The sequence below is a fragment of the Perca flavescens genome, chromosome 9, assembly GCF_004354835.1.
Source record: "Perca flavescens isolate YP-PL-M2 chromosome 9, PFLA_1.0, whole genome shotgun sequence".
NCBI classification, from domain to species: domain Eukaryota; kingdom Metazoa; phylum Chordata; class Actinopteri; order Perciformes; family Percidae; genus Perca; species Perca flavescens.
The window spans coordinates 2,177,397-2,307,909 of NC_041339.1; the positions used below are offsets into that span (position 1 = coordinate 2,177,397).

Consider the following 130,513-nt stretch of genomic DNA (forward strand, 5'->3'; position numbering starts at 1 on the left):
GTGGGCTCAGTCTGGAGAGAAAATCTGCATCCAAACATGGACCTGGGAAAAACAACTTAAATACAGCACACTTTTTCATTTCTTGCAAACAAAAGAGGAGGAATTCAGAGCAGGTGTCATAGATTGTTGTTTGACCACACAAGTCATAAATATCACGTCATTATTCACAGTTTGTGACAATTTTCTGTATCGTTTTCTGTAGGATCTTTGGGCATGAAGGACCTCGGGAGTACTTTATTTGAGCAGGCAGTTGGTTCAATGTTCACTGTGGATCAGGCACAGTGTAAAATCACATTCAAATCAATGGCTCTGCTTCAAGTATCCTCCTGCTTTGGAAATCACAAAGCGTCTCTGCTGTTGGCTACTATCCACCTCTCGGGCCTGGGCCACTCAGTCGATCATCAACAGGTGGAGATACTGCTTTCTTTAAACCTTAATGGCTACTCTATCACTTCTGTAACAATGACTGATAATATTGATGTGTGTTTCAGGGTCATGTCTATAGTTTGATTGGCGCATCGGGGGACAATCGTTTTGCCCTGATGCATGCTGGGTACAAGCACACACAAGGAATTGATGGGTTTCCAAAAGACTTGGACATGGCTTACAGCTACTATTCCAACGCTGGGGCACAGAGCAACATTGATAGTTTCAGGATACATGAAAATGAGGTATGTTTAAATAAATTTAATTTTTAATAATTAATGCTAGCATGCTAGCGGCATGGCTCTAGGGATGGCCATATCGATCTTGAGGTCAGTCGGTCCTCCACTGTTGGAACTGAAATGTCTTGACAACTACGTGATGATTGCTATGAAAGTTTGTACAGACATTCTTGTTCCCTACAGGAGGAACTGTAATAACTTGGGTGATCATCTGACTTTACATCTAGCGCCATCATCAGGTCAAACTTTCACTTTGTCCAATACTTTGGTTCATGACCACTTACCTGCATAACTAATGGCATTCCTAACAGCTTCTGGTGTACTTTGTGTTTTGTACAATTTAGGAAATGTTAGCATGCTAATATGCAAAACTAAGATGGTGAACATTTTACTTGGATAACATTAGCATGTTAACATTGTCTGTGTGAGCATGTTGGCATGCCCATGTTAGCATTTAGCTACAGTATAAGCACCACTGTACCTAAATACAGCTTTACAGAGTCCTTAGCATGGTTAGACTTAGTCAATGTTTATTCATATTTGTTTTGTTTTACTGGTAGTACTTTTATAAGTAGTAATAGTACCAACTGAAAAAGCACAGGAACTGATAACATTGGCAGTATTTATTTAGGCTACAGTAATACACACAATGTATCTTTTTTTTAGGAATAGTTGACATTGATATTTGGTAAAATGTGCTTATTTGTGAGAGACATATCTATCAGTTAAATATCATACTAGAGCAGGCGGCTGGTAGCATAGCAGTAACAGTATTCGAAGGTATCCACGGCACACAGGCAAGAAAAAGTCTGTCACATCCACTAGCGGCGCCAGGATTTTGATTGTAGGTGGGCCTCCAGAAAACTGGATGGGCCAGTTAAAATAAGCTAAAAAAAAGCGGGTTCTCCCTGCATACAGACAGCCAGACACTAACGTTAATGTTAGCCTACTTGCCTTGCTGGTGTGAGGGGGTGGCTACGGGACGACTTGATGGGGAGAGGTCGGCCGAGCAGGATGGTAACTTGTTACTTGTAACTGCGTTACTTAAAATGGCAGGAGTTTCCTCCTCCTGCTCTTCGGAGCGTTTCTTTCTGAATTTAAATGAAAAAGTGGCTGCTTTGCTTTGCTTTTTTAATTTTGGTTTTGTGTATGGATTAAACAAACGAGATGTAGCATGTTAATTAATGAGTTTTAAAGGCACTGGTAGTCACAGCTATAAGTGTGGTATCGATCTTCTCTTTTAATTCTCGGCAAGAAAGTGAGTTTTCAGAAAGTGAACATAACATTCAATGCATAATGACATCAAAGGCTATATCAGATGTTCAAAATATATACACAAATTCACAGTATGTACAGTATAAACAGACATAAGCATAATACATTAATCCAAGTCATTCATACACGTAGACGTCAACATGCACATAGTAAATCAAACAAATCAACTAACAATTCATACGCATATTGTATGCACAAACACATCCTGTACACTTGTACAAGTACATGACAGCAGTATTACAAAAGGGACTCCTAAATATGATTAATACTGCGTTTGTTGGTCCAGCCAAGGAGAATAGGTGGGTCTTAAATCTTAATTTAAAAATGTGAATGAGTTAGCTGTCCTGATGAATAAAATGAAGACCAATCCAAAGACAAGGAGCCCACTATGCTATGAGAAAACTACTTCAGACTGATTTCCTGTTTATTCTTGGAATATTTAAATAAGATGTATTACATAAATAGAGGTTCATGAAGACAACAGGAAGGCTTTACTGTCTGCTCCAGCTTGAATAGGCAGCCAGTGCACTGAGAAAAAAATTATGGTGAAGTTTATTTGGCTAAACTGTAGCTGCTGCATTTTGACCAACTTGAAAACTTTCTGAGTCGCTGACAACAATCCATCTGGATTCAATCTTAATTAGATATCAAGGTATTTGGTCAAGGCCATGAAAACCTATTTTCTCTATCAGCTTCTTATCATAAGCAATGACTTCATAATGTCCTGCCAAAGTTAGAAAGGTTTTATTTATTTCAATTGAGCGATATCTGTGCTGTTTTTTCTAATCTCTGCTGACTGGTTTGAAGTGGGCGGAGCTCATTTAAAAAAAAAAGTGATATGAGGCACTTAAGCAAGCATTTGAATCACAATCCGATGACTGTCGTGGGGTTGATGCTTGTGTTGCCACAACTGCCAATCAAATCTGATCAAACCACACCCACACAGTCCTGATGAAACAGCTTAGTGTTGAACATTAAATACATATAACTCAAACTTTGATCGTTGTATATTGAACAAGTTTTTAGTGAATTCATTTATTTATATTTTCAGAAATTAATCCGTGCAAATGTTCCACTTAGAGTTCAAATTTGGTGAACTTTGACACTTCAACCAAAGCAGAGGTGCCCAAATTCTTTCATATGAAGGGCCAAAAAAATAAAAATTTATTAAGTAGTAAGAAAATGACAATTTCAAAAATAATAACGCTGCTCTTTATTCTGAATTTGTCTCCCAAATTACAGACCTTTTACAGTCATTTATCACTTGCAATATCAGTGGGAGACATGAAGTCTGTCTTTGCTTTTCAAAAGTCTTTCAACATTAGTCTCCAGCTGACTTCTTTTATCAGTGTGCCACTGCCTCGATCACTCCATCTTGACTCAAAGCCAGCGACGTAAGCATGTCTCACAGCACGTGAGGGGAGCGGGAGAGAGGAAGAATACCGTAGTTTTTGTAATTCTTCGTAGATAAAACTTACGTACATAATTTAATAGGGTACCAAGTTTACCAGCACTGTGCTTTACATTGCCGTAAAACTCAGATTAAGTACTTTTTAGCTGCACAAAATGTATGTTTCATACTTATAACGGTTAGTATATTACAGAATTTTCAAAATAAGAGGAGAATATGCATGTGCATTTGAAATGCCATGGCTGGCCAAATAAAAGGGGAGCATGGGCCAAACTCCGCCCACGGGCTCCAAATTGTGCAGATTTGAACAAAAGCAAGCCGTCTTGACAGTGCTGACCTTTTAGGGGACGGAGAGCCAGAGAGTCCAAAATACAGAAAGCTATCGTAGCTTATTAGCTATGTTGTGAGTAGTCACTACGTCACCAAGCTTCCGGCCCAACCTATTTTAAATGAAGGAGGGAATGTCACTTTGTGGTATGACCACTGCTTTACAACAGCAGTAGTTGTATTATTTGTAATAGTAGCAGTACTACTAGTTTACTATATTAATGTTTCATTTGTCTTTTTTAAAGCAACACACACTTGAACACATCTATCTGAGCAATCAAGAGGATTTAAACAGCCTCACACATGACACAAGTGACGTCTTTCAATATCTGAAATACAAAGCAGAGAAAGGGGACATAGAATCTCAGGTATGTTTGAGTTAATTTTATTCCTCCAGTATGATCAGTAGGCATAGTTCAATGTTCAGAACAAGCCAATACAAACCTCTTCTTTTCTTTAGAAACGCCTGGGAACAATGCTTTACTGGGGACAACGAGGAGTCTCAAAAGACATAGCGAGTGCGATGAAGTGGTTTGAAAGAAGTGCTATGCAGATGAAGGATCCTTCAGCAATGTACGACTACTCCATCCAACTGATGAAGGTTCTGCAACATCATAAAGACCCAACCCATTTTACGATTAAATTGAACACTGGATATTTTGTGTGTTTTTGTGTGCGTCTGTGCTTTGACACTTACTGAGTCACTGATTGATGACGATTCCTCCAGGGCCAGGGAGTGAAAAGAAACTACACCCGAGCTTTTATGCTGCTGACGAAGGCTGCAGCGATGGTACGTGTGTACTTCTAGAAATCAATCTGTGTTGTATGTGTCTTCCCTATACCACTGTCTGTTTCTTTGCTTTAGGGCTCAATTAATGCCCTGAATGGTCTTGGCTGGTACCATGGGGTCATACTGAATGACCACAAAAATGCAGTGAAATACTTTGTGCAAGCAGCGCTAAATGGGAGCGGTGATGGCATGTTTAACCTGGGAATTTATCATCTCAGCGGGAAAAACCCGGACAACCCTTGGAGGAATGAGGTTAGAGTCCCACATCTTGTCAAAATTTCGTTTCATCGCTGATCAGTAGTAGAAGTATGCAGATTCTCTACTTATGTACCACACTGTAAAAATACAAGTAAAAGGCTTGCATTGAAAATACTACTTAAGAGTATGTAAGAATCATAAGGAAAATGTACTTAAAGTATTACAAGTAAGAGTACTTATTTTAGTATTTTAGAAACTGGAAACGATCAATACAGTGTTTAATGGGCTAATCATTTTAGCTGGACTTGTAGACCTATTTATTGTTGGGTAGTAAAACAGCGTATTTTATAAACTACATGTTTTGTGTGCAAAAACCTTAATTTGTACAGTAACTAGTGACTAAAGCTTAATGTAGTGAATTAAATATTACGATATTTTCTTTCTGAAATTTAGTAGTAGTAGAAAGTGGCATGTAAGTTCAAGTACCTCAAATTTGAACTTAAGCACAGTACTTGAGTAACTGTACTTAGTTACATTCCACCACTGTTGCTGATCTGGTACAATCAACAAATGAAATAGTTTTTATATGATCCACAGACGGCTGCGCTAATGCAGTTTCTGAATGCGTCTCGGCTAGGTCATGTAGCTGCATCAGTGGAGGCAGCTTGGTACCTTTCGACAGGAAGCCTGGAAGGGCTGTCTCGAGATGTGGAGAGGGCTGTGATGTAAGAGGCTTTCATTAGCTTGGTGAAGAAAGCTTTGTTATGGGCTGTTGCACTGTAGCCTGCAGCTCAGTGGCATCTAATTTCAATGACAGTGGCTAATTCAAGGGCAGAGCCCAGTATTTGCATATCTAAAAATAAGAGTCCACTGGCACTGCATTATTGTCAGGCACGGAAAAACTCATTGTTCCTCTGGTATATTATGAATTTAAAGAAGATCCTGCTGCAGCTGTAGAGGCTTTTTTTTTTTTAGAATGACCTCAACAAATCAGAACCTATTTTTAGATCATGTTAAAATATTTTCCGTTTATGTGGAGAAAATGATATTCCATAATTCATCACCCATCCTTTACCCTCCGTGCAGAATGCTAAAAAAGGTCTGTGAACAGAATGGACACCTTGGATTTATGGTCAGAACTGCTCTCCAGGCCTACCTCCAGGGCTCTAGGTAGGGACATTTATTTCAATTACTTTTCAATTGTGCTCATTTAATCATTTTCTCTGGGCTTTACCATTTATCTCTGCGTCTTCACATTTGTTTTATTTTGTTGCCAACAGGCAGGAAGCATTTGTGAAGTATGTTTTGGCAGCTGAAACAGGTCTGGGTTTGGCCCAGAGCAATGTTGCACACCTGTGCCAGGTAAATGTATGCTGTTTCTCTGGTTTTTAACCCTTCGTGAATCTACTTAGCAAAACAAGGAATATTCCTTTTATCAGACTTTCAGCACAGTTCTAAAAATCAACGTAGTGTATAATTGTAGTTCTGAAGCTAGCTTATGGACAAATTGCACATAATCCCAGTCACATACTAAAAGAAGAAAACCAAGCCGGAGGGAAATTGTCAGCAGTTGATAACATAGCCTTCATCATTGCTCAGCTCTCTTTCACCCTGCGCTCATTCTGCCAAATGCAGGAACTGAATCTCAGTTATGATTGTCAATGGAGATATCATAACTACTCTGTATTAAACTATGATCCCCATCCATCCGGTAAGTTCCTCTCATTTCATTTTTCTTTAACCTTTCTCTCCTTCTGCCAGTCTGCTCAATAAACAATCAAGTATTTATTTTCTTTTATAGCGCTGCTGAAAATGGGAGACCACTACTACTACTCTTCCTCCAGCAAGCGAGAAGACTCATTATCCTTGGTTGATCAGGCCATGTCGATGTATGGCAGAGCAGCTCTAGCAGGAAGCCCTCAGGTGACAGATTTACTTGAGCTGTAATCTCATCACTTTATGATAAACTTAATTAAACCTTCACGGGCTCAGGCACACCGTAATAAAAACAACAAACAGTATTATACAGCATTGTTATTTAGAGACTTTCTCTGTGAATAACCCACCTGACCCTGATATGATTTTAATTTCACACAAACTCACAGGGGATGTTCAACTTGGTGGTTTTGGCGCAACAAGGCCACATTCTTCCATTGAGCATCCGTGGCTTGTTTAATGTGTCACATTGTGATGAGCAGGACATCGTGGTGAAGATCTTAGAAAGGTGACTGCCACAACAATTACTAATGTCAATGAATATGTTTTGGGTGATCCATAATGTTACGTAATATAATGTTACGTAATATACAACACATTGTAACTCCCATCGGTCAGGTGCCTTTGGCGTTGCTGTTGACGCTAAAACTCTCATTTAACATCAGATCTAAACACGCTTGGGGTTAGGAAAAGAACGGAACAGTTGGGTTTAGGACAAAAAGAACGGACAGTTGGGTTTGGGAAATGATCGTGGGTGGGATTATAAAATGCTAATTCTGTGACACGCGGGACACAAACGCCGGTCTCCGGGGTGAAAGTCCTGTACTGTTTGACCCATCCACCTTCCCAACCAAACAACCTCCCTCATGCAGAATTTTGGGCTTTAATACTACTCTCTACCATTGTCGCTCTTTACATATACTACGTCATTTTCACGCGCCGCTGCTGCTCTGCCCGGTGCATTCCATACACACGCTGATGGTGCTTATTGCAACGTATCTGACGCTGAGAGCCAATGACCAAGCGTCCGAATCTTACAAGTTGGGAGTGAGAATGGGTTGTAATATAATGGGCTTCTACAGATTTTAAATTTTTATTCAATAGAATATTTGATGTTATTATTACCAATGGTATATCTGTACATACTCACTGTCTTGCCTAGAGTAAGGTGAGAATATTGGTAAAATACACTCATGTATGTATGGTATATATGAAGGCACCACCAGCAGCCTGTTAGCTTAACCTAGCACAAAGACTGGAAACAGGTGCAAACAGCTAGCTGTTGTCATGCTTTTTACACTTTTTAAAAGAGAGAAACAAACGAGATTTAACATGCTACCGTGGAATTTGTTACCTAGCCAAGCTAGCTGTTTCCCCCTCTTTCCAGTATTTATGCTAAGCTACGCTAACTGACACGTTTAGTGTTTGCTTGATATTACTGGACAGACATACTGTAAATGTGGTATCAATCTTCTCTTCTAACTCTTGTGAGAAAGTGAATATTCCCCAAAATGTCAAAATTCTTTAAGGCAAATTCAATTAGCTAACATTAGGTGTTATTGCTAAACACATCTAGATGTTGGACTCCCACTTCTGCTAACTGCAGTTACTGCAGTTACTCATTGACCTCATTCTTATCATTTCAATGATGTGCTTCTACTGTTATTTTAACAAAAAATATGAAGGCTTGATGTGCCTGTTATGGTGTGTAACAGTTTCCATTGTTTTATCTCCTAAGATGTGTGGAGACTGAGGAAAAAGAAGCAGTAACGCCCTGTTCTCTAGCACTGCTCGGAGTCCAGATGGGAAAAGCCTTGAGGAGAATGACTCAGAATCGTGCACAGCTCCTCCTGGTAGGCATAAGGCAATCCACTCGTACTGTACTGTATGTAGTGAGAGAAAAATTAAACCCACCGCAAGCTGCGCTCCAACAGTTTATTATCCTCCTTTGATATTTTAATCTACCTTTAATTATTGAAATACGTGAACAATGCTAACTGGACTTTCATCATAAATAAGACATTAAAGACACTATGGACTGCTATTTTGAGAACAGAAATGTGATAATTCATTTAAATCATTCTTCTCATTTCTCTATAGGCATATGCATCTCTTCTTTCTGTCGTCGTCATTATTGTCATTGTGCCATTGCAGAGCTGTCTCAGTAAGTGATTGTGTCCTTCTCTTCTGCACCCACTTGCACGTTTGCCACAAGATGGTGCAATTTCCCCACATATTGGTTAACTACCTCTTGCTCTGACTTGAACATCAAAACATCTCTGTGTAATCATTTCATGTTTGTTTGCCATGAAGCTTACCTCCTTTTATCCACGTTATCTGCAAATTAACACAGAACACAGGGTTCCCAGTCGCCGAGTCTTTGCACTGAGGGCAAGGACATCGCCTGTCAGCCAAGATGGTGTGACTAGAGAGCAAGATGGCATCATGGGAGGAACCTACAGAGCAACAGGGAATCCATGGCTTACCATACTGAGTGGCGAGCAGCGTTTCCGGCAGACCTACGATTTGGCCGTGACTCTGTCGGGCGTGTGCCTGTGTGCTTCCTGGACCACACTCCTCTATCATCTCTTATGACATACAATGCCCAGCACAGTGATCCAATAGCCACAGCAAAAGCCTCAGACACTACATATTGTAAGAGCATACATTTAGAGGATGAGTTACGCACTGTTCATGTGACACATTTGTGTTTCTGTGACTCATTTGAAGTTATAAGACAGGAAGGAGGGAAGTGCTGATCAGAGTGTGAGTGTGCTGCTTTATCAGCATGGTGATAACCATTTTTATATTGTTTTATTTGTGGAAAACAAAAATACTTATCATGTAGTTCATTTAATTAGTGCTGAGTCCGTCCTGCAGTTTATATGGTCTCTGGGATTTGGTGCCAAGGAAGCAGAGTGAAGCTACTCTTATGCAACGTGTATGTCCGGTTAAACATATTTGAATATTTTTTTATTATTATTAAGTCATTTATCTTGTGAAAGCACTGTTAAAACTGACAGACACATTTAAAAGCATAACGGCTCATCCACAGCCTCAGTGATGGATGTTGAAGGAGATGCTGGGATTACATTTCACTGAAATTGTACCTCGTACAGTACGATTTCACATGACAAATAAAAATGAAATGATTGTTTGATTGATTGATGGAAGCTGTGTTCTAATAGGTCAGCTATTAAGCTTTGTCCTTGGCCTTATCAGAGACATGGTGATAAGTGTCTCTCAGGAGACTGGACATGCAACAACATCATGCAGGAACATCTAAACATTTGTCCAGGCCAGAGCAATGGAATTTTAAGAAGTTATTGATTTAGTCTGGGCAGGTGCTGCTGGTCGATAGATAACAGACTTTAGACAATATCAGCTTTAACCATCGCTATGGGAGACAAGAACAAAAAAACAAAAAACATTTGACCTGAAAAATAAGTTACTATAGCAATGGAAGACACCTCAAACACACCTTCAGAGCCCTTGCTGCGGTGTTAGTCAAAAAGTAATGCTTCTCTGTGGTGCTGTTGTTACTGTATTCATAACAATAATGGGCAATATCTTTTAAGGGATTTAGTTTCTATTGCCGCCAACAAATATGAGGAATAGGCAGTGTTACTCTGTTCCTAACGGTTATTTACAGCGTGGTGACAGTTGTGATGATGTGCACTTTATAGCAGTAAGTGTTGTTGCCTGGTATTCACGGAGCTGTCATTAGTTAAATAAGGAGTTTCACAGTGTAAACAGCACCACGTGGAGCTCCTTCAGTTAAGAGGGAAGTCTGTATATAATTTGGGGATGTAATAATGATCTCCCTTTTCCTTCTATCTCTGTCCCTTATGTTGTCTGTTTTTCTTTAAAGGGACAGATCGCCAAATCAAAAACATTGCACAGCCTACTGGTACATGTGAACTGCAGTCTTAGTTAGATGTTTTTTTCTGCAGTTTATGTGGTAGTATTTTCATTGGTATTGCCATTGCTAAATGCTTACATATATACATAATGCTTTCTTCCCTAGAGTTAAATAAGAATTGATACCAGTCTACAGCTACAGCTGGTTAGCATAAAAACTGGAGTGGAAACAGCTAGCTAGCCTAGCGTGTTAATAAGCAAACTTTAGTTGTGCTGGTAGGTACATTTTTTTTGCCTTTGGGCTGAACCGGGCTAGCTGTTTCCCCCTGGTTCAAGTCTTTGTGCTAAGCTAAGCTAACCAGCTGCTAGTGGTTGCTTCACATTTACCGTACCAACATGACTAAAGGCCGGGACACGCCAGCCAGATGGCCGACCGTCAACAGAAAAGCCAGTCGAGATGATCAGTCGGGCCTCGGGACACACTGAGGCGACACCGACTTGAGAAACGTAATACGTCTCCATAGCAGCAGGCGGTGCTACTCTGTATTTTTGCCCAAGAAATGAAAACCGGCAGCTGATTGGACGAACGCGTCACACGGGTTTGTTTTCTCTGGAAATTCAAAGCCAGACTGTCATGGCGGCTCGTTCAGAATACGATCTCATATTGTACTAAAATAGTTCACTGAAACGTTTCTGAAAACGTGAAGAGAGAAATAGGCCATGCAATTCCTGAATCTGTCTTCATTTTAGCTCAACAAAGGTCAGTTTAAAAGATTTTCATCAGATTTTGAGAGACTCTAGTCACCTCATTCCGCTCGCCATTTCCGGGTGAGTCCCGACTGCCCTGCCTCCGACCGAACATGTCAGGTCGGCCAAAATGAACGCCGACAGCCCCCCAGACTGACAACGGCACGGGACACACCGAACAGACTCGAGTCACCGACCTCGCCAGACTGTCCAACGGCCGATTATCGGCCCTGTGTGTCCCGGCGTTAAGTACTGTAAGTTAGCTAATGTTAGCTGTGGTTGTAATTGCTCAACACATACTGTAGCGTGATATCTGATCTCACACTTGCTGTTACTCATTGACATCATTCTTATCATTTACTGCTACATTATATTGATTTACTGACCATAAAAACATTCTGTTATGATTCTGAGTTAAAGCTATAGTGCGTATTATCTGTCTCCCCCATGAGGAATTCTAAGTAATGATAACAACACTGTCGGCGTGTCCACATGATACAAGCCTTATGTGATCGCGCCCCCGCCCCTCCTCGATGCAGTTGCTAGTAGCCAAGGAGGACACGGAGGATTAAAAAAACATGATGGACTCTTCAGAAGAGGTCATTATCTTCACTCAAGTTTCTGCGCGGGAAAGTCCCCGGAGAACATAGCCATACTGGGAAATCCAGAGAGAGTTGTGTGGAGCTGATAGTCTTAATTAGCTTTGTAGCAAGTCATCTGGCAATGGCTTGAATGGAACAGACGTGCAATAATATCAAAAAGTTACGCACTAAAGCTTTAAGTCAGTTTAGTACTTTATGGCTCAAAATCCAGTGATTCTTAATTGTGAAAAACTAGACCCATATCACCACCAAGATCTGCACATTAGCTCATCTTCATAGAAAATCTGATACTGATAAACTTTCTTTCCATTGATTCAAGTTGCATACAATAAAACTTTTTCCACCTGATGTAGACAGAAATTAGTCAAGTGGTTTTAAATGATGTAGTGGACTGTCATGATTTCCACTTGATTGTTTGAGTTGATAATGCCTTGCTTACTTTGGCCTTGAATAGTTCATGGTTAACAGACACCTTGACCAGCATTATTACACGCTGACAGAATCTCTCAATTGATTTACAGCTTTTTCCACTGTTTATTTTTTTTTCAGTTTAATTAAACTGTCACTGAACCCTCCAGGGTATTTAATTAACATGAAGGGACAAAAAAAAACTTTGAGCGGTAGACAAGTTGTGTGAAGAATAATTCATATATTTATTTAAGTCCAACTGGCTTCAGCATGTGTACACATGTCACAAAAACACACACGATCATGTCAGTACTATTGATTTTCCACAAGTGCAATTTTAGTAACAGTAATTTTTAGTCAAAGAGTTTGATGATACTGTCTGTAAGCATCTTATTTGATTTCAATTCTTCTCTAATGGCAGGTGTAACATGCAGTTAAATCCAGCAGCCCATTGACATTCCATTCAAGCTCCTACACTGTTCACAATGAGTGCCTTTTCATGAGGTTAAGTGTTTGCTTAAACAGAAACAACACACATGGCTTCCCATAACCTGACACTTGAAGTTGTAGTAGTCTGTGGTTTTATACATTAACTACACATACACACTCCTCCGTAAGGCTTTGGAGCTCCTGCAGAGACATCTCCATCTTGCCCACGCAATGCACAGGGTCTACCATGGCTGAAACATTTTGTAATTTAGTTATTAAATAGGGATTGTATCCACCCATCTCACCTTAGCTTTAAAGAACTTATATAACACAATAGTAAAAAATAGTAAAATAGAGGGATTACATATTGTTAGCGCTCAGGGCCTGAAGTTAACTTTTTTGGCAACCAGGCAGGTGGATTTTAAAATTCACTAGCCACACAGGCTTTTTATCAGCCTTTATTTTGCCAAGGTGAAATACAGAAAATGCACGAGAATCGTTTTTGAACTTAGGGGACACGTAGGGGTGGCTGTGGCTCAGGTGGTTGAGTGGTCGTTTACCAATCTGAAGGTTGGTGGTTTGATCCCTAGCCCTGCAGTCCCATGTCGAAGTGCTCCTTATAGGGCAGCCTCCGCGGTGAGAATGGTGAAAGGCTCCTGTACTATGTAAAAGTGCTTAATTGTTAAGACTAGAAAAAAAAGCTGTATAAATACAGTACATTTATCAATATAATGAATGACTCTTTTTATTCATTGATTTCCCCTGTCAACAGTTATCATATATTGACTGCTCCTCTGAGTCCACAAAGGAGGAGCAGACCCACTCCTTCTCTTTCTCAAACTAACAACTAATAAAATATTCAGTTCTCATTGGCTACCCGCCAACGTGGCAGGTGGATTGACAGTTTCACCTGCCAGGTAAAATTCATCCGCATCATTGTCCGCGACTGTTATCTTCAGGCCTTGTTAGCATTACAGCAGTAGCTGCTTGTTATATTCATGATTTGGTTTTTATGTCCTTCAATCACCTTGGCAAGGGGTATTGTTTACCAGGTTGCTAGATACAGATGTTGCCAAAGTCCAGAGGTTAAGGTTGATTGTGTCACAATCAATGTCAATATCACAACTGTCAGGGTCCCACCTCAGCACTCACTCCTCCCTCTCATTCTCCAGCACAAACTCCTCCCACTGATTCATACTCCTCGTCACTCACGCAGATCAGTCGCTCCCAGTCCCCTCAGTACTGATTACACACACCTGCACCTCATCGAGCCTCATCCTCAGTTCACCACCTGCTGCTAATCAACAACCACCAACATAAGCAGCACAGACACACACAGTCTTTGTCTAGTCTTGTTTCTTCTGACGCTCTGACTCACACACGTTATGCCTAGTCTATCCAAGTTTGCCTTACCAGTACTTCGTATCCTGTTGTCTGCTGCTGCTCTGAACCTGCTTACTCAGCTGCTGGATTCCTGCCTGTTGCTTCCTGCTCTTTGTTGGATCATTGTTAATAAAGATCTGCTTCACTACTCCAGTCTGTCTCCTGGTCGTCCGTGACAACAACTGAGTAGGTAGAAGGAAAATTTATGTTGGTCAGTTTAGTTAGCTGGACCTATTCATTACATCCAAGTTGACCAGATAATGTTGGTATTGCCTAATAAACTCATGTTGGTTGCCCATAGGTCAGGTATTGCCACCTTAATAATATTAAATTACTGTATATCAAACATAACTCAATTCTTTACATAACAGGATTAAGTAAATCTAATAATGATTTTATGTGTACTCTCCTTTGAGATCAGGTATATCCCACACAATCAGGCCTGTGAAATGTGATGAAATTTAACTTTGATTTGATAATTTGTGTTGTGTTTTTTGTGTGTCAGTTATTGTGGACATTTTCTTAAGATTATTTCATGTGAAGAGTTATGCAAAATAGAGGGATTTATTTTGACAAATTTAAGACCGATGCCTGTTTGTAATTGGAATTGACACAGTACTAGGCACACAACAGTCACCATAATAACACACACACACAAACACACACACACACAGGTATGATAATAGATGTTACTGCATTACTGTCTACCAGTGGACCAGAGGCCGAGGCCCCTGGAGGGGAAAGGCTGCCTGGCGGGCACAGGGATACATTTCTTAAATGTAAAATATGTGTGTAGATTTTTCAGTTGCATGTAGGTGAGTGAACAATAGCACAATGTAAAATAACTCAGGAATGTTATCAGGGTTTCTGTTGCCCTGCGCAACAAGCTCTTTTTTTCACACAGTGTCAACATTTTTAAATGATACAGACCCAGAAACCTGCCTGAATGTCTCAAGGTCAGAATACCACTTAGCCTAAAAATGTCAGCAGCTAACACGAGAACTACATGCAGCACGCTCAAACTGAGTGCATCTGAAGCCTGCAGGGGAAAACATGTAACACCACCCACATTGCTAAAAGTAAGCTACACTTTGTCACAGAAAGTAATACGCTGAAAAGTGATGTTGCCCACACTGAATAAAAGTTTACATGCTTCTATTGCAAGTCTACGGGCAGTGTGTACGGCTGTTCACTTAACTTGAAATAATAGAAAAGTAAGTGGGGGGACGCGACCAGTCTGTAAGAGTTGTTGTCCTCACTTGACGGTTTGCTGCTGCCAGTAATTACACATGAGCCTGCCTGCTGCTGTAATACCATCAGTGCTACCGTTAACAATCCGATTAAGTCGGCCTCCCAACAGACTGCTGGCGATGTGTCTGTTAGTGTTGTGAGTGAAGAGATACACTGTGTCACCTACCTTAAAGACATTTGGACCTGTGCATTGCCATGAATGTAAATGTAACAAACCCATTCATCTTTTGGAGGTGTATGCTGACTTTCACTGTGACCATTAACACCTTTATCATTCTTATCGGTTCATGAGGTTGGGTGACCTCATGTAATTCCAGCAGCAGAGCTCCACCTAACTTCAACCCGAGCAGAGGTCTGATCAGACGTATTAAATGGAAACTCCTGTGTGGGTGTACTGGGCCTTTATTATGTGGTCATATATCTGGTTTATTGTCCATCAGTATGCATTGGGCAGTGCTGTTCCCTGGCACTACTACTCAATTGATCATGGACATGGTTAAGTGTAGCCATAGTTTTATAAAACAGCCTATTTAATAATTGAAGAATAATGTAGAGCGAGCCAGTAATTATTGCGAATTAGAACCCAGACAGGGTTATGCAGGACTGCCAAGCGGAGGGCATCTTGAATCAGCCTGAAGGGGTTCTAATTCTATGACCAGCTCGCTCTACATTGTCCCGCTTATTACACGGCTACTCATACAGAGGTTACCTGCTGATGATACCTGAGCCCCAGTCGAGATGGTTAACTCTACCGCTGATGAGCACCGCTCTCCAACTCGTCAAATTACTAATGCTTGGTCAGTGGCTCTCCGCATCAGATACGAACGCAAAAATCACCCTTTAGGGCAGGAATGTCAAACTCAACTTCTCTAAGGGCCACACTGCAAAAAAAGAAAGAAAGAGTCATGTATGCCAAGAATGTTAAACAAGCGACAAAAACGTCATAAATAGCGCCAAAAGTTTTGAAAAAAAAATCCCCAAAACATCAGAAAAAACGTCAACATGTTTTAAAAAAGCACCAGAAAGACCATCAAAAACGACCTTAAAAGCGCCAAAATCGTAGGAAAAAGTGACAAAACGGCAGAAAAAGGAAATATTTTAAGGATAAACCGGTAATTATTCGTAATTATTGCGAATTAGAACCCCGACAGGGTTATGCAGGACTGCCCAGTGGAGGGGTACATGTTTGAACCCGAGTCTGATCCCGAAACACAGGCAGAACAACCCCAACCAATTTCGCAACCTAGACTGGAGCAAGACCTTTCAGAGTTTAAGTTATTTAAATTTTAACAAAGTAGTCTTTCATACGTAACGTTTTAATTCTGCACTGTTTCCTAGACATGCAATACAACTATCTGAACTCTTCAGGCCTCCGCTCTAACTAGCTTGGTTTGAGGTGTGCCACGTTAGCAGCTAGGCGAGTATTATAACGTGTGTTATGTAATGTGACGCAAAGTGACCCACGTTTGTCTCTGAAGTAAAGGCTGGACTACAATAGAGCTGTTTGGAGCAGTTTGTGAACAGTGTTTTCTGTTGGAGATGGTAAGTCCCTTTGGGGGGGGACTTTGGGCTTTTTCACTTTGTAAACCTATAAATATATATAACACAATAAAGGAAAGAGAAAAAGGCAAAAAAGCATAATATGAGCACTTTCAGTAAAGGATCTGAATACTTCTTCCACCACTGCAGAAAATAACACTTTCTTCAGAACAATTTCTCCAAGTTTAGCTGGTAAAGGTTCATATATTTGTGAACAATTGTTGCAAAATGCTGACAGATTTTGTGGATACAAGTTTTTGGATAAAGAATTATGACAGATGGTGAAATGGGAGGCACGGTTTGTTTCATATTAATACAGGTTTACAGTATTTGCTTTAAGACATGGCTCAATATTTATATATACTCTCTCAGTATTGTGTATATGAAACGTATCTGTGGTCGAGGTAGAAATATGTCAAATTTCAGGAACTAAAGATAAAACTGGGTTACACTTTACATGAACTCCAGCATCTAACTCTTTTATAACAGAAAAAACATTTTCAGGGGTTATAATCAGGGCCACACGGAATCTGCAGACGCAGAATTCCGCAGATTTTGAACAAATTAAAAAATGTTTAAGAATTTTTATGTTAACAATGCACTCACTAAATTATCACCTGTTTAATTTGCTGTGTGACAAAAACACAGGCTGCTCATCAATCTTGCCAAATGGGTGAATATGATACAAATGTGTTGACTTGACTTGTTATGATTTGATATAATAAATAAAATTGAATTGAATTGAACTTCTTAAAAGTGTTATCACTGTGATTTATCAAATAAATCACTCACTTGGCATGGAAACATGGAAACAATGTACGCTATACGGCGGAAAGTCTTTCAACATTATCTTTAATCAATTACATAACTGTGTCAGCATTGTCCACTGTCCTAATAAATTACTGTTTGGTGATAATTAAGTAATAAATAAATAAAACAAATTATGTGGTTACAGCCTCCCTTTGACTTGAGCACATGAAGTCCAAAAAAAAAATTCTCTAATTATACAGTGGGTAGACTTTGATCGATGTTATAGTCTGAAGTCACAAACTTATTGTTCAAAGGCAAATCAGATATGAAAGCAATAATCTTTTTTTTTTTTGCTACAGGAATTTTCTCCTAGCACACTTACAGGAAACCAGTGAACCTTCCTGATGTGTCATGTGAAACACACACATAACAGAAATGTCTGAGTTGACTATCCAATGAATTGATTAAAATGCAGTCTATATATTGACGTTTCATTTACGGGATTGTTCAGGTGCCGCCGGAAATTCGGCAGGATGTGCTTCACTTTGCTCTTTGCTGTGTTGGCGTTCTAACCTCCGGTGGATTAGTGAGGACTATGGTTCACTGCTCCTCAGATCTCTGCAGGGTAAATCCAGACAGCTAGCTAGACTATCTGTCCAATCGGAGTTTTCTGTTCCACGACTACTACTTTTATACGTACACATGTTCCACCAAAACAAGTTCCTCCCTGAGGCTATTTTGCAGAGGTCATTGAGTCTGCCGCTTAGCGCCGCCCAAGACAATTGTGATTGGTTCAAAGAAATGCCAATAAACTAGACCTTCCTCTGGAGCGCTGTGGAGGTAGGTCTGACAATGTGAGACTGATTAAAATGACATATCAGTAACCAGTGTTGAGAAAGTTCACTTTCTACATGATCTAGTTCAAAGTTTAGTTGACAAATTTAAAAATGAACTAAGTTCACAGTTCCAAAAATTAACTAGTTCATAGTTCTTTTTTCCATATGTTGCTGCGAGCTATTATTTTTCAAAAGTATTGCCACAGCCCATATAGAACCACAGACAGCAATTATTTTATCAGTTTTAACAATCAAACTATGCGTCAGATTTCATCTTAATATCCAATCAGTTCAACGTGCCGTTTCAGGTTTGCTGTGGATGGGACTGAAGTGCAGATTTTCTTTTTGAAAGCCGGCAGGCAAAGTTTGCACAGAAATGTAAGATTTTTCCATCCTCACCGACCTCGTCATAAAACTGGTTTAAATAATCATACGACGCGCATGAGACACTGGCGGCTGGTGTTGCCAGATTGGGTGTTTTTTCCACTACATATGAAGGCCTGTTTACGGTAGTGATGTGCGGATTGATTCTAAAGTATCGATATTTACGATCCCAACGTCTCCTGCTCTAGTATCGATTCTCATATAAAAAGATCGATATTTAAACTCAGTAATTTGGAGTGAGTTTTTATGTTATCATAAGTAACTTGTTGTCACCAGAAAAGTCTAATTATATACGGTCAGGGGAAGGAACTACTTCTCCTTCCGCTGGTCAGTATACTGGGTTGGTGACGGAGCCGGCCGCTGCAGCAGCAGCCCTTCTTTAATAACCCGCTACGAAGAAGACTGCAGACTGCACAGGAGTGTGTGGAAAGACAGTGAAATACAGTGCTAACGCTACAAACCTTGCTAAACATCTGAGTCATAAGAGTGAATATGATGATATAACACAGCGTCAGTCTGAGGAGGAGGTCCAGGGCGAGAAGACGCCAGGTGCTAGGGCGAGACAGACTTCAATCAGTGAGTCATTTGGCAGCAGCGGCAGAAGTTCTCCAGGTACAGGGAGATAGCGTGATAGTCGCGTTATCACTGACTGTGGTAAAATTATTCACGTCTGTTAAGGCTTTAGTTTTTTAAAATTCAAGAGTTCCCCGGAATCCCAGCATTCTTACAACAAGCTAACAGAAAGCAGTTTGTTCTGAGATTTTCTTTATAATTAAATAATATGAGAGTAGTTTATTGTCTTGTCATTATGCAGCTATAATTTGGAATTGGTAAGCCTACAGCCTACTTTTTTACTTTACGCCGACTTATTGGGAATTTAGCTTATTCACCGTAACCCCCAGAGTTAGATAAGTCCATACATACCCTTCTCATCTCCGTGCGTGCTGTAATGCTGTCTGACGGCTCCAGTGGCATCAAGCCAGCACAGAACATGCAGGTGAATGGTTCCAGTAATCCTCCTGCTCCGAATAAGTGACAAAATAACACCAACATGTTCCTATTTACATGTTGTGATTTGTAGAGTCACAGTCACAATTTGGAGCAGTAGGATTACTGGAACCATTCACCTGCAGGATCTGTGCTGGGCTAAGCTAATGCTGGAGTCGTCAGACAGCGTTACAGCACGCACGGAAATGAGAAGGGTATGTATGGACTAGTCTAACTCTGGGGGTTACGGTGAATAAGCTAAAGTCCCAATAAGTCGGCGTATTCCTTTAAACTAGTTGTCACATCACGCTACGAATAAAATACATAAAAAGTATTGGTATCGGCAATACCAGCCTGGGTATTACTTGGTATTGGATCGAATAGGAATTAAGTGGTATCGCACATCACTAGTTTACGGTGTGTTTTAGCCGTGGTTTTGGCCTGGAAGGCTCTATAGAAATCTGTCACCCTATTGGACGAAGTTAAACTGAGAGAGCGTGCCGTTCACAGACACCAGAATGAACAAGTTCATTTTACACAGGCAGTAATACAGTACGTTCAGTTCACGTTTGCCCAAAATATGAACGCGTTCAGGCACAACACTGTCAGTAACTATATATAACTTTGACTTCCCTGCCAGCGGTGGGGAGACCGTGGGGTTAGCTACCTAGGGACCGGGTTGGGCGATATGTATAAATTTTTTCAACCAGCCACCGTCAGCCCAACAACCATCAGTCACCTATAGTTTATATAACTGCCATAATTGGGAAATAAATCTCCCTGGGGCAGCTTCTGGATCTGCCCCTGGCCACGTAACCAGTAACATTAGGTTAATGTAGTAGTACAATGTTTTCCTCTGAAGGAGAAGTACACAGCAAGTCAGTAATATACAGTTGGGTTGCATATTAAGTGGTTTGAGGGCCTTTTGTAAGTACTTTCAGGGTACAATGGTTCTGGAGAAAACTACTAGCAGTGATACAGGAGGCCAAGCAGTAGGTTCTGAACAGACATGTTTCAAACGGGCATTGCACTAGTCTATTGAAAAGTGATGTACTGAATGGAAAACTTCAAAAAAAACTGCGCTTTAAAAATAGGAATTTCTTTAATTTACAAATATTATGGTCTTAAATACTGAAGCATAACACATATTTAGAAATGCTGGTTCCAAGTTGAAAATAAAACCAACAATCTCTTACACATACCATAAAAATATAAAAACATGTCATAACATTCGGAACCACCCATAGTGAAGTCATAGCAGACAGTGAGTCTGAACAATAAACTGAAAACATCGTAAAATAAACATCACATGGCCAGAAAACAGCAAGTTCATACTAACATGTCCAACCCTTGTGTTCATATTCTCCGCATGGTGGTGTTTACTACAGTGCTTAGCATTTAATCCAACAAAGGGGAATCATCAACATACCACAACGCGAGAGGTGTGTTACAAATACATTATTGCATTGAGTATAGCCTCAAGATACACATTTAACTTGATAATATTAAAGATGTGTTGGTGCTCTAACAGCCTCCGTTGTATCCTCATCTCTTGACATGGCTGGATTATCATACATCTCCAGACTCTTCTGGCTGTTCCTCCGAATCTTTTCGTCCTCCTTTTTCCTGCAGCACTTGCAGCACTTGCAGCATTTGCAGCACCAGCAGCAGTGTTTGCCACAGCAGCCAAAGACCTTGGTCACCACCTTGTCCCAGGGCGCCATGGAGTGCAGGGGCCGTGGCAAAAAGTCCCAGTCACGGAGGAACTTTGGCAGATAGCGGGGGCAGCGAGACTGCATAATGTTGACAATGATCACAAAGACGACCAACGCAACGATGGGCACCCCGACACCGACCAGGACTTGCCAGCCAGCCAGCGAGAGGCCAAATACAGACAGAGGTAAAACCAAGAAGCACAGGAAGAGGTAGAAGGCAGCAAACCAGCGGTACTTAGCCGTATGGTTCCCCAGCCCTCTGGCCAACCTGATGGGCAACCGCGTGAAGGGGATTGGATACCACAGTAAGATCCCCATGATGTTGAAGAAGAAATGGCAAAGTGCAATCTAGAAAAACAAAACACAGATGAGGGTCAAACAAAGCGATCACTGTCAGATCTCATAGAAAATATCAATCAGCCAGCAATGCTTTGAGTTAAAAGCTAACAACAGCATGCTAATGATGTTTAGCAGGTATAATGTTTACCATGTTTGCCTTAGTGGTTTAGCGTGTTAGCATGCTAAAGTGTGCTAATTAGCAGTAAACAATTAGCACAGCTGAGGCTAATGGGAGTTTTTTTATTAACCCGACAATATTGTCATCAAATCAACAAGAAATATGCAACATTATCATTTCATTGTCATTTGTATGTCTTTAAAATTGTGTTGTTTTTTTAGCTGGACAAATCTGTTATCACTGGCATTGCCACTGGCGCTAGATGATTCAACATTCTATTGTACCATTTTGTAGTAAGGGTAAATCTGAGGTATCTTTCCAATTTACTTTATTTTAGATATTTGGATAAACCTACCCTACAAGGGGATGAAGGTTATTCAGTTTCATCTGTACAAAATTTCATGGCAATCCATCAAATGAAGCTCAGCGTAAATTCTTTCAGGAAGACTTCTAAGCTTTCATTCACCTCTCTCTCTTTCCTAAACTGATCGGCTGAACTCTTCAGTCAAACCAACCAGAATTGGCCATGAATTCCATGAGCCAATCACATCATAGCATCCCTGCTTTGAAACTGTTCTCCTCTCTTCTATATGTCAGTTGTCATTTCGGGCAAATTGTGCAACCCTCCTCCACCCCTTTCATCTCCGGTCATCTTCATCCACGGCACCCTAGGTCCCCCTCCGGAAGAACGCTCCTGTACTTCCATCCAGTCTTCACCACCACCAGTGTCTTGACTCCATCGAGGGATATGCCTACTCTTGGATTCTTTACCCCTTATAAAATGATTTACATAGCAATGGAGTCTAATCGCCAAAGACTCGTGTGATGTAATGAATAAATGTATTTATTTTTTGCACCTTTCAACAAAGTCTCTCCTGATTGAAAATGAAGTTAAGATATTTCACTAAAACTAACAAATATATAAACATCATGATGGCCCTCGAGGAAAAGTCAGGGGATCACCAAAGTCAGTACGATTCATCCTCTGGGGACCATGAATGCTTCTGGTTAATGTTTAAATGTTTCCAATAGTTAGATATTTCAGTTTGGACCAAAGTGGTCATCTCACCAAAATAACATTGCCATTCACAGACCCACGCTGCTAGCATGGCTAAAAAAAGCCACATAAGGGAACGTTTGTATTGCATCTTACCTGCAGGGAGTTGGAGAGTGTTTCTCCAGGGCTAGCCATAGCAGCAAGTATAGCAGTGGTTGTCGTACCAATATTAGACCCCAGTGTCAGGGGATAGGCTCTCTCCAGGCTAATGACACCAATACCTGGTGAAAGAACAAAGATATAAAATCATGGTGTAATCAAAAATAAAAATCAGAAAATACAGCCAAACCAATATGTAAATGGTGACTTACCAACTAGAGGAGTTATAGCTGAGGTGAACACGGAGCTGCTCTGAACAATGAAAGTCATCCCTGCTCCCACCAACATCGCAATGTAGCCGGTAACCCAGGCGAAGGGGAAGGGGAAGTCTGTAGTCAAAGAGAAACACAGAAAGTGGGCAATAAACCTGATGACGTGAGCCCAGTGTTAATGCACACATTACCATCTCACGATTAGAGCAAACGACTAGTTTTATCACAACAGTATTGTGTCTCGGTCACGCAGCAAGACTGATGGATCTGGAGGCGAGCCAAAAACAACAGGGAGGCTGTACCTGTGTCGCTCATCAAGCATCCCTATGGAGAGCTGAAGGGCTGGGTTCAAAAAATCGCTTTTTCAGATTTAAATCGAATTTCATTTGAATGATCCAATATGGATTCATAAAATCCACAATTGATCCTTGTGTGTATTTTATGAAACTAGAAAAACCTAAGGAATCCATGGGTACAAACTATTTAATGCTAGCTTGTCCGGAAGTGGGTTAAATGACCAAAGTTAGGCTACATTTTGGCGAGGGAAAAACTGGCATGGCCATTTTAAAACGGGTCCCTGTGTCACCTCAAGATATCTGAATGAAATGTCACTCAAAAAAACTCACTGACTGGAGAGTTGCACTTTATTGTGTGTTCTTGTGAAATATCAGTACATTAATGTAACTGCTTTGGGGTGAATTATTAATCTAAACAATGATACTTTTAATAATGCAGCAGGTTAGTGGGAAACTTGTACAATTGTAGAATATCTTTCATATCCAAGCTAAATTGGTTTTGCAACTGAAATATCTAATCGACATTGAATCGCAGAAGTAATGGATTTGGGACCTTATGAATCAGAATGGAATCTCTTCGTGAAATCAGTGGCGATACCCAGCCCTAGAAGGCAGATGTGCTGACTATCAAACAGGCTGGAGAGAGCAGGTTAGCAGGAAATTGTGTTGACATTTTTTTTACCCATGTTGAGCACCTTCTTGATGACCACGGCCACCTGTCCCTTTAGCATGGAGTTGAGCAGCTTGACGATGAGGATGAGGCAGGTGCAGAGGACGAGCAGAGACAGGGCCAGGAGAATGAGGCCCACGGCCAGGTCTGGCAGATTAGTATTGACGAAGATGTGTTTGCCTGCAACAGACGGTCAAAGAGATGAATGGCATTTAAGCGTCCACTCTCGTCTCACATTATGTCGCAGCCAAAAATAGCCTCATGTGTGTGACTCACTTTAGAGCAATTTTTTTGATAAATGGAGATGATATCAAGAACATTTATTTTGAAGAACTCAAGACCAGTTTCTGATGTAATCAAATTGAAAAATAAGTGTTTTTGCTATTTCTAAAGCCAAGCACAAAAGCATTTACTTAAACTGGGGGCAGAATACTTTGACCATTTTATGGTCATGTGGCACTCGTGAATAGACGTATTGAGCAGGTAGACGGGTCAAGGAAGGGTATTAGCTGAGTCACTGTAACGACTCAAAGGTAGTCATTGTGCGGACATCAGAGGTTCTGGATGAAGGAGGTTGTTGTGTCTCGTATATCACTGAGCTTCAGTGGATCAGATGCTCCTAATTGCTTTGTAAATGTTCTTTTTTTCTTTCTTTCTTTGAACCGTTGGTATTCACTGATGGAGGCACGCTTACATTTCTGCTGGTAATCGGTCCAAGACGAGTTCATCTGGGTCCAGGTCAGGTTTCCTTCATCCCAGCAGACTGCACCAGCAGTGCAGTTCTCCACTGTTGTGTTCCAGAAAGTCTAAAAGCAAAAAACAGCTAATATAAACAATATGATATTCAAACTTTTGACTGCTTTCTTTAATAACTAAATAACACAATACTTGTACTTTTACTTTCAGTACTTGAGTAGTACATTTTAAAATAAACTACTTGCAATACTTAAGTACAAAAAATGTTGAATACTTTAATACTTCCACTTAAGTGTGGTGCTTAAAGAGCACTTCTACTCAAGTCACTTTTTTGATAGAGCACTTGTACTTTTACTCAAGTATGAGTCTCTAGTACTTTATACACGTCTGTTAGTCTCAGAGAACGAGAGTTAATTTCCCAATCAGGCAGTGAAACATTGGCATCAGTGTAGGTGTTGCCAAAGGTCTCCGTTTTTGGCCGTTGAGACTGCAACACAACCCCGCAGATTCCAAACCAAAACGGGGTCAGAAGTGTTTTCAGATGTCTGGGAAACGTAGCAAAAGATATTCATTTTTAAACCAAAATATAGCAATGTAAATATAGCCTCTGACTGGACTCGCAAATCAATGGAGCTAAATTCTATTACTGGGGAAATATCGCTGATCATTCTGTGAACTCTACTCCATCACAGTGGAACAAAGATAGGTTTCCAGATTAGTAATGCTGTTTACGCCATACCCCCTATTATCAAATACCTTGAGCCCCTGAGCAGCAATAATTAAGAAGTCAATGCTGCCACAATAATCTTTAAATTCATATACGTAACATTCCACCTTTTATGAAATAACACACCTTCAAAGCATGATCTAAGAACACAATCGCTGTGGTCACAATACAAGAAGGACAAAATCAATCATTAACAGGAAAAAGCAGAGGTAACCACAGCTTTATCATATGTTTTTACTGCTACTGTGTTATGTTCGGCATGTGGCAAACTAATCATTTATGCACGTGATGCAGCTCTTGTTGATTTCTTACCGTGTTAGTCTCTTTTTTGCACCATACTTTGATCAGACTCTTGTTTCTGGCTGCTGGGTCACCAGTGGCAATGCCAGTGATAACAGATTTGTCCAGCTAAAAAAAACAACACAATTTTAAAGACATACAAATGATAATGAAATGATAATGTTGCATATTTCTTGTTGATTTGATGACAATATTGTCGGGTTAATAACGACTAAGTGGGCAAAGGCAAATAGTAGAACAGTGAGAACAGTCTGGTAAGTTCAGAAAATGACATCACTTTACTGCAATGCAGCCTTTAAAACCAGGAAAAGACAACACTTGTGCAAATTACGATATCCAAAATTGAAGACGATATCTAGCCTCACATATTGATGTTGATGTAATATCAATATATTGCACAGCCCTACATGTACCATAGCACTTTATCGTGGTCATTGCATCACATGGTCAGTCCATACCAGACCTTTGTAATCACAAATTGTTAACTCTCTAAATTTCTGAGTGATTTGTATGTATGTGAGTTATATGTGTGTACAGTATGTGTGTTTGTTGTGTTATGATTGTCTAAGCTACTGGATGCCTAAAATTTCCCTTGGGATGAATAAAGTATCTATCTATCTCTCTATCTATCTCTCTATCTATCTATCTATCTATCTACCTGTATTTTGTATGTATATGTATCTGAGATGAATATACTGGCCCCTAACAAAAACAAACTTACACTACTTTAAAACTAAACCTTTCTGAAAAAACTAAAAGTAACCGAAAACTAGCAATCACACTCTGAAAACTAACTAAAACTAACCTAAACTGTAATAAGCTTGACTCTACCTGGATGATGGAGTTGGTGAGAGGGTCAGTGATGACGTTGAGCAGGTCGGGGGCGTCCTCCCCGCTCTGGATATTAAAAGATTTGATTATGAGGCTGGTGAGTTTGTAGAGAACACCGGTGGCGACTTCCAGGGGCAGAAGAATCAGCACAGACAGCCAGTTGAAGAAGTCGTGGACTGTAGCGCCAGCAAAGGCCCTGGAAGTGAAGGAACACGCTCTTGAATGCACCAGACACTGTTTCTAGAGTTATTATTGTACCGCAGCGTTGTCTTTGCCATATCTTTATCATTACATGCTCTAATTTACCTGCGGAACTCATTTCGGTCTCCTGCCTGCATCATGGCCACTATAGTGTTGGTGACAGATGTTCCGATGTTGGCGCCCATGATGATCGGCACCGCAGACTGAACGTCCAGCACTGCAGAACAGAAGTGCCATTATATTAGTGTGTGAGACACTATAGTAGGGCTGCAACAAACGATTATTTTCATAGTCGATTAATCTGTTAATCTGTTTTTCTTTTTCTTCCAAAGCCTAAAATGACGTCCTCAAATGTCTTTTTGTTTTGTCTACAACTCAAAGATATCCAGTTTACTGTCAAAAGAAGAGTGAACAATCCAGAAAATATTCACATTTGAGATTTAAGCTGGAATCAGAGAATGATTTTGACTCAAACCGAGAAATCAAACTTAAGTTGTTTCTAGTGATTAAAACAAAGTCCTGACATAGAAAGCAGCTGTTTGGACATGAATTCACATGGTTCTTAGAATAATCGATGATCAAAGCAGTTGCCGATTACTTTAATAGTTGACAACTATTCGATTCATCTTTGTAGGGCTGCACGACATGAGGAAAATGTGCCATATGCGATAGCACTGTTCAATATCGCGATAACGATATTACTTGTGATACATAAACAGATATTAATGTGTACTCAGTTCTGCTGCTTTCAGTATTCTACTAAAATACAACAAACTGCTCAACTGAAAGGAAATCATTTCCAACATTCTTTTATTGAACAAATTGAACATTGAATTGAATATAAAATATACATTTTAAAGTGCATTTTTCTACTGATATATTTTCTATCAACCAACACAAAAAATGTGTCTTTCGTGAATATTTTGCAACCTTTGGCGATGTGGTTGTTGCGGCAGTTGATATTGCGATGACGATAAAAAAACATATATTGTGCAGCCCTACACTACAGCTCCATGCACGTGTCTGGGTTGAAAGAGTCGACTAATACAAGTGTGTGTACTACAGTCCTTACATCCAGAGGACACCATGCTGACCACAATAGAGGACGAGGTGCTGGAGCTCTGCACCAACACTGTGACTAACACCCCGATCACCAGCCCAGCCACAGGATTGGACAATATTACATTGTCCTGGAAGATGTCACCCGCAGCTTTGCCTACACACACACACACACACACACACACACACACACACACACACACACACACACACACACACACACACACACACACACACACACACACACACACACACACACACACACACACACACACACACACACACACACACACACACACACACACACACACACACACACACACACACACACACACACACCACACACACAGGTAAAAAACACAGCACTCCATGCACAGTAAATAAGCAATTTGTTGGACCTGGCATTATCAAGTAAATTAACTAAATGTGCAGTGATGGGCGGTGATAAAGATCCAACATATTAGATGTAATTGTGTAATTTTACCTCCGACCAGCTGGAAAGCAGAGCTGAGAACATCCAGCGAGCAGATAAACAGGTAGAGAAGTCCCAGCAGCGTAACAGCCTTCAAAATACCAGTCAGCACTCTCATAATCTTCCCTTTTGTATCCAGCTCTGTGACAAGAAGAAAAAAATCCACAAAGGAAATGAATCAGAGTCAGGTTTTGTAAAGGTGTTCTCACGCTGTGCAGAGAATGGAGCGCTGCCTCACCTGACCACTTGATCCCAGTGTCTTTGAGCTCAGGGAGATCCCAGGGATCTTCTGCATCTGGATCCTCATTCACCAGGTCCACGGTGGAGTAAGCCGGCAGGATGGCCACATCTTTAGCTGTAACCTTGTCATCTAATGCAGGGCAGACACGAGGGGATGTTATAGAAAAGGTGGCAACAACACAGTTTGAGCAGGTTATTTAAAGTATGCAAGAGAAAAGGACATACCAAGAGTGGGGGAGGAATCAGTCCCCACTTGTGGTCTTGGAGCCATGACTGTCTGGGAGAGGGGAAAAAAGTTACATTAAATTAATAAAACAAGTCAGAACATACATGTCATTATATTACTGGAAAAATTAGAAGGATCATGTTTACTAATGGAGCAAAAGCTGATGTTGATAAAGTGGACATTTTGTCTATGTGCTATCTTTGCAGATCACCTTTTCAAAATAAAATAACTTTTGTTAAAGCAATGATTTTAGTCTACAAACAATCTGTGTAATAGTCATTATAACACAATGAACTTATTTACTGACTTTAGCCTCAACTTGATCACCTTTACAGTTGATCCAGCAGAACTAAATCTCCAAAATGACTGTGATAAAAAAATAAAATAAAAATAACACACAATTACAAAAAACATAAATGTATCACTTCGGCTCTAAGAAAACTTAGAAAAACGCATATAACACATTTCCCCGGGTTCCCTGGATACTTAAATTGATTAGACAGATTTCCCGGATTACAATCATTTCACATGTGACGACGTGGCCTCTCTTCCACACGAGGAGAACAGACGCTGATGGCGGAATACGCACCTGCGGGCAGCGGAGCGCTCTGAGCGGGGAGAGGGACGCGTCACCTGGGCTACCTGTTGCTCTCTGCCAGGCGGAGGGCTGCTTTTATAGCGCGGCACACACACACACACACACACACACACACACACACACACACACACACACACACACACACACACACACACACACACACACACACACACACACACACACACACACACTGCTCTCAGTTCAAAGGTCGCGCACACTGCAGAGTACAAGCGGTGGTGCGCATCTGTAGGTGTGGAGGTAAAAACAGAGAAATTATTTAAGGAATTGTGAGAGGATTATATAGGCCTAGTGTTGCATAGGGAAAAGAAATCTGACACTATACTTTATTTTATCTACAATAACACGTTGGTCGACTTAATTACAGTTATAGCTGCTGTATAGTATATACAGCTATATATATATATATATATATATATATATATATATATATATATATATATATATATATATATATATATATATATATATATATATATATATATATATATATATATATATATATATATATATATATATATATATAGTATAGTATAGTATAGTTTAAGAGCAAAACAAATACAACTCTTGTGATATGTATTGTGGGTTAGCGCCTGTCTACAGGCTTTATTCTCAGCCACTGTACAGCCAAAGGCACAGGTAACAGTTGACCAGTGCGTGATACTATAATGAAGTCAAGGAAGCTGCCCCCTGGTGGTTGTAAATGTGACACTCAGCTGCATTTCTTCTGATTTCTTCTCAGTAGTGGGGGGTGGCAATCTTCATAGATTTTACCGGATATTTTAATGTTTAAAATGTTCTGTATTTTCTTTTTTTTTTTCTGTTTGACATTTCAAGTTTTTTTTGTAAAATACTGGATACTAATCCAGAGATCTTCAACGTTTTTAGGCCAAATACCCATTAACTGAAAGAGAGACAGAGTGGAGAGACCCCCCAACTACATGTAGCCTACTGTATAAAATGAACTAGCATTAAACTTGGCCAGAGCGATGAAAATGAATGGCTGTGAATCCCAGGCGCAACTCTAGGATCAGACTTTTAGGGGGGCTCAGCCCCTAATGAGAATGTGACATGGATACAGTGCCTTGCAAAAGTGTTAACATTCAGCAATTTTAGTTGTTTACGTTTCAATTTGGCTTCTAATCTGCGCCATGAAATGACCAACTTCTTCTCTGGGGACTACCAACGTTAAACTTCACAACCGTCTCCTGCTCCCCCCTCTGACAGATCAGAGAGAGACTCAGCCAAAGGCGGGAGTCTGGCACAAGCTCCTCTGATTGGCCAACACTACGTTTCTGTTTATGGTCATTGTTTGTCCTCTGTCACTAACAGACAAGTTCACAAACTCTCACATAGTCTGTGGTTGAACTGCTCATAACTCATGTCCACACAAGTTAAGTTGTGTATCACTGTTCTCCATCATATTGATTCATTGTTGGTCTTTGCAAGTTGTCATTTAAAACAACTAATGTATAGCTCTAGTTGTATGCATGATCCATATCCACTACCTTCACACATACCTGATCACACACACACACACACACACACACACACACACACACACACACACACACACACACACACACACACACACACACACACACACACACACACACACACACACACGCAGACATTTATTGCTGATAATTTAGCCTGAGCTGAGTTTATAGCAGAGATATGGCTAAGATATGACTGTAACAATTTAGTATATTACATCTGAAATAAATGGTATGTATATAAGTCAACAAGAGCGCCTGTCTCCACAATATCATCTGTTGAGTGTTTGATGGTTGTTTATTTGTGCTTTTGAATGCAACCTAAAACAATGAGAGAATTATATTTTTATTATGCTCATTCGCAACTCCATTTTAAAATGAGTCGGGAAGCCAACAGCAAATAAGTTTACTTTCCCTTGTATCAAACAAAGAGAAAAGTCCTCCCCTCGTCCTAAAATGGTCATTAATCGATACTAGAGAACTTACTTGTTTTATGAGAATATATACTGTATGTATTTGACCAATCAGCGATAATCATCCCTGCAAATCCCACCGCAAAGGTTCCTGTACTTTCAGAAAGAACATCTGATCAGGGCCATTGCAGAATGAAGCCCCCCAGAACTTTATTTAAACCCTGGTCCCTGCGGTTGAAACCAGGTTGAAACACAACAAGTTCCTTTAGAAGGTTCCTGGTTCTTGGGGGAAGTTCCTGCGCTGGAAAAGCACCTAATGATTAAGCTAGAATGATGTTTCAGTTACTCCCAAACCTCAATAGATTTAATGCTGCACTAAAAAGAGTTCACTGAGTTTAACGTTTAAAGACTCAAAGCACTTGATAATGATGACGATACTACATATTTGGAATACTTGGGACCTGCGTGGGTATTTCAGAAAGACATGCGCCAGACAAGTTTTTTTCTGAAACTCCAAAGGCAGCCTTTCCACATGATGCCTTTAACCTAGTTTGGTCACCAGAGTTTTATGTGAGATACACTCCCTAGATTTAAATCCCTCTGGGCCCTTAGCTGCATGTCTGAAAAAGCCTATCAGACTCTTCTTTTACCCCTTTTATCACTGGAAGACCCAAGCTTACAATAACAAAACATACCAGTTATCTATATTAAATCCAATTACTAATAAAAAGAACTGCTTTATTATTTCAGTTGTTGTTGTTGCTTAGTTTGCCTTGAGGGATTGTAACCTGATATCTAATCTATCTTGCATATCATCACGGCTCATAACCAACAATCATTATACATGTAATGACTCAGGCAGTGGCAGGTACTCAACTCAGTGCTCAACTGCCCTGCAAAATAAGAAATTAAAATATCCACTCCAAAAAATTCTTAGCGCAATGCAAAATCTGTTGGCTGCGTGCTAAACCAAACACAATGAATGAAACAATGGATCTACAAATGCATATGATAAATTAGGCCGGCCACACGCTGCCTGCGTGGCGTGAGCGTGTCAGCTGCGCGGCGTGTCCGTTTTTATTTGGGCTCCCATGTTAACAGCTTAGAGCGTGCACACTGCCTGCGTAACACACACGTCTCACCACCCGAAAACGCGTGCCTGCTAAAAATAGGACCGACGCCTATTTTTCACGCAACATGCAAGTGTGTTGGAAGCGTTTCCAGGCAAAATAGAATAGGAAAAGATTTTTATATATCATTTTGACATGAATACATATTAATACATGACATGTTGATGTTTGAAAGTCTCTAGGATTTGACATAAATGCTGATATAAATGTAATTAAAAAAAATTATAACAAATAATGATTATTATAATTATATATTTATGTTTAACATGAAGTATACTACTGTTTGAGTGCAGTAATCAATGGGAAACATCCATGTGTCCAGACAAGGCTAGCAGCAGCAGCGCCGTGTCAGACACCTTTCTGGTGTGGAAAGACTTCGAAAAATCCACACAGCCGCAGAAACGCCACGCTCACGCCACGCTCACGCCACGCTCACGCCACGCTCACGCCACGCTCACGCCACGCTCACGCCACGCAGCCAGTGTGTGGCCGGCTTTATACTTTGAAATACATCCAAATATTACTTTGTATGATCGTATAAGAAAAAGCAACAATACTCATGTAAAACATCCACAAAAATGCAGTAGCACACATTTCTTTACAGCAAAGCCAATTGAAAGCTGTGTTATGAATTTCTATGAAAAAAGGTGCAAAATCTGATTCTGGATTCAAATTTAAATGAATTCATAACTTCTTTGATTTTTATGTTTTTATATGATTACTTTCATTGCCTTTCTTTTTTTTTTTTTTTGCACATTCCGACCACTGCAAATAAAATACAGTTCACCTTTGTACTACTCTTTCTAATCCCACCACATTAAAATAAAGTATTTTTTAAATCAATATAAAACACATTTTTTAGTAGAGATGTTGCTGATATCGGTATTTAAATGTAATAAATCACCATAAAAATGTCATTATTTCTTCAAATATTCCACAACTGTATTTCAGCAGGAGTAATTATAGGCTGCTAATTATTTTTTGCAGGAAAACGACATCAAGCCAGGTGCAGTACATAGTTGATTAAATAACCAGTGATAAAAAGTTACTGATAATTGAGCCCAGAGGCTCCTGTGCAGTTATGAGCAGTAATATTTTATATATTATGTGTGATAGCTACAGTATCTGATTGGTTCCACTTCCAACAAGGGTTCTTGTTCTAGCCTTGACCTCTCCACAGCCCACACAGTAACACGACACGACCCGTGCACGAAACAAACTCCACTTGAGATTCACAGTGTGGCGCCCGGTGATGTATAAAAGAAGCATCTTAAAGTGGCTTTATTTTACAACTCTCCTAGTTATTGATTGACTAACACATTAGGTTTAATCCAATGCTTTTTTCTCAGAAGACCCACATACAGCTGAGGCTTGACTCTAACCTTTGGTATGGTGCTGTCATCGTCCCTCCCTCCCTCCACCCACACACTTATCAAAATACTTTTTACTTATGCCTGTAGCTATGTTGGATTTTTTTCTTCTTTTGAATGCCCGGAGTGACCTTTGACATGAAAAAACATTTGACATGATATGTCTTTTCAAATTGTACCTAGGTGTTCAATTACCTTTTTTTTTTTTTTTGTAGAAAACACATTGCGACATGTCTTTCTAATTTGACCTGTATGCTCACAATCCCATGATGCTATTGGAGTTGAACATATTAGTTGAACCACAGAGAATTATTCACACATTATAACACACATTCAAGAGGGTCTGGTGTTGGGGCAACTGGATAGCTCACCTGGTAGAGCGTGGGCCCCGTGTACAGAGGCTCAGTCCTCACCGCAGCAGCTACAGGTTCAATTTCGACCTGCGGCCCTTTGCTGAATGTCGTTCCCCCTCTCTCTCCCCCTTCATGTCTAAGCTGTCCTATTGAATAAAGGTCTAAAATGGCAAAAAAATAAATAAATAGAGGGTCTGGTGGCTAATAGCACCCCTCCCCCCTGCATACAGTATGAAGCAAATTGAATATATAGTAAAATATGAACTGGACACTTGTAAATAGGAAAGTATCTCTTCACCTCTTATGTTTCTGCAGTGGTATGTCCATTTTTGCTATGTAATTTAATGTCAATATTATCTGTATCTGTGTCATGTTGTGTGAGACTCTTTGTCAAGGTTTTAAATGTTAAAAAAAAATCCCATCATGCATTATACTTTATAATTATATCTATGGATCATTTACTCCATCTTAATGTTTTGTTTTCCTTCTGTTATGGTAGCAGAGTTCATGATTGCCTGCAGGGTCACTGAGTTGATGCCACCTCTCTGCCATGCTGGCACAGTCCACAGAGAGTTTGGCCTGTTGTTACTGCCGGGAGCCACCCTGTAGTACCACGCTGTGAGTAGGCTGAGCTGTAATCCATAAAGCCATAAAGATCTGCTGCAAGAACTCGTCCAAACTGGTTGAGTCTCAGAGGGTAGCGAGGCTGAGCGGCTACAGTGTCAAGGTTTCGACCAAATTGACAGTGAATTTACATGTGATGGAAAGAAATAATGCAACATAATGCCTGTAGCCTATTACTGCCAAGATGTATCAGTGTCTTCTGAAATCTAATGTTTCCGTTGAGTCGACATAGCCGAAATTGATACTGTCGGCTATAGTGCATCATTTTAAAATAAACTAAGATAAGATAGACGTAGAAATTCCTGTGCTACAGCAGCTCATAGGATTTCTTTTTACACACATCAGAATAACACAAATACACATTAATATAGGAGAAAAAATATACATAAAGTATAAGAAATAGAAAAAATAGAATTAGTTATAATAATAATAATAGTAATAAAACAAACATATTTACACAATAAACATCCTTCTATAAACAGACAGTATATAAACACAGATATACAGATGAGTAAGGTGCAGATGAATAGGAATCACATATTGCACAGTTGGAGGGAACTAGTATCTAAGGCAGTTAGGGTACACATTGTACAAAATAAAACTAGTTCCAATTCAATTCAACAACTTTATTAATCCCACAAGGGGCAATTAGTTAAGAGCAGCTACAAACAACACACACACACACACACACACACACACACACACACACACACACACACACACACACATACATAACAGCACAAAAGCTTACACCCTAGAGAGTAGATACAAAATGAAAAAAAAAAAAAAGGTTGTATCCATGTAAAAGTCCAATCGCAGAAGGGATAAAAGAATTAATGTGGCGATTAGTTTTAAAAGCAGGTAAAATATAACAACGTCTTGATGGCAACAGAGAAGAACAAAAGAACAAAAATTGCTTTGTTTCACGCCAATCATTTTAGAGCAGGGTTTCACTCTATCGTTCAGGCTGTTTCTGTCCGTCACTGTGAGGCTGTGAAACCGGCTGATAAAAGAAAAAGTCATAATGCTTTTGATCAAAGATTGACAAAAAAAAAAGCGAATGACAGAAAAGAAGTTCAGTGAATTCTCTGTTGCCCTTTGTTCACAATAGCCTGAGTGTTAACTCGGAGTGGAGGGATGGCAGAGAATTTCACCTGGAGGAACGACGCTCTCTCACTCTGGGATGTAGTCTACAGAAGGTGACACACAATTTATTACAGAATGCACCGAAGCACAAAGGAGCTGCTGAGTATCAGTCGGGTGACCGTCCTGGAACACTGAGGAAATAATTATTAACAATTTAACAATTCAAACATTTCAACAAGTTTCAAGGGTTACCAAAAGGGATAATACAGCAGCATGACCAGCAGTATTCTGATAATACACAGAAGAGTTTGTTAGAGCACAGTATATCAAAGGGTTTCTAGGTGAAAAAAGCTATCTTTTAATCTGTATGTTTTAGCTACTTTTATTTTTAAATCTATGCAGCAAACAATTGGTTATTGTCCTTCCATTATTGCAGAAAAACAAAACAAAATGAAAAATAGAAATAATCCTTATTTACTAACTTACCTAGTTGATGTAATGATCTTTGATGTAATGATATTTTAGTTTCTTTGATAGAGAGAGACTGATGTATGACAGATTATGCCATATATCACTTCACTTTAATTCAATGAACTGTATTTATCCGTTGGGAACTTCATTTGTGCAGAATATCATATATATGTACAGTTCCCATAACCAGCAGCACAACCCAGTTCACATTTCACAGTCACACAGTCACACAGTTGGCGTGTACACTTCACATTCCCAGCAACACAACACAGTATACCACTCAAATCACATTCACACCCACCGGAACAATCCTGTAAATGAAACGTTGTCGATATAGACTAAGAGCCACCGGAGCCACCCTGTAGTACCACGGTGTGAGTAGGCTGAGCTGTAATCCATAAAGCCATAAAGATCTGCTGCAAGAACTCGTCCAAACTGGTTGAGTCTCAGAGGGTAGCGAGGCTGAGCGGCTACAGTGTCAAGGTTTCGACCAAATTGACAGTGAATTTACATGTGATGGAAAGAAGGATTTTATTTCTGTTCTGTTTCCTGTTATCAGAAACTGTGTACAGTAAGGTTTTCTTTGTTGAAGTTTATTGTAAGTGTATTACACTTTATTTTTATACGGTTCTGTGAAAAAAATCTTCTCAGGCCTTGTCAATTTATTTTTTAATTTCTTTGTTTCCACATATCCAATTTTTTTTTGCCTTAAGAGCCCAGAAAATGTGTTTTGTATTTGGATACACAATTTGTCGAAAAAAAAATAAAAATAATATTCATTATTAATTTAATAATAATTAAATTAATAATGAATGTGATGTGTTTTATTTAGCAAAATTACATTGTGTTGTTCTATCCTATGCAATATTTCCTTTATTTCTAAGCAGATTTTCTATGCTGTATTATTATCGCCCCCCCTGACTTGTGCCACACCACTTAAAAAATCCTGGAATCGCCCCTGATGTAGCTTGAGAGGCAACAGCCTGGGGCATCATCGACAACAACATTCCCCCGAACACCTTGTCAAGCTGAGTGCTGTGAGTAAGCTGTACAGGGTTTCTACAAGTTTCAACAAGTCAAAAGTAAGACTTTTTAAGACCTTTTTAAGACCTTTGTGAAAACAATTTAAGCCCTATATCACGACATCAAAAACAAAGTCAGATGTCAGAGTCTGGAAGTTGCATGTTGGTCTCATTTGTAGTCATAATCAGCAAATTATTTTTTGGACTAAAGACAAAAATAACTACAACACCACAGAATTTCAATGAGCATTAGAAAAAATGTAGACCTGTTGAACATTATTTAAGACCTAGCACACAATACTTATTAAGGCCTACAATTTTTATTTGGAAATGTTAGACTTTTTTTAGGCTTTTTAAGACCCCGCAGAAACCCTGGCTGTAGTAATTGAAGGCAGTTCGGACGAGCATCAGTGTGTTTTTTACACAACTCTTCTTCTCTCATCTGGACTATGATGGCCGGACAGTGGCAGAGCAATATTCAAAAAGATTTTAGATACACTGAAACTGTAAAAGTGAGTCAATGTCGCACGACAGGTCGGGAACGGCGACTATAAAGAGGCCTTAAGGCTGCTCCGTCAATAAATCATAATCACAATTATTTTGGTCAATATTGAAATCACGGTTATTTAACATGATTAATTATTGACTTTTGGAAAGATGTTGAAATTATGAAAACACCTTGAACTGTGAAATTTCCCTGAACACTTTCCCCGTTGAACTTTTTGAATTCCCCTTCAGAACACAAGACAAAATAAGAGTTTACTTGAAAAATTTAACGTGCAAAATAATGTTTTTTCTTGATTACATTGTTTTCGTGATCGTTAGGAGGCGAAATCAAAATCCAATCCAAATTTGATTCATTGCACAAGCCTACAAAGAAATAAGATTTTGAAAATCCTTAGAGGGAATTATGCTTCTGTTTAAAACTAATTCAAGAGGAATAGCTTTTTGATGAAGTTACATGTCATATTTCAGAGCGTGTGTCTGTCTTCTTTTCTGCCCACTGGATGGAGCTGCTGTGATGCTGATGCTGACAGCACCAGGCAGGCTCCCCCATCTACCAGCAGATGGGGATACATCCATGTCCAAAAGTCTGTGTTCATGTCATGGTTTGAAGCAGAACCTCACTCATCAGTTTAGTCTTACTATATTTGAATAACATAAGAGAGTACAAGCTCTAGATACTTATTCATTTAAACATTACATTGAAGTAATGGATCAATAATTATAATCCAATAATAAAATATGGGCCATTCTGCATGAGTGTATTTTGATGTCAGTACTAGCATTGCTACTAGGGCTGGGTTAAAATAATCGATTCTCCAATTAAAATCAATCTTTGTTTGAGTGATCTGATATTGATAAAATTCCGAAATTGATCTTTTAATATACGGTATATCTTCTCACCTTCTCTTTTCTTTTTCAGATTATTTTTGGGCAGTTTTAGGCCTTTATTTTTGACAGGACAGCTTAGACTTGAAAGGGGAGAGGTAGGGGAAATGTCATGCAGCAAAGGGCCGCAGGTCGGAACCGAACCTGTGGCCGCTGCAACAAGGACTGAGCCTCTGTACACCTGGTTGAGCCAACCCGGTGAGCTACAGGCGCCCCAAGTACAAATTACTTTAAACAAATCTTTTGGTGGTTAATTCTTAATGTAAACAATAACCTGGTGCATAACAACATATATTTGAGGATTCCTTCTTGCTTGTACAATTTACAGCATAAGTTCTCTGAAAATGTCTTTTAGCTCCAAGCAAAATTGGTACTGTAACTGGGTGCCTGGGTAGCTCACCTGGTAGTGCGCGCGCCCATATATGGGGGTTCACTCCTTGACGCAGCGGGCGCTTCTTCGACTCTGACCTGCAGCCCTTATTTGCTGCATGTCATTCCGCTTCTCTCCCCTTTCATGTCTTCAGCTATCCTATAAAAATAAAGGCCTAAAATGCACAAAACACAATCTCTAAAAAAAGAAAAACAAATTTGGAAATGTAAATGAATCGGGACCTTTTGAATTGGAATCAAATCTGGAAAATCATTGGCGATACCCAGCCCTAATGGCTACTGATGAGTACATTGAAATATTTCTATGCTTTGTTGTATTGCTCACTCTAAATCTACACCTTGTCAAACTGATCCAAACAAAGTTGTGAGCTTATTTACTGTATGTAACCTTATATTATATATTATCACATTCTATCATGCTAAAAATAGCACAGTCTGTTTTCACAAACTGGATGTATATTTGTCAAAAGTGGCTCAAAGTGCTCCGGTTATCTGACGGAGCAGACGGCTGAGGTCGTCACGGTAACCTACTGCTGCTGTTTATCTGATGGGAGCTGGCTCAGCTCCACCTGGTGCATCACCAGACAGTATGTTCACCAGCGCCGACACTTGGCCGACCTTGGTGGTGATTGATAGGAAATACTGATTCATAAGTCCTCCACCCACACACACACACACACACACACACACACACACACGCAGCAATTCTCCTCATTCTTCTTATCACACAACAATGCATTTTTAGAAATGAATCTTTCTACACTTTTCTCATGAAAAATGCTGATTTTGTTAGATTTTAGCTGCTGCTGTGCTTTATAATAAACAATTGTGGTTGCTTTTTTGTTTTAACATACACGTGATGCAAATTAGGCACTTCACCAGGGGTGTCAAACTCTATCTAGGGCCACACTAGAAAATGAGAATTGCATCAATGTATAGTTTATTTACATGCTTTTGATTGAAAAAGTAAAATATTTTTGACTATATTATTGCATGTCCCATAGTCTTTTAGCATACAATTTGGCCCACATAAATCCCTAAAAAAACATCAGTAAAAACATTCCTTAGCCATCACAGAATTTAGCAAGTCAAGCAAAAACAATCATTCTGATTACATTATTAAAAGGCCACCAACCTGCCAAATTCTGCTTTGAGTGTCGTGTAATTGCAGTTTGAAAAACAGTTTCCCAACCTTTTTGGTTTGGTGCAGAACTAGGCGGGCCTAAATTGATACGCGGGCCAGATTCAAATTTGAGAGGGGCCTGACTTTGCCCGCGGGCCTCAAATTTCACACGTGCACTTTACGATTATGTGACATTAATAAAAAAAAAAAAGGTCCAATAATTTACAACCAGAGGCGTCCTGATAAAAGACAGGAATGTTTATTGAACAGTATGAAAAGGATTTAAATGCTTTGTATTCTCCTATATTCTAATGTTTATCAGTAATTACAGACATATTATTCTGAGTCTGAGAAAACAGAGAAAATATTGGCTATTGACTTGGGAGCTCATTATTGATCAACTGGTGTCGTAGATCTTCAGTACCGCAGCATGACCTGAAGAGAAAACATAACTTAGTGATGTATGAAATGTTCTGTCAGTGACATGTCTGTGTCTCTACGGACAGACCCATGCACATGTGAGCTGTGACTGTAGATCAGAGATCTTCAACAGAGGGTCCGGGACCCTTAGGGGGTCCTCACAGTTACTGCAGGGGGGCCCAAAGTTATTGTTCCATCATTTAAAAAAAGTTTCAAAGGTAGTATGTCTGAAAATATATATAAACATGGGTTCAACATATTATTAGCAAAGATAAATTGGCCTATTGTTGATTTTTAACATTGATGACAGGCTTATTGGCCTGTAGGTAAGGTAGCCACTAAGGTAGCCAGATACAGTTAAGCTTAAAGATTCACTGTGCTACATGTATGTATAACATTAAAACATGATGTATAAATATACAATGTCAATAATAATTATTGTAATACCTTAGTATTGTATGTACCATCAAATGGTATGCGTAAAGGCTTTAGGCCGCCCTACATGTTCTTGGAGGCCCAGTTTAATATGCATGTGGTGGGGGTTCCTGCTCCGTCTCTCTTTCAGCTAATGGGTCCTTGGCCTTAAAAACGTTGAGGACCCCAGCTGAAGATCAAATAGAACAAGTATTGATCAACTTACATCGCTGAGCCACTCAGTGAAGGCAGAGATGCGGGTGAAGACGGTGGGTTTCTTCACTTCATTGCACACACGAGAGGAAACGAAGCTGGTTACACCCTGGACGTACCACCTCCCATCCTGACCCAAACAGTTGAGAGGACCGCCAGAGTCTCCCTGAGAGAGGAACGGGAACACAGTCACAGTGTAAAGTAGCGGACCTTGTTTACAGCAGAGGGTTTTAATACAGTGGTACCAGGGGTACGTGTACTTCTGTTGTGGAACAGGTCAACTAATTAATGAATGAATAAATGATTTGAATAAAATAATTTCTCAACACCTGAACACTGCAGTTGTATTATAAAAGTGCTTAAAAAAACTAGTAAGCACGCAAAAAAGTTTAAACAGGTAGCTAAAAGTAACACATAAACATGCACGTGCAGAGGGGGGGTAATGGGTGCTTGAGCACCTGCCCCTTTTGCCCTCAAGGCCAAAGTGCCCTTTTTTTGTCCATATTTTATTTTTATTCTCATATTTTTTTTTTTTACAATGGCCCACAAGTGGTCCGTTTAAGAAGAATATTTAACAATTAAAGCTGCGAGCAGCGATGGACGGGCCCTCGCGCCTCGGCGCGCGTCGGGGTTACCGGCTGACGCTGCTCCTTGCGACCGTACATTTGCACGGCACTCAGACGCCGCAAATTGTCACCAATAAAAAGGGAACTCCCCGCCGAGTTCAACGATACCTCACACAAGACTCTACGTCATACGGTTCATTAGCTGTGAAAAGGGGCGTGGCTAATGCATAGGGGGCAAAAGTCAATTTTGGCCTGTAGGTGTCCTCAGGCCTGGAGCCTTGTGATTCATGAGTAAGTTCGGGCAGATACGACAACGTACACTCAAGTTACAACAACTTCTTTGTTCATCGTTAAACACTCAAAATGGCCGCCACGCCACGCCCACACCGTCTGACGAAAAGTTTTTCTTTTAATAACTTTTCATCGTTAAGGTGTTGGGATGGTACAGACCAAGTTTGAAGTCCATCTGACGAAATCTCTAGGAGGAGTTCGTTAAAGTATAGCACCTTGACATTTAGGCCTACTTCCTGTTGCCACTAGGGGGCGCTATGACTTTAAGTAAATATCGGCCTTTATTTGTCCTCAGGGTTGGACTCTTATGAATCCTGAAAAGTTTCGAGGTAATTGGACAACGTACACTCGAGTTACACCCACTTCCTGTTACGGCGGCGAAACGCACAAAATGGCCGCCCTGCCACGGCCACGCCCTATGACGAAAAGAAAGTGAAATCTCTAGGAGGAGATCGTTAAAGTACGACATGTGGAAATGGCCAAAATCGCACTAATTTCGAACTTTGAAATCAAAATGGTGGACTTCCTGTTGGGTTTAGGGTATGGCTCTAATGGCGTTTTTTGTACATCTTGACATGTTACATATGTGTACCAAGTTTTGTGAGTCTACGTTAAATGCACTGCAGGGGCTCAATTTTCTTAACTTTCTAGGGGGCACTAGCGAGCCATTTTTGTGCGCCTATTCCCGAAACCCTTAAAATACGTACATTTTCACCAGACTTGATGCGACTGCCAAATTTGGTGAATTTTTGAATATATTAAGCCCCTCAAAAAGCCAATTCATTTGACGGGAAAATAATAATAGAATAATTCCTTCAGTTTCAATAGGGCCTTCGCCGCTGTCGGCGCTCGGGCCCTAAAAATATACAGTTTTTAAAATAAAGATGCCATGTGCACTTTTTTGAATTTGAGACCATGCCCCTCAAAAGGTCTCTGCACGGCCCTGTACATAAACAGCTGACATGATAAGCTAAAAGTATTGGAGAAATAGTTGAAACTTTCAGCTTCACTTCCAAGTAGTAGTAGTAGTATGATTGTTGCCCAAACCAACCTTAATATTGACAGTTCAGTGGTATGAAAAGCCTAACAAAATGTACTTATATATAATGAATAGTGTTATATATTTGGATCATACATTGAGAATTGATAAATGGGAACGTGAGTTCATCTGACAGGGCTGTGGGGGGACCTCAGACTAAAAAGGTTGGGAACCACTGACTTAGCACACTTTTGACAACAAGCGGCTTTTCTGTTGTTGCCTCACGCACATTGCATCCAGACACGACGTCTCCTCCTGCACAGATCATGGTGCTCTTGACGTTGATGCCCCACCAGTCGCTGCGGCTGCACACACTGTGCTCCACCACAGGCAGCAAGGCCTGCTGCAGCCTGTCAGGCATGGGGCCATGGGCTGAGACACACACACACACACACACACACACACACACACACACACACACACACACACACACACACACACACACACACACACACACACAGAGAGAAGAGACATGCTCAGCAACACATAAATGCATACATACAAGGCAGAGAGCAGTGTTGGAAAACAAACTTAAAAACTGTAAACACTCATTAGACATTGCGCATTTAAAAAGTAATTCCATTACTTTACTATTTACTCAGCAGCAAAAGTAATTAGTTTCATTACACACACACACACACACACACACACACAAAATGTAGAAACAAACATAGATAAAAGCAAGCAGCTCTACAATGGAAGGATATACGGACCATCAACAGCTAGCTTAACGTTAGCCTTGGTGAGTAACTTAAGCTAGCTCTCCACTTGTCCTGACCAGACCGTTAGTGCCTCTTATGTATTAGCATCTTTTTTTAGATTGGCATAGCCATTGAGTTAAACATTAGTTTCGTAACTGTGATGTGTAAAAAAAACATAAGATAGTTTAAAAAAAAAAAAGAAACACCGTTTTCCCTAGCTAAATACTTCTCTATATCCATGTGGAAAAAAAATAGGCCGTTGCTGCTGAATCCTGAAAAATAATAATAGGCTATATTATCCATAGACAGTATAGGCTTTAAGATATTATCCCGTTTCAAAACCTACGTGCCTCTGTTTCCGACTCAAAACAAAAATGGCAGCCCGCCGACATACGTTCATAAGAAAGAAGGAAACAAAGTCGCAACTTGGGAACTTACTAAAATAATTTTTTATTATTCAGCGGACGGACTATATTTTTCATCCAGGTTATTAGAAGAGTCTTTGAGGATTCTGGAAATCGCGCCAGATAAGTGTTTTAAATGACGTTCTGGGTTAATTATCTTTTAGAACTCATGGATACTATATAGTATGCTAATACATGTGAGGCAGTAAACAGCCTGGGCCTGGCACTAGGCCTGTTTATCCATCAAACTCCATGCCTACTTGTACTTTACTTGAGTAGTTCCAGTTTATGCAACTTCATACCTCTATTACCCCACTACATAGGCAAATACTGTACATTTACTCTACATTTGTCTGACAGCTCTAGTTACTTTTTAGATTACAAGTTTAATACCTTTCCTGTCCAGTGAAAACCATGTATTTTCAAATCTGGTGATTTTTCAGATAAACTGAAAGGTTTCCTGTTACTTTGTGGGTTAAGAAGTTATTGGATTAGCTGGAAAATGCATTGTAATGCATTGCCAGAGAGTGCAGCTGGTTTATGTCAACCAATGCTCACAATAAAGTCACAACTGAGTTCTAGGCAACATTTTCACCTGTCTGAGCCTGAAGCACCCATTAATCTTTTAGCCAAATGAAACCCTGCAGTGAGCTGCAGCCATCAGTGCAAAGTCAGGATGACAGGTGAGGACACAGGGACATTACTGTAAAGGTTGCCCCAGCCAGAGATGTAACACGGTGAACCGTGGGTGGGGATCTCTCCAGCCTCTGGAAGACAAGCCACCCCAACGCTGTCACTCATGATGGGGCTCTTATCCAGTTTCAGGAGGGCAAGATCGTTGCTGTGAGAAAAACACTATTATAGGTAGAGTTTCACTGATTGAGTGGAACATGCGCTTTAAGCAAGCTTAGACCTTTCATTGAGACTGTTTTTATGGTCTTTATTGATAACATGAATTCATTGAATCCCTTTCAGTATATTGTACTGTATATGGGTAAATTGGTTACATTACTCCATTTACTTAATACTGTAGGTTCTTCTGCTTACAGGTGTAAATTGTCTTATTTTATGTGTATTAAGGCTTCCACTGGTGATACAAAAACAAGGGAATTCACTGATTTGCAGTCAAGAATTTTAATATAATAAACTCACCCAGCAGCCACAAAGTCAATGTCCCAGTTGGGGTGGACAATGATCCGCAAAACATCTCTGATCTGTTCCGTGCCCTCCTCCTTGCTCATGTCGTGCTCCCCCAGGACCACACGGTACACATCCCCTGGCCTGTAAGACACCTCATTTCAGATTACATTTCCCTGTCTTATATGCCTCATATTTCTACACAATTCTATAGATCTCATTTGTATCACCAAACTATATTCCGACATTGGTTCTGGTGGCTTGCTTCAATTAATCCTTGACGTCTGTCTTTAGCTCTCACGTGTTATCCCTTGAGTCACACAGTAAGTTTTTTGTCTTATTGTTAGTCACCAGATGCAGTGTCCAGCCGTCAGCACCCAGCGAGGTCCAATCAGAGTCCCTCCGCAAGTGTGATGGAAACGGCTGCCGTGCTTCACCTGCAGGGAGATCTGCACAAAAAAACGTGAGTAATTAGAATTTAATTCTAAAAAAAGAGTATAGTTACCCTTAGATCTGGGAAATATATCAACATTATGATGATATTGTGATACATGATTAGATATTATTATATTAGATTTATGATATCATAATAATGCGTGTTGTCTTTTCCTGGTTTTAAAGGCCACATAACAGTGAAATGATGTAACTTTCCTACCTTACTGTTACTCTTACTTACTACCTTACTGTTCTGACTGTTGTATAATATAAATATTTGTTAAAGGCAAAATATGTGTCAAACCATTGTGAATTAAGTATTGTGATGCTGCAGTGACGTCCCAGCCAAATCAAACCTACAGACTAAAGAAAAACATCTTTGTCTGGTACAGATCCTTGCAAAAATCCCACTATAATCATTAAAAAAATGAAAATGAGACTAATGATACAAAAATCATCAATACCTCCAATATTGTGAACCATATCGCAATATCAGTCAAAATAATCAAATACCTAGAGATTGGCATGGTTTTGTGTAGGGCTGCAACAATGAATCGATAAAATCGATAAAATTCGATTACTAAAAAAGTTGGCAACGAATTTAATTATCGATTCGTTGTGTCGCACAACTATTAGGCCACCTAGTCGCGGAGATAAAAAAAAAATTGAGTTGAGCGCAGAGCGGAGCAGCGCGGAGCGAAAGAAAAGAAAAAAGAGCAGAGCGGGGGTAGAGGAAATACGGAGAGAGACCAGAGAGACCCGTAACGTTGTTCTGAAACACTCGGCGGAGGCAGAGAAATCAGTACGACCCAAGTCATCCAAGGTGTGGGAGCATTTCACACTAAATCAATCAGAAACGTGTTAATTGCAAGATAAGCAAAAGCGACACGGCATGGCAGGGGAGCACCACGGTGATGAGTCAGCACCTAAAACGTAAACATGTTGGAGTCCTTGATGAGGAGGAAGGGAGTTCAACAGCAGGGTAAAGTCACTACACTATCCTCCTTCTGTTCCGGTCTGAAGGGAGGAACGTACCGTCCCTCCAGTAGCTCTTCTGGTGCTGCTGTTTACTCGTTATCCAGCTGACTAGCATGACAAGCTAGCGTTAGCTCGGTAATAACAGTAATAAAGCAGGGGTGGTATACTTTGCAAGACTAAAGACATGGTTTTATTCACTCGCCTTTTTTGGCCCATTCATTTTTCAATCTGTTATGTATATTATGTGCTTTGTCCCATATCAGTTATTGTTGACAAATATAATAGTGTGTGGTGTATAAACAAACTTAACTTGCACTTACTACAATGATGGTAATAATTTAATGAATAAGTGTGTGTGTGTGTGTCTGTCTGTCTTGTCTGTATCTGCTATTTGGGTTACTTACCTTTACACAACTATTAACTAAAACAATAAGTATGCATGTATTGAGTTGATGTAAATTAATGCTTTTTTTTAAATCCGATTCATCGATTAATCGAAAAAATAATCGACAGATTAATCGATTATTAAAATAATCGTTAGTTGCAGCCCTTGTTTTGTGGTTAGCCTAATAGCTGGTTTGATTTGCATTGAGAGATGATTTTATGGAAAGTACCCCATGCCAATCTCTAGGTACAGTGAAGGGTACGTGATGATGTGGGGGTGCTATTTTGATTCCAAAGGCCAAGGGAACTTTATCAGGATGCATAGTATCCTGGATCCATGAAATAACTGGCCTTTCTAAATAAACATCTGCCTGCCTCTATGGGAATTTAACATACTTATGCCCCCTGTATTTTAAGGAAGAAAATGTATTTTTACATTATTCATTCACAAATAAAATTGGTGTCCTTAAAGGTTGGACTTTTCCTAATTTTTTTAATTGAGGCATTAAGATCAATTTCCAAAAGATGATTTTTTTATTTCTCTTTTTAGTCAACTTTAGCATGGGTGTATTCACTTATGCTGAGCACTGTAGATATTTCCCTCACATCGTGCAGCCTTGCTATTTGGTCAAAAACACTGTGATACTGTTTAAATAGTGAATTAAAACATTGGACAGTACCTGCCAAGGCCAGCTATGGGGGCGAGCGTCCTCTCCGTTCACCACCCTGTTGGTATCAGGTTTGACAGCAGGTGTACCACATCCAACAACTACAAAAACATAACATAGAATTCTATAACTGAAATGAATTTAGTGCTTAATCTATCCACATTTTGTAAGAACTTTACCAACTTATTTTTATTCCGTTTGACTTCTCTAGCTAAGCCATGCTACTCACCATATGCTACCTGAAGCAGCAGGAGGGCCAGTGTCTGCATCATGGTGTCAGTCTGTTGATACACACACACACTCTCTCAGCTCAGATCAGCTCTCTTATACATTCTCCGATTCTGTCAACCCAAGCACAGATTACATTGAACCTGTGGAAATTTTTTATCAGCGTCTACAGCCGATTGTGGCTGGGAAAAACATCTTGTTCCACAGATGCATCAGTTGGTCTGCCAGGACACTGGTCTGTCCATGCATGCATGCAAAAAAGGAGATTGTCAATGTACATGTGCTAACATACTTGTGCTGTGTCTGTACAGATAATTTCCCAGTGCACCATTTTGCAATAGAATAGAGAAAAAATAGAAGTGAATAGAATATATAGCCTAGGTAAAATGTTAAACTAAGGTAGGGCTGGGCGATATGGAGAAAATCATATATCACGATATTTTGGACCAAATACCTCAATATCGATACGGCAACAATATTGTAGTGTTGACTATTGGTGCTTTCACAAAATATTTACTCAATGAGATTTGTGATAATCATCATTAATGTGGATAAAATGACTAAGTGGGTAAATACAAATAATAGAACAGTTACAACAGTCTAGTAAGTTCAGAAAATGACATAATTTTACTGTAATGCAGCCTTTAAAACCAGGAAAAGACAACACCTGCCATATTACAATATTACAATATCCAAAATCTAAGATGATATCTAGTCTCATATCACGATATCAATATAATATCGATATATTGCCCAGCTCTAAAGTTTTTTTTTTGAAATTCTTTTGAAAATTAACCAGTGGTGGAGTATAGAGTATACATATGTACTATCCATAGTGTAAAAAATACTCTGTTACCTTTAAAAGTTTTGCATTCAAAATATTTCTTAATTAAAATAATGTAGTACGTAAGTATTATCAAAATAATGTCTAAAGTATCAAAAGGTAAATGCAATCATTATGCAGGGTGGACCCTGTATGTATGTATGTTTATATATATACACACACACACACACACACACACACACACACACACACACACACACACACACACACACACACACACAATTGTACTTAAGTGAATGTATGTAGCTGCTTTTCACCACCATACATAACTGTAATGTCTTTGCACTGAGGGAAAATATTACATGTTGTCTGCTTGACCAAAGTATATATGGCTGGAAACTTTCATAATAATATTGAATAGTTTTTTTTCTGCATGGGCTTTCTGCATCTACTGCATCACTCTGAAGCACAGGTGTACATTTCCCGGTGAATATAATGCCAAAGTTGCACATTTACATTACACTGTTTGTCACACAGTAACAGGAAGGGATGCATGTTACATTAATTGCAGGCAGCTCTCCGTAGTTAGCATTTGTGAAGCAAAGAACACACCTTCATGAATGTAAACTGCAAGGAGAAAGACCTCACATTACTGCTGACATTACACAGTGATCTCTGGGAAGTGTTCAAACACAGCAATGGCAGCTGATCACAGATTGGTGCTTAATCAATATAGCTACATGAAAAACATTCATTTGAACATAAAACAAACCCCTCCATCCTGAACACACAGAACAAACTGTTCCTGGAGTAAAACTGTGGGGTTTGTGAAAATGCAAGTAGCTGAGGTAGCAATTCAGAGTGAGTGAAGAAGAAAACCAGAGAGCGAGAGGAGAGGAAGGCAGAGAAAGAGACTGGGGGTTTAGTGTCGTCAGCTGTCATGGTGCTCAGTGTGCTGCGAGAAATACATTTTCTTCCTGCGACCACAGAACTGGATAGCTTTGGGTTACCTTCAAGAGAAACAGTCCTGTAACAACTTTCTCTCCTTTAATAACATGTTATACGTTGACGAAGGGGCCCACGCTCCTGCCGAACCTGGAGCCAATTCTTCACGCCTCGCTCAGACAGTATCCTTTCCTCCTGAGGGAAACTAATATCACTCTCTGGAGAAGACAGTATGCATCTATACATTTCCCCTTTTAGGAAGCAAATCAAATCAATAGTGCCTTAAACAGCTAAGAGGCTTTGCTTGTTTTCCCGCCGTGTTAAGATAATTCCCCACACCAGCCGTTGCAGGAAGATTTATGAAGCTGACATGTGCTGTGTGTTTGCATAACATAGCAATGACACAACTGTGGATAATTCGAATTAGGGCTACAGCTCACAATGAATTAACCACCGATGCTGTTTACTGGAGGTCAGTCAAGTGGGAATTGTGTGTAAAAAGATAAATTTGTGTAAAAAAGAATCAATGGAAATTTTAAATCAATTTAATGTTAGTGGAGGACTGTTTTTTAAAATGCAAATATTGGAAACCTGCAGCACTTACTTACAAACCTTCAATCACACAGATGTTTAAAGTCAGTACGGAGAACAGAGACACATTTAGCAGTTTTCATTTAAAAAACCCTGGCATGTTTCTAACAGTTGCGTGACCAGAGACGTAACAAACCCCGGGTAAATATTGGAGATGTTTTTGAAAGATGGAGACAGCTTAGAGCCCAAAAGTACGTAGAGTTGGCTAATTTCCTCCTGAACTGGTAAGCATTAGCTTCAGGCTTTTTATCACGTCTACAAGGGACGGGCATTAAATGTCATATAAACATATGTGTACTCACATTGAATTATAGCTAGAGTACTCAAGTTGGTTACTCTCAAAAACCATTGAGACACAGCCAGTGAAGCGATCCCTACTGGTCCTGGCTAACGCCGCCATGCTAACCCAAGGGGGTAAGCTTCGCTTCAGAACGCGAACCTCCGATGGCGCCATTTTGTTGCTACGAAGCTATCACCTCTTGTTAGCATTACACTGACCGCCATTTTTTTTTTACGTCACTTGACTGCGAATAACTTTACATCTGAAGCGTTTAAAGACTCTATTTGTCCATTGTTTATTTCTAAAGAAACACGACAATGTATAAAAGGCTCCATTACCTTGTATCTCACGTTATGGCTCCGTAGCAGACGCTTTTATAAAAATAAGCTAACGATTGTGCCATAACCAACTTGACTTACTGTCGCATAGTAGAGGAATTACCGTATAGTACAGGAGAAGCTCGCAGGCAGTTTCGACTTACATTAGCTGTTAGGTTTAATTACTAATGTTAACTAGCATGTTAGTTAGCAATAATTAGCCTGTGCTTATGTTATCTCCTTACATATACCTACACTCTCCGTCTCTGTAAGATTGGGAATGATTGAGATTTCTCTCGGCACAGCTACCAGAAGACTTACAACTTTCAGACACGTTGCTCACGTCACATTTACGTTGTCTCTGTCAGTTGGAGGCTGCTCAGTAAAGCAAGAGATCACTGGAAAAGTGCTTCTAATAGCCTTCACTGGTCTCCGTCCAGAGCAACGGGGTCTATTGGTCCATTATATATATGTCAATGTGCTAACCCTGCTAACTGCTAGCTAACGTTACCAGAGGACCAGGCAAGTGGGCCACGGCTGTTTACAATGGGACTCTCTCCAGTAGTTTGAAGTTGTACTGCAGTAACTATTTTAAACACTAGCTGTCAGTATTACAGATTGCACCTTTAAGTTACTGTCACGTAGCCCATAACATACTGAAACTATGTAGGTAACCTCATTATTTTAACCTGAACCGTGATATTTTCCTAAACCTAATTAAGTAGTTTTGTTGCCTAAACCTAAATTTTTTTCCATAGTGCCAGCACGTAATTTTAACACTTTACGTGCCACCACCATGTAATGCTAAGAGGTCGTTGTCATTTCACGTATTTCTGTGAGATCAGGTCGCACAATGACAATGTGCTAATGTTTAGCAGGTATAATGCTCACCATGTTGCCATTTTAAGTGTGTTAGCATGCTAACATTTGCACTAAACAAACAGGTGAGGTTGATGGGAATGTCATTAGTTATGTAGGTATTTGCTCATAAACCAAAATATTGGAAAAATAGATGTTTTTGCGCTAGATGAAAACTTGATTGATGAAAAGGGATCCCCAAAGGTATTACAGTTCATCCCGAGGACTGTTTGTACCAAATTTCAGTTGTTGAGACATTTACGATTGACTAGCGCTACCATCCGTAGAGCCACATGCGCTATAGTGTGGCTAAAAACAAGGAAATGATTTCTGTATCATACTGCAGTACATAACATTTTATAGCATAATATATCTTGATTTTATGATAAAATGGCTGGAAAATATTTAGTTATAAAAATATATAGTTTGGTATAAAGTTATATGAGCTGTTCCTAAACTGCCTGCATGTATAACCCTTTTATTGTTTTTTCTTTTTCCTCCGTAAAAGAATTTCCATCAAGACATTGTTCTGCTGAATAACGTAAATCGATATTTCCAAAGATAAATACAGAGCCACAGAAGCAGGCCTGCTCTTTATTCAGTGGTAGCTTAAGACAGAGATAAATCATCTGAGAACAGCCAGCGCTGTTTAAGGCCAAGTACATATCTCCCAAGGTTTTCAGATATGTCAAAAATCTGACAAGTGCAGCCTGGAGACGGAGGAAATGCTGCCAATTAGACCTTTGAAACATAAATCACACTTTATGGCTCTGTCACATCAAGTGGCCAATATTCAGTTTCCAGTCACGGAGAAGAAGAATATCAGTCATTAATAGAAGGCATAAAATAGGTTGAATAAATGCATAGCACATGCAGCTTCGCTTGAGTTAGTTTATGATATCACCTTTCACCACAAGAAAGATGTGGTGCATGAACATATGATTTGGTTGAAAGCACACAAACAGTTTGTCTCCCAGTGATTCATATTTTCAGAAAGGGCCGAATGCACAGTATTAAAGAAAAGGTTAGAAATTTTGGTATGCTTATTTGCTTCCTTGCTGATTGTTAGATGAAAAGATTGATACCACTCTCATGTTTGCGTGGTAAATATGAAGCTACAGCCAGCAGCTGTTTAGTATAGCATCAGTCGTTTTATACAACCTTTCTTTGCACGGAGTAAACAAAAAACATATAATTTGTGAATTGGTGAGTTTTAGAGGTGCTGGTACTGTAGATTGCCGTAGAGTAGTAATGCTGGTAGAGTGCCGATTTTGTTACCGTTGAATAGAGCTGTTTGTTTCATGGCTTTGTTCCAAGGTAAGCTAGCTGTCAGCTGGCTCTGGCTTCAAATTTAAAACTTACAGACCATCCTCTGAAAACACAGGAGAAGTGGGAGGTGAACTGGATGGTGCCAAAGTAGCCAAGGGGAGCCAAAGAAATACAGAATTGATTGATACATAAAATGTAATCAAATCATCCAGCATTAGTACAAATTAGCATGACACATGTACATCATAGGCTATTATATTTGCATTAAAGGAATAGTTTGGCGTTTTGTGAAATATTTAATTTCTTTCTTGCTCAAGATGAGCAGATTGATACCACTCTCATGTTTGTCTTTTAAATATGAAGCTACGGCAAGCAGCCAATATGATTCCTGTACAGGAACCATATTATGGTTCCTGTACAGGAAAAACTATTTTATGCTAAGCTAATCTAACCACCTACTGACTGTAGTTTCATATTCCCCGTGCAGACATGAGAGAGTGGCATCAATCTTGTCATCTAACTCTTGTCCAGAAAGTGAATATGCTTATTTCCCCAAATCTCAAAGAATTCACACGTATGCAGTAGGCTACATTTACACGTTTTCCATTATAATACACAGCAATGCTTGACAATTTGATTCAATTACACGATCAATGAATTCTGTCTTTCTGTGGCTCCCCTTGGCTATTCTGGTACCATCCGATTCTCTCACTTCTCCTGTGTCTGCGGAGGATGGTTGCTGGTGATGGAGAAGCAGAGTGAAGTCCGCCTGAAGGCTCCCGTCAGAGATGATCATGTCTACTAGTAGCTCTGCACAAAATGTAGCCTTCGGCTGTTTTCTTTTTTTGGACACGCAATCCTCTTCTCTAACTACTGAGACGCTCCGCTCTGTTACTTACTGCTCCTCTTCTCTGTCAGGATAGACCAGGTGGGTTTAATATAATTATTGCAGCAGATGTTGGTTCTGAGTACTTTTTAAAACATTTACTCAGCCGTGAAAAGTTGAGCGAGTAATTTATTTTCTCAGCAATGCCCTATTTCACACTTAGCTGCACCGTCTGTCTCTGTTTGTCGCTGCTTCGCTGGTGGTTCAATGGGACTTTACCAGCAGAGGAGTGTCTTGTTTGAAATTCATTTCTTACACAATAGGTGAAGAATTAAAAGAATGTCAAACATTACTGGTGTTTATTATCTGTAGGTTATATATTGAGACGCCACTTTATATTTGGATGGACTTGGCCATAGTTCTCAGGTTAAGGTCATTTCGGGCTCGCCCGGCGGATGGGATGTTAGCAAATGAAAAGTGATGTTTAAGCGTGTTGTTGTAAGGTTTAAGTCGGGGCTGAGATCAAAGCCAAATGAGTTTTTTCCTCAAGTGTCTCGTTCCGATTGCAGAATAATGGTGAGGTCATTGTCAGAAGGAAGAACAACTACAAAGTAAATGCCTTTGTTGTCTTTCGTGGACCCCTTAAGCCAAGCCAACAAAAAAGTAGAAAAAAAAGGGGGAGAGCTATTCATAACAAGGCAATTACACCCCCACTTTGATAATTGGCATTTATAGATGAAGCAAACCTAAATCCAAATAAACTTCAACTGCTCTAGGCCGAGCAGCTGGAGCTGTACAGCAGAATGTCTCTCTTTTTTAAGTCTTTCATGTCTTTAACCATCATCATCATCTTTTGTTTCACACTCTTTTTGATAATCCAACCTTAACACCTCGGACCCCCGCCGGCCAGTTCAGAAACACTGAGTTTTTACTGGTAATGGACTCCATTTGGGCACCTCTGGGCTCCCGTTGAGCTACTTTTCAGTTTGATTCATTGCTGCCCCCTTTACCTCCTCTTCCTCCCCTCTCCTTTCCTTTCCTGCCTAACATAAACCTTGTTGGTCAAATTAAAAACAGTTTAGCTTGCTGCACTGGCTTGCATCACAAGCCCATAAACACAAAGTGCTTTGGTCATGTAAGACAGAGGCCCTGTGATTATCTCTGCTCCTTCAACTCACAAATCAAACGTGGGTTCAGCTGCAGGCCCTGATATGATATGGGCATTGTATTAAAGAAAGTGAAAACAAGAAGCCCAGCGTTTTATTGGGGGAACCGGCTCAGTTCTATCACAGTGAAAGAGCATCTCGACACATGGAGAGCAGATCTGTGAGGGATTTAGATTTGGTGTCCAGAGATGGAAAGACAATGAAACACAATTTGAAACTGCGACAACCAGAACTTTAGTGGCCGATGGCAATGAGTTCCCTGTTCATTTGTGAGATTTAGGAGTAACACTTTTTGGCACTAACCTTTCAGTGGTTTCTTCAAGTGCCACCTGCTTACTGTGAGATTAAATTGAACTGAACAGATCCGTAATTCAGGGTCCACAGCATCAAAAGGAAATCAACATAATAAGGCTTAATCGCTAAGTTTCTGATGGCTAATGACCCCAAAATTGACTGTCGGTTTAGATTAGACAGCTCAATGCTTAACACTAACCTACCAGAGCTGAAATGAAATATGCTACTGAATTTTTATTTTCAAAGGGAGAGGGTAGGGAAATTCGGAGATTCCAGCAGAAGAATTATAGAAACACCAGACAGGGAAAACCAAGAGGCAGTCCTTCTCTTTAGTCTCCTCTCCCACAGAGGCTAAGGTTTCTTGGCTGTGACTGATGGACAATAACAAGGAAGCCCTCCCCACGCACTACCCGTCCATAAGTCATAGTTATGTGTTGTCATCGCCGTGCTCTTTTTGTTCTCGTAAGATCGGATATTCTGTTATGAGACTTCAAATGAAATAGAAAAAAACACATGCACTTAAGTTTCAGACATAGTCCTTGATTCTCAACATGCATGTTTAGAGTTGTTTTTAAATAGTTTTATCTTTTTCAGCCATGCTCTCGGTGTAGCTCTAGGATTGGCACTGTCAGCTTTTGTCCAGACTGAAATATCTCAACAACTATTGAAAGAGTTTACAGACATTCATGGTTCCAAGATGATGACCCTAATGATGGTGATTGATCCTTTAAACTTTCCTCATAAAACGTGGCACACCCATTCACATTCACATTCTTTTTTAGGCCTTTTGTGGCATTTTAGGCCTTTATTTGATAGGACAGTTTAGGACCTGAAAGGAGAGTGAGAGGGGGAATGACATGCAGCAAAGGGCCGCTGGTCGGAACCGAATCTCGCAGCCGCTGCGGCAAGGACTGAGCCGCTGCACATTGGGAGCACGCCATACCAGGCGAGCCACCCAGTAAGAAAAAAATGCCCGTATACCGCGGCTAACACGAGCACTATGCAAAAACACTTACAGCACCACCACAGCTCTCTACCAACTACAGCACCCGCGACGAAAACATTAAAAGGCCAAACAACTCTAAAAGCCTTTGCATCTCTGCCACCGGTAAGTGCAAGAGCCACGGCAATAACGAGGGACATAGGCGTTTTCATTGCAGCTGATATGAGGCCATTTTCTGTGGTGGAAAATGTCGGATTTCGGCAACTCCTAAATATCCTTTGCTGTCTCCACTTGCCAAAGCATACCTTTCCATCCCTGCTACCTCAGTTCCAAGTGAGTGTGTTTTTTCTACTGCAGGAGACATAGTTACTGCCCAAAGGTCTCAACTGCTGCCAGAAATAGTCGACATGCTTATATTCTTGAAAAATAACATGACCATATCTTAGGCTGTTCTGTGTAGTTTATCTTATAGAAAAAAATTGTTTCTGTTTGCACTTGTAGTTTTGAGAGAGCAGTACTTTGGTTATTGATACACTTACTGTTTGCATTTAAGCATTTTCTGTTGTTTACACATTTATTTTATTTATACTGTTTATTTTTTTATGTTCGATTTCTGGAAAGGAGTTAGATTTCAAAGGGCAGAAGCCAGTTGGTAGATTTTATACAAAACCTTTTGCAGTGTTTGCATGTCCTTTACTGCATATGATTCATTAAAATAGTAAAAAAAAAGTTAAATAACATTCATCATTAATAGTTGATTTCAAAAGGCACCTAAATTGTTTTGCATTTTGTGATTTTTCAGTTGAATAAAAAAACTATTTTCCATTCATATATTTCATCATTGAGGATTTCTTTAAAAAAAAAATTTTAAATCTCGTCTCGTCTCGTTCTCGTGAACCCAATCTCGTGATGTGTCTCGTCTCGTGGAGTAAGCGTCTCGTCACACCCCTAATGTTAGGTCATTGTGTGCATGTTAGCATGCTGATATTAGAATTTACCTGTGCCTAAATACAACCTCACAAAGCAGCTCGTAGGCTATGACTCTAGCTAGCATGAAATGTTTTTTTTTTTTTTTCAAAGAATGTACAAAGAAAAAGAAATGTATAGACAATGTTTGTTTACAGTAACTTCCGGGTAAAAAACTCTTGCGTCCCGTACTTAACGGCGCTGACCAAACTGGGACGAAATACTCTCATCTCATTCATCTAAAATGCATGTTTGATGCTTTCATACGTCAACTCTAACGTAAGGTTGGAGACCTAATTTACCTGTTGGACCACAGACTAAAGAAAATGACATCACCTGAACTAGCTGTTGCTGTTCTTGACACTAGATTTGGTTTATCAAAGACGCTAGCAAAGCAACACAGGACAGAAAACAGCAGAAACAGGAAATAGGTCAGACCACCATGTTTAACTATATATCTTTAACAGAAAAAAACAAGTTTGCCAATTTCACATATCTCCACAATTCAAAGCAACTTCCAGTTGTCTACCCGGATGTGATTTTCTGTCAGCGTGATGTCACTGTGATTCGGTCAATTAATGTGTACTTTTGTACATTTAAAAAAAAGTTTGCAACATGTATACTACAGTATGTTTAGTGGTAATACAGTATATTTGTATGCTTAAAAAGATGTTAATTCATGGCAAATTTCAGGATATTTTCTTTTACTTTTCTAAACGTATTAGGTTCATAATGGGGCCATTGACCGGCTTGAGCTCACCTCCCACTCCCACTGACACCTGCAACACCCCTGCAAATTGGCAGGCAGCAGTGGTTTAATATACTGAGCTGTGAAGTGTTCATAAATCTCTTGCAACCTGGTTAATAGCAGCTTTGAGGCCACTGAAGAGACAAAGATACAGTTTTTTTTTTACTCACAAAATAGTATCTTATTTATTTTATATTCTGCATTTCAAAATAGAAATACATAGGACTTTTAAATGAAGAAAGAAAAAGAGAAGAATTGATGGAAAAGAATCCCAGAAATACTGGTCAATAAAAAAAAGTGCCGTCAAATAGAGCTAGTGTTTTGGATAATGACAAATGAAAAACAGCACCAAAATTGACATGATATACAAAAGCAATTTAAAACAAGGTCGAGCTGTTCCACACAGAAATATCCTGTACACAGCTATATATTTTCTTTCCTGTAAACTTAAAGCCTTGCTGGTAACCACAAAGTGAAAGTGTGTAACTCAAGATGAACTTGCAGTCACTTGGCCGGCAGCACCAACGTGTTAATGAAAGTGACACGTACTCAGCTCAACCTGAAACCCGAGGCTTAAACAAATACATACAAATCACTGCACCGATGTGTCCAACACCGCCTCCACAGTGCCCGCTCTCAAAGATGATATGGGAAAGAGCAGTTCTCCCCTGGTTCTTACAGGTAAATACACCTGTATATTTATAATTTTATGCAAACATTATATAAATATTGTCACAAAGTCGTTGACATAAAGTTGGAGCTGGCTGATTGCTGGTGCCTCCAGAAGTTTAAAGCGATACACAAAGAGCTCTCTGTGGAACATGTAAGCATTCACACATGCTCAACACTATGCACTCCAACACACACACACACACACACACACACACACACACACACACACACATTGTGTTGGAATCTTGCTGCCATTAACATTTGTAGCCAGGTTTATAATTTGCACAGCAGATATGGGTACAAAGTTTTCATAGTGTAAATAACAGACTTTTGCCTCTCAGTGTTTAAATATCTCCAGATTCATCTCATGTTTCTCAGGTGGATTTATTTTTATTATTTTTAAAGAATAGTCTGGGTGCGTCAGGGGTCAGGAGTGTGGCGCTGAGCATGCCATTTTTCCAAACACAAACTGTGTGTGTGTGTGTGTGTGTGTGTGTGTGTGTGTGTGTGTGTGTGTGTTAGGGCCCATGTGCTAGTGATTTCACTGCCTTCCTCTGTGTACACCGGGCTGACAGGGGCTGAGGTCTCGGGGGGCCAAGTACCGGCACCACCACTGTCAACAGGGACCCGAAGCAGCTGATAAAAAGAAGGTGTGCTGGTTGCTGATTGGCTGTTGTCCTTACAGAGGTGATACACTTAAATAGCGTGTCATACTTTCCCCAGACTCAGAAAAAGGTTATGCTGAGGACATACCAGCAAGTCTTTAGGAGCAAGAAGATTGATACCACTCTCATGTTTGTCTGTCAAATATTAGGCTATAACCAGCAGCTGGCTATCTTAGCTTAGCATAAAGACTGGAAATGGGTTAACAGCTAGCCTGGTCATGCCCAAAGGTAACTCTTGCCTACCAGAAACTCTAAAGCTGTGCTGGTTCCACCAGTGGAGACTCCAGGAAGTTACTATTTCTAATGCCCCATTCACCCAGACACAGGACTAGTATTACCTGGGGACCTCTAGTAATTTGTAATAATTGCGGAGGTCGTCTGTGATCTTAATCCAGTGCAAATGTGCCATGTCTGTAAATTGTCAAGTAAAATTTTTTTATATTTTCGCCAAACGCAGAGGTTGTGTGATAATATTAGTCCTGTGTGAATCAGCATCTCTGTGATTTGGGGTCGTATTGGCTGCGTTGGCAATTAGCCTATAGCCTAAATTGAAGTTTTCACAGAGCCTTGACATCATATGCAGGGGATGTCAGTAAATTCGAGTAAAATCAGTAAATCTTTGCTTCTTTCGTGTGAATGCACCACATTTTCTAAATCTTAATTTGAGGTTCCCTGCTTTCGTGCGAATAGAGCTTAAGCAATAGTCTCGCTTGTAACGCAAAAAACAAATTGTTTTTTGTGAACTTTGATTTTGGTACAGATTAAACAAAAAGATATGTCAATTAGTTAGCTATAGGGGTGCTGGTATGTTGATTTTGCTACTTTTGGAAAGAGCCTGGCTAGCTCTATGCTAAGCTAAGATAGCCACAGTCGTTTTGATTTACCCACTGGCTGTAGCTTTATATTTAGTGGAAAAATTACATATTTCCCAAGCAAATTTCCCAAAATGTCAATCTATTCCTTTTAAAGATTTAAAACCTTCCAAACTGACCGAAAATTCAACACGCACTGTAATTTAGCTAAATGTGGCAGCCCTGAATGCATCAAGTACGTGTCTACATGTCTTGTAGCTCCATGAAATAAGATGACTCAGATTTCCTTAACAACTATTGAGAGCAGGTGCAGACTCCCTCTCGGACCTCTGGAGTCCAGGATGTTGCTGTCTGTCTTAAGGCGTCTCTGGTGTTTGTCTGGCTCATCCAGACAGAATTCACATAAGACCTGTTGTGGCCCATTTGTCTCCTTACGGATCCTTTTTCTGGCGGATTCTTCTGGGGTTATGTAAGTCTTTGGGTGTTAGGAAAAGGAGACTGGAAACTTCTTTAAATCCCAGTGGATGTGTTCGGAGTCATCTGATTAGTGAATGACACGCTGTCGGTCTGGGAAATGTTATGACAGGATCCACATCCTCTTTAGTGCTAAGCAGATGTTCCAAATTATACTATGAGCAGTATTAATCTTGTTTATAACCAGGAAGGGAAAAGGTGTGAACAGGAACTTCCACTAAAACACTGGATTTATTATGATAGCTAAAGCGATTCATTTTCTCATAGCTGTTCATATTCAGAGCGTTGACTCTACCATCCACAGATGTGCACCTGTTATTATGCACTCATGTTTAACTGAATGGCATTACACACTGTTCACATACAAACATGTGCACATGTACTTGACTACAAAGATACTCTGTGTGTTTGTGTTACCTGTAAGGACTTGAAGGTCTTGGATGATTTCTATAAATTGATCCAGAGGGGGGCAGTGTCTCAAAAGGCATTAGAATTTACAACACCACCAACTTATCCTGTGTGTTATTGCTCCCTGACATGGATTTAAATTGTATACATCATTTATTTCAAAAATTTCAAAAACAATGCATCTTATATGAGAAAAGTGGTTTAAAACCTTTGTTATGCCCACTTTAGAGAATAGACAGTCTGGACTAAAATTGATTGACAACTAAAACTAACTGCAGGTGCAAACAGATTGTTTTTCTGTAATATTTTCCATCTAACTTTTTAAACTACAGTATTTCTCTATGTGAAGGCCTCAAAACTATGCTCTCAAAATGTCCCTTTAAGACATTGCTTTATAACACAACTTGCCTCCTTTACAGAGCATACATTGCTCTTGCAGCTCCTAATTTTTGACGTCAAAGAGGAAATTTGAGCTCTGAAGCATACAGTCCTTATTTATGAGGCTTGATATAAAGGCTTTTTGTTTTGTTTTAGTTTTTCATTTTTTTAATGGCATTGGCAAAAGGAGATGGTCCAAGGAGGCCTGACCTCATCACAGTTAGCAGCTCCTGTGTTCGTGTGGCTCACATTTGCTGTTTTATTGTCCGTCTGTTCTTGGCTAAACCCACTCACACTCACACAAGTGTTCTGAGATCATATTTGGGTGTCGGAGTAACAATCCTCTGGAGCAGTGTGATGAGAGTGTAATTGGGAGTTTGCTTTTACGTAAGCCGGATTTCAGCAGTTTCTGCTGTGTTTTCTAGGGTTTATATTACTCTTTTAGAGCTGATTGTGATTCCAACACTTGAAACCCAAGAAGGTCACCCTGGATTTATTCAGTCATCATCATTGCAGGTGGTTATGACCGTGTGAAGGACAGGTGAAATACAGCAACATTCTCCAGTAGATGGTAGTAGTGGGCAACTCAAAATGAGGATTCAGCACTGCAGAAGATATTTGAATTAGTTGATTCATTAATCAAAGGCCATGTTATTCCAATAACATAAATGCACTAACACTTTATTACAGGTAGGTAATGACTGAATGTGCATTACGGCATTACGAATTGTGGCTCCACTGTAACTTCATATTTTTTGACATACAGTAATGTAGCATACTTAGTGGTGGATATTAGGTGAGACCTTAAGTCCTGTAAGAATTTCCCTTCAGCCTGCAGTGTAGCACACAAAAGCTAACATTGACAATCTAACAACATTTTCAGCTACAATAGAACGTAAAATACGCTAACTAGTTTGACAGGTCACATCAAATACAAGAAAGTTGAACGTCTAGCTAGCTAAAGGCTAATTTTTTTTCATTAGCTGCGGAAACAGGAACTAAAAGATAAATGAATACTGCACTTTTTCAGGACATTCATCACGTGGCAGAAACACATGCTAAGTGTCTGCTGAATGTATGATTACACAATTTTGCTGACAGGTTAGCTAACTTGATATCAATGGAATTGTGTAAAGGGTTACAGTTTGTTTGAGTGAGACCTTCTGCCCCCTAGCTGTGAAATATGTCTATAAAATATTTCTGTTAGCTCAACTTTGTTTGCTGGCATTCCTTAAGTGTAAGTCCCAGCGTCAATATCACTGCTAGCGAGTACCGTAATGTGTAAACAACTATCACTTTAACCTTCATTAAGTGATTTTTTTTTTTGGCCACTTGGGGGCAGCGGAAACTAGCTAAAAACACAACACTGACATTTCATCACCTTATAAAGTTAATATGATGAACTTGTTAGCAAACAGTTTCTAAGTTACACATCAAACAGATACATTAGCAACATTAGCATTCATGTGAAGTTGTATCTCTGGCCACCTGGCAAAACACAAGTTAGCTTAGTGCTTAACTGCGTTCACCAGCTAGTCGCTAACTTTGTCGTTCTGTCGCTTGGCGCTAGGAAGCTGGTGTAGAGTGGCTTTTTAGAGAAGTTAGGGTAAACCAAAATGGCCACGTTGCGGGCAATTTGCGATTAAAAACAATTAGCTGAAAAAAAACGCTCTGTAGAGCGGTTTAGAACAGCATAGTCAGGTGATAACTATCTGTGTTTCTATAGTGCAGGCATTAAAACGAGCAGCGAACATACTGCAGAAATACTGTGTTTAATTTGTTATGGCTAAAAACGTATTTGCACACACTGCAAAAATAAATCCTACATTAAATAAATCATTGTCTGGTTCACAACTTTGATGCTCAACAAAAGAAAACCCATCTCTTGCTGAGCTCAGGCTTCATACCCGCGGCTCACCTGTGAATGTTCAGATAAAGACCTCTCACTAAAGAGCGGAATGTTTTCATAAGTTAATGATTTCCTCTGTGAACAAAAACACGCACACAGGAAAACTGAATTCTTCATACCTGTTACCATGCACCATGCCTCTCCAAGCTTAACTCTGTTCAGGCTCATGTTCTTCCAATTTTCTTTAAAGGCAGCAAATCCAATTGATACTGTTCCTAACGAAGATAAAAGAGCCAGTTGTTTTGGCCTGATGTCATCTCTCACAGTAATTAAATTGTCTCAGTGGGGGGGGTCTGGTAAAAGTTTAACACAGATGAAATTTACTGACAGTATATGTGGATCCAAAGATGTTGGTAAAAATGTACTGTACAGATGGCCTTTAATGAAAATAAACCCAGCCTTTAATAGGTAAGATTTTTAAACATCTTTGTGCCAGATGAAGTTTTCCTTACAGTCTTTGATGGTGTCTCTAAATGGCATCCACAGGATAAATCAGAAAAAAATCTGGTATTGTGTTTACTGAAATCTTCAATATTATTCATCATCATATTTGGATATCATTAACGTTACTTTTCATCAACTTGGCATCCAAATGATACATTAAGTTGCAAGCAACTGAATTTCCATCACCAAAGAAACAGTCAGTCATTTTGCACAATGGCAAAAATGAACATCGTAATTCACCAAAAAGCAAGTACAAATTTGATGTTGTAAGCAACAGTTAATCCAACGTGGCATCATAACTTTGCGTAAACATACACGCCACTTTCCTAAAGCCAAATGGCGTGTTATCTGTACGCATTTTGAGCTATCCATGTGTATGTCTATGCGGTATACAGCGGATGTAAACCGCCACCTGGCGTGTTATCGCGAGAACGTCACACGTTTGTTAAAAACCCCCCCAAAAAGTTGGGTTTAGGAAAAGAACATTGGGAAAGGCTTTAGTAACACAAAAACACAAAAAAAAACCGACAAAAAAACGACGGTGACCAGCGTCACATGGTTAGGAACAACAAGCGGTTGGGTTTAAGAAAGAAACATTGGGGAAGGCTAAAAAAAGAAAAGAAAAAAAGAAAAAAAATACAGTTGAAAAACGCCACACGCGGGATGCAATCCCAGCTCTCCTGGGTGAAAGTCCTGTGTTACCATCCGCGGACTTACGTCCTTTCATACTACTAAAAATTCCCACGTATTGTAGGTCGATGGATTATGGCTGTGATTGTGTGATCTGACTGGTGGTGTGACTGTCTTAGCACAGGTCCTTCTCTCTTTTTTGACTTTTCACACTGCAGCCAAACATTACTACCCAGGTTTAGCTCATTTGGTCTCAGTTTTAACAAACTCTTTTTTTCTAATAAAAAGGTTATAGTGGGCATCCTTATGTCACTCTCAAGTGATTTCAGTACACATATTCAAAATGTTATATACAGCTGGGACATGCTGACAAAAATGTGATATAAATTCATGTAGCTACTTAATAATAATAATAATAATAATAATAATAATAATTGTAATCCCTTTTGTCCCAAGTGGTATTCTGTCATTCTTTGACCGATATGCTCGTAATATGGGCTATATGTTGCTTTCGATGTCCAATTAAAAAGGTCTTAAAAAGTGCTTTTTTTTCCCCCCTTGAGCTAGCCTAGAAATCTAGACGCACATTAGCGGCAGCAAATGTAATTTGCAGCCAGGGTCAGTCTAGCAACTCTCCATTGGGCTTGCGAGCGGGAAAAACCCGAATTCTGGTCAGGCTAATCACATTGTGTATAGAGTAGGTGGGCGGGCTTAACATAAGGACGGCAGAGTTGCGACGGTTCCGCGTGGATTCCCTGCTATTGGCGGGTCTTTCAATTTGGACTTGATTCGTTTTGGAATTAAGCACTGAAGTCATTCTTAAAAAAGGAAGATGTGTTCGGATATGACAAAAGTTCGTCATGCGTGCAGAGGGAATTTGAAAGACAACCGTTTATCCCGCCCCTCGGATTGAGCCCTGCCAATGGGGAGTTCCCAACATCTTGCTGTGGGTCTAAATATATGTCATAGGCTTGTCAGGCTATGCTTGAGCACCTGCCCCCCATAATGTGCGTGTGTGTGTCTGTGCGTGTGTGTGTGTGTGTGTGTGTGTGTGTGTGTGTGTGTGTGTGTCTGTGCGTGTGTGTGTGTGTGTGTCCCATGCCTAAACTGTCAACAGGATTGTTTCCAGGAGGTCATAATGGAACACAGATCATTTCATCGCAGCGTAAACTAATAAAGGAGGACAAACAACAGCTCACGAACATAATCAAACCTGACGACAAGTGACAGGCGAGCATTAGCTGCATTTCACAAAATTAACATTTAAGTTTCCGGCAGGGCTAAAAGTCACATTTAAAAGGGCTATGAGTAGTTCATGGAAGCGATTATGCGGCTGTCCTGTGGCCCTGTGAAGACCCAAACAGGGATACCAGGTCAGAGGTCACGCAGACCATTAGCGGCGTCATTATGGGGCTTGGCTTCACATTTGCATGCTGCACAACAGAACATGAGCTAGAGCTAAAACAAAGACAAGATTGGGGCCCTAAAAGCTGTCAGGAACACTCTGAAGCAACACACTGTGTATACGTATGCATGTGTGCATTTCTTTAAGAGCATTAGCCACTTGCCATCATTCCCCCCACTTCATTAGAGATCTATCTCTGCAGAGAGTGAGCTTCACGTGGCAGCTGAATACATACAATTCATCATAATCCGGTTGATCTCTGAAATGTTTGCTGGAGCTTTAGCCAGCTCCATTTCCCTGATAACCCAGTTTGTGGAGGCTTAGATGTGCGATAGAATGTGTCAAAAAGTAATCTTAGGAAGGGACACTGTGAGATGGTTGCTTTAAAGAGATCACGGTTGAGTTACGGTCATCAGCTAACAATAGTTAAGTTTAGTTTATTGTCATTGTCAGAGCTGCAAAGGTTAATGTTGTCGGCTATTAAAGGAGAATTCCGGTCGATTTCAACCCGTAGCTCTGTTGTTTGTAAATCAGGAGTACTGTCAGTAGCGAGGAAAACGAAAACAAACGGTGCCGCCTAAACCGAGTTATCCTCCTGCTAGATTTTGCACCCAACAGTCTTAAACAAGGCTTAAACAGGGCAAGTTTTAAACGTGTTTTTAGCCTCTAAACATGTTCAAAATGCCATTACTAGTGCTTAGCCATGTGCAGTTATTCCTTACGAGGGAACACAGCGAATTTGACGGCTGTAGATGTGACAGAAAGGCATAAAAGTTGTGTTAATCCTTACATCTGTTTATGTACTGCTTTCCGGTCAAGTATCCATCAATCGAGTGCCGATCTCATACAATCCAATAATCCAAAATGTATTTTTTCCACCAAAAAACGATTTGCTGAGGTCCTGTCCATAGTAATGAGCATGTATCAACAGGCTGTAACCTGGCACCGCAGTGAAGCAGAGCTGACCTGCAGTTCAAGAGTTCAGGAGCTCATTTGCATAGGTAACCTAGCAACGGTGGAGCCTGCTTGTCGGCAGAAGCAGGGAGGAGCTCACAAAGCTGACAGACAGAGCTTGGAGTTAGATCAGGACTAATATGAGAAAATGCTTCGAGTTTGTGCCTTTCCAAATTGCGGCAACCAAATGAAGAGATATTTGAGCTTGAGTTTTCATCGTCTACAACCTCCGCAGCCGGGAGATTTTATGGTGGTGGCTGGTTACACCTCAGCTCCCTTGATAACGTTAGCTACATGAGAGAGATTACCGTGTTTGCAGCAAACATTGATTTCCAGTTGGTCATCCAGCCAGTTTCAAAATAGTTATTTCAAGTCCACAGAAGAAAAAAGCCCTTACCCCGTCATGGACAGAGAAGAAGGCGACTGCTTTGTAACATAGCCCCAGTTCCTCTGCTGGATAAGAGTGAACTGGTTGCTCAAGCCAGGTCACATTATAAGAGCATGTTCTAGGCCTAGGAAAAGAGTACTGAACTATTTTTTCTTTGCACACTTCAGACTATGCTGCAGCATGATTATGTATAAAACCACACACTGTACATACTTTACATTAATTGTGTCTAGATTGTGATATTGTTAGTTGCTTTTTGTTGAAATAAAGACACAAAAACACAAATGTAATGTGTATTGTTATATTATAAAACCACTATAACAGACAGGTGCAGTATAGATCTGTACAATGTACTTATTCTTACAATTTATTTATTCTAGGGCGAGCTTTGGTTATTTCACTAAAGAAGTGAGGCATTTATTTATAATAAATAATAATACATTTCATTTATAGAGGGCTTTTCATCATACTCAAAGACACTTTACAGTAAAAACCAACACATATATCACATTAAAAACAGATAAGCAATAAAACCAACACATACAACAAGCATATTTAGAAGCAAATAAAAACAGTAACTATCTGGTGAGAAATGTAAGATTATTGTATGTGGAAAGCTAATCTGAAGAGATGTGTTTTGATTAGTGATTTGAATGTGTATTTACAACTAAAAACAAATGTACCTAAGCTAGACAGAGTCACGAAAGGTTAGGTTAGGTTAGGCTAGGTTGTACTCACTCATTAGACAGCTGGCCATCAGGTCTGTCCGGTTAGATCATCCTTATAGATCAGATGGGGAAACCTCTGTATGGGTGAAACAATGTCCGTTGACCCGTCCAGACCAGGCTGGATCCTTACAGCACAGGCTTTCTTCCTCAGAGGTCATTGCGATACAGTATCCACACGAGCACCACCACGTACCCGCATCAAGTGCAACCAGCCATAACGGTAAAATCTCCCGGCTGCGGAGGTTGTAGACGGTGAAAACTCAAGCTCAAATATCTAGGTTACCTATGCAAATGAGCTCCTAAACTCCTGAACTGTAGGTCAGCTCTGCTTCACTGCGGTGTCAGATTACAGCCTGTTGATACATGCTCATTACTATGGACAGGACCTCAGCAAATCGTTTTTTTGGTGGAAAAAATACATTTTGGATTATTGGATTGTATGAGATCGGCACTCGATTGGTGGGGACTTGACCGGAAAGCAGTACATAAACAGATGTAAGGATTAACACAACTTTTATGCCTTTCTGTCACATCTACAGCCGTCAAATTCGCTGTGTTCCCTCGTAAGGAATAACTGCACATGGCTAAGTTCTAGTAATGGCATTTCGAACACGTTTAGAGGCTAAAAACGCGTTTAAAACTTGCCCTGTTTAAGCCTTGTTTAAGACTGTTGGGTGCAAAATCTAGCAGGAGGATAACTCGGTGTAGGCAGCACCGTTTGTTTTCGTTTTTCTCGCTTCTGACAGTACTCCTGATTTACAAACAACAGATCTACGGGTTGAAATCGACCGGAATTCTGCTTTAAGTTAATCTTAAAAATTAGAAAATATTTTGATAATTTGGTAATTTTTTTATGGAAAAAAAAGGGCTTCTTAAATGTGAATATGTTCTAGTTTCTTCACTCCTCTGTGACAGTAAGCTGAAGATCTTTGAGCTGTAGACAAAACAAAACATTTGAAGACATCATCTTGGGCTTTGGGAAACACTGATCCACATTTTTCACCATTTTCTGACATTTTATAAATCAAACGACTAGACAGAATAATCAACAATGAAAAACCTCATTAATTGCAGCCCTGATTGTCATTCGAACATGTTAAGACATGAAGGAATGAAATTTGTGACCCAGGTCCAGCAGCGTACACAACAAATCACAGTTTGCGGTGTCATCATAGCTACTGTAAAATAGAACTTTGAAATAATAATTATAGAGCCATGTAATCATACGATCCTCTCGATCTCTTTTTATAATTTAACCAAAATGAGAGACGCGTTTGCGGTGTCTGTCGTCTCCGGTGTATTGGTGTCAATGAGGAAGCTAAGAACTCTGTTTCATATTCATGGGCTGATGGGGGATGGTGTGGCCAGAGGAATTTTACCCGCCTCATTTTACACATCCACCACTGCTTGTGTATTGTCACACTTTGGAAACATGCACAAACAGTGTGCACGCACAGACAAACACACACACAAACACACTCAAGCACACAAAGCTTGTGGAATGGTTTGTGACTCTAATGGCCCTTTCTTTCGGGGGCACTTTTAATTGTTTGGTCATCGTCTCCATGCTCAGTGTGTCACAGTCAATAAAGCCACATTAGAGGAGACAGGAGGTGAGGGGTGAGGGGGGCCGACACAGGGGGTTAGGACCTTGGCGTGGAGAGAATATAAAGCGTCTAAACCCTCCCAGAGTGGAATTGTCCCGCTATCAGAGCTCTGCGGAGGACGGGCTGTCACTGTGGCCCATTGTGAGGCCAATGACTCATTCTTATTCGGGGAACAACCTTTAAAAAGTCCCATGGATTTCAAAAAGTGGGGACAAACCTCTTGGATTTGCTTCAGCTGATGTATGTGTCAGTGTTTTCCCTAGGTTTGTGGAAGACTTGGGTGCATGTATTTGGTGAGGGGGGTTAAGGATGTGATGTTTTTCATTTAAAAAAACAAATGCAATTTTACATCATTTTGGACCATTTTTTTTACCAAATTTGTGTCTAAAACGTTGGGAAAGCTAGAGCAGATAATAAATAAATAAATAAATAAATGACACCCAAGAAAGTGTGTGTGTGTGTGTGTGTGTGTGTGTGTGTGTGTGTGTGTGTGTGTGTGTGTGTGTGTGTGTGTGTGTGTGTGTACGCACGCATTTCCATGTGTGTGAACTTTAAAACGATCACATAATTCATGATCAGATATCATTTATCTCTCGCAAACCATATAATTTTTGGTAACCTTTGCTAATGTGTAAAAACAAATACCACACAGCCTCTCAGGCAGAAAATAAACCAAGCTGAGATTTAATTTGTCTCGTATGTTGCAGCCAAGGGCTCTTACATGCATGGCTGCAGCTCTTTTATTTGATGTAACTTGCTTTTAAGCTGCTGTCAGTGATAGCCATAACATGTCACCAGAACCTGGGAAGTGTGCGATGGTGACTGTGATAACCCGGGCTCAGCCTCCGAGAGCTCAGGTCTTAACTGTCACTCTCAGCATCTGCAGACCAACAAGCTAGTCCCACTGACCTCGCTGCGACCTGCTCCACCTCACTGTCAGGAACTCTGCTCACCACACACCCATCTATCTGCCTAATGCGGGCCTATGTACCACTACAGCTGTAACAATTCCACATTTTGCTGCACAATTAAATGTCTCAGAAATAAGTGCGATTAACAATAGAATTGTCTCTTTCTATCAAACTTAAGAATATTTGTTTATTTTTTAAACAAATTAAACTTTTGAATGGATCGTATGATACATGTTTTGGTTATATACCTGTTATGTAGTCTCTCATTGCCAGACCTTTCTCCACGGCGCTGTGGAATGTAAATCAGTACTCTGTAGTACCGACATTGTTTGGCTGCATTACAGTAAAGTGATGTAATTTTCTGTTACCAGACTGTTCTAGCTCTTCTATTATTTTTACCTTTACCCACTTACCGTATTTTCCGGACTATAAGTCGCTCCCGAGTATAAGTCGCATCAGTCAAAAAATGCGTCGTGAAGAGGAAAAAAACATATGTAAGTCGCACCGGACTATAAGTCGTATTTATTTCGATTTTCTTTTTTTTCTTCATCTGTCAACTACACAATAGCACACAGAACAACAGGCTGAATACGGTAGGTGTCCGGTATGTTAACGTAACACATTAACAGTTATTCAACTATATAGCACACAGAACAACTAGCTACCAGGGCGTGGAGCACGGATGTATTAAAAGGCGTGGAGACGTAACTGCACCGTGAACGAGCCCCTCCCGACTCGTTCCTCCACCTCTGGCCATCTAGCTTTCAGCCCGCGATTAGCCGATTAGCTTTCTTTGTTTTCTTCATTGCAGTAAGAGTCACCTTTTCACCAGTCTCCCTCACAAGTTTCTCCCTCATTTCAAACTTTCTTTCTGCTGCTCGATTACCGTTTTCGGCTGCATATTTTACTACCTGCAGTTTGTTATCTCTTTTCTTTCTCAGTTGTCTTTAGGAGCGCCCTCTCGCGGCTGTAGATGGTAATGTTTTCAGTATCAATTAACATTTAAAAACATGTTAAATTATATATATATTTTGATTTATATAAGTCACACCTGACTATAAATCGCAGGACCAGCCAAAGTAGGAATAAAAGTGCGACTTATAGTCCGGAAAATACGGTAGTCATTATATCTACATTACTAAAGATTATTTATCTAAAATCTCATTGTGAAGATATTTTATTAAAGCACCAATTGTCAACCCTATAATATCGCCACAATATTGACATTGCGATATCTGATTTCGTCCACATCGCACAGCCCTAATTGTAGTATACCTGAAAATGTGCTATTGATGATTATTTTAAGGTTCTGTGACTTAATGCACCCTGCCAGTAGGAGGCTCTTACTGGGGACTGAATCAACTGAACCCAGACCAGATTATTGGATTTCACTGGTGCCCCTCCCTGCTCTGTGTCTGAGGACAAGTCTCTGGACACATAACTCAGAAGTGGTTCTTGGACATACTGTTCACTCCATATAAATCCTGGGCGTTTTATGAGCCTCTGGTTTAGTAAGCTGTCCCCTCTCTCTCTCTCTCTCTCTCTCTCTCTCTCTCACTCACTCACTCACTCACACACACACACACACACACACACACACAAACACACAAACACACAGAGTTACACAGCTCTCTACTGTAAAGGTCACACACCTCTGCCTTATTTTGGGACTTCGGATGTGTCTCGTGGTGTAAAAAACACAAAACTTCATTTTCTCTCTTACTCAAGTGTGCTTCAGTCTTGTGTTACAAAATGCTATCTAAGCTAAACTTAAAGAGTCATCAGAGTCTCTCCACACTGGTACACCCTCACAGTGTAAAGCGGACCGACATGGCAAGTTAGTACCATGGTTAAAAGTTAGAAGCCACATTTTTTTGTTTAGGTCCTTGTCTTGTGTGGCCCATAGTTTAGGACCCACCTGCCAAAGTAATTTATGATCCTGTTAAGAGAAACACTGCCCAGGATCTTGAAGGCTGAATTTCTGGCCCCAGCGCTGCTACAATATTTCACGATTATCAAGCTATCCCTGGCGGTGTCATAAAACACCTCATATTACCACACTTCCCTGTCTGTCTCTGTCGAGGCCTTTTTAACACCCTCACTGTGGTGGGTCACAATTGAAGGCACTTTCAGGAGGTGATATTTTCTTCCGAAACCCCAAATTGGCGTGTCACAAAATTGCCAGATGTATTGGTCATTAAAACTGGGAGTTGGCCGAACTCTCTCCTATTATTATTCGTATATTCTTTTTCAGACAACGCGTATTGTTGCTCCAATATAGATGCATGCTGTGCTGACAGTAATGCTGATGCAGAACGAAGGAAGTTAGGAGTCACAAAGGGACTAGCCACAACAGTGTTGCTCAGAGAAGTGTTTTACTGGCAGGTCTTTCACTAAAGCATATACGTAATACTGCTGTTGATTTTAGCCGGCTGTAGACGAACTGCCGTTAGCCCAGTCAATGGCACTGTTCAAGGCCTCTCCATCATTCTCTGTGAGCAGAGCTGTGACTTGCTCGTAAAGCTGCTCATAAACTGACAGTGACAGAGCCAGCTCTGCCCAGATACATAAAGCATCCAAAGCAACACACACAACGCATTAACGGGACGGTATTAACAACAACTCAAAGCACTCGCGATTCTTTTCACCTGAATAGGGCCATCAGAGTGCACATGATTGAAGAGGCCTTTAACTGCTAAATGTTTTAACTTCACTGCATTAAAACTTTATATTAAACTGTCGGCTTAAAAGTATTGCACTTACAATGTAATTGCTCTAAGAGGTGACCCATGAATCACCCTGATTTTGAGAGCTCAAAATCAACCAAAAGAAGAGTAAAGTTAAGGTCTAAATGAAGACGTGAAGTTTAAAACCTCTTTTGTGAGATGAAATATTATAATCTTCCTATAGGGTGGGATTGACCTCTCAAGCACCGCACTGTATTGAGCAAGGGCTCAATATTAGCTCAAATAATGGCCCGTTCTGAATTAGCTAATCCTGCTATTATCTGAAATAAGAATAACTGGCCAGACTCAGTGACTGCTTGGCTGGGAATCTGTTTTGTGTCTTTGCTTACGGTTTTAATTGTAACAAGCTGAGGGGAGAAAGCAAAAAGACTGAAATCTATTATGCCAATGTCACTCGGGCAAGCATTCCCATCGGAACATCACAGCAAACGAGTTCTTTAGGTGCAGATTCCCACCAGAATGGCACAGAACCCCAGCCAGGAAAGCTAAAGGCAGGTCTAAAGAGAAACAACCTCATTTTACTGGAAAATTGTTAATTTGAGAAATCTATGAAGCACAAAGATTGCAATCGAATGGAGCAACAAATGGAGCAGACAAAAGGGGTCAAAGGTTTTTGTTTTTTGCCGTGAATGGAGGCACAGTGACTGAGGAATGAAGACAGAGCAGCATTTAAGGGCCCACAAAGCTGTGCATTTAAATAAACAGGGTTACGTCCTTCTCCTTTGGGCCCAATGAAGTCCATCAAAGAACATGGTAATGCCTCAGTGAATGGACGCAAGGACTCCCAAACTCCCGCCTTTTCACTTCGTGTGAAAGAATGTGACATAATAAACACAACATCCCCCCACAACAGACATAAACTGAGCTTTAACAATTTCTGCCCTGGTTACAGCTTTAAATCATTATTTGGGTTGCCATGTGGGATGTTTTGCAGTGTACAGATGTCATTATTTGTGGGACGTTAATACGTAATGTTGTGCCCTCAAGCAGTAAAAAACAGAAATGCAGCAATCAATATTAATTGCTGAGGGGCAGGAGTAACAGCAGTGGAAAAATGTGTCAATTCTATTGTAGCCAATAAAGTTAGGTCTACACAGCTTCCGGGATTATCAATGTACAAGTTCTGCTCATACATTGCTATAACTAATATAGTGAATTGTAGTGAAACTGATGAAAGAAATATTAGATCCTTTGAGTGAAAGTAGGATACCGCAATGTACAAGTCCTGCATTCACAATATTACCTAAACCTACATTCATTCATTTGTTTGGCCACCTGGGGGCAGTGCAGAAAGTGGTAGACACAACAATGACCTATTATCACTTAGAATGAGCATTTGTTTGAGGTCTAGAGTGCGGATTGGACCGCATTTTTCTGTCCAAGCCCGGCCCGCGTCCGACAGAGCAGTGACCGAACCCGACTCGAGCCCGACAGGCATTGAGATATTTATCCGAGCCCGACCTGGGCCCGACACAGTTAAAATCTAATTTTTTTTCTCATAGTGATGACACATGTACGTTTGTTTGTGTGGCAAGCTTTTCTTAAGCAACTGTAGGAAGGCATTCGGACATGTCAACAGATGAGAGCATCAGCGCACACGGGGCAACAAGCGCACGTTAACACAGGCACGCACAAGACAAGCTGTTTTAAATTTAAAATGTTCAATGCCTTATTGCACTGATGTGACTGAGCCCGACCCGGCCCGTCATTTCTAAATATCGGTCTGAACCCAGCTCGGCCAGTCGGGTCCCGTTGAGCTCGGGTCGGGTATCCATCCTCTATTGGGGTTATGTATCTGGTCACCTGGCTTTAACTGCTAAGTGCTCCACTAGCTTAACTAGTTAGTTGCTAACGTCTGTCTGCCGTTTGGTGCTGAGTCATGTACAATGCTTTTCTTGGAGATTTTTCGTTAAACAGCTGCCTGGAAACACAATGTACAGCGTGTAAGTATAAGAGTAAAACAGTAAAAACAACAACAACAAAAAAAACAGCCCTTGAAATCAAAACAAAAAGCTAAAAAGGACTGTGGAGCTAAGGGAAACTGCAATGTCGGGTCATCATTTTCTGTGGAATCATCATTATGAGTGACTCCGTTCACAGTACACATAGTCATTTGATCTAGAGTTAATATAAAATATTGACTTGTGCAACTAATGGTAAAACAAAATCTCTTAATGATTCCATGATTCCAACCAGAGTTATTGCATAAGTTATGTTTCCAGCTTCTTGTCATTTATTGTGCATGCTACCTTATATTTACCAGTTGTTATTTTAACTTGATAAAATTGAGATATGTCATGCACGGGATTGGTACCATAGGGTTTAACCAAAATCTAAATGTCCCCACTTTAGCTGCTAGTGTTAGCAAACACTAGCTAGTCTGAGAACAGTCTGTTAACATGAATATTTGCAGGCCTTGCTTTGGTAGCAAATATATGCATAATTCCATGGTAAACCACATTTGGCTGCTACATTCCCAGTGTTAGCAAACTCTTGTGTGATGGCAAATTTTATTTTAACATTATTGGTTTAATGATTGTTTAATATTCTGCAAGATATTCTTACATTTTGTGAAGACTCTTCCACTCCAAGTGAAATAGCTGAAATTGTGAACCTTGGGTCTAGCTGAAGATATTTCTTGTTGAGAAGACCCCGGTCTCTCATACTGTTTATTTTTAGCAGATAAAGTGAAGAAGGCTATAACACTGTCTGAACCGTGTCTCCTTCTGTCTCCTGAGATAAACTGTTGTTTAGGCTAATGAAAAGAACAGGAGCAGAGGGGAAGGTGATCACCTATGGCCATGCTAAAAGATAAATTAAGACGGGTGGTTTAACGGAGGTTTTTCACTATATGATGTTTTGATGTTTAGACTTTAGGTTAGAAGACCCTTTCAGATGTGCCGTGGTACTTGTGAAACTGTTTTCTCTGCATTTGCAAATGTAAATAAATACTCAAAGACCAAACTTTGGTTTAATTCTCGAACAGTCTTTATTCGTTTTCATTGATATCACTAAACCCTGCTGCTTCACAAAAAACTTCCACCACACTAGCTGGTCTGTTAACATGAATATTTGCAACCCTCCAAGCACAGCCGTCTCACTTTTAATTCTACTTGTTGCCTTTCACCATCCACTTATTTAACTGCTGTCCCTGTCCATCCCTTGACATGCCATCTCCTTTTCCCTCTTTCTTTTTCTATTTTTAGCCACCTTCAGCTTTTTTGCTTTATCCATCTTTTTCCATAGACAACAATTCACTACTCGTACTGCTCGCTCAGCACTCCCCCCCCCATGGTGCTGCGCCCCTATGCGCCGCATATAGCAAATACCCACTTTTTATGCCACTGCCTTCCACCACTGTTGAAAGGTCAGCGAAAAACGAAACATCCGTCACACAGAAAAACGATTGACTAACTTAATCCTACACTCCAAAATGAGCCAGATATCAGCAACAAGAGAAGATTTTATTGGCCTGAACAGATGTTACTTTCCTGCTGATTATCTATTTGTAAGCATGTACACACACAATTGCACGCAGAAAATCTTGTTTACGATGTAGGCTCAGAGGTTGTGGGCCAGTCCAGTCTAGAGACAGGTGTTCCCCGCCAGCTCGGTCCCAGCTGAGCTGCTACATAGATGTAGCTCTTTCACTCGGCAAAGCATCCACATTCCAACTACTTTTAATTTTACAAGAGCCCAGGGGCCACTAGACCCACTCTGGCTCTGGATCTATGGCGTCTGGGCCTGGATGTTCTCCATGGACCCGAGCCACGAACGCACGTATGCGCGCACACACACACACACACACACACACACACACACACACACACACACACACACACACACACGTTATCCTGTGTAAATACTGCAGGCCAGGCCCAGCTATAGGCCAAACTGGGTGGGAGCACATCTGTTCATTTAACTGTTATCTGCCATCATGCCCTCAGGTCATCTCATTTGGCAAGCCACTTTGTTAAGCTAAGGGGACCGAGGGAATTTTATGCTAGGTCGTGTTAGCTAAAGGTTGTATTTGGTTCAGATAAGTGGAAAAATACACAACTTACTGGGAATTTTGCTCCCTTTGTAGGTGAGTGTCAAGGCTTCTGGCGTGTTTCTATCTTTCCGTCTCTCTCTCTTCTTTCTGCAGACACAGTATCTCGTGCCGCTGGATGTGAGCCCTCTCTTCCGCCATATCAATTATTAAAACCCTCATTAGCGTTAGGTGATTTGGCTGCAGTGGAAAAGGTTTTGGAGAGAGGCAGAGAAGAGATGGAGAACATGGAAAAGAAGACAGGGAGTGGACCGGGAAAATAGAGGGGGGTGGCAAGTAAGAAAAGAGGAAAAAACAGATAGGGTTGAAGGAGGGGTGGAAAAAGAATGGGTGGCAGGAAGAGGGTGGATTGATCAGAGTGGAGAAACAAAGGGAAAGAGAAGATGGCTGAATGAAATGGATTTAAATGTAATGTTGATGGCAAAGGATGAGAAAGATGAGTAAGCAGGTTTTTATATTAGCATTCTCAATTTAGCATTTCTACAACAGGGTTCTATTATTTCCAATGCAAGTATTAGAACGATTTGTTAGTGATTCTAGAGGAGTAAAGGGGCCCATTGTTATGTGGAGCAGAACTCCGGGGTCTTGACCTGCGTCTTATTACCGAATCCTCGCTAATCTGTTGTACAATCCTCTTCTCCAGCCCTTGATTATGAGTGCAACTGGTCCTTAAAGAGTTCCTATATAAAAGCTGGCACTTTCTGCACAGTTTCATTCATAAGACAGGGAGAACCAGTTTGCAAATTGAGGTTTATTTGCTTCACTGCTAAAAATCTACAGAACACACTTTTCTAAATAAAGCCTGGCAAACTTTGCCTTCTGCGGTTATGCCTCTTGTAAGTGTGCATGTGTGTATACGCTCTCTCGTGCGGGTGGCCTCCGTAAAAGCAGATGTTACAGCACAGTGCAGCAATAAATACAACCACTACAGTGTATTCCTTTAATCAGTGATTTACAGCAAACTACTTTCAGCCAATGACACGCTTGGGTTGCATGAGCAGGAGCTCGGCTTCAGCCAGCACCTGTTATCTTTAGCTCTGATAGTGTATTTATCTATTTCTGGCCAGAAACACCTGAATGTTTAACATGGTTCCAAGTGCCAGAGATTAGATAAAAAAAGTAAATGAAGCTAAAAATTAACTTGAGATATTGAGACCCAATAAAATGCTACTATTAAAGGTCCAATATGTAATATTTGTACTGTAATAAATCCAAAAATGACACAAATGCCTCATCAGATATTAAGGAAACAAGTTAAACTGAAATACTATCTTTTCTGACAACAATGCTAATGTCAGTATTTTTTCTTTTTGAAATTTACATTCCGTGACGGAATTTATGTTTATGTTTTGATCTGTGTGTTATCAACGGCCCAGTTTGACAGGCAGGCCGGGTTGCCAGATATACCTGTAAAAACGTAAACCCAGCACGCTACAGCTGTAACGGTAGTACAGCCATGAAAGCAGCAAACAAACCAACAGGATCAACGGAGATAGATTCTACATGACATAAAAAAAAGAAAACGGCATGTTTCTAACAGTTGCGTGACCAGAGACGTAACAACCCCCTGGTAAATATTGGAGATGTATTTGAAAGATGGAGACAGCTTAGATCCCAAAAGAAAGCAGAGTTGGCTTATTTTCTCCTGAACAGGTAAGCATTAGCTTCAGGCTAATTTATCACAGCTACTAGGGATGGGCATTTTTTGTCATTTCAACATGTGTGTACTCACATTGAATTATATAGCTAGAGTACCCGAGTTGGTTACTCGCAAAAACAATTGAGACAGCCAGTAAAGTGATCCCGACTGGTCCTTGCTAACGCCGTCATGCTAACCCTGCTAACTGCTAATGTTACCGGGAGGACCAGGCGTGCAGCCCATGGCTGTTTACAACGTGTAGCCTCGTCAGCAGCTGGAGCCGACAACGGTGAGTGAGAGGGGGGCTGTAAATTGGAAAGAGAGGACTGTGAGTTTGCAGTGTGTTTAGCAATTGTTGCCGTAATTCTAAGCCAATGAAGTGTGTTCCGTCGGCAAGGTAGTGGTATTTTTAGCGTTTCGTATTGTAATTCTAAGCCGAGGAAGTGTGCCTGACTGGCGTGTGGAGAGGACAGTGAGGTTGTTGTGTTTTTAGCGGTTCATACTGTCATTTTAAGCCGAAAAAGTGTGTCTGTCAGTTGGTTACAGAGCTCCGCGTGAGCACGGGCTTTTATGACTGTCAATATAGCCAGCATCTACCGTTAGCTACTCCTCTGTGCTGTGGAGTAATGTCTGGCTATGTGAGACTAGCATCTACCGTTAGCTACTCCGCTGTGCTGTGGAGTAATGTCTGGCTATGTGAGACTAGCATCTACCGTTAGCTACTCCGCTGTGCTGTGGAGTGATGTCTGGCTATGTGAGACTAGCATCTACCGTTAGCTACTCCGCTGTGCTGTGGAGTAATGTCTGGCTATGTGAGACTAGCATCTACCGTTAGCTACTCCATTGTGCTGTGGAGTAACGTCTGGCTATGTGAGACTAGCATCTACCGTTAGCTACTCCGCTGTGCTGTGGAGTAATGTCTGGCTATGTGAGAAAAGCGTCTAGCAACGTTGTTGTGAATGCTGCGGTCTCAGCCTGGCAACCTCCGTGAACTTTGAGTCTGGGCAGGAGGGGGCGGGGGAGACGACTCTCCAGTATTTTGAATTGGTAGTGCAGTAACTATTTTAACCGCTAGCTGCCAGTATTACATACAATATTACATATTGCACCTTTAACTTTATGATTTGAATGATTCACCTGATACCTTCTTTTATTAACTTTTTATGTGACAAATGTCATGTAAGCGCATTCTTATCATTAAGAAGGGCAAGTAGGTACAATATTCAGAATATGCTCCTTGTTTTGGTTTTGATATATATTTTAAAGCAGTGGTTGAAAAGTTGACAATGTCAGTCTGTCGCTCCACTATACTTTGGTCCAGACTAAAATATCTCAACAACTAGTGGATGCACTGCCATGAAATTTCATACAGACATTCACGTTCCCCTCAGGATGAACTGTAATAATAATTGCTGTTTAGTGCTAACTGCTAATTAGCTAATGTTAGCATGCTAACACTTGATTTTGGTAACAACAAAGGGGTGTGGTTAAGACACTGACGTTACTGCTTTACGCAAGATTTGATTGGCTGTATCAAATTAAGGTCTCCATTCACGTAAACGGATAGCTAGTCTATAACCTTGACGTTCCACTTCCGGGATTGCCTCGGTGCCGCAGGAAATTCCACCAGATGCATGCATTTTCCGTTTCCTTCCAATTTCTTTGAGTTGGAATTTTAAATTCGGTGAATTAATGAGACTATTGTTAACTGCTCCTCAGATCTCTGCAGGGTAAATCCAGACAGCTAGCTAGACTATCTGTCCAATCTGAGTTTTCTTTCGCACAACGAATTTGCAGCGGCTCTGTGCGGAGCTTAGTGCCGCCTATGACTATTCTGATTGGTTTAAAGAAATGCCATTAAACCAGAGCACGTTTTCCTCCCATCCCAGAATGCTATGCGGAGTAGCCACACCCTGCTTCAGCGGGCTTTGGAGGAGGGTGTGGCAAAGTGAGACTAACTGATGGCTAATCGTCGAATTAATGCAAAACTAGGGGGCGCCATCATGAAACCAAAAAATATAATTTGGTTTCTGATTTTCTTTCTCAAATGAAAATGCTATTTCATTTCTGTTAAATATATGCAAATATTTAGCTGATACACTGTACACTTAAGATTTTATGCTTCAAATTTACCACAAAAAAGACTTCATAGCAGCAGTCATAAAGGCATTTGAGTCCACAGAGCACTCGGCCATGGCGTTGCTTGGAGCTAGTAGCAAAAGTTGGAAAACAAAGCAGAAACTGGAATGACAAGTTGTACCTACTAACAAACATCTAACTGCCTTGCACTATATTTATATTTAAATCTTAATTCTCAAACTATACTCATATTGCACTATTCCTTCTCTCTCTTCAATTGTTATTGTATATATTTTGTAAATTATATTGTATTGTTATACTGCATACTTAATAGTATTTATATTTGAGAGCAAAGATTAACTGGAGTCAAATTCCTTGTTTGTTTACGCAAACCTGGCCAATAAAGCTGATTCTGATTCTGATCTATCTATCTGATCTATCAACACACTGTTAATAGATTTACTGTCCCTAATGACTGTTTGCGTTATGACTAATATGAACACCCATGACACCATTAACCCTAGAGCTGTCATTACGTAACGCTGGAGACGCACTTTTACATGCAATGCAACGGGTGAGGGCATCAAGGTCCCTCCACTCCCTCCGCACGCATTACAGCCGAGCGGCCGCCCTTGATAAAGCATTGGAATGTCTTGTTTATAGATCCACTCCCAACCCTCACCTCAGCTTACCAACTCCACGACAGGCCCTGGATATGTTTATTAATGCTTGATGGTTCCTCACTGTCTCATAGTCACAGGCTGGTGTCCTTTTAGAGAAACTGGCAATATGCTGCATGTGCAGCAAACCAGTTGGAGGAAACGGGCAAAAGGCGGTGATGCTATCTAAAATGTGCAGAGTGAGCGATTTCCCGTCTCTTCATTTTTGACAAAGAAAAGCAATTAACAAGCAGTGAGGAGGCTAATACTTCTCATTACAGACCTTTGACAGCCTTAGCGAGGCACCATACAAAAGGAGGAATAATGAAATAGAAAAGACTTGTAAAATGTAATGCATTCCATCACAATATTCATGCAATAAATTGTACCTTTGTGGACCTTTTTCTTCATTCGTAGCTTGTGATTTGTTGTAGTGGGTTGCATTGACAGGTTTCCCATTTATAGACAATCCAGGATGAACATGCAGCAGAGCAGTAGAAAACATATGACACAATGTCATGGTAGCTGAATTATTATAACATTTTTAAAGGAAAATGTGTATGCAGCACTTGTCCTTGGATTTTGAAAACTTTTTACCACACGGCTGTTTGAGCCTGTCGGCACTAGCTAGTTAACTAGACAAATGGAATTCCACCGAGGAACGTCAGCTAGTAGTAATGATAATGCTAACGGAGACTATACACAAAGTTAGCTCTACAGGTAGTGTCTCAAAACATAAAATGATAAGCATTAAAAAAATTAACGTTTGCATACCCAAATAGTAACACATGCATAAAAAAGTAACGTTGGCATAAAAAAGTAGCATAATGAAAGAGTAACGTTAGCATAGAACATTAACGTAAGCATAAAGAAAAGTAACGTTAGTATTAAAAAAAAGTAACATTAGCTTTTGAAAAAGTAACGTTAGCATATACTATAGAAACATTTTCCACCCTTTGCTTTCGGAAACCTGTCTATATTGTACATTTGCTTTTATATAAATTTATATTATATTTGTACATTTCCTGCAGTGTACAGATACAGAATTAGACATTGCATTTTCTTCAATGTAAATAGACTGTTATCAATAGACTAGCTCTGTTATCAATAGACTAGCTAGATGCTTTTGATAACACAATCTTTGGCTAGGTAGGCAAACACATGACACTCACCATTAATAACTGTTGGTAACATGTAGCAGGCCTCGTCTGCTATTTTACCACTGACACGGTCTGAACAGCTGCATCAGTCATTGTCCTGCTGTTGGTCATACAACCACAAACTGCAACAATAGCGAGCCCAGAGGAATGTCAGACACACACACACACACACACACACACACACACACATTTGTCTCAAAGTGTACACAGAGAAAAGAAGTCTGAGGAGGAAAAAATGTCTCACCTCAGCAACAGGATTGTAAAGTTAAGTTTAGGAGTGCTTTAAAAGGAAAGCTGTGTCCTAAAAAGAACCCTTGCCATTACGTAGAATTTATTGTGACACACCCAAGTGTGTTTCTATGTGTTAGTTAGATGAGAAACACAGTATCAAAAATGCAGTTTTAACATTTTTCATGGTGCAGTTTGCTGTCAGCTTAGTGACTATCACATTATAGGCCACAGATAACAGAATGTAGCATTTTATCCCTAAAAAGTGAGAAAAATGACTAGTTAGTTATTTTCTGATTATACCCTTTCAGTCTGAGGTTTTCACCTTTCCTGCCTCCCTCCAGGACCTTTTTTGGATTCCTGTCAGACTTCATAAGCGGGATCCCAAGTTCTTTCCAGAGGTCTCTCCAAACTCCAGCCCATCCATCACTATGATCTCTATTATGCAGCGAGCTCCCTACCGTGGTCCATGGACCGTGATAACAAGACAGCATAGAAACAGATGTGTGAAAGTGAGCTGAGTTTGCACGCTGCAAAATGGAAAAGGTGGGCAAACACCTTTATTTATCACGCGTCTTTTCATGAAGAAAAGGACTTGTGAAGTGTAGGGGTTCAAGCAGAAGAAGGGAAATCACTGGTCACACTGCATAGCTGCTATACAGCTAAACTACAGTTCTATTCAACCCCATCCCCTCCAGATTTGACTTCTAGCACATACAGTATTTAATCACCGGGTAATGACCCTCAGGTTGTCATCTTTGGTTTGGCACAGTCACGCTTTTCAGGCCAATTCACAGCTGGGTATTCCTGGCTCACCTCTTTACCCTCTGCTTAATTTATCTATTTTCCTTTGAGAATAAAGGACATCTTTGACTCCATGTAGTGAAGAAAACCTCAACTTCTTAACTTGTGCTGTATGAATTCCCCGTTTTTTTTTTTTTTTCTAGGCCGACAGCTCTATGGGATTCACCAGCTCTGGGACGGAGCAGCCCTTCGTATTCTCAGGTTGTGTCCCTATTGTCTACCTTGTGTTTTCACTGCTGTCAGGAGGGAAGTGTGATAAAGTTGCGTTTTCTTTGCCTGTGTCTGTGTTTGACTGTCTCTAAAGGCAGCCGGTTGCTGCGAGGGGGACTTTGGGCACACAGGCGATTGTTTTACGCGAGGTTACAGGAAGGTCAGATCCAAAATCAATGAGGAAACAGCTCTGCTGCTCCAAACTCTATTTCTGCCAAGCAGGATCCTTTGAGAGGAGCCGGGATATCAGGAACCCCAAATGGGAGGATCGTTAACATGACAGATAGAGGGAAGACAAGGGAAGAGAGGAAGAGAGAGAAGAGAGCTGTTACTCGTGTGAAACGTGAAACGCACAGGTGTAATGGAAGAATAGTGTTTTCTTGAAAACATTCTCGGTGCTAAGCAGAATTTTATCTCTGGATCCATTACACTCAATGAAATGTGACAAGTATTGCATGTTCAGTTTCATACAGCTCTACCATTCAACGTGAGGACAGAAAAAAAAAACTGTGCATGCAGGAAATGACTAAAAACCACAACATGTTTAAGCCCTTTAATGGTCAGGCAGGGCACACCGGTGCTGTAATTGCCAATATCCTGATAAAAATGGCACGAATAAATAAAATAGCAGTACAGAAATAGTAAAAACATTTTTTAATTTATATTCAAATGGGAATTTAAAGGTGGAAAGACATTTAAGTAGTTTCTCTGGAGAAGCAAAACAATGCAATAATGTCCAGAGTGTCTCTTTGCCTTATAGGAAACCTCAGGGGGTTGCTTTAATGTTTCCTTCCCTCTCTGCTTCCTTGGAGCAGAGCGGATATTACAGATCGGAAGCATATAGCGAGTTTATAAAATCTCACACTGATTATGAGCAGTGTGAGCCCTTGGCTTTCAAGTTATTTTGTTCAGTGATGCTGATCCAGGACGTTTAAGTTCAGGACAAAGCATTAAACATTGGGTTTGGTTCCACTGCGTTGCTCGCTGTCTTCACTGGCTCCACAACAACAGAGCAGCCTGCTGCTGATTTCTTCTACTCAAAAACAACGTTGCCATCTTATGTCAATTATTAGACTTTAAAGCAATAGTTTGGTATTTTGGGAAATGCGCTTACTTGAGTTAGATGAGAAGATTGATATACTGCTATACTATACTGTAGCTCCCGTTACAGCCAACAGCCAGTTAGCTTAGCATAAAGACGGGAAACAGGAAACAAAGACTTTGCTCTGTTCAAAGTTAATAAAATCAATCAAACAGACAGGATATAACATGTTAATTAGTGAGATTTAAGGTGCTGGTATGCAGATTTTGTTACCTTTGCACAGAAGCAGCCTAGATTTTTCCCTGTTTCCAGTCTTCAAGCTTAGGCTAAGCTAGCTGCTAGCTGTAGCCATGTATTCACTGGGCAGCTATAACTGCTTTTCTGACCACTTGGGGGCAGTGGTGATACATCACTGACATATTATCACCCACTTAAGTCGGTGAACTTGTAAGCAGACAAGCTGCGCAACAGTTGCGCATTTACCAAGGGGGTTAGCTTCGCTTCAGAACTCAAACCTCCTATGGCGCCATTTTGATGCTACCAAATGATCACCCGACGTTAGTATTCCATTGACTCCCATTCATTTTGACTTCACTTTGACAGCAAATAACTTTACATCTGAAGTGTGTAAAGACTTTTTTTGTCCATTGTTTATTTCTAAAGAAACACAACAATGTATAAAAGGCTCCATTACCTTGTACCTCACGTTACGGCTCCGTAGCAGACGCTTTTGTAAAACGAGGTTAACGATTGTGTCATAACCACGTGACTTACTGTCGCATAGTAGAGGAATTACCGTATAGTACAGGAGAAGTTTGCAGGCAGTTTTGACTTACATGAGCTGTTTAAGTTTAATTACTAATGTTAACTAGCATTTTAGTTAGCAATTAGCCTGTGCCCATTATCTCCTTACTTATACCTACGGTCTCCGTCTCTGCAAGATTGGGAATGATTGAGATTTCTCTTGGCACAGCTACCAGAAGACTTACAACTTTCAGACACGTTGCTCACGTCACATTTACGTCGTCTCTCTCAGTTGGAGGCTGCTCAGTAATGCTCAGCGCTCACCGGAAAAGTCCTTCAAATATCCTTCACTGGTCTCCGTCCAGAGATACAGGATCTGTTGGTCCAGTTTATATACTGTCTATGGCATTTACACATCCAGCCGATTATCCAGTAACATTGGCATTCATTTGGAGTTGTTTTTTTTGGCCAATGGTGAATGTTAGGTTCTGTTTTTTCCTGTCCTGTTTTGGGTCTCGAATAAATCCTGAGGAAAATATTTGGCTCTTTAGCTGCTAAATGCTTCACTATGTTCATTAGCTTGTTGCTACCTTTGTGTGTCTGCCATTTGGTGCTGGTTATGTAGTGCACATTGGGGTTTTAGAGCTTTCACACTGAAAAGCTGCCTGCGGCTAATAAATGGCACTATGAGACTGGTGAGAATGAATCTAAAGAGCAAAGAGTTGAAAGATGTTCAAATGCTCCGCAGAGCTGAGGGGAACTGCAGAGTGATGATTCTATACATTCATCACCACAAGTGCCCCCTTTCACATTAGGGCCTACTCATAGTTGATCCATTGTACATACATTTAAAAAAAAAATCAGTGATAGTTGCTTTAAGGGAAAGGAAAAAAATCTTTTTTTTGGTTGCTTAAAGAAATATAATTGACCCTAATTTTCCGTGTACATTTACCTAATGTGCAGACTTGAAGTGTAAATACCATTACCCAGGGAAAGGTTAGGCCTTTTTTCTTCAGACATTTAACGTGTAGGGAAGGTAGACCTGACTACATGAACAGGAGGATGTGTGCTGACAAGCATTTAATGTATGAACTCTACTCATAAATGCCAGTCAGCATCAAAGCGTAGAGTGTGCTGTCAGCCCCACCTGCCTGTCTATAACAACATGTCAGCTGAAGTATTTGCAGTATTTGAAGACTGAAGTACTTACCTGTCCTGGTTTAAGATTAAAAACCAGGTCTTACCCTAAAGTTATTACAAAAAATAAATTCCAAGCCAGTGTATCCTACAGTATCTCTGTGAATGTAGTTGGGGCTTGGACAATTGAGTTACTGTATGCCACTTCATTTCTCATACAGTGAGTCAATTCAGATTTACACTGCAGAGGAAGGATTAGTGTGAAGCAGGGGAATTTAGGAGGCAACGTTATCTTTGAAGTGGAGATACAGTCAAATATGTCCCTACCTGATCCTCTGAGAGCAAACTCATGCTGTCTGCTAACAACCAGACATGATCTGATGTACCCATAGTCCGTGTGTGTGTGTGTGTGTGTGTGTGTGTGTGTGTGTGTGTGTGTGTGTGTGGCAAACTGCACGATAAAAATGAAACTGTGAAACTTTATGTAGTTTGACAAAACAACTCAAGGTCCACTTACTAGCTTTTTCCAGAGCTTTCAAACATACTGTATGACATGGGGTAATATTCCATACAAACATGCAATGTGGTAATGACATAGTTCATAACAGTCAAACGGACCGCGACCAAGGCAGCTCTGGAATGTGAATAACACTTCTACATATAAAATATTCAGTGATTTGGTCACCTGAAATAGTTGCTAAGCATTTAGACATTATCAGACGATGCCAGTAGAGCTGAGGTTGGCACAGGTTACCATAGTCACTCGTCTCCAACTGGCAAGGAGGCTCTCAGGAATTACAGCTCAGTGCGTCCAAAAAGATACATATTACTGTTTATTGACAAAAGTATGTTGAACGGCATATATTCAGTATTTTACAGGTAATGCATATTAGGTGATTTCGGACGCAGACATGGCATTTATTAGCTGATTGCTCAGTTGTCATGGAGATGGAACTGATGACATGCAAGGACAGTAAAAATAAAATTAAGCCACATTAATTCTTGACCTTAGAATAAGTAGCTTAAAAAAGCCAGTAAATGGACATTGAGTTCGATTGGGATTATTTGCTGAACTAGTATTATGAAGCATGCACTGAAATTTTAAAGAATTTGTGAATGTTTTAGAAAATGTTTGGGGTTTGTTTAGTGGAGGCTTTTGTACATTTGTAGCTAGGATTTACTCAATGCAACATTGCACTCTCAAAATTACACATTTAATATGGGCACTTTTAAAGTGCCCATATTATTATATTATATATTATATTGCTCGTTTTCAGGTTCATAATTGTATTTTGAGGTTGTACCAGAATAGGTTAACATGGTTTAATTTTCAAAAAACACCATATATTTGTTGTACTGCACATTGCTGCAGCTCCTCTTTTCACCCGATGTGTTGAGTGCTCTGTTTTAGCTACAGAGTGAGACCTCTCACTTCTATCCCATCTTTGTTGGGAGTTGCACATGCGCAGTAGCTAGGTAAGGATCACATCAGCTAGCTAGCTGTTTCTCTAACTTCAGTCAGTACAAGGCAGGACAAGCCGGGAGACTTCTTATAAACAAGGGCGCACTTTGCGTGGAATACCTGCAGAACAGGGACATGGAAGTAGTTCTTTTGTAGTCTTGTAGTGTTTTGCCATTGAGAAGTAAGTTTGTATGCGTGTGAAAGCACCAGATACACAAAATAACACCCCAAATCCCAGAAAAAAGGGATTTTTTTTCATAATATAGGCACTTTAAATTTTTTTTAGAACTGTCACAATTTTGTTGTTGCTTCAAGTCTATTACGGTGTGAAATATTGCTGTGGAACAAAATATAATGACATTTTGGGAATAATGCCATCCAAGTGTTTGAAGTTTCTTGCAGTAATCCAGACAGCATGCACATGATTCGTTGAATTTATTCAGCGGTGTTGAGACTGCTCTCGAGAAAACATCAATTACTGTAGATTGTTCTGGTGGTGTTTCAGTTTAGTACGAGTGGTTTGGCTGAACAAGCAAAGCAAAGGCTGCGTGATGCGTGTTTAGTGAGTTCTGACACGGTCCAGATCTCGGTTGATCCTTCTCTATTGAATAAGCACATGTCTTTGGGGACAAGAAGATTGATGCTGCTCCCACTGAACTCTGGGATATCCCTGTCCTTGGCTAGGCAAGATTTTGGGGTTTGTGGGTAATGGGGGGAAACCACTTCCCTTGCTTGTTAAACAAGACCATTAAAAGGCATTATGAGCTGGCGTCTAGAAAGACTTTTGCGTGTCATTGCTTGCATCTGTTGGAGGGTGTTTCTGGGCTCTCTTGTTTCTTTTGATTATAATTCCGCTCCAAAGTGTTACAGAAGTCAGTGGAAACACAGTGAAGAGGAGCCCACTGGGCAACGAGACAACACGTCAGACAGTCTAACCCAGGGTTCGGCAATCTTTTCATTATGAAGTGCCATTTCAAAATTTTCTTTTTAATCAGTGTGCTATTTCAGCATTACGCCTGCCATCATCTACTAAGCCTGCTCAGGCTGTGTTTTTTATTTTCCTCTACTCCGCATTCTGTGAAGAAGGCAACGAGTACTAGCCAATCAGAAGCAGGGTAGGGCGGGTGGGAAAAAAGTTAATCAAACTACCATAAATAACAGGCCTTGCTACTGCCAATGGCTGTGAAAGAGGTCATTTGGCATGCAGATTGGAAAAAACCATCCATTGGTTGAGCTACCGTGTGCTTAAGGTTGCTTACCCCTGGTCTAACCTTTACGTGAAGCATCATTAATGTTAGTGAAGCTTTCAACTATCAAAACTTTAGGTTTTGACAGTACTCACCACTGCTACAATATATAATCTGACACATTTTGAACTTCAAAGCTTCTCCCTGCTAACATGCAGCACATCCCATGATCTGAGCCATCCAAAGCCATGTCAGACCCTTCAACTACAATCACGTGTTGTTCAGGTTACAGTGGTGGAATTAATGTTCAAGTGGGGGAGGAGGGCCTTGTCAGCTGTTCCTTTATGGGTCAAGAGAGTAGCACCAGCTTACTGTGTTTGTAAATCATTTACAAAGTCCTTTCTATGTTTTCAGTAACTAGTTTTGTGGATTACACTGCAGTCACATAGCTGATTTGTAATGTGGTCATAAACCATCGAGTCTCTTGCTATTCTTTGAATTTGTCTGTGATTTAAGATTTATTTATTGATGAGGACAATGCACATTAATCAACATTTCTGTAAATGTGCTAATGTTAGCCAGCTGGCTCATTTTCAACTGTAGTCCTAGTTACCTAGCATGCATGTCTTTATTACTGGAGCACCCGGAGAAAACCCAGGCAAACACGGGCAGAACATGCAAACTCCACACAGAAAGACTGCCTGGACCTGGGATCGAACTCTGCAGTGCCTACTTGCTTTGAGGCGGCAGTGCTAACCACTAAGCAACCGTGCTGCCCACAGTGGCAATAGTCTGACAATTTTTGGCAACTCTCTAATCTCATAAAGTCATCTCTCCTCACACTGGAGTCGATACTGCTCATAAGGCTGATTTAGCAAGTTGTTTAGTAGCTGTTGACAGTGTTTTCCTCTTTTAAAAATAAATTCTACATGCTGTGCTGTTTGATTGGGTCTGCTTTGGTAATACATTACTCTGAAGTGACTTTACACAAGGCTCAGATTCTGCGACGAACATCGGTTGCAACTGGAATCAAATAATGGAAAGGATAAATAAGCCTGCTGGATTGTTTGCGTTCATGTCTGTTTGAATGGACAATACTGATCAATGGCTCCTCCCCAGTTTCATACTGACAACAACAGTCTGCCAGACAACCACTAACAAGTGGTGCATGTAACAGCAGTTTATTGATTACACATACATTTGGCTTTGGATTGTGTGGATTGTAATTTCTTTTTTAATTTCCTGTGACACATTGTGGTTTATAAACATGGCGTTATAGCAGGACTTGAATTCTTGGACGACTTTTGCACAGGCTTAACCCAACGCCGTAGAAGCTACCAGGAACCCTGGAACCAAGTTCAAGCTGCAGGTCTGGCACACAGTGAAGAAAAAAGGGGGTTAATGTGATTAAGGTTGTGTCGGAATAGAGACTTCCCTGTTAGAACTTCCAAGGAAGAGGATTAGATTTATCATATGCACAGAGGAGCCCTGACTGTGGTTGTGCACACTTCACTGCTCAGTAGGAATCCGTGAAGCGAGTGTCCGTGTTGTTTGGGATGTTCATCGGACAAAGTAATATGAGGGCAGTGTCAGCTGGAGAGGTACTGGGCTCAATTCCCAGAAATATCACATATATGCACATGGATAATTACCAGAATGCTTGTATAAGAGAAAGAAGGCACCAAAACGCAGAAGATGTAATGTAATCTGCGCTGTGCAGTTAGATTCCAGTGTGGGAGGGCCATTAAGTATGCATGTTAACACAGAATGAGGATGGCATTGCTCTCTCTCTCTCTCTCTTTTCCAGTATACCATCATTCCAGTGGCAGTGGATGGCCCTCTTATTAGGTCAGTCGAAAGTGGAAAATTAGCACAATTCCCCCAGGCTGGGATTTATCCCACATCTCTTCCAATTAGCTTCCTGGGCTTCTGGAGATAATTGCAGTGTACAGTGCAGAGACAGGAGCTCCCACAACCTCGCTGCTGCTGCTGCATTCCTGTCTTCATTCCACACACAGTCATGCACTTCCTCACAGAGAAAGAGAGAAAAAGAAACTAAGGGAACAGAGAGAATAACTATAAGATCAACATCCCATCTCTACTGGTTAATCCAGCTTGGAGGCGGACCCATCCCTTGAGCCTGGTTCTGCTAAGTACTTACGCTACCGAGAAGTTTTGCATGTGTTGTCATTTATAGCGCTATCATCTTTAATAACGGGGAGGGATTAGCGCCATTGCCTTTTGATCTCTCTAATCCGCAATCCTCAAAATCCCAAACTTTATCAGCTTGCCTCTCTGCTGGACCCGCTGATCTGCTGGGAAAGACAGGAATTGACCTCAAATGAGGCGCTGTCCTGTGAAATCTCCGACAGGTGACGGCAGTAATTCACCCGCGGAGAGAACAGTTGGCCTAATGTGGCCATCGGAGATGAGCCTGTTGGCTTACATGAGGCTGTTGTCAAGGGAGATTAAAGGACTTCATAAATATGCCCTTCCATTTTGCGGCGCCCTATATCACTGGGCTGCATTAATCAGCGCTGGCCATCCACAGCGCAGTAATTGCATGAAGATGAAAGCCGGGGAACTTCATCTTTCCACCTGCACCATACATCCCATCACGGATTTGTCACATGTGATTCATGTCAAATATGGAAATATATATATATATACTGTATATATATATATATATATATATATATATATATATATATATATATATATATATATATATATATAGCATATATCCTCCTCCCAGCATCCATACATGCAAAAAGAGAACAGATAACAAGCTTTATCCATTATTTAGTCATACAGTAGCACTTACAATAACATAGTTGAAACAATATATTGTAGTTGTGAAACCCTTTTCGATGAATATCGTTGTAGAACATAATAAATTAAAAGGAGCTAACAGAAATGTTTTGTTCTTGCTTACAGCGTTGAAAAGCAATAAGCAATAAATGAAATCCATACAGTAAAAAGTTAAAAAAAGAGAAAAGAATAAAGTTTCCTCCCTTACTTCTTCCACAGTCCATCATCCACAGTCAGGAGCAGCGATACCACCGGCTCGCCTCGCTCTCTTCATTAACGTGACATGGACTCCCTCCCCGTCACATCCTCCCGATTGATGTTCCACTTTCGTTCATGGCCCTCTCCTCTCCGCCGCCGCGCTCTACATGGAGAGGGAGCAGGTTCATGTCAGCGTCTGAGAGCAGCGGCTTGTGATCGCACACCGGAACTAATTAACGAGCCAGGCCTCCGTTTATGTTAAGCAATGTTTAAGAGTGGAGGACGACAGGAACTTAATTACACGCGGCTGGAGACAAGAATAGCCGCTAAAGGTTTCAGTGTGAAAAGTGTGCAGTGGGCTCGCAGCTCTGCGAGGCTCTCGGCCGAGGCTCGCGTGCGCTGTCACTGAGTGGATATTAAAGTCGTGTGTCACATTGTTTCTCTCGAAGATTTGCGAGTATCGTATTTCTTGTGGGACATGTGCAGGGTGAGGCACATATAGTAGATTTATCCCCCCCTCTCTTTTTTCATCTTTATTCATAGGCCGCATGGCAAAAGATGTTCACAGTTACATAGCTGTTGACTCTTTGCTTTGAAACGGGCTGGAATTAGGGAATCTTTGTTGGGTTACTGCCTGATACAGTTGTGTGTTTGACTGACTGTATATGTGCTGAATGTCCACTGGGTGTATTTACAGTAAGTGTGTTTCTTGCTATCGTAGTGGTGTGGTCTACGTGATACGCAGGTATACGCAGTATACCCACTAAGAAAGCTCCAGGATTTCCATATACCCACTTAAAAATGCCCAATGACACACAACAACATACTTTCCATTATATTTTTGATATATTTTGAAAGGCAGATTCTGGCCAATATATATACAGTACAGTATACCCACTACAATACACTAGACTACACCACTGGCTCTGACTGTGTGTAAAGCAGCTTTGGAAGATGTGTTGGGCTGTAACAATGTGATTACTTTTTTAGTAAGTTTGGTTTAGTTTTGAGTTTTTTTATTTAGTACAATTTAAAATGACAAATAAAACAAAAATCACATAATGTACAGCGCAGGGAGAAGCAGAAAACCCAATGGGCTTATTGGCACTTCCGCTGTCTGTGTGTTGCCGTTCTTAAACCCCGTTCTCTTCAGGTAACAACAACAAACTTCGAGCTAGCGAGCTACGCGCTGAAAATGGCAAGTTTTTAATCAAAATTGGGATGGTGCAACAAGGCAGGCCTGCTTGGTTCTTTGGGGGAATGATTGTAAAGATTTATAAAGAATATGTTTACGGCATTTATGCTCTAACTGGGACGTTTTGGGAGTGATTGCTGTGGACGAAGTACACACAGCAATACACTAGTATGGTATTATAACCATGTATCAGCTAATTTAAATATCTCATGTGACTGTATTGTGTGAACAGTTAACTTCATTTAATATTGTATGTTGCGTTTTCTTTTGCTCTTACTCAGCGCTGTGGAGTAAGCTCTGGCAAAGCGAGACTAGGTTGAGGTGGTCTCGCATTGCCAGACCTTCCTCCACAGCGGGGTCTGGCTAGTCCCCACAGCATTCCTGGATGGGAGAAAAACGTGCTCTGGTTTATTGGCATTTCTTTAAACCAATCACAATCGTCTTGGGCGACGCTAAGCGCTGCATGGAGCCACGATGCCTCTGCAAAATAGCCTCTGGAAGGAACTTGTTTGGTGGAACATGTGTACGTTCAAAAGTAGTTAGTCGTGGAACAGAAAACTCAGATTGGACAGATAGTCTAGCTAGCTGTCTGGATTTACCCTGCAGAGATCTGAGGAGCATTTAACCGTAGTCCTCACAAATCCACCGGCGGTTAGAACGCCAACACAAAGAAAGAGGAAGGTAACGGACATCCGGCCGAAAATAAGGACAGCGAAATTTTCGGCAGCAATGGGGCAATCCCGGAAGTGGAAGGTCGAGGATATAGACTAACCCTAACCTAAATAATTTTAAAATTTCGCAAAATAACATCAATATTTAAAGAACACAACAATTATACTGAAAATAATGACTACATAATAGTGATGAAAAAGTTAGAATGACAAAATATATAAAACAAGAACATCAAAAATTACAAACAGTATTGTGTGTGTGTGTGTGTGTGTGTGTGTGTGTGTGTGTGTGTGTGTGCGCGTGCATGCGTGCGTGTGTGTGCCTGCGCAGATATGCATGTCACTATAAATAAAACAAAATATATACACGTGAAACATACATGCATTGACAACACATACAGATATAAAAGCAGATACAAAACAGCAATTGAGTTGTCTTTTAAGATATTCATTTTCCTAACATTTTATAGAGGAACAGTTTTTTGTAGTAATAAGTAGTGTAAAGGATTACAATTTCTAATGCCCTAATTCCATTACAGTTCCTACTCCCAGTGTGTGCTGGTGTGTCCTGGTGTGAGCAGCAGGACCCCCTCGGGTTACGTGGAATGTGTGTTAACCTAAAAGGGGGCTGCAGAGGTTGACAGGAAGTGAGAAGGAGGTTAGCTCGGGGAGCCTTCTAGAAAATGTAGCCGCAATAAAACAAAGCGTGCTCTTGAAAATACTTCACTGATGGATTTACAAACTTCAGGCTAGAGGAAAGGAAGTCCAGTTTATTTGAGATGCTTTTTTTTGGGGTCACAATATACGCAAGAAAAAAATAATGTGGGATGATTCAGTTGAAGAGTAGAGAGTGCAGGAGGCTGAGGGAGGAAACGATTAACGTAGGGTCCTACTGTATGATTAATTATGAGCTGGGCTTCTGCCCCTTCTTTTTATCTTCTTGCTCTTTAGCAACAAAGCCCCAGCCCCCCACCTATAGAGATGTACATAAAAAATGCATGTGACTTTCTGCACCTTTGCATTTCTTCTGTTGAAGTAATAATGTGCAACTATTCTTAACCCTTGTGTTGTCTTCGGGGTCAAATTTGACCCGTTGTCTAAATGTCTATATCAGAAATATGAGTTTCTTTTTAACTATTATCTATTTACCCAATAATAACATGGATGATTCCACACATTGCGCTTCACAAGTACAACAAAAATCTCTACTTTCATTGAATTTTGTGTTTTGTTTGTTTTGTTAGCATTTGAAAAGAAATTTCAGTATCAGTATCTCGACTGAACATTGACATATGCCATTCTGTGATGATCCTTCCTTTAATATTAGTCTAAAGAATTCATAATTTCTGCTTTTTAACTCAAGAATTCTGTATAATTTCCTATAAATGAGGTTTATTGACCATGAATTCCAAAAATAAGTGTAAATCTAGTAATAAGTTGGTGTTAGTGGTGTTTATACATGGTAGTGAAAAGAAGGAATGGTCGAATGGAAGACAACGCAAGGGTTAATAAATCCATAACAGTAGTTCATAAGAGCTTCCAGACTTGCTACAGTGTAAAGTGGTTTCTATTCCTGGGATGTGCATTCACGAGATCAGCAGTAATAACTGGTTTATGATATATAAAAGGGAGGGAAATTACTTTACGTCAATATTTTTCATGTGCCGTGCTAAATGTAAGAAAAAGCGAGTCTTACTTTGAACATGAGGGTAACGTTACTCTGAACACACCAGAGTCTGCGAGTGGATGCTGACAGTTTAATCTACTTGTGGAAAAAAATTTTGTAACTTTAACCCAGTGAATCCAAAGAAAACCACATACACAGGTTTATTTTGAAGATGTTTATATGGGTGATATACTGTGTAGTAAAACGGTATGCCATCACTGTGGTTTTATGTTGAGCCATAAAAGCTGGACCGGTTCGTGGCAAAATCAGTTTATGCGGAAGAATGTGGAAAACTCCACTCGGTCACATGCTCTTATTAGTCCAACACATATTTAAACAGTTTGTTATTTATGATGTTGCATTCCAGGGTTTTCGGCACTCACCGGGACCTCATCTGGCGCCTGGGTTCAGCAGGAACCCTCAGACCAGACTGGCTGACTTCTGGCCACATGTGATGGACGGAAAGGAACGCATGCTCCTCGTGTGAACGCACGGTGGAAAGGACGACTTGGACGTGTGGGTACCGAAAGAAAAAGAAACTAAGATAGAAAAGAGCACTGTGTGGCCGGGTTAGCTCACCTGGTAGAGCAGGCGCACACACACACACACATATATATATATATATATATATGTATGTATATGTTTACGCCTCAACGCAGTGGCCGCGGGTTCGACTCTGATCTGCGGCCCTTTCTGCATGTCATTCCCCCTCTCTCTCCCCTTTCATGTCTTCATCTGTCCAATGGAAATAAAGGCCTAAAAAATCATCTTTTAAAAAAAGAGCAGCACTGTGCTTTAGCTTGGGAAGGGTGGTCAGCCTTTTCCTCCTACTTCCCCTCACAAGAACCATTCTGGAAAAGTTGTTGCCAAAGCCGCAGCTCTTATAGAGGAAACCAGGCCCAGCTGTGACGCAGCTGCCTGCACTTGACACTCCAGCATCGCTGAATTATTGCAACGTGGTGTCCTGACCTGGACATTCAAGCCTCGATTCTCTTTTTTTATCTGCGGCTTAGCTCGGTCAAACGTATTATCTGCCAGCCTTGTTACCTTGGCGCTGCGTCACTGTCCTGAAACAGGGAGCAGCATTGTTTAGCGTGATGTGATCCGTGCCCACTTATGGCTGTCAACAGAAAACCGCATGGAATTCCCCCCGTGCTTTGGTAAATGTCGTGTCTGAGAAAGGGAAAGCTTAGAGACATGACTTGTACTCTATTGCAGGCTACTGTGTGGATTTGTTGTCGGTTCTGCAGCACACAGGATGTGATGCGTATTTTTGTCAACCAGTGATCAGCGAGCAATCTAATTACACACTAATCAATCACAGTGTAATGAGTCTGTGCCTGGCCGGGTGTGGCCCGCTCCAACCCTAATCCACTGCATCTGTTGAAGGGTAATTCCACAACCCCGCTTGCTTAACTTCACACGCCAAACTTTTACTTCTTTCCCATACAAGTTTTCTATCACACATGTCCTGTGCTCTGGCAGCGAGAAAATTAAGGGGTTCTGATGTTTAGCTTTTGATGGAGGGTTAATGTTTGTAATAGTTGCAACACACAAAACTCAATCAACCATCAGATCAAAAACATTAAGACCAGAACAAAATAAAAATGAAACAAAACAAAACCAGAAGATTGACATATTTTATTTTACAGGTTCTTTTTTTGGGATAGATCTTACTCCATTTGTGTATGTGCTCTCTGATTGTAAAGGTAAATGTTTCCATGTCTAAAGTTTGTTCTATGGTTGATATCCATGCATTTATGCATCCATGTCCTATACACAATTTTCACAGGTTCTTTTAAATCAAATATACTTTATATAGGTTTTCCCAACCTATTCCGAGAGAGGTAATCTTGACGTAACAGAACAGAACATTACGAAATGTTACAACTGCACTATAATCGTAATCTTTCTTTTCATTTTTATTTGTGCTTTTATTTCTTGATTAGAAAGCCTACAGTCTCAGACATTCTTTCCCACGGTACTTTAAAAAAAAAAAAATGGATCAGTCTTCCATGTGAACCAGAGGGCCGTCCCTCAGCAAAATGATTTATGAAAAGAAATTCTTATAAATGTTTTTAAGCCATAAGTGAAGCATAGCAAGGTATATAACTGAGAACAATGAATGCATTAACTTCATAAAACATCACAGTTTGGGGTCAAAGACAGCAGGAGAAGAGGGAGCTGCTTTCCTCTATTTCCACTCATATATTTGTGATCTTTTCCTACATTCTACAAATCTCCACCAGACAAGCTCTGCAAAGGTTCTCTTATGTGCTCTTTTATTTTCCCTTTTCTTTCAACTCCACTATGTTGGTGTGGTTCCTTCATGACATTTCTGTAATTAAAGCCAAATGGCATATCCCTCTATTAGCCCCCGCAGCTGCTTGCATTTAATTCCATACAATCAAAGTGTCCTGTTCAGCTGCTCGCTGTCACAGCTACCAAAAGCCATTTGTCACAACAGGGATAAAAGAAACATTTACAACCATTAAAGATATTGCTCATGTTGTTTTACAGAGTTAAGACATATTTAGGGAAAGAAAGACAGACATAGCATTTCAAAAAGCAGTGGTAGTTGCAGATTATACGTCCATACACCGCAGAAACCACCTTTCAAATTAATTTCTATAGAAGTGTTAGAGTCAAAGACGTCCCGGTTGGGAACTTTAGAAATGAAACCCTGTCAGACACATACGCACGTACAACAGCTTAACATTTCCAAAGTTGACACTTGTGGAAAAAATACAGCCAAAGTGTTACCTGATATTCTGCACCCCTGTGTCATAGGTTCCTCTGGATGGGCTTTTTTCCCCCAAAAACCTTGTGACCTTTAGAAAGCGGCAATGGTGTGTGATCCCATGAACACCCCCAAAGGTCAGAGCTTGTTTTTGTTTTTGGACCAGTTTTCTTGTGTTTTGACTGGGTTACATGTGCGCCAGCTATAGAGTGAGCTCATACTTTTTATATAAATGAACTCATCAGTAAAGCTTATTAGGGCACAGAAAGGGCAGAGAGCGCATGCTTGAGTCCAATACCATGATTTTCTTTTCTCTACTGCTTTTACATCTGCATAATCACATCTGGTCTTTTGAGACAGCATGTTCAGCATCAAGAGGGGCGTTGCATAATATAAGATTTTTCTTTCTCTCCTTATTTCTTTTTTTTTTTATAAAACCTCCTGGCCTTGTTACAAGGGAGAAATACAAGAATACAGGGGTTATAGGATAGAAAAGCACATCACAGGAGGCCTGTCTCTTAGAATGAAATACATTTATTTTCATAAAAAGAGCAGTAATATGAAGCCTCTTAAAACTGTCTCCACTGAGCAAAATTATAACATTTTTTGGATTGGTTTTTAATGCCACCAGTGAAATGAAAGCCAAACTGATCCCATTTCTGGAAAACATCCTTATTTTGTTTGGCAAAGAAAAAAGAATTGCATTGAAATTAATAAAAAAAATTTCCACAATTCTCTATTTGCTGATAATTTCCATTCTGAAAGTCGGCCCATAGCATTGGACGCAGTAGGGAAACTCTTCAGCGCCAGGCTTGCCCTGTATCCTGGAGACAAGAGGCCTAAACACTTCAGCTTGGATTTAGTGCAATCGTTAAACTATTCTGAAGTAATTACGAGCTATTAAATGAAGAGTGGGGTTGCCCTGTCGCTGGTGAAGCAAAAAGTCACTCCACATGAAGGTGATTTCAGGAGACGCAGGGGCCTGTGTGCCCTGGCCCTGCAAAGCTCACACACACACACACACACACACTGGGACGCTGAAGGCTAATGACATGAATGTGCACCAAGGCTGCTTAACATTTAAGCATGGATACATGTACAGTTAAGTATACACACACAACGACATGATCGCACACACATCACAGACTAGTATATCATCCCATCAGAATTTGCGAAGCATGATGATTTAGTTCAGTGTCACATTAAGGGAACCCGCTCATCCTTTAGTCTGAATGAGGGCATTAGGCAGCAGCCCAAACACACCATGCAGGGCTTTTATACTCACTGCGTTTTAACACTCACACAACTCGCATAGGATGTTAGGAGAATAGAAAAATGTGGCTTTGAGTTCAAGTTAGGGCTTGGCAATATATATTATATCGACATCGATATATTAGGCTAGATATTGTCTTACATTTTGGATATCGTAATATCGCAATTTCCTGGCTTTATTACATTACATTACTGTAAAGTGATGTAATGTACCAGACTTACCCGACTTTTTTTTTATTTGCCTTTACCCACTAAGTTATTATATCCACATTATTGATAATTATATATTAAAACTCTCGGAGACTACATTTACATGCACATCATTTTCAGTTTTTTGCTCTAATTCCGTAAAAGACGATATTGTGACTCAGCTGTTTACATAGCTAATGAAATTGATTATTCCACTAATATGCCCGTTCACATGTAGCCGTGCAAAACAGGATTTTTTTTTGGACCTCTTTCATTCCTTCAACCAGCTTCTTGAAAAGGTCGGCGTAGCGATGTGTGCACATATCCAAAAACCTGTTGATATCCAAGTCTTTGATCATGTTTAAAAGTAGATGTGTTTCTCCTTCTTCTCGGGTCTGGTGGTTGATAGAGCGAGGGAGAAGTGAGAGAGTGACGGCGATTAGCTTCGGAGCAAGTAGCGACTCTAGAGTCAATGCAATGCAACGTTACCAAGCCACAGCGTGTGTAGTTACATTTTTCGAGAGGTGCGCATCAGACTACGGCGTAGTGTCCGGCGTAGACGCAGAGGGGTCTGCGGGGGTCTGCGGGGATCTGCGGGGATCTGCGGGGCTACGCCGTCGTTTTTATGCACAACTATAAAATGGCCTTAAGCCTGCGGTAAAAATCCTGATTGAGATGCATATTCTGAATGCACTGTATACATGTCCAAAGAATGCCTCTAAAACCCGATTAATACTGGAATATCCCACATGTCTTAATCAGAAAATGCTATATTTGGCAAAAGCAGTAGTAGTCAACCCTACAATATCACCGCAATATCAACATCGATGTATTTGGTCAAAAATATTGTGTTATTTGATTTTCTCTATATCGCCCAGCTCTAGTTCAAATACCTCAAACATCAACAACTCATACAAAGAAAAAAGAGATCACGACGAGACCAAATCAAAGATAATATTCTATGTTACCAGAGAAATATGACTTGGCGATGGATCGGTCAGTGAGTCAGTATATGATCAAAATATAGAGTAAGAATTCATGATAATCACAAGAACAGCTACAGAGAGGGCTGGGAAAGAGAAAACCACCAGGGTAGATCCAGTCACCACACCACCACACATCATTCCCGTGGTCCTGCTCCTTAAAACACACACACACACACACACACACACAGTGTTAGGTGCTATGGCTCTATGCAAGTGAAAAGGAGCGGAGAGGAACGCTTCAGCCAGCAACCCCTGCAGTATGATCACACGGTTGTTTCTAAAAAAGGGATCCAGTTTAAAGGTGCTATAATCAGTATTTTTTTATTTTAACAATGGCTCAAATGACTGTGTGTAGTCTATGTGAAAGGTGTCACTTGTAGTAATGAAACTACAGAGAATTATCACTGGATTCTGCAGTTTCTCTGAACTCTCCAGAGCTTAAAAGCTTTTCTTTTAGCTCATTGTTTGGGTTTTCTGGCTCGCAATTTCACTATTTTGGTTCACCCTAACTGCTCTCTCATCAGTGTGTTTTTAAGCAGCAGGCAACTGTTTTCAGGGAAAAAAGCTTTAAAACCCCCCCACTGTGTGTTACCTGCCGAACACCAAACAGCAGATAGAGAAAGTTAGCAACTAGCTGGTCAGATATTTCACCCAGGAGTTGGTGGAGACCAAAACAAAGCTAAAAGGTAAATATATTTACCAGAATACAACTCCAAATGAATACTAATGTTGCTCCAGCTCTGCTGGATGTGTAAATAGGTTCAAGTTTACAATGTCAGTGTTGTGTTCACAGCTTTTTGTTGCTGTTCCCAAGTGGCCAGAAAAAGTTATTGCATCTTTAGGAAGGAAGGAAGGAACTCTTGGTTAATTAAGACATAACCTTACAGAAGGCATGTCACACACATAAACAAAGAAATATGGTTGAAGAGGTCTTGGTGGTCAAACTCACAAAAACATGGCGCTGACTGACTGCGTGTTTTGAAGTGAAGTTTCAAGCCGAGACGGAGAGTGAAAACTCATAACTGGATCCCATCTCGTGGTTCATGTAGAGCAGCAGCAGCCCAGGCCTCTCAATGAAAACGCTCAACCTCAGTGACATCTTATCTGATTTCCCCGTGGCCCCCAGTGTCAGACACACAGAGGATAAGCACTTCACTCATTCTGCTTCATCACTCAGAAATGCCCTCTTCTTCTCCCTGTGGAGATGGGGGTCTAGAGTTGAAGCTGCTGGTGCGATCAGCGTGTCCCCGTGCTGACATGATGCTGACCGCAGAGAAGCTGCTCCAGACTACCGGACAGATGTCTTTCATTTGGCTTTATCTGTTGACACATCCTGTCTGCGTTGCATGCGAGGACAGCATTACGCAGCGACAGCGAGGCCAGAGACACCAGACTGAAACCTGAACTCGGTGGGGAACATTTTCTACTGCGCTGTCATCTTACACCACGGTCAGTAATGTCACTAAATTTGGCTGAAAAGTGAATTTTTATTTTTTATTTTGTATTTTTTTTATACAGACATTCATGATCTCCAGAAGATGATCCTAATGACTTTGATGATCTGTCTAGTATCCAAACAGTGCTATATTACATCAGTTCTTTAATATTTGGTTTAGGACCAAACACCTGTAAAATGAATGACATTTCCATCAGCCCAGCTGTACTTTGTGTTCAGTGCTTCTAATAAGCAAATGTTAGCATGCTAACACCCTAAACTTAAATTGTCACCATGGTAAACATTATGCCTTTTAATCAGCATGTAAAGGTGCTGACATACGCGGCTAAGAACTAGTGGCGACGAAGGCCAACTGTGGCGCCGCCACACATCACCTGTTTCTTGGCCAAAAAGTTGCACTTATTGTATACACACCGCACAAAACTACTGCCAACCAGTACGTACATAGGCACAATTTATAGGGGGGATGGGGGGGTTACAAACCCCCCCCCATAGTCAAAACTGGACAGTGCAACCCACCCCAAAAAACTATTATAATTTCCTTTACATAAATAAAGATATTTGCACCAGAAATTGATGCAGAAAAGGCACAAATTGTTGCAGAAAAATTCACCAGAATACAGAAAATGAACACTCAAAATTTCACCTTTGCTCAAAAGTGGAGATCTCAATCCCCCCCCAATGTTGAACCCGAAAGTTACACCCTTGATTACGTAAGTTCTGCGCCTGCATGAGAGGAAATAACTCTGCATGCCAGCAGGAGGTGGTAATCTATTCGTTATTAAAACGGGGAAGCCTGATATACAAACTGTATATCAAAAACAGCATGTTTTTTTGCATTGTTCAAATCAGGCAGCGCAGAGTACTTAAAATGATGTTGAAACAACAGTTTTTTGTAACCACTGTAGTACAACTTTTGTTAATTTTTCAAACAGTCCCAGTTTTCTCATAGATGTCTTGACGTCTTTTGCCCTGAAAAGCAGTAATCATCATAGTAAGAATTTTGCCTGCTCTTTCTTTTTGGCTTATTTTCATGTTCTTCAATTCCATTCTTTAATCTATATTCATCATGAACCCTTAAGGATCCTTTGCTCCTCACTGCTCTGTTTTCTACAGAGAAAAGGGGCTACCTTGCATATGTATGGATGTCTTGGCAGAACAAGAGCTGACCTTCAGTGCTCTGATGTTGTGTAGGGAAGTGACCCGCCCTCCCACACGCACGCCTCCCCTGCTGGTCACTCATGAATATGTCTCTAATTGAATTCACTGGAGACAAACGAGTGTTAATTGGGAGGATAACGATGACCGCAGCCAACTATTCAGAGGCTGGCCTTCAAAAAGGAGGAGGCCTCCTGCCCACCGCAGGCCTGTTCTTCTCAGCAGGAGGGGGTCTGTGGGGGGGCTGAGGGGAGGTCGGGGAGGGGGTGGCTCTACAGTCCTTTGTGCTCCTTTTCTTTGGGAGGAAGCAATAAAGCAATAACAAAGCCTTGGTAGTTGAGTCCTCTGTGCTCTGACTCCCCCTACGCTCCAGTGTGAAAGAGGAGGCCCTGAGACAGATCATAACCACTAACAACAACTAGGCCTGTGTGCGTGTGTGTGTGTGTGTGTGTGTGTGTGTGTGTGTGATCACATCCTCAGAGCAATTCTTCAATATTAGGTTTTAGTTTTTTCATGATGCAAATGCAGAGCAGGTATGGCATAAACATATCAATTATTAAACAGGCTCATATGTCACCACACACACACACACACACACACAAACACACACACACACACACACACACACAATGCAGACTGAATATGGGCTTTCATTTTACACAGTATGAATCGGCCTGCAGGACCTTTGCCAGTTGCTTTGGATATTAACTTTGTTTCTTCTATTGCAATGCTACAGTAGTCTATCAATATATAAAAAGTATAAAGGCAAGCAACTTTGCACTCACTTGTTATAAGTTTTTTATGAGATAATATGATTGGAAAAGCTTAAACGCTGAAAAACATGTGGAACACGCGGCTCGGTTTTATTCATTTCTGTGTTAATTAAGATAAAGAAAAGGTGTGACACTCAAAGGCCAAAAATTTTAGATTATTCAAAAACCAAAAGCATTGTGACATTCATTATCCTTGTTGTTTTAGGCTGCTTCTCCAGTACTTTCCCGTAGGAATACTTGAATCATTACTTGAAGTGGGCCAGGACTCGCTGGTACACAATAAGCACTTCTACATTTCATGGTTGTTCGTAGTGAACTTTTTCTTGCACACTTTTACTCACAAGTGCTTTAATCAAGCGCTATCATCACGTCAAAACTTTAATTTGTAATACTTCGGTTTAAAAAAAAACTAATGCCTTGCAGCCTTAGTAGTATTGTGTGTTTGTTATTGTTAGAACAAAAATATTTCTTAGTATCTTTTATTCAATGTAAATCTAGCCGTCACAGGAGACTTTGTCCAATCACAGGTCATTTTAGGTAGAGAATGTTCCTATTGGCTCTTCTGACAATGCAGATGCCTGTTCGCCATAGCCAACGACTTAGAGCTGCAGCTAATTCATGGGTAAACTATTATATAAGAGCATTTTTATCATCCATGTATATACAGTACATACAGGAAAAAATTGTATAAAATAAAGAGGTCCAGTTTATTGTCCAGGGAGTGGACATTTTCTGTGAAAACAGTCGGGAAAGCTGGTCTGCTGGGGTTAGCCTTTAGCCTGTCATGGTTCTGTTTCCTCTCCCACAGTGTAACAACAGGTCTTTAAAGGCGGACAGTCTGGCGAGGTCGGTGACTCGAGTCTGTTCGGTGTGTTCCGTGCCGTCAGCCTTCATTTGGGCCGATGTTGAATCGGAAGGCGATGACCCATCTGATTGGTGGAGCACTAACCCGGAAAGACGAGCAGGATGAGCGTGACTAGAGTCTCTCAAAATCTGACGAAAATCTTTTAAACTCGTCGATCTGAAATGAAGACAGATTCAGCAACTGCACGGCCTATTTCTTGCTTAAAATGTTTTCAGAAACACGCGTTCTTCCAATCAGCTGCCAGTTTTCATTTTTTGGGCGACAATACAGATTAGCACCACCTGCTGTTATGGAGACGTATTACATCTCGTGCACGCATAGAACGTACGCTCAAGTTGGTGTTGCTTCGGTGTGTTCCGAGGCAACTCGGAGAGGCAGTCAGTCCGATTGCCTTTTCTGCTGACGGTCGGCTGTCGGGTTGGTGTGTCAGAGCCTTTAAGTAGCCTTTTGATAGGGAAAGTGCTGACACGTGAAATCATGAGGCGTGTTTGTGTGACGCCGATAACCCAGATTTGCAGGTGTGTAAGAGAGATTCATTCAGGAGATTGTTTGAGGAAACGAGATGCCTCGAGCCTCGAGCGGGCAGTAAGTGCAACATGTGTAAGTGACGTGTGCCAGGAAAAAACCTAAATAGCCAACAGATTAAAGAAGACGGACATGAACAGGTGCTTTGAACTTTGGTTTGAGTAAAGTGGCAAACTTTTTGAAGTCAGTTGACTCACACAGTTGTGTAGACATTCCAGTATCAAAACCCATATTACCCAATGCTTCCTCCCGCTTATGGTGTTCCTGCCTATTTACTAACCAGCAGCTATCGGGTCGCCGGTGAAAGCCCGCCTGTAGTGTTCTCTGTCCTAAGGTTGTCTCCGTCATGCTGCCTGGTCCTGTACCCACACATCTGGTACATCATACATGTACAGGGTTAGCTTCTGTTACGGGGGAAGGGGGCTTTGCGTTCTCCTTGCCCTGTCACTGCTTGTTAAGGTAAGCTAGGTTAGCCTCCTTGCTTGTGCGTGCTTCTCAAATGTACTTTAAAATTCGTGGGATTTTTCCCTTTAATAAATTGTCCACATATTATACCACCTTCCACTGCAAAGCACTTGCTATTATCTGACACAGTCATAATCAAGTAGGACTCTGCCGCTTTCTTCCGATTTTCGGTACCGCCATGACGCCAGGCGAGGGGCATGGACTATGTTGTGTTCAATTTGACATGGAATGTTGGAATTTCTGGGTTCCCAGTCGGAAACTATATGTGTCTATGGCATAGATAGACTGTATAAAACAGGTCTATGGTCGGAAATGTCAACTCTGAAAGATATAACGTTATTTGCTCAATGAAAGACATTGACATTTACTCGATCATTTTATTTTATTTGAGTAAACAAACATTACAGTTTTAGTTGTAAAATCGTTTTTTTGTAATGCCTCGTTTTTATTTATATTTTAGTTAACAACAATGTTTTTTCCCACCTAGTTAAGATCATCTTCCAGTTGGCTCACTAAAAATAAGTTCTTATTCTTTTTCTCTCCTATGGGAGCACAGCAGCACTCAATCACCCCCAGCATGACCCTGGACTATGGCATGAGTTCAAAGCTGCACTGGGCCTCCGCATCACCCAGAAGAGTCTGTCCAATCACCTCTGTGTCCCACTGCCGAACCTCACTGGCATCTGTCTTCTTTCCATATATCACAGGTGAGCGTTGGCCATAAAGGGGATTACTCTGCGGGGAGACTGTGCATCCATTTCCACCATTAAACCGGATTCAGGTGCTGCCTCTTCTGCTCTCTATAGGTATCCAGTGAGTAATGGATACCCCCGTGCCTCTCACTGCCCTTTCTTATCTACTGTAAAGCCTGGAGACGCTCACTGACTCACACAGACAGAAAGACACAGGAACACACTCGCTTACTCAAAAAGGAACACTTTGTCACTTTTGGTTCCCGTCTGGAGGCTTTCTGGAGTTTTATACAGGAGATCAGTGTTCAAAAGAGGTATTTTGGACCATGACCCATTACGTGACGGATTGGCCAATGCACTGTAACACGTCCCTCATCCCTTGTCCTCCAGGGACTCATGAAGACGTAATGTGCTCTCCAGAATTTTGCCATAAAGGCTTTGTGTTTAATCTCAGCTTTATGTTACAAATCTCTGTTGTTTTTTTTTGTTTCTTTTCGAATAAGAATTGGGTCTAACTTTGCCGTTGGTGTCTGTGTGTTGTGTAGCTGCGAACTCGGAGACCACGTTGGATAGTCGATAACGCTTCAGTGGTCTCACGGTGCTAAAAGCCCATGTCACAGGGCTGTGTCTAAACACAGGAATGATTTTCACGGCTGAGAGGGCGACTCTCCAAAGGAACGTTAGTGGTGGAAGACGAGATGAAGGGACAGCTGAGTTTGACTATAACTCACAGTGAGCAGAGAGAGGAAGGGAAGGGATATGGAAAAGAAAGGATATGGTATCATCAGGTTTCAACCTTTTAAACTGAAGCAAACATATTTAATAATGTCCTCTTAAAAAGAAGCACACAGCCAAGTTTGAAAGCAGATTACAGTATAGTGAAAACACAGAGGACGTTACAATATTTAAAGTATTTTCAGTGGAAAAACTAAACTAATTAGCCATAAATGCAATTGCTTTTTAAATAAAGCTTTGGATAATAATTACACTCATCAAAACATAATCCCAAAAGTCAGTTTATTCTTTCTGTCTCTTTATTTTCGTCTCTCGCCCACTCATTCAATCTGTTTTTCTCTTTGGAATGACTTTGACATGTTTTCCAGTGGGATTATGTATTGCCAACTGTACTCCATTTCATCCTCTTCCAATATCTGCATAAATAAAAGCTATTACTTTGGAGTATTTTTACAAAATGGGATCTTAACCATTTCCAAAGAAGCACTTAATCCCAAATTCACAAGTTTTTTTTCTTCATTTCAAAAGCATTTCTATTCCAATATTTTTTATACCTATATTTTAGCCATGGCTCTGGGGACTGATATTTCAGTTTGTCTGTCAGTCCACCACTTTGGTCCAGGCTGAAATATCTTAAGAACTATCGGACATTTTGTACAGATATTCATGTTCCACATGTTCATGTCACTCAGGCTCAGAGTAGTCATTAATTAGGACTTTTACAGCAAAATATGTTTGTCTTCTTCTTTGCTATCATCATTACATTCTTGTGTGCAGTATGAGCATTTTGTCTCTAGCATTAGCGCTAATGTTTGCTGGTAAAGAAAAGAAAGTTTACCGATTTTCAACTCTGTGCACTGCTGTACATGCAGATGAATGGCGCCAGTGGCCGGGGGTCACAGTTTACCCACCAGAAAAACTCTGCAGATGACTTGCTGCAGTCGCCTCAAAATTGGGACGTTTCCCTTTTTAATGCTTAGCTTAGCAAAGCGCCAGTCAATCCATAAACGACATGGTTATTAGCCCTGCATCCTCCCCAGCTTTGCCCTTTTGTCCAAATATGTTCACTTCTGGCAAAAAAAAAAAAATACAAGATGGCGACGGCCAAAATGCATACTCCTGGTTTCAGTCTACAATCCAGTAGGTGACATCACTGATGCTACATCCATTATTTTTTTTTACAGTCTATAAACCCATGCCTGAAATAGGTTTTAGTGTTGTTAAATATTGGACTATGGTAAATTACTGCACCAAAGTGGTTAAAGGGAATATGAATGGCAGTTGTCTTTCATGTGCTTGTAAAAGCAGCTAGATGTTGTGAATCATCACACTGATCAGGCTGTGATAAGAGAGCAGACATGGAAAATGCTGATGGTAATGACATAATTGTCTAACGTAAAATGTCCTAACCAAAACCTTTGCAAAGGCTATAACTTGGAAATTTAGTTTTTAGTTTAGTTTAGTTTATTTAGCAGGACAATGTGCTGTTACATTAAAAAGATGGCTGCACCAGATTTAGCATTATGCTACTTTCCATCTGTAGTCCTCCACAATTATAATGACATAACAGAGTTGAGTACATGACAAAAACAATAAACATAACATGTTTATACAACAAAGACAGTTAAGACAATGTAAATAGACTATTTACACTGAAGGTGCAATATACAGATATACACAACAATGGAACAAAAAGCGTTAGTGAGAGCAGGTCTGATGGTCTAAAAGGAAGTATTTAACTGCCCGCGAGAAGCTTTTAAAATTTGAGATATTCTTTAAAATGTTAGGAAGCCCATTCCATTCTTTGACTGCTTTATAGGAAAAGGCTGATTGAGAAAAAACTAATTTTCTTTTGGGAACATTGCAATCACCCCTGGATACAGACCTCAAGGCTCTGTTTGTCAGTTTAGAGCTTAGCTGTACATATGTTTTTAAAGGGGGTGGAGCGGCATCATTAAGAATTTTGTGAACCAAACGGATATCAGAATACCTGATCAAATTATCAAAGCTTAAAATACTGTACTTCTCCAGTATACTACAGTGGTGGTGCCGTCTAGGTATTTTGTCTAGGATTTTCAAAGCTTGATTATGTAAAGATCTAAGAGGATTTAAAACAGTTTGTTTGGCTTGAGACCATGATGACATACAATACAATTTATGCGATAAAATCATTGCATTAAAATAAGATTTTGCTGCTTCCAATGACAAAGAGCTTCTAATGTGCCTGAAGTTAGCAATATTAAATTTCAAAACACAACAAACCCTTTTAACATGGTTTTTAAAATCTAGTACAGGATCCAAGATCACTCCCAGATATTTAACTTCTTCCACATTTTGGATCATATAACTATCCACATAAATATGTGGGAGTAGATTTTGAATTTTTTTATTTGAGAAATACATTGTTACCGTCTTCTCCGTATTCAACGTAAGGCACGACTTGTTCATCCATTCTGCTGCTTTACTCATTGCCTCAGATAGTTTAGCAGCAACAATATTAACATTGGAACCGTGTGTATATAAAACCATGTCGTCAGCGTACATCAAGACCTCCACGTCCTCACAAATGGAAGGTAGGTCATTGATGTACAAACTGAAGAGCAATGGCCCCAGAATAGACCCCTGGGGTACCCCTGTAATACAGGATCTAAACGGTGAAGTTTTATCATTTATTCTTACGCACTGGTAACGGTCTGCTAGATAAGACTGCAGCCAGCTAATAGTGTTTGCGGAAAAATTTAAATTCCACAATTTTGTTGGCAGCACCGAGTGGTTAACGGTGTCGAATGCCTTACGTAGATCCAAAAAAACGGCCCCAACCACTCCTCCCTTATCTAGACTGGATTTGATCACCTCAAGGAAATAACAACAAGCCGTACCGGTGGAGTGTTTGGATCGGAAGCCAAATTGCATGGGGTGTAACATATTTCCATAGTTAAGGTGCTCAATCAGCTTTTCGGCAACAATTTTTTCAATTACTTTAGAGACTACAGGAAGTATACTTATGGGTCTATAATTTTTTATGTCTTTTATGTTTCCTGATTTAAAAATGGGCGTAACAATTGCCATCTTACAGGAAGAAGGGAAAGCACATTCTCTAAATGATTGATTAATTATGTGCACAATTAGTTCAGCAAATACCTCTTTATATTTTTTTAATAACAGCGAATCAAATCCCCATGAGTCCTTTGCTCTCGAGATCGAGAGTGATGTAATAACTTCGTTGACCTTGCCTTCATTTACACATTCGAAGTCCAGTACTTCCACGACGGTGGATTGTGATCCTCCTGTGGTACCACCAGCCGTGGCCCCAACAATGGCTGTAACCTATGGCAAGTCTCACCTTTTGTCTGCATTACAGTGGAAGAGCACCCCACTCTATTCAAACATGTCTGAAATGCTTCAAACACAGCCCTCGTGTGTTCAGTCACTCGTGCCCAGAGCTTCATTTCAAGTAATTGAGTTGAAGTAAGCCAAAACTCAGGTAATGTGAAAGCCCCTTAAGTGATGGCTGAGATGAAATACTATTATGTCATCGAGGGTTGCCTGTTACATGCATCTGTCTGTCGCGTGATGTCATGTCTGTGAGGTTCAACACAGCTGTGGTCCCCAGCATGGAAAAAGCTGGGACTTTCTGGATTTCCTGCCAGCACTGAATCAAGTGCATTACACCTAAATGTATTCCCACAAAGCATATGCGGTGCACTTAGGCATTTAGTGGTGCCCACTGGTGAACTGAACTTGCGGTGACATTGGTGGAAGTAGGGAAACTGTGATGGCAGAGCTCTGAGCGCAGGTACAGGGCAGTGAAAGAAAACTGTCCCCTGGAGGAGAGCTACCCAGGCCATGTGTTTGACGTGAAATGTTCCAGAAGTGTTAAATTATTCGTGCACGAAACTCAATCTATTCCCCCTATCGTCACTCCGGGTCGGTTGCGCTTGATCCCTGCCACCCCAGTTTAAAGTCTTCCTCTTTGAAAGGCTGCTGTTCCCCCCCCCTGTACATTCCTGTATCACAATTAAACAGTCATAATGTTCATCTCCTGGTTCTGGGGCACAAAATCTTTGATGACTGAAGTAAAAAGCACCAGACATTGTCTCTCAGGGGCTCCGGTTATTCATCAAAGACCTTCAGCAGAACCACAACCTTGCTTGAACAATTCACAAGCAAAGTTGAGGCAAAGGCTTCTGGGAGCTTGTCTGAACACCTTAAATAGCAGGCAAAGTACAGGAATGGGAAATTCCCATGTCGTCAGAAAGGCATGGGGATGTATCCTGAGGGTTGCAGGGAGCACTTCTATAGTGTGTAATTACTGGACTGTAATATATAGTTCATTACACTGCTCAGACCCCACACACCGCATCAGTATCCCCACAGAGATGAGAGACTGAGACATTGATTGGGAATGACAAATGAAGGAAGTGTTTTTAAAATAGCTGCTTACTGTGAAGGCAAATGGTTCTGACTGTATGTTATATTCATGAGTTCGCCTTACACGTGTTACTAAAGAGCAACACAGGTGTCATTCAGAGTGACAATATGTAGGCCTATAGCTTACATTTTCCTCACTCAATGTGAAATACAAACCTTATGTAATTGGATTTCGATTTTTCTTTCTAAAATATACATGCCAACAAATCAAGCTAGAAATGTACAGCTGTCATATTAACTAACGACTGTAAAACAAATAGGCTACATAGTGATTTTTTGTTATTTATTTACTAAATACAAGAGCAATACCTAATATTAAAGTTTAACTGATACCTGAGGAAATCAGCATAGCCTATATATGTGATGGTTGGGGTTCGGCTGGCTGTGAGTGTCTGTTTTGTTGGTCATTTCTGGTATGCCCTCTTGGCTGTGTGTATCTGTGTTGTTTTTCTACTTGCTATTTTCTGTTATGCTCTCCGGTCAGTCTCTGTGACGGCCCTGCCTCTCTGTGTCTCTCTGTTTTCCCCCCTCCCCTCCTGCCTACGCCAGCCAGTTGATTGCGCACACCTGCTCGCCATCTCACCATCACTCCTCCCGCCGTACACACCTGCCGGTCATCAACTACAATCAAGCACAGTATTTAAACCCCCGATCCACTCACAATCTTCGCTTGATTGTTGTTTCAGCCTTCATGGTGACGCAAGCTCCAAGCTCCAAGCTCCAAGCTCCAAGCTCCAAGCTCCAAGCTCCAAGCTCCAAGCTCCAAGCTCCTCAAGATCGCTATTGCGTTCCCGTATTATCCGTTTCTCTGTCCTAATCCCTTTCTCTGTGTTCTCTCCCTGCAGTCATTACTTCCATCCCTCTGTCTCCAGTCAGCTGGCCTCATCCTCCAGTCCCCTCCTCTCGGCTCCCTGCTCTACACTACCTCCGCTCGTCGGCCCCCGGCTTGCCTGTCTCCCCGTTCTCCCTGAGCTCCCAAGCTGCTCCCAGCCCCAGCCTGTGCCTGTATCCTGCTCCTTGGCATCCACCTCCTCACAGCCCCTCTCCCTTACCTTCTTCCTTCATTCCCAATAAAACCTTTTGTTTGAACTGAGTTGTCCGTTTGGGTCCGTTCGGGTCCCCGTAACAATATATATATGTATATGTATGTACAGTGTTGGGCAAGTTACTTCCAAAATGTAATACATTATAGATTACTAGTTACTGTCATTTGAGAGTAATTAGTTATATTACAATATTACTGTCTCTGAATTATAATGCATTACACTACTTTTGAGTTACTTTCACCAAAATAACAGCGGAAGTTTGACTTGGCAGCTAGCTTGTGAATTTCACAACCGGATCAATAAAGTCTCCTCTTTATCCACTTTGATACATCATAGATTATTCATAATATTTTGTATAATTAATATGGATATGCAAAGTAAGTAAAGCTATAAAACTAGATAAGTAAAACATACAATAGGCAAGTAGGAGAAAATGAAAATACTCAATTAAAAGTAGGCTACCTTACAGTTGTATTCAAGTACAGCATTGTTGTAAAATGTTTGTTTAAAGCACTTGAATAATACATTCATGTTGTTTAGTTTAAAACAGTATAAAGGAAATGGTCAATAGTGTGATTAAAACTCACTATTTACATTATTTACAGCACTTGATTTACAGCTGATATGTGAAAAGCTCCACAACCTTATTTAACAGTAATTTAGTTTTACTGCGAATTGTCACAGGAAGTGCTTTTATTTTGAAGTAGGCTACACGGAAGTTGTCTGTTGTGTACTCTTTCTAGCTTGTGTTGAGATGAACGTGAGACCCTAGATGCAAACATGTCCGTCAAGTTAAGTTGATCACTTTCTTGTGTGTAAAACTGCAACGTATTGAACAGTAAATGGTCACAGTAAAAGACAAGCGTTTTTGGTCGACATTCGAAGCCCTTCTACTACAGGCATAGTTACTCTCTACGGCTGGTAAACTGCAATGATATTTACGTGTAGCAAGCCTAAACATTAAACATTAATTCCGACAATATTTAAATCTGTCAGCGGCTTGGACACACTGCTGTCCGCGCTGACCTACCGTCACCTGTTGGGACACGATGTTATGCTTTTTTTTTCCTGTGATCAAATGTCTCGCGGTGTTGGGAAATTCTTAAATGTTGTGTTAAAATGCGTTGTAACTCGCGTTACTGAGATTGTAACGGGTATAATATTACCGAAATTTAATTAGTAATGCGTTATATTACTGCGTTACAGCAAAAAGGAATACATTACTGTAATTGCGTTACTTTTGTAACGCGTTACTCCCAACACTGTGTATGTATGTATCCTTGGTGTTTCTTTTGACTTGTGTACTTATTTGGTTAAAGTTGTGACTAACGAACGCTAGCTTAGTCTATAGCGACGTCTTCTATGACGTTTCATTTCCCGGGATTGTTAAGGTGCCATTGGAAATTCTGCCGGATGTCCATCTCATTCCTTTTTTTTTTGTGTTGGCGTTCTAACCTCCGGTGGATTTGTGAGGACTATGGTTAACTGCTCCTCAGATCTCTGCAGGGTAAATCCAGACAGCTAGCTAGACTATCTGTCCAATCTGAGTTTTCTGTTCTACGACTAAAACAACCTTTGAACGTACACGTTCCACCAAAACAAGTTCCTTCCAGAGGCTATTTTGCAGAGGCACCGTGGCTCCGTCCGGCGCTTAGCGCCACCCAAGATGATTGTGATTGGTTAAAAGAAATGCCAATAAACCAGAGCATATTTCTCTCCCATCCAGGAATGCTGTGTGGACTAGCCAGACCCTCCTCCGCAGCTCTGTGGAGGAATGTCTAGCAATGCGAGAACAACACTATAGACCTCCTCCTTTCAGTAACCCTAACTAGCTTCCTGTGAGTGTACTATAAACTTATAAGCATTTTTTTTTCTTCTTCTAAGTCTGACATTCTCCAGTCACTAGCAGCACCACAAAGTTGACAGCCCGTGTCCTAGCAATGCAGGTCCCCAAAACTATTGTCATAGTTGAATCTGAGTGCAGTAACAACTTTATGTTATGGTCAGGTGAGAGTTGAGATTAAAATTAGGAAATCATTTGATTTACACATGTTGGTCTAGATGAGCGTGTGTAGAAAGCAGGTAGAAAACAAATGAGGTAACAAAAGAGAAACTTTATGTTGGGTTTGTAGTTACGTTTTGTTAGTTGACATCTTAAAGCAACACTATGTAACTTTTCAGTCCCCCTACAGGTTGGAAGCGGAATTGTCCATTACATTACATTATGCAAGTTAGCCAGATCGGGTAGCGGATCTGAAGTTTGAATGAACTGGATAATGTAATGTAATGGACAATTCCATTTCCAACCTGTAGGGGGACCGAAGCGGAACAAAGAGAGTAACATAACGTGGCACTCAACAAAGGCCCAATAAAATACAATTATAAAACAGAAACCAAATAAAGTTTTTTTTTTTTCATTAAGGAAGTAAAATGCTTAATTTATTTATTATTGATACTGTCAAGAGTGCTTTTTTGAAACGGAGGAAAACAAGCCCACCTGTCTTTAACTATGTCGACTAAGTGCAGACAGGAGCAGCGATAGCCTAATGTAAAGCAGAGGGCCGGCCGGTACTTTAGACACAAACTAGAAAAAGAATTTCAAGTACGTACACAATGTTATTGCCTTTAACGTTAAGAGCACGTGGAAGTTTAGTTAGCGACGACAGGAGCTGTGTTTGTGTATCGTACTCTGACTCCGGGCCAGACAGCGGGGACACAGGGCACCTCATGACATGTATGAGAGGTGACTGGATGACAGACGCTAACGGCGGGACCTTGTGTAAACACCGCCATTGAAGACAGCGTCAATCAACACCCCAGATTAGAGCTCAGGCTATTAGTCAAGTCAGAAATCCTTCATCTCTCCTTCAACAGAACTTCAGCAGAACATCCCACTAATTGAAGTGCCAGCAGACTGAATTGACCCACGGACAACAAAGCGATAACTCTGAATTATGACCGATAATCAGAGACACTGGCGACGTAAAGCTGAAATAGCTTTGAGATAAAGGTGTTAATGACAAAGCACTCAGTAAGAGTGCAGACTGAGGCCAAATAGTTAGCTGGATATTTATGCAAGAGTAGTTGTAGTTTGGGCTGACTATGGCACCACAAGAAACATCAGTGTCACCTAAATCAACAAGCTTCTTACATTGGGCCCTGAATGAGCACACCAAATTCCATGCCGTTCTTTTTACCCAATGAGATATATTGTTGCTGTCCGAATTTATTGATATCTCTGAATCCAATTTTTTTTTTTGACTTGGCTGCTCATAATTACAGTTTGAATCATATGACGTGAACGCGGCTGCTTTGAGCTAAATCAATGCTGACAAGCTCACAATAGCAATGCTAACATAATGTTAAGCAGATCAAGATTACCCATTTTAGTTTAGTGTTAGGATGCTAACAATAGCACTTAACAAAAGGTACAGCTAAGGCTGATGGGTACTTCAGTAGTTCTGTAGCTATTTTGGTGATCAACAGATTTCCATGGCTAAAAACATCAATGGTAATTAAAATACGTATTTGTTTTGTATGCGCAACAATGACATTTTGGTCTCTTTGTGTGTCTGCTGCATGTGGGATAAAATCAAGAGAGTGCGATAGTTTGGTTGATGAAATAAGCATCTGGTCTGTGTGTGGTACATGAAGTTTGACTATCTGAGGAATTCTCCTGAGATCCACGCTGCCATAGACCAGGTGGTTGTTCTTTTTTTTCTTCTTTTTTTAAAGAAGTGCCAAGACTTTCCTCCCTTAGGAGCTTGGCAGCCATGCAGTAGAGCCTGAATGAATGAATGACCATTCAGTACCCTTGTAGAGCAGTAATGGTTGTCTCTGAAAGAAGATGAAGCCTACAGCGTGGAAGTGGCGTGCTGTCTCATTACTGAATCAGATGAGACAGAACGGGGGTGATGTCATCTGACAAAACAGATGAGTCTCTCATCTGGTCACACATCACATCCACCAAAGTTTATAAAACCTCCATGCTTTTGTTTTTCTGGGTAATTCCCATCAGTGTGTGTTACGCTGCATTTCAGCCCTCATTTTTGTTTCAGTGGTTTAATCTGCGTGCTAGATTAGATGGCTTGAATGTTGTGCTATAAAATCATGCGGGTGGTGGGAGACGGGCTTTCTCTCGCTATTGTCAGAGTAATGTGGCCCTTCGTAACGTCTGCAATTGTCAGCAGGGGTGTGTTTGTCAGGGGGAGAGACTCAAAACATTCCCGTGAAGCCGTGTGCACTGCTAAACCACCGCGGGGATGATGTCATCGCAGCAATCACAACCACAAGAACCATATCTGGGTAGTCAGATTTTATGACTATTTAGATTTTTCTTGAAAACAAAGATGGTTTGGTAGCATAAACTAACAGCATACGTAAGATAAGAAAGATAAATAGGACACACACACACACAAATACAAATACAGTATGGTGGAGTCTCGGTGTGATTACTGTTGTCCGATTGCACAGTTCCTTCTGACAGATCTTTTACACTTCAGGTGCTTTGGTGCATTTTTTCTAAAAGTAAAATTAACCATTTTATGTACTTATAAGTTGGTCCTGTGACACTAGTAAATGAAATCTCTCTCTGTGGAGGATTTTATTGTGTAACTTGATGATTTGCCACAGGAGCCAATACCGGTTTGATAACTTTCTTAACAGCTTCATCAAAGACAAAAACACTGTATAAACATGACTGTATAGTTTAAGGAACAGTATCTAAGATTGAACCAGGCACACCGTTGTCTTATATTTGTTGTATGAAACGGGAGCATGCCTATGTTCCCACAGCCCTATGTTCCCACAGTTCTAAGATTCTTATTAAAATTAGGCCCTATGTTCCCACATTTCCTTTTTTATAAATTTCAGATTTTATCCACCTTTTCTCCCCATTTGGTAACCAATTACACCCAACTTATTATCCAGTAGCAATGGACTACAGATGGAATGTAACCCTAACCCTAACCCTAACATAGGGCCTAATTTTAAGAAAAATCTGTGGGAAATGTGGGAACATAGGGCTGACCCCGTATGAAACGTACATGTGTAGGCTTTATGGCTTGGTATTCATTATTGCTTTAAAAGATTGTATCAGATTTTTCTAGCCTATATTAATACTACCATGACCATTGGAACACTGAGTTATTTGTTGCGTATTCATTCCTCCTTACCATACTGGCTGTAAAGAGATCCCTTAACTGTTCTTTTTCTGTGTGAAAATTCATAGTAAAGTTTATCTGAAGTTAATATGATGCTTCAGAAGTCAGAGCTACCCAAATCAACTACTGTACGTATCTCCCTAGCTTAAAGTCTTAGTAAGAACTTCTCATTGTATACATCTGAATTTAGCTGACTCTGATATTCTAAATTTGACATTATATTATTACATGTCAGTTTTACATCAAGCTAATTTGTCTAATTAAAGAGTAATGACTGCTGAAGATGTCTGCCCACCACTTTGGTCCAGACTGTAACGTGTAACTATTGGATGGATTCACATGAGATTTGGTACAGAAATTCATGTTCCCTTCAGGTTGAATTGTAATAACTTTTGTGATGCCTAAACTTTAACCCCTAACTTTATCATCAGATCAAATGCCTCAGCTGTATTTGTGTTTAGTGCTAATTAATCAGTATGTTTTAGCATCCTAACCTGCTGAATTAAGAAAGTAAACATAAACAGAAGTTCAGACCGAAAACAATTTGAGTTACAGATCTATGAGTTTAAAGGTTTACGGTATTACGGTACTGGGCAAAGGTTTATAATACTCTGGATTTAGCAATTCTGGAAAGTTATTGCATTGCGAATTAATTTATCTTTTGCGCAGTGGTGAGGTTAACAGTACCAGGAATGTGCACAAATATTATTGGTCCAGCTGCATTTTTTCCATAGACTGTATAAAAGAAATTGACGTATCTTTGGTTCTAAAAAGTGAAGCCAATGTGGAAGCGCCTTAAACATTTAATATTTAACATTTTCATTGTGAGTTTATGGTCTCATTAGCTAGATTCAAGTGTGCTTCAATCTAGCATTATGTTCATTTTGTAAATCAGGGTCCCATTTAGAGTAAAATAGACAATAAAGCAGAGTATGCTTTACGACTTGCTACCTTGTGACTTGGTGATTGACAAGTCGCTACCACAGCGACCTGTTGATCGGGATAGAAGCTTAGCAATGCCCATCCATGGCAATGTGTACATTTAAATAGCCATGAACTTGTTTTGGGGTGTCCATGTTTTTCGTCTTAGAACTGTGACCCTTTTACAATGTGTTTTCAGTTCATGAGCATAATTGGGACATTTTGGTCACCTATAAATGCCTTGTTCAGCATTCAGTTGCACCTTGCTAACCAAGCTATTGACTCCCTTTTGCAGCCAGCCTCAAAAGGCCATTCAAGGAACTGCAGCCTTGGGCACTTCCACATTGGCTTCATTTTTTAGCACTTGGTTAAACGCAGCCTAATACCTGCTAAACATCAGCTGTTAGCATTGTCACTGTGAGCATGTTAGCATGCTGATATGAGCATTTAGCTAAAAGCACTGCTGTGCCTGTGCAGCCTTACAGAGCAGTCAGCATGGTTGTAGACTCTTGTTCTAAAAATATATTTATCCAGGCAAAGTTGAATTAATGTATCTTTTGTAGCAACAATCTGCTTTCTCTTTCACATAGTTCCACACAATCCTGGGTGCTGTGTTGGAAAGGTGAAGGTTAAGTGCCTTGCCCAAGAGCACCTCATCAGCAGTCATTGAGGGAAGGGAGAGAGTTACTCATTCACTTTCCACAGCCAAATTTCCCCCAGCCAGAGTCGATTACAGTGCCAGTCTGAAACAGCTCCTCAGTGCAGCACTGCTGGCATGCGACCATGTACATTCAAACACAAACACTGACATTCCTGAGCCTCTGGAGGTTCCTCTCTCCTCCTCTACATGCTGAACTGCGATATATGATCCAGTGCTTATTAAACAGAGCTTACTTGTAATTAAGCCTCCCAGATGGGTTTTGCTTGAGGTTCACTTTAAGCCTCTCCCTCCAGTCTCTCCGTCTGTCGCCCTAAAAGTGATGAGTGAAGAGGAATAGGTTTCATAATGTGCCATAGAAAAATGACAGACTGTTGAAAAACGAAAAGGTGGGCATCACAGATTGTGCTCAAAAAATGCTCCAAACACTTGTTGTTTAGTCCTCAATTAGCATCAGTAATCCCTGTCCTGAACTTATCCCTCCAGTCGCACTGTATGCAAGAGGCTATGAAGTGCTGCAAATAAATGTCCAGCTCCAGAACGGCTACACAAAATAATTATAGCACAGTCTGCACAATAAAGACTGAAAAGGGAAACCTAAAACATTGTGGGTGAGGTTAGAAATACCTTCACCGAGTGTGTTTATCTACAAGTCATTGCGCAGACAGGATCTCCATAGTCATTATGTAATAAAACTGGGAATAAGATAAACCTTTCATTCTGACTTATTGCTGTCTTTTGTTTGACTCAACCACAAACGAGATTCTGCATGGCATTCTTGTTTAACAGTGAACAAGATCTGACAACATGGAACATGAAAAGCAAGATGGAACAGCCTGAACATGATGTTGCATGTGGAGGTGCACAGCTGTGCAGGGAGGCAGGAAGCCAGGTGTCCAGCAGGATAGTGGTCCAGGATCGCTCTGATGCATGTGTAGGCCTCCGACACCTCGCCGTAGACCTGCTAACGGCTTTTACAGAAACATCTGGCAGGCGACAGGTCTTATTCTCCACTTTCTTGCCAATTAGTGTTTCTCTGCACTCCTCTACGTTCCCATGCAACACACACACACACACTCAGTCTCTGTTCTCAACCTGCCGGCTCTTGCCAGGTTGGACACACAGGGATGCAAAAACATGAAAAGAAGCCAATTTAAAAGGGCTAATCTACCCATTTTTAAAACATGAAGTCTATTTTTACAGTCTCCAGCTGGAATTGCTTTGAGTGTGTGGAAGCAATCAGGAAACACAGAGAGAGCGAGAGGGAGAGAGAGAAATTATGTTCACAGATTCAAATGTCACTTAGCCTGGAGGATAAACTGCAGAATTGTATAAAGGCCCCATTGAAACGAGTACTGATCAGACTGCTTGGGCAATTGCCTCCAAATGGATGTTGCATTTTGTTTTTATTTGCTAAAGAGGAGGTCACTTAGCAAAAATAGGACACATTTAGTATTGAGACTGGGCAACATGCCAATCATTAGCCTTCAAAGGCCACTTCAAAGGTGTGCTGAGTGTGTCACTCGATGAATACAGACATGCAAGAAAAAGGCTGATCGTTTGCACGTCTTTGTGTCCGTTTGTTTTCATTTATCAGTGGAATTACCTGGCATTGCTGTACGCATTTATACATAATAATAATGTTGTTGCTCGCGCAGCAATGTGTGTCAGTCAGTACTCACTACCGAGGGAAGGGGGGATGGGATGGGGGTGTAGTGGACATAATTACTGGGTTTTCTCTGGAGAAAGAAAAATAACTTCTGTTATAAACACTATAAAACCAAAAAAATCATGTTTTAAAGCGCATACTGTGGCAATGGCTCTCTCTGGCCCAAACCCTGAATCCCTGTTGGATTTGCAGCATTGTACATCTACTTGCTAATATGTAAAAAAGTGACGGCTGCCTTCCAAACATCTCTACCAACAGGACCTCTGCTGAGGTGTTTGTTAGGCTTAAACCCTGTTTGACCGAGCCAGTACCCTTCCTTCGCCCCGCGGATGACTCTCCTCTGCCCTCGCCGTTTGACATGTTGCTCCTCTGATGGATGTTAGCCATCTGGACAAGGTGGCCCTGCGCTTTCATCAGGCCCTCAGCAGGCAGGCAGATAGGCCGAGGGAGCGGGACGAGCATCCCATGCCTCTGCACAGGAGATAAAACAACCGTCCCATGTCACCACGCAGGAGATAAAACAAGGCTCCTCTTCACAGATCATACATCAACATTATACCGTCTGACGCCAGGAAGCAGCAAAGCATGCTGGGTAGATGACACACCTAGAAAGATGGATCTCTCTAATCTGAGGAATAAACACATAAATTATCCAGGGATATATTTAAGCATGTGCATGGGAAGTTGGTTTCAATTTAGCTGAGACGCAGCCTAAGAGATTTTTATCTCATGTTTTCATATTTATACATTATTTAGTTTATATGACACCAGCATGCAGATGGAAATTTTAATACAATACAAGTATCTTTTAACTGTGGTGGAATTCATTATAGTGTGAGACTGTGACAGTGACAAGTACCATCTATAGCATCTTACCTCATCACTCACTTCATCTGGGAATCAAAACACATCATCCTGAGTGCTGCATGGTGCTGCAGACGCACATCTATTTAAAGCTATAGTGCACGACTATTTTATATTAATGAACGTCTGTTCCATTCAAGCCATTGCCAAATGAGTTGATACAAAGCTAATTAAGCCTATCAGCTTCACACAGCTCTCTCTGTTTTTCTCATAGTGTCTGTGTTTACAAAATGGTGTAGTCCTGCGACTTTCGGGCGCAGCAGCTCCAGTGATGCGTTCACCGCTGAGAAAGGACGACAGCAGCGCTCAGCTTTGGAGACGAAGAGGACCGCTGCAACAGGTGAAGGTATGACTGAAAACCAGAAGACGCGCCCACAAAATGTTTCAGTCAGTGATTGTATTGCTAAGAATAGACCTACACGTTCAGCAGAAGGACTAAAATCCATAAAAGAAAGTGACCGACGGCGAAGACAAACACGGATAACCATTGGTGGGGCTTTTCCTTTTTGGAGAGCGCTGAAAAAAGACACAGTCAGACAGGGATGTTGCCTTACTGCTCTCAAACAGGTTAGCAGGTGGCGCATTCACCAAAGGCTTGCGTCATGTGGATGCGTCAACAGTGTTGCTATCATTACTAATACTCCTCATGGGGGCAAGAGAAACTACGCGCTATAGCTTTAAGGCCGACTGTACGTCGTTTTTCAGGAGACCTTGACCAACTGTGCAGAGGAGACACAGAGGAACTGTATAGGTCTTCATCTTTCACCTCAGCACACACTTTTCCTCAACAGATTCTGTATTTTCATGTCTCTCTCTTGCATGCCGTAGACACACACAGACCGTTACACTGAATGTGATGCAGTTTGATCATTCACCAGGCAGGCAGAGCAGTTTTCAGTTGCGGTCTGACAAACACTTGACATGGGGATCTCACTGTATCTCTCCTCAGTTCCTCCTTGTGCTCTCAACCTTTCAAACCCGATTATACGTGATCATTCTGTTATCCTCTGAACATGCTCGAGCCACCTGTCATCCTTCTTGCCACTAAACTAAATGTGGTTTTCATCTCTCGAACATGGTTTATATTCCTCCTCCGAGCTGGACCGCATTCTCCTCGTTCCATGACTGTGAACTGTCCCACTGTGAGCCCGTTGGCCTGCAGGGGTACTGTTTATTTGGAGAACTGGCACTCACACTGTCTCAACAACCTCCCAGTCAAGTGCACCGCAAAAGCTTTAATTACTGGAGTTTAAAATGAGGCTCCATTAAAATGAATGACCTTCATTAAAGTGGTATTAAGGGACATATGCCTTCACTGGTGGGGTGAACATGCAGTGGGGGAGGGGCACTTGACCAGACGTACAAGTGCCTGAATAAACAGCTCGGCAAGTTTTTCTTTCTTTTAGCCCCACTGCGACCACCCTTAAAGATTACAACCACCTGGCTGTGCGTCCTGCTCGCGCCCCTGCCCCAAACATTTTAATCATGGATGAAATTCATTTATATGTTGCGATAATTGTGCTTAATTGTTTCTTTGAAGGGGACTGAGGCCAGCAGCATCTGGCTGACATATGGCTCGATGGTTGTGAGACTGACTTTGTGCCCGGCAGGAAACCGTGGGCCCGATCGGCTCTCTATCGTCCATTTAACCTGAATGAGGCTGAGTCCAAGGCGCGCTTTGGAGGTAATGAAGCCGACCTGGTGACTGAGTTGGACGAGGTACCTAAGTACTCAGCCTTCCTCCACATGTGTTTGAACCCCATTGAAGGTGTGTCATCGTCAGTATTGGCTGGAAATGTTCTTCTCTTTAGGAATTCAGCAGCCTCGACTTCTCCAGCTGGGCTTCCCATTTCTGCTTGTACTGTACGTTCCATATGGCCCACAGACTTAGCAATGGTATGCACAAACACACATACTGCACTTTAGTGTATCCACGCAGTAATGAACACACACAGATGCATGCATTCACCAGACATGCACTCTCAAAGGCCAGAATCCCAGGAATTATGGATGATTCTACTCCGAACAATTTACATCCATTGCCAACGTTTAGTGCCATAGCAGGAAGTGGCCTTTATGTAGCCAGGTGGAAACGAAAGGGTGTGGAGATGAAGGAGGATGAAGGATGAGCGTGTAGCACATCCAACTTTATTGCAGGAGTTTTCCAACCTTCACAGGCCTGCAAACAAAGATGTCATCCTTATTACGCCAGAGTAATAAGCCGAGCAGCCAAACAAACTAATACAGCAATCGGTTTTCATGTTTTTATATGTAGTTTTCTCACGACAGCAGGACACAGTAAAGTTAGTTCTTTATCTATCAGCTCATTATGGCAGCTACTTCTTATTCCATTACACTTTTTATAAAAATCCAAAATGATCCAATGGCAAAAAATCCCCAAAATGACAACGTCTTGTTTTGATTCATTTCCTGTGACAACTTCGCAATAAAACAAATCAACTCATTTTTCACCAGCTGAATGCTTTGAATGTGAAGCAGCGGCAGCAGGAATGTTTGGTTATCATAACCAGTAGCTTAATACTGCTCCGCAATGGTTAAAGAGAATGAACAGTAAACAGTGTGGCTGTTGTCACTGAACCCCTTGTGTATGTGAAGGCAATTTGAATCGAAAGTGGGAAAGGTGGATTCTGCCACTAACATTGAAAACTACTATGAATACTATATGCTGTAGAAACGTAATCATTGAATGTTTATTCCCTGAATGGCTATTGCAGAAAGAATGCTGACCATAAATAGTATCACAAAAGGGGATTTGATTTTGTGAAAATTGTACAGATTCAAACTTTAACATTCTCATTTTTATTCACCGTAACCATGATTTCCCCCCATAACAAAGGGTTTTTGTTGGCTAACCCTAACCATACTGTGACCATATTTTATTTGCCATCTCCACACTGTCCCTAACCTAAACCATACTCATACACACTGGACATAAAAAAAACTTTGGCATTGTACGCAATCGGGGGTTTTGCAGAACCAATGTTAGCGTTCTTGTCTGGCAATTGGGTTATCTCTCAACATGCACAGGCAAGCTCATAAATGCACAGCTGTTCTGTGATTAAACAATGCATATGTGTGTGTGTGTGTGCGTGTCTTTCTTTCTTTCTCACACACCCACTCTCATGTTGACTACAAGGCACATGTTGTCACCGAAACATGCACACAAACCTGAGTGCAGTCACTCCCATGTAAACACAACCTTCCCCCCAAAGCGTCCGGAGATACAAACACAGGTTGCCATTGAATAGATGATTATTTTTTTCTCTTCTCTCCTTGAGTGATATTCTCATTCACACTGAGAGCCTGTCAGTCAGTCACCAACCCCCTCCCAACACATCCCCACCTCACCACTGAGTGTCGTTGATGCTGACATGTCACATCTGGAAGCTCTTCCCTACATGTGCTGCATAGACATTTCTCTGCTCACTTTCCCTTTCCCAGGAGGCCTGAATGTGAAGCTCCTGTAACAATGTGAAAAAGGAGCCTGAGATCTCTACACAACAGCTCTGGGCTAATGAATGCATTCTGGACACCCCTCCTCTTCCCCCCCCCTCTCCCTTGTTGTTACAGGATCAGTTTCCTCAATAGGTGGAAGAATAAAGGCAGATCTAAATGGTAGCAATTTGCTGCGAGTCCCGGAGTCTTCAACACCTCGTTTGTTCCAAGGGGCTCTTTGTGTAAGGTCAGAAAAGTGAAACCTGTTTTAAGTTGACAAGGATGAGACGCTTTGTGGCATGTGTGATAGCGTACTTGCATCTGTAAGCAAAGGATGAAATCTCTAGGATGGTCACTTGTTGCAGGTGGCAACAGAGCAAGTTCAAGACGACTGTCCTCCCCCGAAAAACGTCCAAATAGGTTGTTTGTTCGAGCAGCGATTATGACCCATATCTAGATTTGTAGTGACGCCGCCCTCTAGTGGCCGTAGTAGTTATGATGGGAGCAACAAAGTATAAGAGCGACATGGAGGCAGGTTGAGGGGGGACGGATTGGTCAAACAAACACAGGACACCTGTTTATTTTTTTTTTACTTTACGGAACAAACTGAGTTACGTCACATTCTGCACCACGTGCAAGTGAAGTCTGATTTTAACCCAAACCACGATCGTTTGCTTAACACGTTTCACAACGTTAACGACCCGGGAGCGTTATCTTCTTTGGCTTACCACTAGGGGCGCTAATTTATGAACCGCTCCTGTGGGTCTTATTAGAGAGTAGGAATAGACGACTGGTATCGTCGTATGGTTTGGAGGACTTGTTGAACTTCAAGCCTCTGTTTCCTGTGGAAAGTCTATGCTAAGTGTGCTGCTGTGCTCTGTTACAGGCAAGCGAGGGCGTTCCCTTGGCAGGAGGAGAGAATGAAACAATCGTTAATACGTCTGAAGGGTAAATGATGTCATGCACGGTGAGTAAATGTTGCTGAAAGGCCATATAAGACGTTAGACACTTTGTGCTATAGTGTTTCACAAGCACAGATATGTTACACACTGTTACATTCACTGCAGACAACAACATAGGTGTGTGTACCCCCCCCCCACACACACACACACACACACACACACACACATACATGTGTAGCCCAGCCCACTGATGACGGGTAGGATGATCTGCTTTCAGTTAGGTTGCACACTGTTCCTGTTGGGCGGCTGTACAAAGAGATGGATCCAATTTCAGGACATGCTTTTAATGAAACTCAAACTGAAACACGTTTCTGATTGGAGAACAAAGACGGAGAATCAAAAGCTGTTGCAGAGGTGACCCGGGCTAAAGCGTGATCACAGCTCCAAACACCAGCTCTTCACAAAAGGCCGACTCCAAACAAGGCCCCTCCGAAGCATCCTGTTCCTGTAACACCGCGAAGCAGCCTGACAGACGTGGCCAGATTTTATACCTTTGCTATCTAGAATTACAATTTGTTTTGAAAACTCTATGGCATATGGAAAAACTACAATTTAGGTTGCTTATGACTTCCAGAGATGTAAAGGCCAAAAGCTGAGGCTACTGAAACCTCAGGGAGCTTTGAAGATGAGAAACATTTCAAAAATCAGATGAACCAACGGCAATCTCAAACATATGTCGTCTTATGCTGCACACCCATGAAAAGTACACATCGTGAATAAAAGGAAAGGTTCTTTGTTTGATATGGAATTTTTTAACCAGATATAAAAAAAAAAGGCTCATTCCAGCATCATTTCATTACTGAGTAAGTTATGAAGTGAATGCCTAAAGTAATTAAGTTTATTTACTTTCTTGCAGAGAGTTAGATGAAAAGATTGATTGATAAAAACTAGAAGCAAGGGCAAAAAAGTAGCATACCATTCCCTCTAAAGCAGGGGTCACCAACCTTTTTGAAACTGAGAGCTACTTTATGGGTATTGAGTCATACGAAGGGCTACCAGTTTGATACACTCTTCTGAAATAACAAATTTGCTCAGTTTGCCTTTAGTTATATATGATTATTAATGATTAATGATACTCATTTATGTGAAGACACTGGTCATGTTAATGATTTCTCACAATAATTATCAACAATGACTTAACAAGGTGGGTAACCGATAATATCAATATTCAATTTTCATTTTTAGAACAGGCCTGAGGGCTACTCATGTGGTCCTTGGGGGCTACCTGGTGCCCGCGGGCACCGCGTTGGTGACCCCTGCTCTAAAGCTTACTAATTAACGCATTATGTAAATGCGAACAAAAATCTAAGTGTAAAAATCTCTAGTAGTGGTTTTACAGAAACGTCCTAAAGCCTTGTTGTCTGCTCCCGGCTAAGAAATAGTTTTGGACATAATCCCCCATAAAACAGCAACTAGATGTTTTTACACTTCATATTTTTGTATGAAATAAATAAATGAGATATAACATGTTACATAGTAGACCTTCGAGGTGATGCTGGCAGTAGAGTCAGGCTAGCTGTTTCCCTGTTTCCAACCATGACGCCAAGCTGAGCTCGCCGGCTGTAGATTTAGATCAAACAGACAGATCTAAAGTGGCATCAATCTAATCATCTAACTCTCCCCAAGAAGGCAATGTGTTTACCAAAATATTGAACTTTGTTTCTTCTTTAAAATCACAAATATATACTGTATATCAATCAGCAACAGTCTGCTGCTTTCTATGGAATTAAAAGTATTTTTTTTGAAATGTCTTCATCCTGTGTACCTCAGGCCAACACACAATCAGAATCAGAAAAGGTTTTATTGCCACAGTAAGTACACTTATGTGGAATTTGCCTCGGTGAAGGATGCATACATGAATGAACATATTAAACATTAATATAAAATAAACTACAAATAGAGAAAAAAACAAAAGTAGCTGTTGCATAAGAGAAAAAGGCTGAATGGGTTGAGTAAAAGACCACATTAGGAGCACAAATCCCTTTCAAATGGTCCGTATCAACGTCCCAGAGGTGATCTGCAGTGCATTCTCCCGGTCCGAGCAGGAGGAAGGGTCATTACTCTCCCCACAGAGACTGCTGTGTTTGGTGGTCTCCGAGCTCAGCCTGCACCTGCGGCCGGCCAGGTCCCGATCTGCAGCAAAGAAAACAAATACAGTAAATAACCAATGAAATAACAGCCCCCCCTCTGCCTAATGGAGCTCAAGAGTGGCTCATTTGTCGTGAAGATCAGAGGCTTTGAAATGACTTCGCACAATGGCTCTCAGCTAGCGCTCCGTGGTGTGAGCGGCCTCCAGTTCTGGTGTGCATGAGTAACCTGTGATGGTATCAGTTCTAACTGGAGTGCTGGATTTAAAAGAAAAAGAAGATGTGAGTGCATTGACTGTAAAGGTTTGGAGCAGAGGTTAAATATACGGGTTGCCCACATTTGCCAGGAGAAACAAGCGGAAAGTCCTACACAAACATCATTGTCTGCTACTGAGGCACAAAGACCGAGGGCTAGTGCATCAAAGACGCATTCAAGGACATGGAGGTAAACTGTCTCAGACCCCACATTACAAACGAGCTCCTTCTGCGTTCGCTATCTGGTTATTTTCATTTAAAAAGAAAGAAAAAGCAGCTTTTTTTTTTTTTTTTTCTTTTTTGTGCAGGTATTGTTTTGAAAAGCAGTGCTGGAATGTAACTAAGTACATTTACTCAAGTACTGTACTTAACTTCAAGTCTGAGGTACTTGTACTTTACTTGAGTCTTTTCTTTTCATGCCACTTTCTACTTCTACTCCGCTACATTTCAGAGAGAAATATTGTACTTTTTTAATCCACTACATTCATCTGTTACAGCTTTAGTTACTAGTTACTTTAGTTACTCCACTACATTCATCTGTTACAGCTTTAGTTACTAGTTACTTTAGTTACTCCGCTACATTCATCTGTTACAGCTTTAGTTACTAGTTACTTTAGTTACTCCACTACATTCTTCTGTTACAGCTTTAGTTACTAGTTACTTTAGTTACTCCACTACATTCATCTGATACAGCTTTAGTTACTAGTTACTTTACACATTAAGATTCTGCACATAAAACACATGACATATGATGTTTAATAATAAAGTAAACTACCCAACAATAATAGGCCTACAAGTCCAGCTGAAATGATTAGACCATTAATCCCTTAGGTGATTGACAGAACTGTTTTCATTGTTTCCAGTTTCTAAAATGGGAGGATTTTTCTGCATTGAGTACTTTTA

At 40.7% G+C, this 130,513-nt stretch overlaps 3 protein-coding genes and 1 long non-coding RNA gene across 16 annotated transcripts in view; 2 read left to right on the forward strand and 2 right to left on the reverse strand.

Moving 5' to 3' along the window:
• The window catches only part of LOC114561215 (protein sel-1 homolog 3), an 18,637-nt gene extending 9,141 nt beyond the window's left edge, over nucleotides 1-9,496 (forward strand). For all 11 annotated transcript variants that reach the window (XM_028587056.1, XM_028587055.1, XM_028587057.1 and 8 more), the window contains 16 exons: nucleotides 1-113; nucleotides 203-408; nucleotides 492-671; nucleotides 3,924-4,046; nucleotides 4,139-4,279; nucleotides 4,406-4,468; nucleotides 4,544-4,720; nucleotides 5,264-5,391; nucleotides 5,753-5,836; nucleotides 5,947-6,028; nucleotides 6,302-6,377; nucleotides 6,468-6,589; nucleotides 6,772-6,890; nucleotides 8,121-8,235; nucleotides 8,483-8,546; nucleotides 8,736-9,496. The exon at nucleotides 1-113 is cut by the window's left edge and continues 28 nt beyond it. In XM_028587056.1, coding sequence (XP_028442857.1) covers nucleotides 1-113; nucleotides 203-408; nucleotides 492-671; nucleotides 3,924-4,046; nucleotides 4,139-4,279; nucleotides 4,406-4,468; nucleotides 4,544-4,720; nucleotides 5,264-5,391; nucleotides 5,753-5,836; nucleotides 5,947-6,028; nucleotides 6,302-6,377; nucleotides 6,468-6,589; nucleotides 6,772-6,890; nucleotides 8,121-8,235; nucleotides 8,483-8,546; nucleotides 8,736-8,977 — 2,035 coding nt within the window. In that variant the 3' untranslated portion in view covers nucleotides 8,978-9,496. The remainder of the gene's footprint in view (nucleotides 114-202; nucleotides 409-491; nucleotides 672-3,923; nucleotides 4,047-4,138; nucleotides 4,280-4,405; nucleotides 4,469-4,543; nucleotides 4,721-5,263; nucleotides 5,392-5,752; nucleotides 5,837-5,946; nucleotides 6,029-6,301; nucleotides 6,378-6,467; nucleotides 6,590-6,771; nucleotides 6,891-8,120; nucleotides 8,236-8,482; nucleotides 8,547-8,735) is intronic.
• Nucleotides 9,497-20,691: 11,195 nt separating this feature from the next.
• Nucleotides 20,692-29,455, reverse strand: slc34a2b (solute carrier family 34 member 2b). Of its 3 annotated transcripts, none has more exons than XM_028587709.1 (13): nucleotides 29,407-29,455; nucleotides 28,817-28,864; nucleotides 28,590-28,721; nucleotides 28,364-28,492; nucleotides 27,893-28,036; nucleotides 26,926-27,037; nucleotides 26,620-26,815; nucleotides 25,801-25,896; nucleotides 24,760-24,871; nucleotides 24,078-24,245; nucleotides 23,100-23,216; nucleotides 22,885-23,009; nucleotides 20,692-21,622 (listed from the first exon to the last, which is right to left on the reverse strand). In XM_028587709.1, exons 2-13 carry the CDS (start codon nucleotides 28,860-28,862, stop codon nucleotides 21,065-21,067), a joined length of 1,935 nt encoding a protein of 644 aa, XP_028443510.1. In that variant the 5' UTR covers nucleotides 28,863-28,864; nucleotides 29,407-29,455; the 3' UTR covers nucleotides 20,692-21,064. The 3 variants fall into 3 exon arrangements, with proteins under 3 accessions (XP_028443510.1, XP_028443508.1, XP_028443509.1); XM_028587707.1 differs by having other exon boundaries at nucleotides 28,817-28,868; nucleotides 29,407-29,449; XM_028587708.1 differs by lacking the exon at nucleotides 29,407-29,455 and adding an exon at nucleotides 29,145-29,178 and having other exon boundaries at nucleotides 28,817-28,868.
• An 11,088-nt stretch (nucleotides 29,456-40,543) lies between these two features.
• On the reverse strand, nucleotides 40,544-48,241 carry LOC114561253 (chymotrypsin-like elastase family member 3B). The gene is made up of 8 exons (XM_028587158.1): nucleotides 48,183-48,241; nucleotides 47,966-48,054; nucleotides 45,840-45,937; nucleotides 45,504-45,632; nucleotides 45,056-45,192; nucleotides 43,476-43,618; nucleotides 41,364-41,516; nucleotides 40,544-40,738 (listed from the first exon to the last, which is right to left on the reverse strand). The coding sequence occupies exons 1-8, from the start codon at nucleotides 48,223-48,225 to the stop codon at nucleotides 40,721-40,723; spliced, it is 810 nt and encodes a 269-aa protein (XP_028442959.1). The 5' UTR covers nucleotides 48,226-48,241; the 3' UTR covers nucleotides 40,544-40,720.
• On the forward strand, nucleotides 43,510-96,842 carry LOC114561255 (uncharacterized). Its single transcript, XR_003693336.1, has 3 exons — nucleotides 43,510-43,988; nucleotides 45,836-45,951; nucleotides 96,611-96,842. It is a non-coding gene; the product is annotated as an uncharacterized LOC114561255 (long non-coding RNA).
• The last annotated feature ends 33,671 nt before the right edge of the window (nucleotides 96,843-130,513 follow it).

Bases quoted from the DNA above. Each gene is read 5' to 3' on its own strand.
- LOC114561253 (XM_028587158.1), bottom strand. From the start codon at position 48,225: ATGATGCAGACACTGGCCCTCCTGCTGCTTCAGGTAGCATATG. The intron at 45,193-45,503 runs GTGAGTTTATTA...TTTTTCTCACAG, and splicing joins ATTGACTTTGTGGCTGCTGG to CAACGATCTTGCCCTCCTGA. The intron at 43,619-45,055 runs GTAATGTCCCTG...TGTGTGTCTCAG, and splicing joins TGGCTGGGGCAACCTTTACA to CCCATGGCCCCATGCCTGAC.
- slc34a2b (XM_028587709.1), bottom strand. From the start codon at position 28,862: ATGGCTCCAAGACCACAAGTGGGGACTGATTCCTCCCCCACTCTTG. The intron at 24,872-25,800 runs GTAAGAAATCAA...TTTTGCTTTTAG, and splicing joins GCAAAAAAGAGACTAACACG to ACTTTCTGGAACACAACAGT. The intron at 24,246-24,759 runs GTAAGCGTGCCT...CGTCTGTTGCAG, and splicing joins GACCGATTACCAGCAGAAAT to GCAAACACATCTTCGTCAAT.